This window comes from Diospyros lotus, unplaced genomic scaffold (assembly GCF_014633365.1).
Source record: "Diospyros lotus cultivar Yz01 unplaced genomic scaffold, ASM1463336v1 tig00010860_2, whole genome shotgun sequence".
In the NCBI taxonomy this organism is placed as follows: Eukaryota; Viridiplantae; Streptophyta; class Magnoliopsida; order Ericales; family Ebenaceae; genus Diospyros; species Diospyros lotus.
In genome coordinates this window covers 1-125,000 of record NW_026267113.1, presented here as the reverse complement: position 1 = coordinate 125,000, position 125,000 = coordinate 1, and the positions used below count along the sequence as shown (strand labels likewise).

At 36.6% G+C, this 125,000-nt stretch overlaps 10 protein-coding genes across 13 annotated transcripts; 5 read left to right on the top strand and 5 right to left on the bottom strand.

The window, feature by feature from the left end:
* Positions 1-632: 632 nt before the first annotated feature.
* On the top strand, positions 633-9,116 carry LOC127793460 (protein DCL, chloroplastic-like; the record flags this gene model as incomplete). Its single annotated transcript, XM_052324192.1, has 3 exons — positions 633-776; positions 7,776-7,954; positions 8,437-9,116. Coding segments are annotated over 3 exons (342 nt in total), but the record flags the coding sequence as incomplete, so codon positions are not given.
* Positions 9,117-12,036: 2,920 nt separating this feature from the next.
* LOC127793454 (ABSCISIC ACID-INSENSITIVE 5-like protein 5) lies at positions 12,037-17,783 on the top strand. 4 transcript variants are annotated; one of them, XR_008021429.1, is made up of 6 exons: positions 12,037-12,184; positions 12,622-13,782; positions 14,287-14,415; positions 14,653-14,724; positions 14,887-14,916; positions 17,431-17,476. XR_008021429.1 is itself a non-coding variant. In XM_052324183.1 (5 exons), exons 2-5 carry the CDS (start codon positions 12,715-12,717, stop codon positions 17,503-17,505), a joined length of 1,245 nt encoding a protein of 414 aa, XP_052180143.1. In that variant the 5' UTR covers positions 12,038-12,184; positions 12,622-12,714; the 3' UTR covers positions 17,506-17,783. The 4 variants fall into 4 exon arrangements, 3 of the variants coding, with proteins under 3 accessions (XP_052180143.1, XP_052180145.1, XP_052180144.1); XM_052324183.1 differs by lacking the exon at positions 14,287-14,415 and having other exon boundaries at positions 12,038-12,184; positions 17,431-17,783; XM_052324185.1 differs by lacking the exon at positions 14,287-14,415 and having other exon boundaries at positions 12,105-12,180; positions 17,431-17,783.
* A 1,973-nt stretch (positions 17,784-19,756) lies between these two features.
* Positions 19,757-25,382, top strand: LOC127793457 (uncharacterized). Its single transcript, XM_052324188.1, has 8 exons — positions 19,757-20,115; positions 20,551-20,665; positions 20,743-20,829; positions 20,918-21,601; positions 22,338-22,701; positions 23,702-23,783; positions 24,253-24,509; positions 25,021-25,382. Exons 1-7 carry the CDS (start codon positions 19,915-19,917, stop codon positions 24,457-24,459), a joined length of 1,740 nt encoding a protein of 579 aa, XP_052180148.1. The 5' UTR covers positions 19,757-19,914; the 3' UTR covers positions 24,460-24,509; positions 25,021-25,382.
* Positions 25,383-34,387: 9,005 nt separating this feature from the next.
* On the bottom strand, positions 34,388-35,683 carry LOC127793456 (transcription factor HEC1-like). The gene has a single exon (XM_052324187.1). It carries the CDS (start codon positions 35,385-35,387, stop codon positions 34,629-34,631), a length of 759 nt encoding a protein of 252 aa, XP_052180147.1. The 5' UTR covers positions 35,388-35,683; the 3' UTR covers positions 34,388-34,628.
* A 10,734-nt stretch (positions 35,684-46,417) lies between these two features.
* Positions 46,418-48,298, bottom strand: LOC127793452 (heat stress transcription factor B-4-like). Its single transcript, XM_052324180.1, has 2 exons — positions 47,859-48,298; positions 46,418-47,652 (listed from the first exon to the last, which is right to left on the bottom strand). Exons 1-2 carry the CDS (start codon positions 48,105-48,107, stop codon positions 46,855-46,857), a joined length of 1,047 nt encoding a protein of 348 aa, XP_052180140.1. The 5' UTR covers positions 48,108-48,298; the 3' UTR covers positions 46,418-46,854.
* Positions 48,299-67,656: 19,358 nt separating this feature from the next.
* On the bottom strand, positions 67,657-103,686 carry LOC127793453 (probable BOI-related E3 ubiquitin-protein ligase 3). Its single transcript, XM_052324181.1, has 4 exons — positions 103,535-103,686; positions 103,318-103,421; positions 102,955-103,223; positions 67,657-68,253 (listed from the first exon to the last, which is right to left on the bottom strand). The coding sequence occupies exons 1-4, from the start codon at positions 103,585-103,587 to the stop codon at positions 67,732-67,734; spliced, it is 948 nt and encodes a 315-aa protein (XP_052180141.1). The 5' UTR covers positions 103,588-103,686; the 3' UTR covers positions 67,657-67,731.
* Positions 103,687-108,043: 4,357 nt separating this feature from the next.
* Positions 108,044-110,789, top strand: LOC127793459 (uncharacterized). Its single transcript, XM_052324191.1, has 2 exons — positions 108,044-108,284; positions 110,323-110,789. The coding sequence occupies exons 1-2, from the start codon at positions 108,044-108,046 to the stop codon at positions 110,787-110,789; spliced, it is 708 nt and encodes a 235-aa protein (XP_052180151.1).
* A 3,096-nt stretch (positions 110,790-113,885) lies between these two features.
* On the top strand, positions 113,886-116,131 carry LOC127793458 (subtilisin-like protease SBT3). Its single transcript, XM_052324189.1, is given in 2 exon segments — positions 113,886-115,616; positions 115,618-116,131. Coding segments are annotated over 2 exon segments (2,166 nt in total). The 5' UTR covers positions 113,886-113,964.
* Positions 116,132-116,217: 86 nt separating this feature from the next.
* LOC127793451 (uncharacterized) lies at positions 116,218-117,967 on the bottom strand. The gene is made up of 3 exons (XM_052324179.1): positions 117,307-117,967; positions 116,950-117,135; positions 116,218-116,856 (listed from the first exon to the last, which is right to left on the bottom strand). The coding sequence occupies exons 1-3, from the start codon at positions 117,805-117,807 to the stop codon at positions 116,569-116,571; spliced, it is 975 nt and encodes a 324-aa protein (XP_052180139.1). The 5' UTR covers positions 117,808-117,967; the 3' UTR covers positions 116,218-116,568.
* Positions 117,968-119,598: 1,631 nt separating this feature from the next.
* On the bottom strand, positions 119,599-124,451 carry LOC127793455 (uncharacterized; the record flags this gene model as incomplete). Its single annotated transcript, XM_052324186.1, has 10 exons — positions 119,599-120,075; positions 120,240-120,392; positions 120,562-120,678; positions 121,144-121,404; positions 121,902-121,968; positions 122,114-122,176; positions 123,659-123,750; positions 123,953-124,022; positions 124,216-124,274; positions 124,367-124,451. Coding segments are annotated over 10 exons (1,051 nt in total), but the record flags the coding sequence as incomplete, so codon positions are not given.
* Between the last annotated feature and the right edge of the window lie 549 nt (positions 124,452-125,000).

Here is a 125,000-nt window from a genome sequence, read left to right as displayed (position 1 = left end):
TATTGACCATGGTTCAATAATGATTTTCTATCCATAGGGGGTTGATTAAAATTCTTTATGCCATGAGGAAGTGCACTATGCATGCTATTATGCTTTCATACAGTTACTGTTTAACCTCAGTTTCAGAAACATTTCATGGGAACTCTGTTAAGAGTAGTAAAATACATGCACAAGCGCACATGCACACACACACACACACACACACACACTTGATTTGAGTCAATATTTAACTGGTATGCTTACATTCTCAAGTGAGGAAGGTTAGCTGAACTCTTGGCGATGGAGCATACCTCATGTTTATATCCCAAATAGAGGGGTAAAGCAAAGTATCTGGATGGTTCTGCTTTTAAATTTGGGGTCAAACTCAAACTTCTGGATTCCATATTCTTATACATAAAATGCCCTTGCAGTGCTCTGCCTTAGAAATATTAAGCTGTAGCTTTATGAGGTAATAAATGCTGTCACTTTGTGATCCATGAACAGAGAGATATATGTAGCAGTAGGTGCATCTTTGTTCTTGTACTTTTGTCCCATGGGGCTTACCAGTCATAGTCATTTATGAGCAAACAAGTTGTGTTAATCTTTAGGTTATGACTTTATATGTCATTTTGGTCTTGCAGCAATAGTTATGACTAATTGCAAATTGCTACTTGCATTGCAGATATGAGAGTGGTGATAGATTAAGTCCTGAGCATGAGCATACTATCCTAGAGAGGTTGCTTCCATATCATCCAGAGTGTGAAAAGAAGATTGGATGTGGAGTTGATTACATCACGGTCTCTTTCTCTCTCTGAACTCCCATTTTCCTTTACAAAATGTCGAGTCTCTGTTAGTAAAAGTTCAAGTCACAACCACTAAAGTATCTTGAGAAATCTGACCTCGATGCATGGTTCATGGTACTCCATACTTTTTGTGTGAAAAACTGTTCCTAAACACTTCCCTTCATTGCACCCTTTTTCCCTCTTCAAGGGTCCTAGCGTACATGAAATATATTGCTTTATGCATTTTCTTCATTAGTTTTTTTGTGCTTCAATCTGGTTTCCAAGATGGCTTAGTAGAGAGCTAGAATTGATGTAGTTGACCCCAATTGGCAGGATTAAGGCTTATGATGAGAGAGCTAACCAAGTCGAATCTGCTGTTGGTAAAACTTTTGATAAACCTTACACTGTATGGTGCAAGTTTCGGTAAACCAGTTCTGGATCTCAATAAATGAGGCCTCTTTAACTTATCATGTAATATTTAACTGCAAACTATATGATGTCACTTCTGATAGGTGTTGGCTCAAGTTATTTTATTATCCAGAGAAATAAAAAAAAATATTTAATTATGTTGGTTATATATATTCCAAAACTTTAAATAAGTTGAACTGGTCTGCTTATTAATCAGTAAAAATACTTCCCAACTTTCTTGTTGTTATGATTAATGTTTTTATATGCCCTTTGCCCTTTAATTTGATTATGTTCATGTGAAGAGAAAAAGTATGTTTTTTCTACCATGACGTTATGAATGCCAATGGTTTACTTTTTAATGCCAAACCCCCTGTCGGGGTCCTAGGGTTGATCTAGGATTTAGAAAGGGATTACGAGGAAAGAGAACGGATTGGACAGAGAAAACAGAACAAAACGAGAGAGAAAATCGAGGTAATTGAGGGAAAACAGAGCAGATCGAAAGAGAGAAATGTAGAGAGAGATGACTGAATTCAAAATATTATTCCACCCTATGACAATTCTCTAACTACTATAACCTATTTATGGGTTGTCTAGGCTTTCAGTTATTAGAGCAACTGAAAGGTATAAACAAGTAAAGTAGCAAATATAACCACTAACTAATACATGAAACACACTATGACTAATATACCCTTATACCTTTGGGGTCGTGACAATTCCCCCCTCCTTGAGAGGTTTCTTGACCCCAAGAAACTTCAACGCTTTGCCACTATTCCTCATCCAATCCCTATTTGCTCTTTTTCTTTTCCTTCCTCTAGTCCTTCCACATATAGAGGGTGTTTGGCTTACCGTTTTTTAAGATGGCTTTTAAGCATTTCTACTTAAAAGTTGTGTAAAGCTTTAAAGCTGACTAGCGTTTAAGTTGATAACGTGTTTGGATAAATGTGTTTTAAACTGACATTTATATAATTATGTGTTTGATTTGAAAAACCTGATAAGTTATCAGAACCTAACAAAAAGACTAAAATGGACATGTTGCTCAATAATACAAATAAAATTATATTAAATATATATATATATATGGAGGGAGAGAGAGAGAGGCGGTGGCGATGGATGGAGATGGAGGAGGCTGCGATGGAGGTGACGGACAGAGATGGAGGCGACGACAATGGGGATGGGGCTGGAGGTGGTTGTCAGGACCCAAGGGTATAGTAGTAATAGATAATAGATGTATTCCTTTGTTTGTATTTGCTATTAGTTTGGATTGAACCAGTTGTACTTAGAAGTAGCTCGCAGTTGTACTTAGAAGGTAACAACCTTCAGTTATAATTGGTTTGTGTTGGACGAGATCAAAAAGATTCGAAAGTCAAAATAGAAGATTTATAAGATAAGGATAAGCCATTATCCTTGTAGAGTAGTTGTTGTAAATTTGTATTTCAAGTTTGGTTTGTTCCTAGTTTTTAGGAGATAAAGAATCCTAAATCTGTTGTTTTATTTGTTCAAATTCTAGTTGGTGAGCTACAGTGTTAGATTGGCTCTTGGCTGGCAAAGAAATTTGAGTCCCTTACTATTGCTGGAAATGGTATGTTTGGAGGAATATCCTTAGCTGAAATATCTTCCAATGTTGTGAAGGTGTGTGGACTTGATAAGGAAGTATGGGGACAACATGTAATCAGAGGACAACTATAGTAAAGAACGGAAGCAAGCTTTACGACTGGAAACAAGGTCTTGCATGAGTTAGACAATTCAATTTTTCAAGGAAGGTTAGGTACTTTTTGCCAATTAAGCAAAACACTGCTTTGGAGATGACAAAAAGTATGGTTTCAACAAATAAATCTCTATAGAGGTTTCAGCTAAGGAAAATAGCTAAAGGAGTTAGAAGTTCTGCTGTGGAGGACAAAGCTCTTGTTGTTGTGTTTGTTCTCATTCCAGTTGACTAATTAGGATTTTTGTTTATGGTGATGAAGGATGGAGTGATGACTGGAATTGATGTTGCAGCAACTCCTAGTTCTGCTGCTCCTAGACAGTTTTTGTTTGGGCATCCAAAGCAAGTCTGCACTACTCAACCGCTGTGTTTGCAGGTTATTGTAGATATTTTTGCAGTAGAGAACTGTCGTTTGTTTAGCTAGAATACATTAACTGCAATTATGGAGGCGTGTCTATCGTCCTTATATTATGTGGTGATGAATTATTAAAGGAAGTCACAAGCATAGTTAGCCATTCCTCTAGACTCCAAACAACCAACATTGAAGGAGTGGTGATGGGGAAAATTGGTGTAAACAGTAGTTGGCAGGTTTCAGCTGCTTACTATGACCGATGAGTCCAAGAGAGCTATGGACAATGTGTTAGGCTTACAAACATTTTTCGAGATTGCGCCATCCAAGCTGTGGAAGAGAAGGAAAAAACATATTGAAAGCTGTGGAGGGGTGACATTTCTTAGGAACAATAAATGTTTTAAGAGGGGGGGGGGGGGGGGGGGGGAATGTCAGGACCCAAGGGTATAGTAGTAATAGATAATAGATGTATTCTTTTGTTTGTATTTGCTATTAGTTTGGATTGTACTAGTTGTACTTAGAAGTAGCTCGTAGTTGTACCTAGAAGGCAACAACTTTCAGTTATAATTGGTTTGAATATTTGGCAGCCCTATTGGCACCAAATCACTGCTATTTGGATCAGTATATAAGAATGATCTAGCATAATCCATGGGTATGAATGAATACATTTGAAATATTTTTGATTTCTCTCCCTTTCTCTCTCTCTCGATCTTTCTCTCCCTCATTTCCTGTTCTTCAGATTCTCCCTATTCTTCTTCTGTTAAATTTTCCCCTCATTCTTCCAATTTTCAATCCAAACCCTAGGAACATGACAATGGCAACCGCCATGGAAGAGATGGAGATGACGACAGAGGAGCTGGAGGGAGACAGTGACAGAGAGATGAAGGAGAGGGATAAGGTTGGAAATATGATACTTGTTTGAGGGCAAAATTGTAAAATAGTTGGTCAACTACATAAGTTATGGACAGGGGGGAGTTCTTCTATAACACTGTCAAATAGCATTTAAGCTTGGCAGCGTTTAACCTCTTTAATTTTTAACAAACGTGTAATTAAATAAGTTATACAACGTTTAAGCTCAGGGCTACAGCTTATAAGCGGTCAAACCTGAACACCAAACATCTTCATAATAGCCATTTTCTGCACTGGTGGCTTGGGCTAAATTTTTCTCCACCCTAAACCCTAAATTTTTCTCCACAGCGGTAACACAGCTTTGTCTCTCTCTGTTGTTCCACCGAAAGAGATTTGGCTGAATTACGGTTAGGCTGCTGATTTCCTTGGTGCATTCCTAAGGTTGTAGTCCAAAGATTGCTTTCCAACTGCGGACTGTTTGCAGGATGAATTTCGGTTGCGAGCTGGTGCTTTCTAACAATTGCTTCCAATGCTAACTATTGTAGCCTAGCTTTCTTAGCAACTTGCTTGACCGTAGCAGGTTGCATCATTTTCACTGTTGGCCTCAGCTCCTCTTTGACGCTAGTGATAAAACTAGATATGAAGTAGGCCTCATTTAAAGTCGGATGATAAATGATCATCAATGACTTTAATTCTTCTAATTTGACCAAATAATCCATGACAGAGCCTTCTTGTTGCAACTTGTTGAATTCTTCGACCACAACTGTCATCAACCTCTCACCAAATCTGTCGCAAAAATCATCCGCAAATTCTTTCAAATTAAAATTATTCCTCAGCCTACTCCATCCTTGGAACTAGGCATCAGCCATATCATTAAGATATGCTGCTGCCAAATTTATCTTTTGATTCTCAGCTACCTGGTAATAATTGAAAAACATCTCACACCGCCTGATCCTCCACCGAGGTTTATCACCTTCAAAGACTGGAATCTCTAACCTTGGCATTGGAGTGTGATGGTGACCTGGATTAGATTATCTACCCTGAATTTCCGGCTCAGCTACATTACATACCTCAGTATCCTGTAGAACAGGAGCACGTGGCAGAATTCCTTCCTGTAGAACAGGAGCACAAAGCAGAATTCCAGCTTCTGCTAGAACCGGAGCTGCCTCTGTTCTTGGAGGAAAATCCTCCGGTGACCTGTTCGGAAGCAATGCAGAAAACATCCTCATCGTTCCATCCATCCTTTGGTTGATTTCATCCAGCCCCTGGTTGACATTAGTGTGTTGTTCCGTAATTATTCTGCCCAAAGCTTGCATAGCTTCTCTTGTTGCTGCATTCTCCTCTCTGCTAAGACACCTCCTCCTGAGTCTGCCTTAAACTAGCTCTACAACAGCCAGCCTTGCTTCAAACTGCTTCATCCTTGTACCTTCCGCTATGTCTCAATTTGTTTACTTCGAAATTTGCTTCTGATCTACTTACCAGGATCGATTGTGACCAGCAATCTCCTGCATCTGATTCTCCGATGCAGCAGCCTCGAAAACAGAGGATCGGTTAACAGCCTCTAAGAATCAGTGAATTGATCACCGCCCTCAATTCCAGTTGAGATCACCTTACTCGCAGCCTGCTGAAATTGCCTCTGAACCAGTCTCCTGAATGGATTGACTCTGATAGCACCTCCTGAAATTGATCAGCTCAGTTGTTCAATCAATTCTATTGTGCTTCCCGAGAATCACCTACCATCCAATTCAGTAACCTAGATCCAGCCGCTTGGAATTCACCTAGATCTGCTACGCCTTCCTCAAAATCTAAATTCAGCAGACCTGAATCCACCTCAATTCACTGCTTCAAGGAGTCGCTTAGATCTACAGCCGGCAATAGCGGTCTCCTTAAAATCGAGTGGCTCAATTACAGCTTCCAGAGCATCAAGTGGATCTGCTTCGCTAGGACCGCTTATGATCAGCAATTGCGCAGGAAATTGCTTCCACCTTGCCTTCCTGATTTGCTTCAGTAGCTGAGGGCTGCCTGAATTCAAAGCTGAGGAACGATTGACTCTAATACCAAATGTCAAGGTCCTAGGGTTGAGCTAGGGTTTAGAAAGAGATTACGCGGAAAGAGAATGGATTGGAGGGAGAAAACAGAACAGAACGAGAGAGAAAACCGAGGTAATTGAGGGAAAACAGAGCAGATCAAAAGAGAGAAATGTAGAGAGAGATGACTGAATTCAAAATATCATTCCACCCAATGACAATTCTCTAACTACTATAGCCTATTTATAGGCTGTCTAGGCTTTCAGTTATTAGAGCAACTGAAAGGTACCAGCAGGTAAAGCAGCAAGTACAACCACTAATTAATACATTTAACATACTATGACTAATATACCCTTGATACCCTTGGGGTCGTGACATCCCCCTCCCCCCACCTTACATATTGTTTAATTTTTCTTTACTTGCGCTCATTAAATTTCACCTTTCTCCTATCACTTCTATTTTGTTATATTAGTAATTATTCTCCTCCTCTTTCTTGCCCTTTTTTCTTTCCTTCCCCACTTGTTTGTTTTATCTTTTTTTAAAAAAAAATGATGGTAGACTCTTAGGTATTATATGAATTAAAAGGACCTTAAAGAAGATAATATCATAAATAGAAATGATTGACCAGCTGGAATTCATGTAGCTGACTCTATCAAGTGGGATTAAGACTTGATATGTTGTTGTTTTCAACTTGAACTACTATTTTTGGTTCTCATGTGGTGTTCCTAAATATATGAAGCTGGATGCCACCTTTTCAATCTTGTTGTAAGCATGTTATCATTCTTGGTATTTTTAGATAAAAAAGAAATTCCCATCTGGTCATCGTAATTTTTCTGGCCTGACAAACTTTTACTCATGTTCTTTTCTGTAAAGTTAGCAAACCAATAATTTATACTGTTTTTGCTGACAACCTTATGATTTGAAAATTTTTAAAATATGCACATATATATACACGCACACACAAAACATGGGATGTTTGGATGCTTTTTGTGCTGGTTTTCTTTTGATTACTGTATACGACATTGATTGGATGGTTCATCTGAACAGACTTTATTTCAGTATGATGTTGCTAGTCTTTTCTAACTAGGATTCTTGGTTGCTGTTTCTCAAACATACTTCTCAGCTTCTGAAATAAAGTAGAAGCACTGGAGCTCGGACTGGTAGAGCAACACACGAATTATCATTACAAAATAATTAATGTGCCTTATTGCACTCTAAATTATTGGTGACCTACTAAAATGCACTGATATTCTAGTTTTAATGGCCAGTTCTATCTTGTGAAGTCTCAGTTGTTCATAGTGGTTACTGCCGTTCTCGTCCATTGCCCCTGGGAAATCAGTTAAGACTGTTAGGTTTGCTCTAGAGAGCCCTCTATATTCATTTTATTCAATAGAATTATTTTCAACGTGCTTGTTCAACACACCATATCCGTGTCATTGCAAATGCATGCATTTACACCCAAAATATGCTGGCCTGCAAGATAGCACCCGTTAATAATGGTTGAAGAGTTCATGGCATCTGATGTTAGGGCTTAGAGAAATTACTGGGAAACCAACATGAGTTGTGTTTATGTCATTTTAGAAAATTGGGTTCTGTTAATTCACTTTTTTGTTTCCAGATTTCATTTTTACTTGCAATGGATCAATGAACATTCAACTTCTTTTGTTTCGGATTGACAGATCGGATATCATCCTAACTTTGAAAGCTCGCGATGTTTATTCATAGCCCGGGAAGATGGGGAGCTGGTTGACTTTTCATATTGGAAATGCATAAAGGGTTTGATCAGGAAAAATTATCCACTTTATGCAGACAGCTTTATTGTCAGGCATTTCCGACGGCGGCCAAGTAGAGACTCAAGGTAGGAGTAGCAACTCAGTCCTCACTGCCTGGCTTATTTGTTTGCTCTGAAATTCTTTCTTTTTGTTGCTCTGTATGTTTTTCCATCATCCTGCATTAGGGGCTAATCTTGGAAATTCCTTTGTTGTGTGAGAAGCGATTATCATTCTTGATCCAATCCTATATATAGAGAGAGCATTGATGGGGCTGGAAACAAACCCATAGTTTTATTAGATGGAAGATCGTGCAACATTGGCAGCTTATAATTATTATTAATATATGAAATTAGTTGGTATAGGAGCTGCCGTGCACATTTTACTTTACAGGTTTATAAATCTAGTGGGGGGTGGCGGTTACATGTCCCTTTTTTGATTGAAATAATAAATATTAAATATTAAATATTAATTGGTCTGGAAACCAATTGGGGTTTCCTAACTTTCCCCAATAAGTAGGACGTGTTTAGTTCATCGAGACTCAGAAAATTCTTAATTCATGTCCCTACAGGGAGATGGGAGGAAGGTAGATGGTGACGACTAGCTTACGTGATAGTGCGTCATCATCGTTAGAAGAAGAAGCGTGATCGTGTGAAATAGATGATGCTTTTTCTACTACGTGTCCAAACAAACTGCAAAGTGCTAAAAGTAGTTGGTGTCAGTTGGCCGGTTCTTTAATGTGTGCTCCCCGCATTATTTTTGCTTTTGGGATCTCATATCGGTGCCCTTTGGGATCTCATATCGGTGCCCAACAGTCCCCCCCCCCGGAAAAAAAAAAAAAACAGCCTCATCATGCCACTAAATAAATTGAGATTTCTTTTCTTTTATAATTAAAACACTAACTTTCCTATTATTTGAGAGTGCATTTGATAAGTTTAAGAGATGTAGATTAGGTGTTTCTACGAAACATCAATGAGATCATACATCTAGGGAAGATTGATTTTTGACGACTAGCGTGAGTGCATATTTATCAAATTACAAGGACAGGGTTAGAAGCAAAGAAATAATGCATATACTATAGAGATAATACATTTAATAAAACAGAGGTGTCAAGGGGTGAAATATACATTTAATATGGTTCCTTAAATAATGGAGAAATTGGAATTGATCAAAAACCTAACAGATGCTGCTTTCTTTCTCTAGTTTGGAGCAACATGGCTGCCATTCAAAAAAAAAAAAAAAAAAAACCCTGATGATTGGAGATAGCATCGTTTGTTTATATCTCTTTAAGCTTGTAACTGAGTACTTAGACAATTGGATAGTGCTGAACTCAAACCTAAATCCTTAATTATCTGCCCAAGGTCAAGTGTTGGTTCATTCACAGGGTGGTCCACTCTATGTTTGGTTATAGTTTATAAACCTATCACTAGAGTCTGGGTTTCTTATTCACCGTTTATATGGAAAATGGGGGCTGACTTTATAATATGATTGAAAGCAATATAAGCTTGGACGCCCAATAACTAAATAAATGTATATTGGGCTTGACTGAAGGCATATCGCAAATGGGAGTTGGCCAAACCTCTTCTATTTGGAAGAATCAAAACTAATCTGCTTATTGGGTTTTCTAAAATTGCAATTTACGTTGGATAAAGCAATCCAAATCTAAAGATTTTGAAAATTAATAAAAAAAAAAAGAAAAAGAAGAAAGAAGAAAGAACAACAATTCTGTCCGTTAAGACTGTTAATGTGTGGGAAAAAAAAAAGACAACAGAAACCGACCTCCCGTTGAAGTGGCATGGGCCAGTTTGTCAATGCCCTGCCGACATCCATAGTGATATCAATAATTATCCTCACAAATTGATGGGTCTCTTCTTTTTGCAATCACAATGAACAATCTCTACGCCGCCCATCAACAAATTAGATTATATCAAGCCCAAGTACATAATACTAAATTAATTAACCTTTTTTCTTTTTCTTAAAATATATTATTAAAATTAGGTCAATCATAAAAGAATTTTTGTACTAATAATACCATTATGATGATATTCAAGAGCGTTTAAATTTAAATAATATGTCTCCTAATTACTTGATTGGTCGCCATAAGGCCATTTTAATTAATTTATAATAGGGATTTTGTAGGTGTTTTAAATAATAATTAAAATCCTAATCTCCGTCGAATTAAAAAGCAACAATATAACCTAAATTTTATCCTTTTTAATAATAATAATAAGGAGGAAAAGGAAAAGCGTGGAAAGCTAAATTGGATAGAAGCATTAAGTAGTGGGAGCCATCGTGATGGCAGTGTCTTATTGTTAAGAAATAGTAGAGTTCCACGTGCATCAGGGAATGCAACCACGGTCCATTCCATTTCTGGCAACGTACCAAGCTAAGGGATAGCAATCGCTTTGTCCATTGGGGGAGTTGCCGATACTTCACTCTACCCTCTACTCTATCCTCCGCCTTCGCCTTCGCCTTCGCAGTATATCCTCCCTCAGCCTTCATCACATTAAATTTGGGATTTTTCTGTTTTTGGTGGTTGTGCGAGGATATGTTTGGAAATTGACAAATACTATGCTCTTACTAAGTCTCAATTGTACTTGCTTGTTAAAACTTAAAAGGGTGTAATTTTTATAAGGAATTATTGAAGAATTAATATTATTTTTGGAGCTTATGTGTTCTTTTTCCAAAAGGGTGTTTGGCGCTTCATTTTGACCGCTTATAAATTTTTTCTTTACGTATTTGTTAAAACTCTAAGAGTTTAAACGCTATTGAATTTATAAATTGTTTTAACAGGGTTTTCAATAACCTGCTCCCCTAACTTTTTTAAATAACTTATTGATAGCTTATTTCATTGACCAAATAAATGACAAAATTGTTCTCAAATAATTTTTTAATTTTCAACATCTATCCATTTCTTTCATCTCTCTATCTTCTCTATTGTTGTCTCTCTCTAGTTCCTCCGTTGTTGTCGCTGCCTCCAACTTTCCCATCGTTGTCAACCACCATCTCTATTCTCATCGGCCAGCGTCCACGTCTTTATTATTGGTCACTTCCTTCTCCATCAGCTGTCATTTTTGTGTATATATTTCACATATATATTGTATTAATATATTTTTTAATAATTATATATAATTGTAACAATTTTATTAGTTGAACATTAATTTATAATATATTTTTATTAAAAAATAATATTTTTATGAAATTTATTTATATTATTCAACAACATGTCAATTTTAGTCTTTTTGATAAATTTAATAGTTCATCAAATTTTTAAATTAAACACATAATTATATAAATAACATATTTTAAAACACATTTATCCAAATACATTATCAAGTTAAACATTATCAAATTTTACACAATATATAAGTAAAAAAACTTAAAAATTAAAAAAAAAAAAAAAAAAAAAAAAGGAAAGAAGGGGGTAAGCCATACAACCTCTAAATTAAAATTACACATGGCTTAATTTCTTCAGTATATTAAACAAATATATAAATAAATTGTTGATTCACATGGGATGACTTTGAGCACCAATCTTGGCTTGATGAGCTCGCTCTGTTCAATTCTTTATTATCATCTCTTTTTTCTTCTCGCCATGGTTTTACTTAAACAATGCTGCTAATTTTTGAAAAATTGCTGATTAATTGAATTTGAACTCTTAACCCATAAGTTTTGACTGATTTATAATAATAATAATAATAATGATCTGAAAATATGCTTATTAGGGAAGCAATAATTGTCAATTGAAGAAGCTGAGAATTATCCTTTAGTTGATGATCTTGTCATAATTATTAAGCCGGATATGAATGACACTTACCTGATTTATATTGTCTGTCTGTGACTTATTATTATCTACATTCATTTTGAATGCTTGAATAAATGAAACTCATTTGCTTTAATTAACTAACCTCTCGGCAACCAATTATTGATGTATCATTGTTGGCCACGCCAAAGATGTAGAGGGAGTCTTACGTGCGGCCGCAACACCCAAGTCCTTTTCCTTCTTCTCACTACTGACAAACAAAACCATCTCACCGTTCATCACGGTCACGTGGACGCTTAGGAACTTCCCACTTTTCGCCTCCTAATTCGTCCGGCGTCGCATCAAAACCCTCCTACCTCGCCGCCATTGGTCCACGTACCCCCATTTTCCACTTCTAGTGATATTTTAATTAATTCATCCATTATTATATATAAACAAATAGCTCAAAAACAAACTTCGTTCCGACATTAGACACTTGTCGACTCCAAGACGCAAGCGCAGGCTCAGGCAAAGAGACGAAAATATCCATCAAACAAATCCAAACACCATCAGGCAGGCAATGCTTCTCTCTCTCTCTCTCTCTCTCTCTATTCTCTAAATCACAAAAATAGTAACCATTCAAAGCATTAATGATTTTATCTGCTCATCTCTGTCTTCGATCTCTCCATTTTTATCTTTTTGTTTAGCTTTTTTAGGTCTTTTCTTCGTTCGTTTGTTGAATTTGATACTACTTTTTTACTTTTATCTTAGTTTTTGTTTTCGAGGTGGTTGAATCCCGTCTTGCTTCCTTTCTCCTCCACTTATCGAGTTGTTGGATGTCAGTGGCGTGTTTTGCACTAGGGTTAGGTTTTGAATTTGGTGTATGTATGTATGTACGCTAATGTATTGTGCTGTTTGCATGCTGATTATGGATTTTAATTCTAGCCGATCAATGTCTGATTTGAGTTTCATTGTTTTGAATTTCTTTATGGTCACCGACCTTCCGATTTTCAGTTGATTTGATTGAATCCGAGGCTGAGGCTGGATTTGGCTTGGAAGTTCCTTTGGGTACTGCTACGGACTGAAAATCGTTGAACTGTGACCAATATGAACTTCAGGAACTTCGGAAATGATCCGCCGGGGGACGGTGGCTCCGGCGGGTTGGGCGGGAGGCCCTCGGGAATCTTCCCGTTGGTGCGACAATCGTCGGTCTATTCACTAACGTTCGACGAGTTTCAGAGCGCCATGGGTGGGCCGGGGAAGGATTTCGGGTCTATGAACATGGATGAACTGTTAAAAAATATCTGGACCGCTGAGGAGACACAAGCCACGACTTCCACCATCGCCGTTGCAGGCCAAGATGGCGGCGTTCCAGGCGGTGGCTATTTGCAGAGACAGGGTTCCTTGACGTTGCCAAGAACGCTGAGTCAGAAGACGGTCGATGAGGTCTGGAGAGATATGAGCAGAGAGTTAGCCGGTGGTGGGAAGGATCATGGCAGTGATGCTGGGGGATCGAATTTGCCACCGAGACAGCAAACTTTGGGGGAGATCACCCTTGAGGAGTTCTTAGTCAGAGCTGGAGTTGTAAGGGAAGAGGTTCAGCCTCCTGGAAGAGCCGATCATACTGGTGTTTTTGGCAATTCGTTGCGCCAAAGTAATTCTTCTGCTATGGGAATTGGGTTTCCGCCGACTGGTCAGAGTGGGGGATTAGTAGGTAATAGGAATCAAGGGAATAATAATCAAACTTCCATACAATCTTCAAAGCCACTGATCGTAAATGGGGGATTGTCCTCCCAGCAACAGCAGCAGCTACTTTTTCCAAAGCAACTTCCTCTGGCTCATGCCAATCCCACGACTTCGCCAAGAGCTAGGGCTGGGATTGTTGGGATTGCTGATCAATTAATGAATAATAGTTTTGTTCAGGGTGGAGGGATGGGGCTGATGGGTTTGGGAGCTGGTGCTGTTACTGTTGCAGCAGCTTCCCCGGCAGTTTCCTCGGATGGGATTGGGAGGAGTAACGGAGATATGTCATCTGTCTCACCGGTACCTTATTCTTTTAATGGAGGTTTACGGGGAAGAAGATCCAACAATGCTGTGGAAAAGGTTGTTGAGAGGAGACAGAGAAGGATGATAAAGAACAGAGAATCAGCTGCAAGATCGCGGGCTCGGAAGCAGGTGAATTTCTTTCTATATGCGATCCACTACCCTTTTGAAGGAATTTCTTCTCTAAATTTGTGTTCCAGAAATTCAGCAGTCTGGACTTCTAATTGCTGTATAAATAAAAGTAAATACTGATAATTTACCAACAATAGACCAAATAAATCCACAAAATCCCAATTTACCATTAGGCACCTCCCTACTGTGATACTCCTGTTTTATCACGATAGCTAGAGAATTTGAGCAATAGATGAGATCTGACCAGTATGTTGTCCGCATGGAGTTTTCACCCACAAAATCCAAATGGTTTATCCTAAAAGACTTGATGGGTTTTCTTAAAAAAAAAAAAAACTAGGTAAATATTCCGTGAGATGTGGCCATGAGTGTAACCCTCACAGAGAGAACCAAATTTTGGCACCATATAAAGAAAAATAGAGACCAAGTTTTGCCTTCTTGTAGCTTTATGAGTTTTTCTCTTGTTAACATTCTTCTTTTGTCATCTGTGGACCTGCTGCACCACAGTTCATGAAAGAATTGATGGATGTCTTATGCGGCAGAATGGTAGTGTGATAGCAATCTGATTTGAGGAGAGATGAAAGATTATGAGAGGCTACTTCCATGAAAAGTTGTCAGGATCTCATTCATTACAAGGTAATAGATATTTGGCCAAGGAATGTAGCATCAGTTAAAAATTATCCCAACCTAAAAGTTGGTACAAACATTCAATAAATTTAGACTTCAGTTTTGCCTGTTCTGTATATGGAGTACTGGGGACAAGAACAATCATACTTTATTTTAAAATTTCCTTCAAAAGTGTTGTGTGTTTTTAAGAAAAATTATTTATTTTGTTTTAACATTTATTGCGATTCTATTTTGGATTTCTGCAAGGCCTATACAATGGAGTTGGAAGCAGAAGTTGCAAAACTGAAAGAGGAAAACCAAGAATTGCAAAAGAAACAGGTATGCCTTGATGCAGTGTTTTTTCCTCGTCCGTTCTTTTCTTATTGGTGTGAAAAGGTGCTCACCCTGTGCTACTGGGGCCATGTGATTGCATATTTCTTTACTTGTTTTTCTCTTTGCTTCAAAGATGAACAGATGAATAATCATTTAACTTCATTGCAGGAGGAAATAATTGAGACGCAGAAAAATCAGGTAAGACTACATATCCCTTCTTATAAATCCATGCATCAAGCTCCTCTATTCTATGGCACATGCATTTCTATCCTCCATGTGCGTCTCTCATATATCATCAATAATATGTGCCGGTATATTTGTTTTTGACTACCAGTTCCACAATCCCCCATCTTCCCCTCTCCCTGCGGGAAAAAAAAAAGGATGGGAAAACAATTGGGGCATGTGTTTCCCAATGGCATACATTTTGTCCCAACTCTTAACTCAGAAGTCTTTCTCCTTCATCCCTGCTTACCAAGCAGTTAAGGACGATCAGATTTTCTCCTATCTTTCTCTCTTCCCAGTGTAAACTAAATCACAAGGTAGCAATGATGGTAAAGGAATTCAGTGTATTCTAGATCCCCGTATAGCCAGCTGCCCTGTACGTTTTAAGTTTTTCAATCAACTTGAAGTTTTTGGATTTGCTAGCAATAGTTTCATATAAATCAAAGAAGGGAATCTCTATGGTTTCCTCCGGGCTACTGCGAATTCATCTTACTAACATCAATGTTCTCTAATCATTTTTTATCTAATTCAGTCCCACCCCTACTTTATAATTAACCCCATTTTTCACTGTGCACTTTTCTCTTTTCATTTCATTTTTTCCAATAAAGCGTCCACTTTCTTTACTTTTAATGAAAGATTGGCCACAAAATAGAAAATGTTTGTTTGTTACATTTTAGATGCTAATTCCCCTTAGTTCTCATTTTTATTCTTAGGATTGTATTTTGATGGAAAGAGATGAAATTTTTTCAAGGAATTGCTTACACTGCACTGAAAAATACTTCACTTTCAAGGAAAAGTACCCCTTTCAACTTTACTGTCCTTTATACACCCTTCTACGACTAGATTAAGAAGAACAAGAAAGGGAAAGGAAAAACAACAAAAAGGGGGAACAATTACAAAAGGAGAATAACCCAATCCCCTTGAAATCTGGAAGGGATAACCTTTATAGTGACCATAGCCATAGTTGTTAAATCGAGAATCGAATCGAATCGAATCGTAAGATTTAGTACACATTCTCAATTTCAACTATAAATAATATATATCCATAAAAAATAAATAATGTGCCCATCATGATCAATTCTTTTAAATATAAATAGATAAATAAACTTTTAAATATATTTACTAAGTTTAAAATTATACCAAAAGACAAAAGTATATTCATGTTGCCTTTAAATTCAAATTTCACCAAACCAAATCACTTTCAAAATAACAAGCTAGAAAAAAAAAAAAAAAATCTACAACTATAAGGTTACTAATAAACTTCATTGTCCATAATCTTCACTAGTTATCAATCATCTTCATTTTTAAGTTTAAGAGCATCATCATTTTCATCATCTTCTTTGTTTTCAAAGATAGCCAAATCGAACGAATATTTGATTAAAGCGCACGTGTAGACGAAGTCACACGAATTGGATGAATCAGACGAATTGTGCTATTCATGCGATTCACAGTCGATTCGTCCGATTCATAGTTGATTCTAAGGGATTTTCGATTTATCCTATAAATTCGATTCGATTTCTATGCGAATCGAGTCGAATCGTACGAATTGAATCGTGAATCGTACGATTCTAAAAGATTTTAGATTCACCTTATAAATTCGACTCAATTTCTATATGAATCGAGTCAAATCGTACGATTTGACTTGTGAATCGTAAGATTCTAACAACAGTGACCATAGGTAATACAAGAAGCGGAAAAAGGCATCCTTGTGCCATCATAATCCTAGGGCCTATTCCTGAAGATTCTACCGTTTCACTTATTGCCGATGATTCTTCCTTAAAGTTACAGCACTTTGTTATGTTTTGAATGGCTGATTCTGAACCTTCAAGCCTGAAATCATCTGGCTGATGGTCCAAACTCCAAACTTACTAGTAAACTTTGCTCTAGCAGTATACTTGATGTATAATCAATGAACACCATGTCCATCAGGCCTTTCTCATATACCATTCCCCGTACTTGCGTACTAAAGTTCTCATCACATGCCAAATAAAGGGCATCTTTTTGGTTTTGTGCTGAGTTGTAGACTCTTTATATCAATGGATTTGTCCGTGGGAAGATAATAGATATTTTGTAGAAGAAAGACGACTAATTACTGAAAGGTAGAATGATTTGATTTGCATCTGCGTGTACCCTCTGGTGTTAGAGCCACTAGTCAACTACTTGTTGGCCGAATGGGTTGGGGCCTCCTATTTTCAGTTCCACTGAGGTTTATCGGGTCTGGCTGCGGTGCATTCACAGATGATTAGTGTAATTTGCAGAAAAGAGGTCTTATCATTATGCAGCTAAATTCTCACATCCATTTGGCTTCATTTTGTCTGATCATACTTTTTGGCAATTCGCCTAAAAAATTGGGAAAATCTGTTCCTCCAATTCTCCCCTCTTCCTATATGAAATAACCAAAAACTTAGTTATATTTGCGCGCATGCATGCAAATATTGGAAGTTGGAAGTGATTTCTTCAATAAATGTGCATCTCTTTTTAATTTTGTAGATAATGGAGATGATGAACATGCAGCAGGGAGGGAAGAAACAATGCCTGAGGCGAACACAGACTGGCCCTTGGTGAAGGGTTGATTACCCTTTGATAGTTCAAATATACTTTATGTGGATCTTAGTTGGCTGTACATATTTAACAGCGAGATGTTTTATGCAGTAGATGAACAGGGTGAGAGCTGAGTTCTGTTTTAGCTTAATCCTTTCACTTCTTCTTGCCCCTTTCAATGAATCCATTTGGTAGAACTAGAAGAGAGCAAATACATGGATTAGGTGAATTGGTATATGTAATCAACCGTGTCAGGTTTCTCATCAGAAAAAATAAAAAGTCCTTTTTAATTTTTCTTTTTACCTGTCGTGTGCATCACCACCTAAAAAATAAGGATAATAGTGCTATTCGTATATTTTTTACACTCAAATAGTTAGTGGTGCATTTACAGTGAATCTGTGGTATTTTTAACAGAATCATCAATTAATTTTTGAATATCAATTTATATTTTTTTATAAAAATATGTATAATTTTTTTAAGCTTATATAAAAATTGTACAACTGATGAATATAATCAAGTGTCTAGTTTTGTGGTTAGGTAGATATATTTCTTACACTAGTTTGTTAAAATTAAATTTCTTTTACATATAAATCTGTCAATTTTTAAAGAACTAATATACAAAATTCTCATTATTAAACAAAAAAACCAACACAGTGGATTTCCCTTTCATTTTTTTGGAAAAGGGATTAAGGGTGGACGATATCGAATAATTTTTAAGATATAGGATTTAGGGTTTAGGGTTAAAAATTTTTAAATTTCTTCAGAAGTGGTGTGGTTTGACTCTTAATAGAGATAGAAATGTTTCATTTGATTTGATGGAGATTGATCGCGCATCTATTTGACAGCATGTAAGTTTGTGATTACATTTAATTTATTTGGAAGCCGAATTCAGAATTAAGGAGACGAAATCTGGACATATGAATTAAAAAGAAAAAAATCACTCGAAGTTGCAGGGAGTAAACTCAGTTAATATAGGGTCAAAAACTGTTTGTCTGATGTTAAAAAGAGTTGGAGGAATTCTTTAATTAGTTTTCAATCAGCGTTGGGAAGGGATGATATGCACTATCCCTGCCCCAATATTCTCTATATATATTATATTTATATATAAATATATTATTTATTATATTAAACATAAAAAAATATATAAATATATATATTCTATTAATTAAGTAAATAAGTTATTTTTAGGTTCGAAAACATTATTAATAAGGTGAATTTTAATTTTTTTTTATTTTACTTAAAAAATAAAAATTTATACGAATACAATTTAAAATTTATTTTTGTTATTTGTGGATATATAACACTGAATATACTTCTAATATCTAAATTATTTTAAAATTGTATCTAAACTATTTCTAATATTTGAGGAACTTATTTAAAACATTTTTGACATAACAGAAACCTACCTACCTATGAATATAAACAAGTTTCAAACTAATTCCATATAAAAGTAACTTAGGTATGAAAATTCACAATTAGGGATATGGGCACAGGAATTATTTAAATATATTTAATTAAAGAAATATATAAATGATGTTGATATTTAATTGATAATCAATTTACATTTTAAGGTCTAAATCATTATAAAATAAAATTTTATAAAAATAATGAATACTGTCCCGGAGTATTGTGAAAGTTGAATGTTAAAAAGAAATAAAAAATTATTAATTTAGGGGAATTGGGTTTGGAGTGCCCAACCCGCACCCGCACCCGCACCCGCACCCGGTCCTGCTGGTGATAAATAAATAAAAAATGAGATGAAAACTCTTATTATATATTCCATCAAAATACGAGCTCGGCCATGGGGTTGCCATCAGTATCTATTTACACTTTTTACTTTTGGTTTTGGTTTGTTATCATGTTAGCCACGTGACCCGGTTTGACTGGAGTGAGTCCAGCTGGCTGTCCAGCTAATGGTGGTTCAAGTTCAAGTTCAGGTTCACGATGCATGCACGACCGGCTGTTGTCAGGAGGAGGGCTGAATTGAAAACTCCCCCGGTTCGACATGTCAATTGCAAAATTAATGAATGATAAAAACAGCACAGGCGCAACGCAATTGAATTGAATTGAATTGAATTGAAGAAGAATCCATCCATCAATGCCAGTCCAGTGGATGTGGATCCCACGCCATTGATTGATTTCTTTTCTACCTTTGTATCGACATGAACATCTCGGTCTCCATTCTTTTACAGTTGCCAGTCAAATTTTACTATTTCCAACCCCCCATTCCTGATTCCCGAATTCAGGAATAAAGCCCCCCCCCCCCCCCCCCCCCCCCCCGCCTCGCTCGAATTCATAATTAATTAAACTCTTGCCCCAATTCCAAAAGAAGTCGTATATCTATGTTGAATCGGCTAATGACAAGGACACATTAACGGTAATCCGTTCAGTTCCGAGTGTGTTCCACTCTGTGATGTGAAGAAGCAGAGAACCATGGCGGAGCTGCTAGGGTTTGAAGATGAGAATGAGGAGCTGCGTAGATCGGGACTGAGTGCTCCAGACTTTAGTCCCGATTCTGTCATCTTCGCTTCTGATTCCAATTCCAGTTTCTTCTCTTCCTCCGCCTCTTGCAGCGCCGATCGTTGCTCTTTCGCTTCTTCTGATGTTCTCGATCACGACTCCGAGCTCTCTCAGGTCCGTTCCATTGCGCTTATAATAATTTGTGTCGACTGTCGAGTCGTTGTTTCGTTGATGAGTTAGCGTAATATAGTGAGTGAGCTAGAGAGTGAGTTTGTTTATTTGTGAATTTATTTATTTTGGCTTTATTTTGTTGTTCGAACTGAATATTGAAGTGGCCATCAAACGAGATATACAAATTTAGCACACAAGAATGCAGTCTCGAAATGACGTATTGTGGCCAGCAAACGAGTAATATTGTGGATGGTAAAAATGCAGTCTCGAAGGAAAAAAAATTCAATATCTTACGAGAATGCGATTCGTCTGGAAATGACGTAGAGTAGAGTATCCACTATCGTGCCTCCCCTCAACCCCAAAAAAGCGTAAAATCTAGTTTTGAATTTGAAATTGCTATACTCGAAGAGTTGAGTTGAACTATTTGTTTTGGACCAGAGTTTGGCAGGACATGATCAGCGTGAGACTTCTAGTGGTCCAGATTCAGATCCAAACAAATTCTCCACAGTACACAGGCACAGTCGCCTTAGCAGAAAAGTAGAAAAAGGGAAAGGTACTTCGCACCTCACTTTGAAATCTAGTGGTTTGGCATAAGTTTTCAAATATCTCTCTGTGTTAAATTTCTCGCAGTTCAAAAGGGAGAGAGCAATGCTGAGATTGATGACAAGAGCGAGACCGTAGATTCAGCAAGGAACTCCTTCTCTCAGGCACTCAAAGGTACTGTAGACAACCAACACACAGTTCAATTCAAATTGTACAGAAAACTGTCCATTCTAGACTCTATACTGATTATGTCTTGAAACAGAATTTCAAGAACGGAAATCCAGATCTGAAGCTTTACTAAGAAAGCCAGACAGGCAAAGACCTGCATCGCTAGATCTGAACAATAACATAATCAATGTCACAAACTCTTCACCACGATTTGTAGTCATGAAGAAGAACTCTGCTTTCAACGACAGAACTGGGACATCTCCAAGCCCTGGAACACCTAATTATCAGCATGTTGTTGTAGGGACTCTTAAAAGTTTGAATTCAGAACACTTGCTGATGCAAACAACTGGCAACCGGAGGCATGTGAGTTCTTGTTTGCCCCTTAACAACACGAAGGCATTGCCTTCCAAATGGGAAGATGCCGAGAGGTGGATCTTCAGCCCAGTTTCTAGCAATAGTGCTGTGAGACCTTCATTTCAGCAGCCGCAAAGGAGGCCCAAGTCAAAGAGTGGTCCTCTTGGGCCTCCAGGGGTTGCATATTACTCTTCGTACTCACCAGCAGTCCCCGTGTTTGAAGGAGGGAAAGTTGGAAATTTAATGGCTCAGTCTCCATTTTCAGCTGGAGTAATTGCAGCAGATGGTCTGTCAATTCATTCTGGTGCCGGCAGTTATGGAGCTGGAATATATCCTGAACGTGCAGAGCCATGCATGGGAAGGTCAGTTAGCGTACATGGGTGTCCTGAGATGCTTAGTCAATCATCTTTGCGCGGCTCCAAAGGTACAGTTCTATATTTGACTATGAGTTCATAAGAAAAAAAGACATTGATATTGCGCATAAGAAAAAAAAGACATGATTAGAGATAGGTGATTATAATTGACTATGAGTTCATCATTGGTGGTATTCACATTACAGTGATCCCTGGTCCAAGACTTCATTGAAAAATTAAATTTCCATTAGTTGGCAGTGACTTAAATTTTCTTCTCAGCATAATTCACCGGATGCATCTTTAAATGCACAATAGCGATTAACACGACAATCAACTACAACTGTCATGTGTCATTACATGGTCATTATTTGAAATTTTGTTATTAAATATTTTTAGGAAATCATGTAATTAACAATTCTGTCCTCTCTTCTTGCGATGGGGAGGGTGCATTTGGTTTCTGTTTACCTTGGAAACATTATGGGGACTTGAACCTTGATGCAAGGAACTAGAGGACATTGTTCACAGAGTTGGACACTGAATGAATCAGCAAATTTAGTATTTCAGTTGGAATGGCAAGAGGTTATGCTTCAAGACTTATTCAACATGCTCCTTTTGCCGTGAACTTACATACCTGTTTTCTTTATTTAAAATATTGTGAAAATTGCAAGGAAGCACGCTAGCTTTAAATTCTTTCCTGGTTTATTGCTTCCCCTTCTGAAGATGTGTTACATGAATTTATAAGAGCTATAATCATTGATCTTCTTGATTTCTGGTTGTGGATTTCTGCCGTTTGAATGAAACATACAGATGAGAAGCTTGATGGGGTTAAGGATGCTGGCATCAATATTTCTCATGCTGTTTCAAGAAAAGATATGGCAACCCAGATGAGCCCACAGGGTAGCCCCAACGCATCTCCTGGAAGGAGGTCATCTTTGTCTCCCTCGTCTCCATTGGTTCTTCCACTTGTGGAGATGAAAAGTGTCCAGTCCTCTAGATCAGAAATCCGTGATGTGCAAGTTGATGAACGGGTCACAATGACTCGGTGGTCCAAGAAACATAGAGTTCGATTGCCAGGAAAAGGCTCAGAAAGTGTTGATGACTGGAAAAAGAAAGCTGTTGAGGCCCGATCTTTTGCATGGGAAGTTTCAGGGGCAGCGAAAAGCATTTCCAAGTATTTAAGTTTGCTCTCACCCAGCTCATATTTTTCTGTGTTTTAGACTGGTTAAGTGAAGAAATTGCAGGACAGCTCTTAGAGAGTTGAGGTTTTTCAATAATTGCTATTCAGGTGCCAAGAACATGGAATAGTTGAAAGCCAAAACTTCACTTGGTTGAGGTTTTTTTTTAGTAGAACATGTTATTGAATTTTTTTTTTCTTTTTGCTGGAAGAACTGAAAGATATGACAATCCCTAATTCAATAGTCCAAGATCTCAAAAGATCTGGTGTTACAGAATCCAAATTATTCCACACAAGGAATTAAAGAGTGCACAATAGATTCTAAAATGTCATACAGTTGAATTATCTTGTGGACTTAGATTGAGTGTAATTACAATCTAATTTACATCTAAACTTAAAAAGAAAACACTATAATCTTTAATGAAAACTTTGATATTGCTTTTGGAAGTTGTTTCTAAATGTGCATACTATTTCGTAAACCCCTAAGGTATTAGCACTTTGGTAATTTCGATTAGATGTTTACTCAACTAGATGGCTAAAAGGCATAGGGCTGGATGATAGGTCAGAGGATCCATGTCTGTAGCGGTAGCTTGATATTTCATGATGCACCAAGCCATGTGATTAGCAATCAATTATGACTAGTTTGACCTTTGTGCTTTTGTTGTCCTTGTGCTGCTGTCTTGCCTTGAACTTGAGTTAAGCTTATTTTTCCACCTAGTTATTTTTGGAAGGATCCAATCATTTGCTTTGGTAAATATTAATCAAATTGAATTCATTATCCTCAGAATTATTTCTTGTAATTTTCAGTAGTTATTTCTTTTCTAGGGTTTTCTAATTCCATAAAGTCATCCAGGTTTTAGATTGCACTACATACTCTCTGCTTTAATACTTATGGTTCACTCTACTGGTTGTTCCTAAGAAATCTTCCGAATCCTAAAAATCTTCCTTGAGATGCATATTGAAGTAAATAATGATTCAATTTCATTCATCGATACAGAATAAAGAGGGAGGAAGCAAAAATTACTGCATGGGAGAATCTCCAGAAATCAAAAGCTGAGGCAGCAATAAGGAAACTTGAGGTTATTTAATAATTGATATCATCTCCTATCATTCTTTTCTCCTGTATGCAGTTCCAGAATTTTTCAGGAAGTATTAGGCCATGCATCATTTTCTGGGCTTAGGTTCCCATATAAATTTTGAAGATATGCTCTGGAAGGAACTAATTATTTTAGAGCATTTCAAAAGTTGAAGTTGAGCCTTCCTGCAACGATAAGGTTGCTTCATTGTGACCTGGAGGCTACAGGTTCAACTCAAGAAACAACCTCTTTTCTAAGCCATAAGGCTGCGTACAATTGACCTTCCTCAGAGCCTATAATGTAGGAGTCTCGTGCTCAGTGCTCTGGGTAGACCGTTTAGAGCATTTCAAAGATCAATGCCATTATTATATTTTCATTGTTGATGTTTGAGGTGACATGGCCTAAACTTAGTAAGATTTGCATTTACAATATTGTCAAGGATTTCGTAGCTGACTGAAAAAATTTCGATCAGATGAAACTTGAAAAGAGGAGATCATCATCCATGGATAAGATTATGAGCAAATTGAGATCTGCTCAAAAGAAGGCCCAAGAAATGCGGAGTTCACTCTTAACCCATCAATCCCATCAAATTACCAGGACATCTTACAAGGTTATATCTCTCCGACGGACCTGCCAGATGAATTCCTTGAGTGGCTGTTTCACCTGCCATGCTTTTTAGTGCCCCTTTCACCTCTGTGTTTGTCCATTTTGACCGACCGTAACAACCAGGTAACCTATGTAAAACAAATTTTCAGTCATCGAGAACATAAAATGATTGTGCTGCAACTTCTCCTGGAGAAACTCTATGAATGAAGATGTATGATTGGTGTCATCTTGATTTTGGATTTATTTGGTTCTGAAGTCAACTCACTTATTATACCCAAGTTTTACTTGCTTGGGTACCTCATTGCCGTGGAGCAAATCTGTTGTGTATTAATGTTATTTTATTATCAAATGTGTGAACCTACATCAATGGCATCCCTGAAGTGGTTCCAAAAGTTCTCGAATCACGTTGCTTCCCAAATTACTATTGCAGATTACGCATAAACATAAATAGCTTATAGATTTTGTGAAATTGGAAAGAAAGGATTTTCTTGCCCTAAAACATGAGAAGTGATTATGCATAAACATAAGTAGCTTATAGATTTTGTGAAATTGGAAAGAAAGTATTTTCTTACCCTAAAACATGAGTTCACTTCTAAGTTTCTGTTGTTTTATTCATGTGTTTTTATTGTTACAGAAAGTCCATCAAATTTCCCAAGGCACGGTAGGCTTGACAACCGAATTGGGTGAAGGTGAATGCTGTACGGTACAAGAAGGCATGTTATTTTGACGCTAGAATTGGCTTTCAGCTCGATTCTGCAGCTGCATTGAGTGCTCGATGACATATTTCAGGTGATATGTTAGGTCACTGCTGCACTATTTTTGGAGATCTAATCTGTCAAATTTGACAATAATATCGGTATGCATGTAAGTATGTAGATCAACCTTTAGGTTGCTAAAGGGTGTCCCCACGAGGCTCCAGGGACACCCCTTTAGGGTTGCCGAATCATTAAAAAATAAATAAAAAAAGAGCCAATTTTCTGGCTGTCCCTCTCTTCCCCTGTGGAGTTTGAAGCTAAATATCTCCTCCATTGTTAATTTTGTTGGATGGCTAACATGCAGGGAACCAAGTACCAGTTTTTGAACTTTGGGAATATTTTCATAGTAAAAGTAGGCATCTTCATAGTTCTCTTCTGCTAGGTGCTTAGTGTTATTTAGTGAAATCTTTTCCTGCTAAGATGCATTAAGGTCCTGTTTAGTGACAGAATTGTTCTTAAAAGGTTAAACTTAAGGCAAACGATACGAGTTACTGAGACAGGCTTCAGCACAATCCTAGAGCTCTCTCTAATTTTGTTGCTGGGTCCTTGACCTCTAATTGATTTTACTACTTACAATTGAGCAAACGTAAGCTTTTCAGGTACTGCCAAAAATAGTTATACCCTCTGTGAGATAACTCCTCAAATTGAAATATGGTAAGGATGGAGTCTTCCAGTTTGATTCTGAATACAGATACGTCATAGAGATTGGAGACCAACCCTGCTACGGTTTTTCCTATAAATATGCTCCATCTGTTAGGGTGGCGTTTGTTGCTTTTCCAATTTTTATTTTCCTAACGTATTTCAGCGAAGTCCATGAATTAGAATATTGTGAAAGTGACATTATTTTATTTCCTATTTTTGACACTTTTTTTTTTGAAACTATTTAAAAATTTTGAGTACTTTAATGACTTAAAATAAAATCTTATGTTCTTAAAAGATATTTATTAAGAATTAATAATCCAAAATAAGGTCATATATAACATATATTGTATACTTTATTTTTGTAATATATAATATAATAATATATTATGATATACTATCATATATATGTGATTCAATTTATACATTGTAAACTTCTACATATAATACATGTTATAATATAATAACTGATGTAACATAATATAGCATAAATAAAATATAAATTATGAAAATATATGTTTATTACTATAAATAAATATGATAACAATATATAAAAAAATATATAAAGTTATACATAGTATATATGTATAATGTGATAACCTATAATATATATTATAAATAAAATACATAATATATAATTTATAGTTTTATATATATATTGTGTATATAATAATGCACGTTATGTTAGTAATAATAATATATTGTATAATTATAAATATGCTCGAGGGTGGGTGGTGCTAGTACATGTGAAAATTATAAAATATTTTAAATAAAAGTTTATTAAGTCACATCTGACAGTTATTTATTTTTTAATTTTTAAATAAAATTTAAACAAATTGAGTCTTAGTATAGTGATAAAATTATTTAAGTTAATTATTTTTTAAATATTATGAGTTTAAATTTTGCAAATGTAGATAAGTTTTATAACAAAATTAAATTTTAGTGATTATGATAATAAAAATTAAAATATAATCAGTAATTTATTATAAAATATAAAATTTATTTGCTAATGTTGTAATTTATGAGATGCAACCTCGCTTGTGTTCTTGGTTTGGGTAGGAATGAGCAAAATTCAGTGGTTTCGAGGCATGCTAGGCCCTTGCTTGAGATATATTCTCACATATAAGAAAAAAAAAAAAAAAACATGTATCTTCCGGTGCATTTTAAAAAATTTAATAAATAATTTTAAAATACTTCTCAGTCTTATCTTTATTATTTTATATCTTAATTTGAAAAACATTTAAACATTATCTTGATATAATCTTATTTTACTTATTATAAAAAATGCTACTTAACTAAGACATGAGTTGAAAAAGTGGGATATAAAAAATATTACAAATAAAAGTATTTTTCATTATAATTGTTAAATTTGTCTAATAACTCTGAATAAAAAAAAGTTAAGTGATTTATTATTTAGAATCATTCATATAAATTTATCTTAAATCTTACAAATAAGAAAAAAATAATTCATATGTCTCTTATTGTATTTTAAAAAATTTAACAAATAATCTGATAAAAATTTTAAAATACTTTTCAATCTTATTTTAATCATTTTATATTTTAGTATAAAAAATATTTTAATTTTATCTTATTATAATTTTAACTTACTTATTTTAAGAAAAGCTACTAAGTCTGTTGTTTGTTGGGGGAAAGTAGGGAATGGCCATTGGATTTAGTCTTGATTTTGGAGAGGGGCACTTTTTGTTTGAATACATTTGAAGTGAAGTCTAAGATGGTGAATAAAATTTAAAATGATACTCATTACAAATGATAACATTTGAAATACTATAAATTTTAAATGACATTATTTAAAATTTTCCTATCTAAATACATAATTAAAAAAATTGAATAATGATTGGTTAATTAACTAATGTGACTGCCTATACGTGTATATATTTTTGTTAAGTGTTAAAGTACATATTTTTTTTTTCCAACCTTTTTACCTTGAGGTAACATTTGTTAAAATGAGTAAAATAAGTTTAAAATACTTTTCAAATCAAAATATGAAATGGTCAAAATAAAATTGTAAAACATTCTAAAATTTTTATCAAATTATTTTTAAAATTTTTGAAATGTACTGGAGGACACAATCGTAATTTTTTATTTATATGTAACGATTAAGATATATTTATCTTGAAGGGGAGAAGAGATAAGTATATTTGAAAAAATTCAGATAAGAAGTCACATGACTTCTTTTTCAAGAATCACCAAATAAGTTTAACAAACACATTGCAAAGGATAAAAATCTAGAATGTTTTCCAAATCTTGAGAGCTTGTTCTTTTTGTTGTTTTCAACCCGTTTTTAATTTTTAGTTTTTTAAAACAATGAAAACGTATTTACTTTCATATTAAAAAAAATATATTTTCAAAAATAAGAAAAAAATTTATAAAAAAAAACTCAAATGTTTACTTTCATATTTAAGTATTTTTAGTCAAAACAAGGCCAAAATTTGAAAAGGCAAAAAATAGCTTCTCTAACTTGAGTGTCCCAATCTCGCACACTCGTAGCAACTTTTTATCTTTCTCTTCCTTCTATTTTCTTTTTTCTATTCTCTTCCCTTTTTCTTCTCTTATCTTCAAGGCTTGATCGTCAATCACATCCGCCACCGCCATCATTTCCATGAGATGCCATCGATCGCCCCCCATCGTTCGACCACCCACGCTTTCCGCCATCAACACCGTTTGTTCCCTTTGCATCGTGACCAGTAACCTCTGTAAATCATTGATTTTGTGTCTGGTTGGAGATTTATGCTTAGATTTATGGAGATTTGGTTGTTATATCTTGTTAGTTTTGGATATATTGGTCGATGGGGATAAGGGTGTCAGGTAATTGTCTTTGATCACTGGAAACCATCAGGCCACGATAATTGGTGGCAACTACCAATGTGTTTTCAATTTTGATCGAACATTAAAAATCAAATTTATAAAAATCTAACTATTAAATTTGACCCATTTTTTTGTATGTTAACTCTCTTAGTTTGGCATTTCTAATGGAAAGACTCTGATCGTGAGAATCTCCGGCCATATGTGGTTGCTAGTGATGATGGTTGTGGCTGGTTTAAACTATTTTAAGAAATAATGTTTTAAAATAACAAAAAAAAAATATTTTTTTAATAATTTTAAAATAGACACTCAAAATATAAAATTAAAAATAAATTTAAAACTTAAAAATCAAAACTAAAATATGAAGAAAATACCGAGCACTACCTGAAAAAAACAATTTAATAATTTTGAGCATGTCACTTTTTTTTTTCATTGATGAAAGAATGTGTGACTTACTGAAAAACAAAAACCAGTATCAGTATGTCTATTTATAAAATACTGAGAAACTTTATTCTGCCCTTAAATCCCTAATTTTTTTTATATATTTTTGACCTTACAATTCACTAAAGAATATTAAAGTTTTTGGTCAAAATTTTAGGCTGGCCTGGGAAGGTGAAAAACAATCATAATTTCTTGACCGAAAGGTCGAAATTGGGTAAAAAAAGAAAATGGGACCATGCATTGTTATCTTTTACCAGCTCTTTTCACATTTAGGATTGTTTGATAGGGTTGAAAAATGAGATAAAATTTATTTTTTATTTAAATTTTAAAAAATTCTATCAAGTAGTTTTTTTTGTTTTTTATGGAATTTGAATTTTATCTTAATTTAAAAAATAATTTTTTTTTGAAATCAAGAAATTAAAATTCCTAAAAAATGAGATGAGAATTCAAATTTCATAAAATTAAAATTTTGTCTCAGTTTCGATGTCCCAATCCAACACACCCTTACAGCCGCTCGAAGAAGATTCTGTTTGGGCCCACCACCGAGAGGGAGAGGCGAGAGCTATATTTCCAACAACTACAAGCAAACAAGCACATCTGGGTAAATGTGTTTTTGAGTTTCTTTGCATTGGATTGGGCTCTTTCAGTAGGCTGTAAACTTTGCTTTAAGTGAAACCAAATCCACCCCAACTGCTCCAATTTGGGAAGCCTGCTTACTAGTTTGTTCCATGTGTCGTGCCTCTCAAGTGGGCATCCCCAATGGGTTTAAATTGGCCCAACCTTGAGGGAAGGACCCCATAATCCTTGGATCACAAGCACCCATTTGCACTAAAGGGTTGGTTTGGGGGGAGAATATTTTAGCTAATCTTGTTCTTTTCTGAATTTTCCAATATAGAGTTTTGGGAAGTTTGTGTTCTTTAGTTTTTCTTTCCCGTTCGATTTTTATCTTTTTAATCACAAAAGCAAAAACTTAAAACTCCAGTGGTTTGTTGGTTTAGTATAATCAATAGAGCAGGCCTGTTTTAAGAAAAATTCAATTTCAAAAATCATAAAATCCCAAATTGTAGCTTTTTAAGCTAAATCATTTAAAAGGGTGGGTGCTTCACTAATATCATGACTGTTTTGCTCCTTTACTCTTATTTTGAAACGAGACAATTTTCACAGTGACGCTCTAACTAATTATAAGTCTCGTTAAATCAAAGTCCATACTTAAAAAAAGGTACTGGTTGGCTATTTAACCACAGGTCACTATATATGTACATGTCTCGTGTGTTCCTCCCACAGAGAGAGCTCCAAGCCAATCTGCTAGCAGGAATTGAAGTTGAGTATTTGGGTTAATTTGCAGTTGGGCTGGGATTGGGGGGTGGACTTAAATTATGCCTCAAATTTAGCAGAGATCTTTCCTTAAGTCATTCTACTAGGAAAAGTCGAAGTTTGCTACGTTGGCATCTTGATAGCCTCATATTGGTAGGTACGTGATAGATACTAGTTAATTAAGAATGGGTTACTAGCTACTAATTAATAAATGATGAGAAATGCATGCTTGATTGCTTGCAAGGGTAGTGGACATTGGCATTTAGGCAACGTGCAGACAAAAGTTTTGGAGGAGCACTATTTGTGTTGGTGTATCAAAATACATCCCACCTAGCTAGTGGAAAGAGACAAGTGTGATGATATGCCCTATTCTCAATTAAATCTACCCAACCAACTCATTATTGTTTTGTTTGCTACTTTTCATCAGAAAGAAAGAAAAAAAAAAGAAGAAGATATCATAAATAAAATTATGCATTTATCAGCTCAAAAAAAGTTGTTAAACTCAGACATTAATAAAATTCTGTTATTTGTTTATTATTTTTATATATTCTAACTCTTGCATGACTTGTGTTACTTTGTTATAGTTGTGATCACCTGGCTTCCTTGCCCTAGCCCTTGGGGATATATATATAAAGAGGCATTAGATTCAAAGATTTTTTTTTGTTTTTTTTGGTTCTTTCAAACATCTTCATCTTGTGAACATGCATGGATGCCAAATAGAGGATAAAAGTAACTACAATAATACAACTTTAAAAGGGCATATATATACACTGTACTTGGGGAATGGAAGGGTTCGTGTCCTATATTTGTAGGACAAGAGGAGGGGGTGGGGCACCCCATTCCCAATTGCAAAAAGAACCCTTCAGAAAGAGGATATATATGCATATATATATATGTATGTTGGGAGCTTAGTGGGAGGTCTCACATGCATGGAGGCATCTCCCATTTGGTTTGACCACCATTTCTTACAAATTTATATATTTCTTTGAGCCTCCAGATCTTTGTTTTCTGCGTCTCCTAGATTGGATTTGATCGAGATTTTGGATTCTGTGAATTAAATGGTCAATCATGACTCTTCAGACACAATTAAGCACTCCTCTCCTTGCATCCTGCTTTGGAAGCAAACTACTCCTCTTATCATAAAATTTCATCTTGAGTTAAATTCCATTAAGAATGATCATATATATATATATATGCGATTTTTATATCACTTATTAATCTTAATATATTATCATCACATATTGTTTAAGTGTCAGATAATTTTTCAAATTCAAGTCCGAGACATGCATGACAGAGGAAGGAGTCTCTTAAATAAAACTCAACTCAACTTTGAATATGGCATATGCATGGGCATGGGAGATAAAATTCTCTTGTAAGTATTGGCCTATGAATAGGCTTTTCTAATTTAGTTATTAATTGGTTCACAAAATAGTAATATGAGGGATCTCAAAATATATGACTAAGTTATTTGAAGACAATTATTGGAAGAATTTTTGTAGTTTTTCTATGCAAGATGTAATTAATTAATTATCCAATTTGAGTTTAAATCATGGTCAAATGTCTTTATGTCATATTTTTCTTAATTTTTAAGTAACACTAAGTAATACTGTCCAGTTTCCTTAGGAAAAAAAGAAGAAGCAATAATTAATGTCCAATAATTATAAAAAGCAACAGAACCATGAGATTTTATTGCAGGCAGAAGTCGGTCTAGCTAGTAATAATAAAAATCAAAGAAAGTATATAAAAAGATAACATATTTAAAGCTCTTGAGGAAGCTGCCTCCAGATTCCTGCACTAGACACATGATCTTGCCATATCTTCATTCAACTCATTTCAGCCATTCCCATTCCCATTCCCATTACCATCCATCAACAAAGTTTAATTATAAGATGAGATAATAAACAATTCAAATTGACCATAGTCTGCATGTCGCGCGCGGTGAAGAATACATATGATATGATATGCTTACATGCACATTCAAAAACCATAATTTTGGAGCCTCAACAATAAAAATCTCCAATTAGTGAACATAAACTGTACGTGACTGATTTGTTTTCTGGGATATATATATATATATATATTATTGATCAAGTTTGTATCTTTTCAAGTTTCTATTTGATATTGAGGCCCATTATATTTAATGGGTCAAAGGTGGTTGAGGAAATAGACCCATCTTCAAGACCTAGCCCATTACAAACAATAAGAGCAAAGGGAACTAGCAATGGCCGTATGATGTACGTACTTTCACATTTTCATGCAATCTTTTTCTTTCTCTTCTTTGGATTGCCATTTTTAAGTAATTTTTTTTTTTGGCAGAACTAAAGTATACTGTTTAAATTAATTTTAGATGAGGTGTTATCGTTTTCTGGGACATTTTGTTATATATATATATATATATATCAAAGTGACAGACAGAAATATAATTATTCCAAAAATAAAATATTTATCCTCAAACCAATATCGATGGATTGAGGAAGTCACTTTCCCAATTAATTATCATGAATAAACATATCACATGCAAAAATGGATGCCATAAATTTAATTAGACAAAGTCGTCAGTATCAAAAATTCAAGTGTTCTCAAACACGCAGGAAACCCTTGTCGAATAGGGTCGCCGTGTTGGGTTCCGGTCAGGGCTTTTAGTCCGACGTGGACGGCCACGAAGGACGGGAAGAGACCACGCAGATTGAGTTCACGTGTCGAGCGATGACGGACAGCGACGTCATCTTGGTGCCCCAATTGTTTTGTTTAAAAAACCACCGCATTATTTGTCAGAGATTCACGTGGATTTCTCGTGCCTTCTGTTACCATCAGCTTCCATTTCTTTTGCTTTCACGGTCGGCTATTCATTCATTTGGGAATTCCACTGCGATTCCGTCACTTCAACTGCACGGAAAATCGATGCAATGGGTTTTGCTTCTTGACGCGTGCCCCCACCGGTCAAAGTATAAAGGTACTCCAAGCATCTAACCAATTCTTTAAAATACGTCGGATTGTATATATGTAATAATCAATTTCATCTCATTCTTTTTAATTTTGACCCCTATTTTTCAATTCATGTAAATTTGTTCCTGAACTTAGGGTTATCACTATATATAGCTAAATATTTTGTCTGGATGGATATTCACTATTAAAGGAATTAGCTTGATTAGAAGAATTTTAATTAATAATTTTTGTACTAAAAATATTAATTATTACTAACGTTTTTGTTGCCTAATAATTTAATTTAATTTAATTTCTCAAATAACCCAATACCACCAATTAACTCTGGAGGCCGGGTTGGCATAGTGACAAAAGGAAAAAGCTTTCTTTTTTAAAAAAAAAAAATTAGAATGAACTAATTATGTGACTTGTGGGCTATTTACAAGAATAATGATGGCATAATATTGTATCAATAACATTGACATTTTATGTCCAAAAAATTACATAAAAGTAGGATATTTTTGATCCCTAGAAGCGTCTAGGTTTCACATGGGTGGGGGGTTGAGATTTGACCTCAATCCCATGTAAAAATGCAGGTCCAATATGGTCCCAAATCCAATCTCTTTGATGCGCTACCCCATCATATGTCTCCTCGACCCTCTCTCCAGATTTTTCCCGGTTACCACCACATGATGATACATATATATACATGTTGTATATATATGTACTTGATATTCTTGTCAACTCTCTCGCCTACTCAAGTATATATATATATATGTATTCAACACACCATCAAGTATATATATATATATATATATACACATATCCCACGGGGTGCCTCAAGATCAATTGGGGGAGGTGAGCTAGTTTGGTCTCGATGGTTCGAATCCTCCCCACGCAGTTGCTGGTGGATAATACTCGAGTTTATCTCATCGTCACTAGAGGGGCACCGTGAAACTCTAAAAATTCCATCAATTCTGGGTTACTTTCAGGTAGATATATAATGATATGCTTAATTACAATCTAATATTTAAAAGCTTAAAGCAATACAAAATAGAAGGAAGCTCGATCCGAACAGTTTCTATATATAAATATATATATATTCACTGCTTGCAATTATTCTGTAGCAATTAATACACCATGGATTACAAGCTCAAAGATCATGATGATGAAGAAGCAGAGAAAAGATAACTAATACAATGCTAATTATGAAAACAGCCATTAATGATGAACCAGTCTCCTTAATTTGTTTTACAGACGAAGCCTTCTTAGAGACATCACCATTTGTGCTAGAAGTAGTAGCTAACTAATAGATTAATTAATTTGGTTCTGTCTATCACAGTTATTATTAAGCATCCGAATATTGCTGATGAACATTGTGGGCCGGTGGTTGGTAAATACGTTTAACAGGCGGGAGATAGCTTCCGTTCGACATCGCCACCGGGAACCCGACGGCTCCTGTCGGTCGACTCGCCGCCGCCCGCTCCAGCGATTGCACCTGGGTTTTCAAGAACTTGACGTAGTGAATTGCTTCGTCCAGCATGGAGGCGGTATCCATTTTGGTTCCGCCGGGAACCAGTCTCTGGAGAATTCTCATCCTCTCGCTTATTCTTTCCCGCCGGTGGCGGGCCGCCACGCTCTGCGGGTCCGTCGAAATCTTCACGTTCCGCCGCTTCGGTGGCTTCACCGACTCCGGGTCAATGTGGATCGGCTGCATTGCCGCTATCCGGAATATCATCTCCCTCATCGCCGCCATTGAGCTCCGCTTCTGTGACTCTGTCGGAAAAGAAGCGCCGCCAGCCTGGAACTCTCCGCCACCTCTCCACTTCCCAGAATTACCCACAAATGGATGCTCCGCCAGTTCCCCGATCGTGGCGGCGCCTCCAAATTCTGGCTGGTTCATGAACGTCGACGAAACCAAGTGCGGATTATCAACACATGGTGTCACAGTGCCACCGCTGCTGCTGCCGCCTCCCTGAAACTCCATGGCAGGCAATTGATCCCCGGTGTCGGTGTAACAAAAGTCAGGGAGCTTGTCCATCTGCATCATCATGATCATGTCCATTTGATCATCGGACGCTGCAGACTTTAAGAAGTCAATGTCCATGGCTTACCACGACCCTATTTTATATATAGTTTCGAAACCCTAAAAAGGAGAGATTAAAAAAAAAAAAAAAAAACGAAGAGTTATTGGGAAAAGGAGAAAGAGAAGAAAGAATAGGGTTTGAAAAGCTGAGAAACTGAGAGAGAAGCTGATGATGATGCAGAGGGATGGGTAAGGTAAAGAGAAAGAGTGTTAGACTAAGAGTTTTATCAGAGTTTTGCAGTGAGGAAGAGAGAAATATTGGGTTTAGGAGAGAAAGAAAATGGAGGTAAAAAGATTGACGGATAGAATAAATTTGAGATATCGGGAACAGACTAAGACTATGAATAGAGTGGGGAAAGAGTATTTATATAACAAGTGGTTGAATATAATATCAATATCAATATCAATATCAATATATCAATATAAATATGATATGGCATGATATCATTTGCATTATTAAATGATTTTAGTATAAATGCTTTTCCCATTTTCTCCCCTTTTTTATATTATTATTCTCACAAAGTTGGTGGGCTTTTTTCTTTCTTGGAATATTAATGAGAGAAGCCTAATATATATTATTTTGGTTTTCTATTCTCCAACAATCTTCGTCGACGGCCAAAAAAGATTTGGCATTTGAATGACAACAATGATACATTTAAATTATTAAAATAATGTTTATAAACATCAATCATTAATATATATATATATATAATTGATATTTTAATTTTTGTGCTGTTGAAAAATTCTAAATAATTATCTTTTCTGCTGAGCCGATATATTATTTTGAAAGGAAAATTGCTTAGATCATGTCATTAAATAGTGGGCCCATCTTTTGTATGATGAATGATAGGAGAATCATTTTGGACGGACAAGAGAATTTTTTGTAAGATTACACAATTTTATTTTATATTTAATTTTTTATACATAATTAAATTATATATACAAGAATAATGTGTAATAGGTTGATATTAGTTTACAATTTACACATATATATATTAATGTTATAAAAAAACAAAAGATTTAATAAAAAAATTTAATAGATTGACGTAATTGTCTCTAATAATTAACATCTTATCATTTAAATAAATTAATAGCTTGTTGAAGTGACATATAACAACATCGTTGTTCTAATGTATTCCAATCAAATTCGTTAATAGAATATTATTTTCATTTTGAATAAAGAGATGTGATCATTTGTAATTTGTTCGATGAAAAATTAAAATTTGTCTCACCCCATGTAAGGTGACGTCCTCGTGTCAATTAAGTATGAGATTATATATTTAAATTTTTACTAAAGTTTTTGAGGGGCATGAAATTTATTATCAAAATAGTATTATGATGTTCTAAGATAGGAGAAGTGGCCCCAGCGTTTGAATGGATCAGATGTGTGAAGAGAGTTTGCAGCTTCAGGGGGATACCCCAATGGCATTGGCATGAATGAAGTATACATGATGAATACATACACTCTACAAATTGAGGGGCAACTGTTCCTCTCTAACTTTGCCTTCAAATTTTACTTTCTTCTAAAAGAACCCCTAAACCCCACTCACATGACTCAAGTCAGACCCTTAAATGACTCGCCCCCCCCTTGCCGGCCGGTGCCGGAGTGTTCACACGTGGCGATCATCCAGGGGCCAGGCAGGGTGGGAACTCATCTCGATCTGCATTTATGTTGGGGCATCCTTATTGATCATCATGTACTGCAGGCCCAGGGTAAAGCTCCTCCCTCCCTCCTCTTCCTCCTCCTCCTCCTCCCCGTCCTCCTCTCTGGAACGCATTTCAAGGTGGATCAGGTTCTGCTGCAACTGCTTCCTCATGTGCTCTATTGACCAAACCAACTTTACTGGCTGCCCGCTGCTGAACTGCCCTTTTACTCTTAATTTAAATCAAACAATATACTAATATTATTTTCATAATTATCATCCAAAAATAATTTGCATAAAGTTACACCTAACTTTCTCAAAAATTATTATTATTTTTTTTGCAAAGTAAAAATTGTTTCACTAATCTAATTGACTTAAGATAATATCGACTTTAACTTAATGTTTAATAATTTTTAATATCCTCAATTATATTTATTGATACAGGATTTTGGTTGGAGTTTGCACGCTCAACTTACAAATTTGAGATATAAAATATAATAATCTTGTTATGTTGTGTCAGTCATTATTCACACGAGATTAGCCAACAAAACTTTTTTTATTATAATTGCTAATTATCTTGATAGGATTATGACGGGTGTGATATCTATAAAAAATTAAGAATTAAATTAAAAAATTATGGAAATAGTGGTGGAATAGGATTTTACTAAAATGGCATGTTTCTTTAAAAGGTTGAACTTCAATTTTTTCCAAAATTACTTCCTATTTCCTTTTCTTCGCTTGATCTTAACTTTTGAGATTTTTGTTGTTGTTGTTGTTGTTGTTGATATGACAGTTTCACCTAATTTAATCATTAGAGAGTAAATCAGAGAAGTCTTTGAATAATAATATATAGTACATCGCTATAATAGCATGACTAAGCGTGAAGGCACCAATGGCTCATCCATTTCAACTTTGCAACGTCTCTCCCAGTTAGACTAGCTAGTAGCTAGATCGCCATTAAAGAAATTTGAAGGGTAGAATGTGCATAATATTGAGGGTAGATGATTGACGCACAAGGATTTGAATAAATATATAGGAAATGGGGACCCTTTGGCAGTAGAGACGATGCGATAAAATAGAGAGACTTGAAGATGGGATGATGTAGACGGTGACAGAGACATGTTTGGGCTGTCTAGCTTGAATGTACAAGTTAATATACGTAGCTAGACAAGACCTGTAAGCAAACGACAAACCTGGTTTTAGTACAAGACAAATGGTCATTTGAATTGCCTCTACCTTCCAAAAATATTTATGTGTATATATATATATATATATATATGTTTACGCATTGCATGCATCGATCCATCAAAATTGTATGATGGATGCTTAATTGATGCCAATTCCCCCATGCACGTAAAACAAGTATAACTACACTACTTATGCTTGCATTTCATAACATTATAACTACACTACGATGCCATCTTGCAATTTTGATCTGTGCTGTGATTGATTTTTTCTTTTTTAATTTGTATTTCTCTCAAAGTTAATTGGGTATATGCAGACTGCTGTAGCTCGAACAATAATCAGATGGTTTTCCGGTTTTGTTGAGCCATTTTCTTATATGCATATGGTTGGGTGATAAAGATGTATATATATGATGTATTTATTGTGAAGTCATGTGATGCATGTGAAACATACCACAAACGATAATGTTATCTATAGGAGCATATTTTCTGTATAAAAGTTGTTTTTTTTTAATATTTGATGGAGCAAAAATGATTATTTTATTGAATAAAAACAGCATATATATCAGCCAAAGAAACAAACACATGATGATTAGTTAACAACCATGCTACCAGATCATACTTGCTAACATGCTATTGCAAATTATTAGATCCTGATTTCTGTTCACCCCATATTTAGCTAACATATCTGAGAGTAGGAACAAATTTAACATCAGTACTCATCAATGTTCTCAGAATATTCTCGTCCTTGAGAAACAATATTCTCTACACCTCTAAGGTCTCTGCTCATGGTTGGTTTTTTATTTGGGAGCCAAAAGTCTACAAAAATGCAGCAAAATTTGTAAGAATAGCTAGCCAGACAGTACTATAGTTATAAATACAACATATCACCAGCCCACAAGAGGATAGATGCTCGAGATTGAGCAACATAATAAACTTGGCCCGATGACCTACAGGCAACAGCCAAGCCTCTGCTCATTGTTGCTAAATCAAGATGTATAAACCCGCCCTTGAATCACTTTTTTTTTTTTCTGTCAATAGTTAAGGACTAACAAAGCCTTATAAAGTAATACATGAACTTAATTTGCTAAACAATTGTTAAACAAATAGGACAAACGCATACATTTTATATATATGTTTACCATAGTAAAGTTCGTAAAAGAAATCACTAAAAACTTTTTTGTCTCAGAGCATAAAATAGTAAAATACCATTGCCGACAAATAAGAGTCGATTACATGATTTGATTGATTGGGCCATATTTGGATCAAAGATATTTAAATAGAGAGGGAAAGGAAAAGACAATATGAGATAATTTATTTATATGTAATTATACATATAAATTTATGTTTTTTACCCTTTTCCTTTCACAAAAATATCTTAGCCTCCAAATTAGTATGTAACATAGCATAGAGAGACTCTTACATCTTAACTTGTCTAGATTGTTGAAGGTAGTTAGATACAAATAGAAAATTTAAATACATCGAGAAGAAAAAAGAGAAGTCCAACGTGATTCAAAATTGTCGTTTTTACATCATTTATGAGGGTGATATCTTGAATATTCTATACAAAAGATTTTTAAAAAAAATGTCATGTTATCATTGTTTAACTACGTACGCGTGATACATTTTATGAGTAGAGCCATATATATATAACATGGGGTATGTGACAAAAAAGACTATGAAAAAGACCTAACTTACTAAATAGGGCAAGTAGTCGTAGCGTGTGAAGAAGATTAGATATAATATGATAATGGGTATTGATTCATCAGCAGGACAGTTGTACACTGAGAGAAGCTGGGTTGGAAAGAAAAGGATAGAAAGAGAGAGAGAAAAATAAATAAAAGAAAGCATATGTTGTTTGGTTTGTTTTGCCCTCTTTTCTGCAGCACCAATCCACAACACATCTCTCCAACCCAACCCTGATTTCAAAGCACTGCCCAAAATTGATGACCAAACTACCCAACCCCTATAACCAAGCCTTCTCTCTCTCTCTCTCTCTCTCTCTCTCTCTCTCTCTCTCTGTGCAAAAAAGAAAAAGATAAAATAATTTAAATAAAATAATGGCTTTTGATGAAGAAGACATGAATAAAGGGACATGTTCTCTGCAAGAAGAGGTTCGATTGGATAAAAAGAATCCACAACGGAGAGATCTTGTTGTTGGGTGGGTTGTTTTTTAACTTAGCATTATCACAGTTGCACCACCTTATCTTCTCTCCCCCACATCCCATTTATAATTCATGCCTATACATATATTTTAATTGGAGAATTTATTTTGTAAAAAAAAAATCAACAATGATATAGTAGCAGTAGTAGTCGTGGTATCTTTATAAATATAAAGGACTTTTATCAGGTGTTTCGCTTTTTCATATGTGATCCTACCAAAGACACACACCATTTATAAAATTTTTACTGGTAATCATAATATTGGAAAAATCCCTTTCTATGAGAAAATATGCGAAGCCCTACTAATGTCAATAGGTGCCCTAAAAGCTCTTGGCCGTGATAGAATACTTCCTCTCTTCTACAAAGCTGTCCGATCCATTATTAAAGAAGATACAATCCAATACTTCTTCATGTCAGGCTGCTTAATGCTTGAACTTAACAACGCCTTTTCTTATTTTCATCCTCAAAGGAAAAAAAAACTCACTCTTAACTATCTCCCAAACCTATTGACACGATCTCTTTTTTCTTATATTATTTAGATTGTAAATTTTTATTTATCTTTTGCTCCAGAATACCAGTACAATGTGTTTGTATCTCATTTTGATAATGGGTATACGTAAGGGTTGAAAAGTTTAATTATGTCTGTGTTTGATTTATTCTTCACAAGTGGTGTAAGAGAATTCCTCAACAGATACGTTATCTTATTTAGTAGTTTTCACATAAAAAAATTGTAAGAATATTATTTTCCATTATATATATATTGTATTTATAATAGTGTCATTTCTCTCCCACCTTCCCCACCCGCCCTTTATCATCGGGAACTGCAGGCGAAGGCTCAAAGAAGAAAAGAATCATTATAGTATTGCCACCATTAATGGTCCCACCTCCACTCTCTCTCTCTCTCTCTATACATGAATTTCAACAGTGGTTGAATAAGGAAGGGAACGGAGATGATATGTATATGTGTGCTGTTTTAAATATATGTATATTATATTAATTGTGGTTGCTGAAGGAGATCGATGAGGTTTGAAGAATTAGCTAACCGAGCAGTAGTCAAAAGGCAAAGCATCGTGCCAATTGTTGAGGGTGTTGTCATTTTCAGCAAGTACACAGACTCCCCGCCCATTTAAGGAAATTGAGTACATATGTAGAGCCCCAGCAGAGCTCCCGGTCTCAACACCCAGTTACTTCGCTAGCTGCTGACCCTTGACTACTCTTTCTTAATTACTGCTTAGTGGATCCATACCTATATCTATCTGCCATGGCTTGCACATCACTTCATTCACTGAACTGGGCTTGTCTCATATACATATATACATAGTGTTGTTAAGACTAAGGGTGCTGACGTATTTAGAGCAGAATTCGAATCAGTATAACTTAATTAGTTAAAGATTCTGGTTTTGTTTCTTTAGATTCGATCGATTCACATCAGGATTCCAAGTTATATCCCCCAACCCAACCCTATATTATAATGTCCAGGTGATTGTTTGTTGTTGTTCTTTAGAATTTATGTTAATGTAAATTTGGGTAATTTTAATACTTTGATGCAAACTTTTAGAGTATAAAATTTGGTATAATTTATAAATTTTGGAATCAAAACCCTCCAATCTAATACAAATTTTATTGGGTTGAGTTTTTTTAGTTTACTTTATAATTGAGTTGATTGGGAGTCTAAAATTTTCAATTTGAGGATCATCAATTTGGATCCTATTTTATATGAAACCAAGACCGCATATTACCGGTTGATATATATCTAATAGCACGTATTCTACTAGATCAAAAACAACATAAAAATAAGCATGTTCTTATATTGACTTGCAGGTTAAGCCGTAAATATGTGTATATTATATATGATGTAAATATTTTAATTATTTATTATAATTCTTTAATATAATGATGCCTCGGATTAGAAGGAAAATTTAAATTAAACCTCTGATGCAGTACAATGTTGTATAATTAATTAAAATATATAGATGGAAAAAAAATCTACATCCAAACCCCTTAAAGCTGAGAACTCATGTTTCAGTATTAATTTCATGTGTTTCATCTGCCTAAAGCCCCACACGTCTGGGCATTACCTTGATGTCCATGAAAGTGTTAATGTGGCCCATGGTGAGACAAAAGATTTTGGGTTTAAATTTTGAATTGGGCCACCATAAGTTGGGCCATATTATGTTTAATACCAAGCTCCGGAGAGATTGAGCCCAAGCCCACTATAAGGCGAGTGACTTAAGCCCTCTCCTTCAGACTTTACGGGAGGCCCACGTATACCTACTGCTTCCCCTCGGCACTACAAGGGATTACGTTTTTCTTTTCCAAAACACACACACACACACACACACAACATATGATTGTGTCGTATTACAGTACGTATTATGGAAATCAGATTCAACCCGATATTAAGAATAATGGTTTGGGTTATATGTTTTGTTCGTTAGTTAAAACTATAACTAGCCAAAGGGGCCAATATATCTTTTGACAATTGCTCTACTATCTGGTCAATAAAAAGTAGGGTTATTAGTATACAAAAAGTAAATATTTTTGTAATTTTATCATTTTATTTAAATATTTTAATTTTAGCGACAGAGGTTCAATTTAATTGATTGATTACAATTTTAGTCACGACCCGAATCTAATTCGGGAGGCGTGTGTGCCCATTGACATGGCACACCACCTAGCGTTTTAAAATATTTTAAGTGGGTCTCACATTGACACATAAAAAAAAATAAAAAAGAAAATTTTAAATATATATATACATAGAGAGAAGAAGCATGTAAAGGACGAAATGGCGATGGCGATGGCTACAATAGCGGACGATCAATCTGGAAGCTAGAGGCAGTGATCGATCTAGCTAGGCTTCCTTTTACTCATAGCGACAACAACTAATCTAGAAGTTAGACTGACGACCGGTTTGGGTTTCTTCCTATTCACAACCACCTCAGAGAAAGTAATTGATGGTCTTCTACTCTTTCGGGCCGATGACGTCCTTTGTTGGTCGTCTCACCTTCATCGTCGGTCACTTAAGCCGGCCTCAACGATCGGCCAACAAGCTTCTAGATTCTAGATCAGCTTCCATCGGCGCCTCTAGTTTCTAGATGATCGGCCGCCTCCAGTATAGCGTCGATCGTCAGTGTCATCCTCTTTTCTTTGTCGTCTCTATCCTTCGCTTGCCTTCCTTCTTTTATATATATATGAAAATGTTTTATGTGTATCAATGTGAAGCTCACTCAAAATGTTTTAAAATATCAAGTAGTTTGCCATGTTAGTGGGAGCACATGCCTCTCGAATTGGATTTGAGTCGTGGCTAAAATTGCAACTAATCGATCAAATCAGATGTCTATTACTAAAATTAAAACGTTTGAATAAAATTATAAAAAGATAAAAAGATTTAATTTTTTCGCGCCATTAGCTCTAAAAAGTAAAAAACGGTGAGGCTTACAAATGTAATGAGATTAAAAACACTTAAGTGAAACAACTGTATTATGTATTCTTTTTGCTTTTTTCAAGGTTACGAGGATGGGGTGTTTTTTTTTTCAACTGTATATGTGCAGTTCAATAGTGGGACCATGCAATAATATTAAGTAGTTCTTATATATACTTGAGCTTTCTTTGTGTCTCTGTCAAAGTGTTAGTTAATATAAATTTCATCAATATATAATATTTGATGATTGATTAAATTTTTGTGATAATTAACTTAATTTTTTGTTTATCAATGTATATATATATATATATATATATATAATAGAATAACATTAATTTTGCTATTCCTGACATGCAGTTTGACAATGAAATATGTACAACACTATGGGACACTAAAAATTCTTAATTTTTTTTATTATTAAGAGCGCCCCCTACTGCTCGATTTCACGATTCTAGCATAAGATGTAAATTAGGAAATTCAGTAGTCAGTTTTTATCCCTATTCTCTTTCTATTGACGTGAGAGCGGCCGACATTTTTTCGATTTTCAAGATATATAGTCATTGATTGCTGAGTTTTCTCTTCTTGTTAGGACTCAAACACGAAATCTGAGAGTTTAAAGAACAACACTTGAACGATTCTTTTTTTGTGAGTTTATTTATGCCTTGAGGACCAAGTTCATAATCTTGATAGAAGTACACTTGATTCTAAAGAAAATAATCGTGACCCATATATATATATGTGTGTATGTATGTATATGTATATATATATATATATGATTTAGTACGTATGAGCTTTGGATTTGTCAACAAAGTGGAGAGTACCAAAAGAAAAATGTCAATAAAGTGCATTAAAAAGAGTAAACGAAGCAAGCAAGCAAACATGGCTTTGTTAATTGATCTTTAATTTTGTGGCTTTTTTAATTTCTCCTTTTCCTACTTTGAGAACTTTGGTGTGTGTGTGTGTGATGGTCCAATACGGCTGTTAAGCAGCAACACACAAACAAAAACATTACCCTTATAAAAAGCTTCTTTATTGGATATCCGTATTTCCACTTTTGAAAAGTAATATTTTTTACACATTCAATTTTAATTGTACAAAATATTTAAATATCGTAATTTGAATAATTTCATTCTCTTTTTTTTATTATTATTATTATAATTATAGACCACTATAACCTAAAATCGATTAATTAACAAAATGATTCAGTATAAAATCTTATCTATATAAGAGAGTAATTAAGATTAGCTCTCTGTCACTGGAAATGCACATATATATATATATATATATGCAGAATCGATCTTTCTCATGTATATATATGTATATATGGTACATCTACCTCTTCCTCCTCCGACGGGACGTATCCTTCTACTACGATGCACGTGCAGCTTCCAGTCACGTGCCAAACATATCCTCCAACAGGAAAAGGACAAACTCGGGCTTGGAAGATACACAAAACTAGGGTTAGGGTTTTTCGTAGAACGCCAAATCATTGCACGACCAAGATTCTCTCTCTCTCTCTCTCTCTCTCTCTCTCTCTCGATCTCGATATAAGTGGTAGCCTCTTTCTTCTTCTTGTTTTTTTCTCTTCTTCCACATGTGGGCTTTGCAGAGTTTCTCTGAATTACAATTAAATTAGAGCATGGGAATGCATAAACAACAAAGGGTCAAGAAAGGAAAAGCTACTAGAAGTGCTTAGTCAAACTTTATGGTGAAACTTTACCTGTAATGGGGTATTGGGCAAAGTAACAAGCAAAGCAATAAAAAAGATGGTATTTTGGGCAAAGTTAATTGGTTCTTGCATACATCATAAAAACAAGCACACGAACAGGCATATATGTATATATATATGTATGCATGCATATATATATATATATCATCTACCAGTCAAAGGACTTCCTTTCTCACAATCTTCATCAGTCACTGTTTGAATTTGGAGTTTAGGAAAGAGAGGTTGGAAGAAGAGAAAGAAAGGATAAGGAAAGAGGAGTGGGGATCCAAAGCGAGGTTTGAAGGCCTTGATCAGATACTTAAAGTAGGAAAAGGCACAGGTTTTCTGGTCCTCAGAAGAAGTATAGAAGCCTTGATAGAAACATTTCGAACATCATTTCTCGTCACTTCTCCAATATTTCGTTTTCATCGAATAACCCAACCCTTTTCTCCATTATATATATATATATGCTACATATATTTTTGTACTCGTCTGCCTGCGTTTCTTCTCTTTCTGACCTTGCGTGACTGACTGTTCAAACAAACGAGAAATGGAGATTATCATCTTAACAATCAGAAGATATGATGATGACCTTCTTTTCTAAATGATACACTTTCTTCTTGACAATTGTAGTAGAGATGATCATAATAATTACCTCAATAATGGCATGGCTAACACTAGATTTTGGAGAATGGAATTATCCTTTTCTGTCAGCTGCTTTTCTCATCATTTATTTTCATTTTCCGTTCGTAGGATTCAGATTTCAGAATAAGTATTTTCCAATGTCATATGGATGTACGGATCAGCTTTAAAGGCTCCATCAGCAAAAGCCCTAGAGAAATCTGTCAATGAACATGCCTGAATCACAGCTTTTTCCAGAACCGAGAAGAAAAAGCCTTCAACCTCTCTCTCTCTCTCTCGCTGATAATAAATGTAACTGAAGCGTTCTGATATCAGAGGCGGAAAGGAAGGAGGAAGAAGAAGAGATGTGATAAACAAGCGCAATGAGTTGTACTGTTGAAAGGGAAGAAAGCTCAGATAAAAAAGATGGTGTTTACCATTAATTAAACTTGCCTTTTGATTTCACTCTAGCTGAAAACCCACCCGCATTCAAGACTGGGCCGGGATACAAGATTATGCACTGTAAACTGTAGTTATATATACATAATCACACACACATTGAACGGATCAGACTCTCAAGACCCAGAAAGATAGAGAGAGTGACATAAATCACCAGACAATCATCAAACTAAGAATACCAAAATTTAAGTTAAAAAGAAAAAGAAACCAAGAAAGAAGAGAGAGAAATTATAAGAAAGCTGAAGAGAAAGGCAAAGAAAGTTCGATTCTTGGATAGATGTGTAGAAAGCTAACATGGGGAAGGAGGCATAAGATTCAACCCTAAGTCATCCTTTTCCAGCACCAATCGAGCCTTGTTTGTCTCTACAGACGAAGAATATTCCGGGTGCAATCTCTTCTTCGATTGTAGAGGAACGCCAAATAGCTTTGTCCTGTTGGGTTCTTCAACAATCGTCAAAGAGCTATTCGATGTGGGGTTGAATGAGCCCAAAGCTTGAAATTGAGGAGCTTGTTTAGGGCTGGTTTGATGGAAGCCAATAAGATTGTTCAGAGCCGGCTTTTGCACCATTGATGAAGCGTTGATCGGTGTTGCAGAAGACGGCAATGATGAGTTGCATATAACCAAAGAAGAAGGGTAAGCGTTGCTGGGAGCAACGGGCTTGACATGGTTCTGAACAAAGTAAATTATGTCGTTGTAAAGCTTCCTCATGTGGGCGAGCTCCGACATCAGCATGTTGTTGCTCCGCCGTAGCCTCTCGTTGTCCTCCGAAAGCGCTGTCACCGAGCTCTTGTAGCATCCGCCGTTGGCCACCGCCCTCCCCGGGGGCGAATGGAGCGGCGGAGAGTCGCACCAATTGGCCTGTTCGTCGGAGTCCGGCGGCGAAATGCTCACCCTGCTTGGGTAAGCAAAGAAACTCGCCGGGCCACCCATCGGCGAAAAAGAATGATTGAGCTGGTGGTTGCCTGGCACCGCCACCTGCGGCTGAGACGTCTTTCTCCGGTGGATCTCGCAGAGAAGATGCTTTTCACCCTTCTTGAAGAACTCGTTCGCGAACTCCCATCTATCCGGCACAATCTTTCTAAAACCCTAAATTTTCATCGGGAAAAAAACTCTTTAAGTAAGATTATAACTAAGTGAGAGAGTAACCGAGGCACGAGAGATAAACTCCGGACCTCGGCCTCACGTCTCACCGCTAGATTGCTACTAATTAACGAAAAAAAAAATATACATATATATATATATATAAGAAGAAGAAAAAAAGAGAGAACTAAGAGTAGTGAAGATATACATACATAGGTGTTGAGTTGCCGAACGAAGCTGGAGAAGTTGTTGTGCTTGAAGTAGTTCGGGAGGAGGTCGCGGGCGAACTCGGGCGGCCGCCAAACGACGAAGGTGGAGTCGTCTTCTCCCCAAGAGACGATGTGGTCGGTGGCCGGATCATCCACCAGCTGGTATGTTTTCGTGAGGAATGGGGCTGGAACTGACTTGTGAGACTCCAGAGAGAGTAGAATCCCCTCACAGTTGTCTAGCATCACAGCCATTGATCTGCTGCACAATTTAACCCCCACTATACCTTCTTCTTCTTCTTCCTTCGTTGTGTATATATCTGAGGTTTAGAGAGAGACAGAGAGAGAGTTTAGAAAGATGAGAAGAGTTCAAAGTGAAGATGAGAGAGAGAGAGAGAGAGAGAGTTGAAAATGAGGACTGACTCCTGAGTAGGGGAGAAGGGAAGGAGGTGTTACATCACATATAACAAAGGAAAAGGATGACGATATATATATATATATACTCATATATTTTATACAGTAAATGTATGAACAATATTATTTTTATAATCATGCAACAGTTTGAGATATTTTTAAATTTTTAATGTACAAATACTGATAAATTTTATATTTTGTATAAAGTTATATAAAATTTCTATTATCATTAATTGTTTTGGAAGACAAACAAAGGCCCACCAAAAACTATATATATATGGAATCACCTCATAAAAAGAGAGCCCTGTACTAAGACGAGTTTAGACTCAACTTTTCTAAAGAACACAGAAATTACAACAAATTGCAACATCAACCGGAAGATATCCCAAGACACCTAAACTAACTACAATCAAACTTGAAATACTTACACCAATAAATCAAAAAAAGAAAAAAAAAAACTATAAAGTGAAAGCCAATCTGTGTGTTGTATAAAATCTTTTTGAAAAATTACTATTTAGATGTGTGTTTAATTTTCTTAATGTATGATTATAAGTAGTAATATAAATGCAAAATTTTTCTATAAAATAATTTAATAATTTGTATAGATTTCTATACAGAATATATAAGCACATTGAAAAACCAGACACTCACTTGGCAAAAAAAAAAGAGTGAACAGTTAAAATTATATAAATAAAAGATCCATTAATTATCATGCTGTTTCTTTTATACTTGCGAATAACTTAATTAAATCTTGTAAAATAGTGCTATTTTAAAATTACATATAAAAAACAACAAATAAATATGTTTAGATTTGATTATCCTTCTTCCTCGGGTATGCAGTGAGAGAGAATATGTGTCTGGCTGTCTGGGACTGTGAAAAATAAGGCGTTTCAAGACAAACCCGTGACTGTCTTCCTTCTCTCTCTCTCTGAACTCTCAGAGCCGCTGTGAATATGTATATATATATATATGTATGTATTGATCCCGCGCACAGACACAGCCACTTAAATAAAAATTAATAACCCACAAGAAGTTGCAGGGAAGAAGGGGAATTGACTGTGACACCCTCTCCTTCCTTTTTATTCTCTTTTTGGGCAATTTTTCTCTCTCATGTCTTTATTGTCTTTAATCACAGTGACTTACTAGTCAAGGCTCCATGACTGAACTTCCATTCTAACTCATGAAAAATCAAATCAGTTTTTTTTCTTCTTTTTTGTTTCTTTTTTTGTTGGGTTGTGGGCGCTGGTTGCGACCACTCTAGCTAGCTTTGGATCCATTTTGGATCAGGTTTTTTTAGTGTGAAAGTAAAGAAGAAACTCAAGCAAAACACACACACACACACACACACACACAAGAAATTGATTAAAAAGGAGTAAGATAGATTATTTATAAATTATTTTTGTAGGAAATGATCTAGAAAACAATTGCAGGCTATGAGCAAAGTGAATATGAAGTTATATGAAAATAATCAAAAAAAAAAAAAAGGAAGAATATATAATGTATATATATTTATCTCATTCTATAGAAAAGAATTAAAGAAGTATAATTAGTTACTTTCTAGCTATTAACCAAATTCCTTTTACTTAAATTTCAAAGAAAAAAAACTAAATACAAAATCTAGTTTTCAAACAACAAACATACAAAATGGTAGGAGCCATTTGAAAGATCAAAACCAAAATCAAAGACGCACACTTAACTTTTGCTGCCACAACATCTAACCTTAGACCATCTGGAAATGGCCCAATATCAACTAGCTTTACTTGGGAGAAAACATTCTAGTTCACCATCATTCTTGAAACAAAACATCCCAAGCAAGCCGCAATACGAAACTCTCTGTTTTTTCAACAGTAGAACGTCAAACTTTTCAGGCATCAAAATTAGCAATCAATGCCTGGATCTCATATTCGTCTCCTTAGAGGAAACACTGTGAATAGGTTTGGGGCGAGGAGAGACACTATTGTCATCTCCAATAGAAATTGAAGTCAGTAATTGAGATGGTAAGAGCATCGAAAAGGACAAAAGAACTAGGGTTAGGGTTACAGCATGCGTTAGAAGGGATATGGCCAGATATAAGCACAAAGCGGAGATTAGACGAAGATTAAAAAGGGATTCAAGGGAGGGTGAGAAAGGCTTTGGATTGGAAGAGGGAGGCGGTTTTAGGGGATATAATTGCATAGAGGAAACGACGATAGGGGCAACAAGGAGCAGCAAGGATGGAGGAGAAGAATGGTGATGCTGGCAGAAGTGGACCAAGGCAGAGGATGGACGAGGGAGGGATGGCGACAGTGAAGGTGAAGGTAAACAGGGGGGGACGATGAAGATGATGGGGAAAAGAGTCATAAACGATAGGACGTCGATGACGGAAACTGACGCCAAATTTTGTTGCATGGAACAAAAATTCTATCGTTCTGTAACACAAATATATATATATATATATTATATACAAAACAACATTCTATGTCCTTCAATCCAATCGCAATCTCCACATCCAGCTGCAACATTTAAGTCTATGGGATGGAATCTGGTATTCTAAGCTCCACAACAGACTCAAACTGCTCTTATGGCGTGCGAATAATTACTCTCCGTCTTTTTGTTCATTGCCAAATCCCTCAGTTCACCTGGTTTAAATTTTGGGAGCTGCACACTGAGATGGCTATTAGCTGATTTTCAATCTTGGCTCACTTTAGTTCTCTCCACTGGACGCATCCATCCTAATCTCTCGTCCCACAAGCACGATATCCTTACCTTCATGGCAGTTCTTATGAACCGAATTTGGCATCTTAGAAAACACTATTCCAATTGACCCCCGGCCAATCAACATCAACACCCTTCGCAAATCTATTACATCTTTTGGAAGGAGCATCTCAACCTGTTGACCGAATGAACAACCTCCCAACAAGAGACTGTATGCTTCATTCAAGGACTGCAATTTGGGCACCCCCCATTAGGTCAATGTGGATCCTATAGCTTCATCAATTCATCTGTTTATGGAGGCATAGTGGTTCGGAATCACAGAGCTGATATAATTTTCCTCAAATCCTGTAGAAGAAAACTCATGGGATACAGTTCACCTTGAATCTGGTGCCCAAGCAGTCACTCAAGCCATCCTCAAAGACAGTAATAATCTTATCTGGTCGATTGCTGCAAAGATGGAAGCTGTGCCATATCTCTCGGGCAAGGCGATTCTCGACCTCATGATTTTGCCTCTTGGAACCGCCCCGTATTTTGCATCATACGGGGGAAGCTTCCCAAGCTGGCTCTTCAGTTGCTGGCTGCTGCCAGCTCCGTCGTCTTCCCGCCTTAATTGTGTCCTTTTTTTTTTTTTTTTTCTTTAATGAAGTTAACTATCGAAAAATATATATATTTTATTTTAAAATTTTATAATATGACTGCAAAAATAAAACAAAACTTCAATTCTATTTTTTTAACACTAATTGAGAAATTGAATACAAAAATTAAAAACTTAAATTGAAAACGACGAATACATAAAATGAACAATAATATCAAATGGTCCTCCGATTCTAATAACAAGGTCGTTAAAAAAGATATGATAATGACAGTTCTAAGAATAGAGCATATTATAATAGTTTATTTATTTTAATATAAAATTATTTTTAAGGTATTTTTAAACCATTGCTAGCTTCGCGATTCTACAGTATTTTTAGTATAAAATAACAACAAAAAAGTGAAGGGGTGGAAAATTATATGTATTTGCTTGAATTAACATGGTTAATTGAAACTATTTTTAAGCTAAAGGATGATTGGATGCAACAAGTGAATTAGAAACAGGAAAGAAAGAAAGTGATGGAGGCAGATGGGTTTTTAGTTGAGTTGCACGTCAAACGAGTGTCCTCTTTTGTAATTCACATTCTGTAGCTTTCCCTTTGTTATCTAATGCCTCATATTCTACTTCTTCTTCTTCTTCTTCTTCTACTGTTCTCTCTCTCTCTCTCTCTCTGTTATGGCAGGGCAGATGAGATGATATAAGAAGGCATAAAAAGGAAACATCGAATTACGTGATGGGATTTAAAAGCCTGTGTGAATGACGACATTTCACTCCTTCTTCTTCTTCTTCTTCTTCCTTCCATTGCCTCTTCCCTCTTCTCTTCTCTCTTTCATCTTGCTTTACCTTTTCTCTCTTATGCATAATATTCCAAACTTCAATGGAGACATACTCTGCCCACTGTCTTTACTGACTCTCTTACATATGAAAAAATAAATTAATAATTCATGTATATATATATATGTGTGTGTGTGATGTGTAACGCCTCTTTGCTGTCTAAGGCTAGTGCTTTGAGCCTCCAACTTTGGCTTCTTTTGGCTGGCTAAGGCTTTGTTGCTGACGTGGCTCAGGTGTATGAATTATTGGCCCAAAAAGTTTCCATGAATAATTGGGGCAAAAAAAGAATTACTGCAGCAGCTTTTCCTTTCTTTTCCATGCAATGGCCCGATAAAATTCTGTATTTTACGCCTCCCTCACCGCTGGTGGCATGGACTTTCGTGCCTCGAATCAAAAATATTTTTTTATAGAATTCATCTATGCATTAATTAGTACTACTTCTGTACAACCCATTTCGTATTAAAAAACATAATTTCTTTTTGCTTCCAATTTAAAAACATAATTACCATCACAACTAAATGTTCAAATTCAAATCTTTAAGAACATTTCTTCAACTTGTTCTATCTCGTACGGCCCCCAGCTTTTAAGACCATCAGCTCCTTGCATCATCAAATTAATATTAGTTTAGCTTTCAACAACCTAATAATTCAAAATGATAACTCCATGACAATAGTTTATCTCAATGAAAAGCTTTACAGCCACCGAACAAAAAAAGAAAAAACTTTACAGCCATGATATATCACTGTAGCTTACTTACTAGCTCAAGCATGTAAGGGCTTCGCACTCGGGGCTGCATTTTCCTTTCGGTCAATATTATTGTTTTATAAATTTTTATAGTAAATAACAAAAGATGATATAATTAAATCAAAAACAAAAGAAAAAGGGTAGAAAATTTGTATTTTATAAATTTCAGGAACTATGATGTAATTTTTTTTTTTTACCTTGATCAGTGTCGTTGAAATTGTATTTTCTGCATAAAAGTATTGTTTGTATTACATTATTTTTTATTTTTATGTTTACTTTTTCTTCTTATGGGGACTTTAGGAATATAAGAGGATCTCTATCATGGAAAAATAATTATAGAAGATCTCTATCATGCAATTTTAGCACTGGGTACTTGAAATCCATGCAAAATTAATAAATGGTTGCCACCAAAGATCAAAAGCTAAGGAATGATTAGTTTCTGATACAAGTGCCAGTAGGGTAGGGACATAAGATGGCCCAAAGTGAAACAATAGGAAAATGATGACTAATTATTTCACCAAGATACCCAACTCATTATAATTTTGATCATGCCTATGATACTCATTATTGGGAAAACAAAGTTAAACTGTTATACTTCCCTACTCTTATGATCATTTCTCTCTTTTTGTTTCGTGGCTCCCTGTCCCAACTAAATATAAAATTAATTTAAAAAAATGGTTTCGTATCTGGGAAGCCTTTTAACCCCTCCATGCTAATCTTCCTTGACAAGCTAGCTAGAGGTGAAATAAATTTATTTAGGAATAATTTAGGGAGGCTGGACCACTTAACCCACACATTTCACCCTCTCTTATTATATATATTATCCCACATAATAATTTTTTTTATTTCTATATGAAGTCGTGTGACTTATTAATAATCATACATTGAGAAAAAGTGAAAAACTGCAAAATTAGTATATAGTCACCACAAGTATACAAATTTTGTAAAAAAAATATCAGTTTCCTTTCCAAGAACAGTAAGAAGCGACATCAGCCTCTAGTACTCCCCGTGTTCGTTTTCTTTTCCTCTCTTCATATTGAATTTAATACATTTTGAAAGTGCTTTCCCAAGTCTGAGATGAAGTCCTTCTAACATGCTAATCCAAACCCTCGTGTACTGTTTTTCTCTCCCTTCCCACACCTGATCCCCTTTCATCATCTTCATCATCATCATCATCATCATCTTCTTCTTCTTCTTCTTTCCCCTTTCAGTTTCACGCTGTTACCATTCTGTACTCTGAACAAAAACAGCGACTGACATGAAGGCAGGCAGTTCCTCTTTTATTTGTGAACGTTTCTTTGTCTTATGCCCTTCTCGTGATTCTTGTTTTGGCTTCTTTCTCTATTAACTTATATATCTACACTGCTCCATACAACTATTACGGTGCGTGCATATGTATATGGGAATATTACTTCACATGCATGTAGATGTAGCCTTTACCCTGAGCACTATGTTTTATTTCTTTTCGTATATAAGACACTGTCATTTTAATCCAACAAGTGTACGTGTCTGACCTGGCGGTACCTATATAGCTAAGTGATGGGGACTTGGTTAGCATTCGGTTGATTTGGAAATTGCTCAAATCGAATAGAGCGAAATTGTGTCAAAAACTAAATTAAAAAAACAAAAAAATAAAAAAATCGAACCAACTGAAAAAAATCAGAAAAATAAAATAAATTAAAATAACAAAGTGTAAAAACAACTTCATTATTTAAATTTTTTTTAATACTGAAACTAAATCAAACTAAAATAATTAAAATTATCAAATTTGGAAATAGAAGCTACAATTTGAATTGAACCAAACCAACTACTTCAGTCGATTCAATTCAATTATTTCAGTTTAGTCAAAATATTGCTCAACCTACTTTCTTTCCCACTAGGTTTGGAACTTCCAAATCAATTATAAAAGGGGAGGGAGAGAGAGAGAGATGCTAATAATATAGTTAACAAGTTTTTATATTTTTATTTATTTTTTACTTTTTTGCTGAGAGAGAACAATAGCATGAGGCAAGCCCACAAACGGAGGCGCATTAGAACAAGTTCAGACCAACAAACCAAAGGAACATTCATAGTTGATCTTGAGCAGTACCAAAGAAAGATGAACAATAAGGTCTTTGAGTTCCCATTAAAGAGCAAACAACTGACACCTCATATGTGATACTAAGGTGATACGAAAGCAAGGGCAAAATGTGCTTGGAACAGGACCTTGATGACTAGGGTTTGAGTGAGGCGTATTTGGGGACTGAATAGCTCAACGAAGGGAAACGGACGAGAGAAGCCAATCGGTCAGAATCCAATGAAGGGAAAGAGGCGAGGCCAAATCAATTTATGGGCAAAGAGCCACACAAAAAAAAAAAAAAAAAAAATCAACAAAGCTACAAAAGGGATTTAGAAGAGAAGAGGACTTTAGGGGGTCACAGAAATCAATTGGAACATGATGACAACTAAGATAGTCGAACTGATGCCTACGAAGGGGTTAACAAATTTCTATCACATTCCTTTTAGGAGAAAATTATTCAATAAACTTGTGATAACACCTTACTATACTAAGGTGATATTTTGAAGATAAACTCTATTTCTATTTTTAAATTTATAAAAAGTTTTGAACTATCATTTGATTTGATTTATTTATAATACCACGTCAATGTAATAACTTAATATCACAATTGAATTAAATTTTTATTCCACTTTTAGAATGTAAGATTTGATCTAGCTAGAAAGCTAACATGAAATTTTCTCGTTTCCTTAATTTTAAGTGTGGACATCAACAGTAATTTGACGGATATATAGGTAAGGAATATAATATAATATATATATATACACGTACAATTAATGTAGATATGGCCACGCAACACTCTGCATCTCATCCACATGCAGCATATTATCATCTACTTAATTATATATAATTAAGAGGGAGAGAGTGTGAAAGAAGATTCTATTCTAATTTCCAAAACACAGTGAAAAGAGAAGCCCCACTTCCTCTCACATGACCACCGCCGATACCTTTCAGAAAAAAGAACAGTAATCCTGGCAAAATCACAGTTATACTAATAATATAATATAGTTGAATGAGCATTTCAAGGAGAGACAACCTAATTGAAACACAGACCGAATACAGATAAGTAACCAAGCTAGCTAGCTTGTTTAATAGATATATATGTGTATATATATCCATATACTAAGAGTTTGAGTTTTTTATCTTTGCTTTGGGTCCCCAAAAAACGAGAAGAGAGAATCAAAACCTGTGTTATAGACGACAAGATATAAGGGTTCTTTCTTATGTCTCTTCTCACACTCTCTTTTGTCATCTTCACTGAGCCCTCTCCTGCAGGGCGAGAAACACAACATTTAATTTATACCCTATTTTATGTTCATAACTTAATATATAATACTGCATGAACATGTAGGTGTGTGCAGCAATCGCATCTCTCTCTCTCTCTCTCTCTCCCCGAAATCTGATTTTGAATCATGGATATGGCATATAGTAGAGCGTGGTATTGTTCATTGGGCAATGCTATACCAGAAAAGTTTTTATCTCAAATATTTCTTACAAAATAATTCCACTGTGCTTATTTTATATTTATTGAAAATTCTATAAAAATAATTTATATTTAAAAAACTAGTATCACATAATTTTAATAATATTTAACGTTAAGCAATTTCTATAAGGATATTATTTTTCTTCTTTGTTAATCAGAGATCCAATTGATTTATAATTCACTAGAAACCATGGACATATCATGCCATGTGTTTATAAATAAATAATGCCAGATAAGTAGAATTTTTTATGCTTTTATTTACTTTTGAAAAATAAAAAATCTATGATACGTATATTTTCATATAAAATTTTGTAAATATATTATTTTTATTTTGTCCATGAGAACGTATAATCATTGGCCAAGTATGCAACTTACCAAGCAAATGTAATAGCCCATGAATACTAGCACCAAAGTATACAAAAATCTATTTGTGAGCTTTCTTCCAAAGAAATTTAAATCCTAGTAACAAAAAAAAAATAAAACCTTTATAGCTCTTTACTTGAAAACCCTTATGGTATTACTTTTTTAACTTTTGTATGTCATCTAATGTCCTTTTTTCTTTCAAACGTATATTGGGTACATAAATAATATTCTTATATTATTTTTGTATAGAAAATTTTAGTAAAATGTTCTAGCAATGGTACGTATTTCTATAATATTTATAATCTAATTTAGTTAGTCAGTTTTTTCTTCTAACTACATAAATACAAATATACACACAGGTACATTTAAATGTGTGTGTGTGTATATATATATATTCATCACCCATTGTGCATGTGTATATATGCAGATCCCACGAAAAAAGGGCACCATGGTATCATCAATTAAGACCAGACAAGATTACGTGCTTTGTCTTTCTAGAGAATGCCAAGGTTGTTTCTTTGTTTTCGATTGATTTGCCAGTGGCATTTCTGTCCCATCTCAGAGTCACCACCAACTTGCAGAAATGCAAGCACATGCAATGGAAGATTTTCCTGAAATGAAGTTGGAAAAAGAAACAACAGATTTTAAGGATGTGTTAGGCGAATGACTGGTAATAGTAGGTTTTGGACAGCATAGGTTGAATCATAGGCATTGCTTTAATTAGTTGGTTTGGATATATTATATGCGTTCCTGTCTCTGTTAGTGATCAAACTCAAGTTCCACTTTGACAATGGAGGATGCATGAAATTCAAAGAAAAGGGGGAATGATGTTCGTCTAAGATTTTTTTCACAGACTTCATAGCACGAATGATGATACAAGTGACTTGAGGCCGTTTAATTTTATATTAAAGTGACAAGTCAAAGAATAGATTGGTTCAATTCATTTGTGAATTCTGTACAAATTTTGATTTAAATAGCGCGCATTGTATAATTAGAATATACATCTGAATTTCCGCAACCCCTAATAATAATAATTAATACGCACATACTCTACAGTTTCATAAACCGATTTTGCCATTTTAGCTTACTGGTGATGTGGCGTTTCTCTTCTCTTTAGAACAACTTTATCAGAGTTTTTAATGTAAGTTTTTAGCTCTTTTATGGCTTTTTTAGTTGACATTCAATTCTTCATATCTTTATGACCTTTTGAATTCTACTTTTTACCTAAAACCAAACTAAAGGACAAAGTTAGTAAAAGCATCTAAAAAATACTGCATCAAGATGGCTCTTAACGAAAAGTTAAAGAACCTAGCAAAAAAGTAAAAGTTAAGGTAACACTATACAGAAATGTTTCATAAAAAAATAGTAATAATATTTTTATAACAATAAGTAAGTTTAAGCATATATATCCTCTTCTAACACGTAGTCGTTAGAGAGAGAGAGAGAGAGAGAGTAATCGTGTGCAAATCTTATATAATTCTATTTTATTTATTTATCACTATCCTTCTCTTTTTCTCTTCATATTTCTTTGTCCCATCTATATTTTTAAATGATGGCAATCGTACACTTCAAATATATATATATATAATAATATGACTTATCAATAATATAAATTGAAAACCCAGCAAAATAAGTCATAATTGCAAAAATTCAAGCACATTACTAATTTGGGTGATATTTTCTGTCTAAAACTTATAAAAAAAATGTCATTTATTAGGTTGAAAAACAACCCCTATTGGATGTTATATACTCGTGTTTACATATGAAGGTGAAGTTAGTGCGAGGGCGTATCCATCGATCGATCTATATATCTATCTATATATATATATATAGAGAGAGAGAGAGAGAGAGAGAGAGAGCAAACATTCAAACATATATAAAAAAAGGAGAGGAATGGACAAAGAGATTAACGTGATTGATTAGATAGGGAATCTGCTGCTCATGGAAGTTGGATCAATAGAATAATTTAAAAAGGAGGTTTGGTTTCCATGCAAAAGATCCTTTAAAAAGAGACGTGAAAAAGCAACTTCCTCTTGATCTCCAAGTCCAAGCGGTCGATTTGAGACTTAAAGCAATATATGTATGGTGCCAACAGGGCTTATTTCCACGCTAATAATAATAATAATAATAATAAAGATATCATCGTAGAGATGTAGACTTGCATTGTCTCTCGTATCAAATAAAGAAAGCCCATTTTAACATCCTTTAGGCTTACATTAAAAGCAGAGAACTACCAAGAGACGTCTTTCCCTCTTCACTTTCTTTCTTTCTTTCTTTTTCTCTCTTTTTCTTCTTGGTGGAACACATCTATTCAACTTGTACGTGAAGAATATCCTGCATTATATCCATCCATGCATTTGGTTGGGTTCGGTGATTCAACAACTCATACTATTTTTGAATATATATATATACATCCCGTATTATTAATGATTGCTTTTTTGGCTTTGTTTTTTTTACTTTCTTCTGCTATTCCACTGGGATACATTCTCTCTGGTCTCTAGTTCGTAATCTTAAAAATCTCTATTTTATAAATTATGTCGCTAACTAAATTGTTTGGTCGAGAAAAAGAAAAACTAAAATCTTGTTCATTTTTCAACTAAGTAATTAAAATCATCAAAAAACCTGCAGAAACATATTGAGGAACAGGATTGAACTGGGAAACTAAGCCGAACCTGAACACTCTTCATCCCCATTTAATTAATTCCCTTATTCTAATCATGGCGAATCTCATGAATACTGTAGAAATAGACTTAATTAGAAAGAGTATGGATCACACAAGGAGGAGAGAGGGAATTTACACTTTTTTTTTTTTTGGGATAGTGGATGGCCTAGCAGTAGCAGTAGAGCTAGCTTGAATTTCTTAAGATGGGCCTAAGCCAGTGGGAGCAAAGCATTTACGTCTGACCTAAACATGATTAAGGGAAAAAGTAAATGGCCATGCACCGAAATGTCAAGAAAAAGAAGGGGGGGGAGAAGATTAGAAGAGAGGAGAGGGGGAACACAAAGGCTGTTGGATCACATGCACATCACCACCTTCTTTTTTGTTTCTTCATGTCTTCTCTTCTTTTTATACTGTGGCTGTGGCTGTGGCTGATCATAAACGTTAAGAAAACAAAGTTAGCAATTAAAAGGGGCCCACCCCCGTCAAGGCTGCTTCTGCACCTTCTCACTTCTCCTCCTCAATCCAAGGGATTCCAATGCGGTGATCAAACCCTCCTTTTGGGGTCCCCCCCCCTCTCTCTCTCTCTCTTCCCATCAGCTTCACCATCATTTCACGCATATTTATTTATATATACACATGAAGACCCACCAATCTCTTTCTCTCTCGTCCATTATTAATTATTATTTCAATAATAATATATTTACAGAGATTTTTATTTAAAAAATTACTAAAAAGTCGATAATATTCTTGCTGGTAAAATTTTTAAGACTTTAAATTCTTTTGTGATATATTTTCCATCTCAATGCATAATTTATATATCCTTAGTTTCTTTCTTGTTTTGCTAGATATAAAAGCTAATTGCTTGAAAGTATAACATTCTTCTTTATACACCTATCAAAGCCAATGATGGGTTGGTGCTAAAATTATGGAAGGACTGAGTTTGGAGATTGGATTTGAATTGATGATCAAATGGCCACTGATTAATGATCAGTTCATGGAAGATTTGCATTATCATTGAATGATTTGGATTATTTGGTCGGTCCAGATTGTCCCAGTTACTTGTTGGGCGGTTTTTACATATATTTGTTAATCATGTAAATATAATTGCCACCTAAGAGTCCACTTGAGCAACTTTTGGCTGTTCAATCATTTCAAGAAAATACCTGTGTCCAATTAGGAATAAGCTGCTGCTGTTCATCATTTCGGTTCTTTTTTTTCTTTTTCACAAACGGATAAGAACCAGTCTTTGTGTAACAGTGAGAAGTCACCACTTTTTTTAACATTATTTAGAAATTAATGAAAAAAAATTATTGTGAGCTTAGTGGGGAACCAGTGGAATTATCCTGGAGAAATCCAATGATGAAGACATGTTCTTTATGGGTCATTAAGAAACATGACATCAAGTCCCACAAGTATGCATGAGATGTAATCCTTCTTCTGGTTTATTTTGTAGTGATATATATATATATATATATTTGTACTTTTCTAATGTAGATGCTGTGCATATAGTGGCTTCTACTAGGGTTCAGTGAGGAAGTGGAAGAGAAGAATGGACAATAACATGCAATCTCAGTGGATCCATGCCTTGGACCACTGCTGCTTAAAGTTGAACCGACACACACATGACTCACAGCTTCCTCTCTTTGCTTCAGTTTTTTTTTTTTTTTTCTTTCTACCTTCTAAGAATATTTTCTTTTTCATCTTCCGTTCCCATCTTCTAAACTTCACTCCTGAGAAGTACTTCCAGAGTACTAATTTCCAAATCTTACAAACAAATAGAGTATAATTTTAATGCATAGACATTACAATCACTTTTCCACAGGTAGAATAACAAAACAAATCACCGCATCATCATTTGATTGATAGTTCAAGACACATAATAAATATGATTACTGAGTCGTGTCACATTAATTTGAATATCCACATACCTGAAATAATAAAACAAAATTGAAGTTAATTAGGAAATATATATTGATTGCTATGATATATATAAATAGATAAATATATATATATATATTTGATGATACAAAAGTAAAAAAAAGAAGGGAGGAAGGGAGGCTGGGGCTGTACAAAATAAGGCATTTGACATTTTGTTTTGAGGGAAGGCTTTGTTGTACAAGAGCAAGGAAGGCTTTATACCCTTTGTGCATGATAACATGCATACATGCTGAGTCCCAGTCTGAGAGGTGGACCCACCAGTAGATGATAAAAGGAAGCAACTTTGGCAGAGTATAAAATCGATATTTGGGTTCCAGAACAAAATCCACATATGTACAACTTCCTTTTTTGGTGGAAAGACATACAAAGTGGAAGTTAGCCTTAGAGAGAAAAAGGGCCACAGACCCCACAAAAAGAAACAAGGAGAAGAAGAAAACAGCTTTATAGGGAATATGGAGGTTTTGATGATTGAACTGATCAACTCTCCAAGTAAAAATGACTGGTTCTTCCTTCCCTACATTTCATTATTAATTAATCTGGCTCATGCATGGAAAAAGAGAAAGGCAGACCTTCATGACAACGCCAATTTTTTATTTTTTTTTTCCTTATAAAAGATTATAAATTCAAATTGTAAAAACAGTCTCAAAATAACTTAATTCATACAAATCTACCGACAACTATTACAAAATAAGAAGTCTCGTATCTTAAGGGCGTCCTTTATGCACATATCATATACACAGAGCCAGAGAATTTAAAACCTTCAAATTAAATTCGGTTATTCCTATTTTTTTTTTTTTCTGGGAAATTCAGTTATTCATACACACACATATAAATGTTTGAATATTTTGCTGGGAATCACTGTTGAAACCTAAAGAATGGGTTTAGTTTAAAAGAAAAAGAATGTTCCTTTTTCTTTTTCTTTTTTTCGCATGAGGATTAATTGTTTGTTACATCATGAAGCTTTTGAGTGTTGGATGAAGGATGAGACCAGTAGGTGAGAAAAGAAAAGGAAAAAATAAAGCATGAAAGGACTGGGATCGGCTGGGGGTATGCGGTGGAAGTGGAGCTGGAATAATAATAATAATGGAAACAACAATTGTAAATATAATTATGACAATAGATTGCAGGATATGTAGTAGTAATAATCATGGGAGCAAGCATATTCGCTTTCCTCTTTGTCATCACTTTCTAAGGCATGATTAGATCAAAGTTTTTCGGTCTCTTATCCCTTTCCCCCTTTTTTTTGGTTTGTTTGTTTTTAATCTTTAGAGAGCTCCTGCATGCCAAGTCAAGAAGTTATGTATTAATTAATTGCATTTATCACCCTACTTAAACATGAATATCACTTTAGGATCCTATGTTTCAATTATTCTACTCGACTCCCCCTACTTTTAGTCTAAGTTGTAATGTAACCCTTTCACCTTCTGCACTTTACACTACTGATTGTATTCATATCACCAGATTAAAGTTCATAATGGAGCAAGAGAAAAAATGTACTATCCTTGACTGCAATAGATTAAAAAACCCACCTCATCCGTTCTCACAAAACCTCATAAAGCCCAACATTTCATCAATGCTTGTTCTATCTTTCAATATCTTTTGATGTTGTAAATTTGTAATTGCTTTAAAGGGTAAAAGCCAGAGCACCCATCGCCACCACCTGCCATTCCTTGTCTTCAATTTAAATGGCACCTCACCGAGATATGGTACATTGTCAGTGGTGGTGCAAACAAAGCACGTTGTTTTTGTTTCAAGACAAGTGAGATGGTATATTGTTGTTTAACTGAAATAAGTTGACACCTAATTTGATCACTTATAACTAAGTTTTGAATACACCGATAAAGCTTGATTATTTAACAAAAGTGAAATAAGATGACAGGCACATCCAAGTTTAACCTATTCCGGTGGTAAGTGTAATTAACCCAATTTAAGGAAAATAGATCAGTTACCTAAAAAACTCAATTATTTATTAAAAAGTTTCATACGAACACAATATTAAATTCATTACCTTTTAAGGGTCGATTAAATTCTATTCACGCTTCAAAGCATATGGAAATGACATAATTCATGTCACCATTTATTGAGCAAAGAAGTTCAAAAGATGGGTAACTCTCAAGAGTTAAAACGGTGTCACCTGAAAATCTGTAAGAAACACTAGTTTGCACTAGCAAGACCATGAATTCTAAGGTAAACAAGTTCTTGAAATGCTTTAAGCTATGTTTGGAACAAAAATAACATTGTAAGCTGAAACTATTTCAGAACGGAAAGAGGAACATGTAAATAAGCTTTTGATCTGTTCATAATCCATCAAAAAGACCGAATTGAATTGGACCTTGACTGAATAGTAACCAAGAACCATCCAAACGTCATTTCTTTTTTTCTTAAAAAAAAAAAAAAAAAAAAAGCATACCTTTTTAGAGTTAAAGTTCTTTAAAAACTCGATTAAGAAAGATCTCTTCCGATCAGGTAAAAAAAAATGCATACCTTTTTGTTGGAAGAAGTCTGGTTACGTTTTTCTCCAAATCCCATTTATCCTTGGATTCTAGACAATTAATAGCAAGATTTCACAACAAAGATTCTGCATTATTTGCATGGAACATTAACTTTCTTAAAGAACAGAACGCCAAATAAAGTAAATACAGGAACCCTTGCTACCAAAAATCAGAGCCCCAAACAGACCTCATTTAGGACAAAGGAAAAGCTCGTCCTAATTTAGGGCCCATCAGTCTTGCAATGAGTTGACAAGGCTTTGGCTAAAGAGCTTGATTGCTAATTTGAAATCCAAATAACAATTAAAAAGCACAAACACTCTAAAACAACTATAATTCTTTACCAGTGTGCATTAATATAAATCAGCGCCTCAGCAAGGAAAGCAACAAAGAGAATTAATACATCTGTCCCAGTCAATCCCATTTGGCATGCGTCGTAGTAAAGAAGGCGCCCTGCTTGTAGTTTTATGGCAAGTACCTTCATTTGCTTGTGTTTCTTCCTTCACAAGCTCAATGCCTCTTCAGATTCTCCTACCACAAAGATGCATCTCTCTTAAGTTTGACAACAACTATCACCATTTTTTCTTTCATCAAGAAAGTCATTTAAATCAAAACCCTTTCAATATTATGAAGCCAATTAAGGAAATCATTTGGGTTCATGTTCCCTACAGATTCTGAAATTTTAACAACCAAACTAGAAACTCCAGGATTATAAGTTCTTCTGCCTCTTCTATGACGACATAGTTACAACTTAAAAACCAGAGTTACAGCAAGAAGAAAAGGGTGTATTCATCACCATCACCACCAAAGAAATCATAATGATGATCATTAGACCCACAATGATCAAGACATTTTTGGAGTTGTTGAATCTCCTTTCACAATTCATCCAACTCAAGATCATGAATGCCCGTCTTGAGTAGGTTGCAATGAACACAACACCACAAATAGCCATGAGAACAAAGGGTCTGAAAACACCAAGTTTATCTCATCTCACGGCTTTGAAGTTGATACCAAGTTACCAACTGGATACTGAAGAGTAAGATGAGCAAAAAAGAAAAGAAAAGATGGCAGCCCACACACACACAAGAATAGGTTAGCCCACCACTCTAAAAGATACAAAAGCTGAATCACTCAGCTCACCACTCAAACAGATACATGCTAAAACGGAAGTTCACCACTCAAAGAAATCTACAAAAACAATACAGAACAAGGAGAGGCATTGTGATCCCTGAGTTTTCATATATATATATATATATATATATTACAAAAAATAATATAAAATAAAATAAATAAACCAAAGAAAAAAGGAGCAGCTAAGCTGCAGCAACAGCCAGCCCCAGCAACAGCTGCAATAATTGCAGTACGTTGACAACGCAACAGAGTTAGGATTCTGATTTTTTTAACAGGGCGGCCTTGCCATTAGAATAGGAGGAGAAATCTCTTAGTATTGAGCACAACAAGAGAGAGTGAAAAACGAGGAAAGGTTGGGGAGAAAAAGGAAAGGGCATGCAAAGTCTCAAGTCTGGAAAACAAAAATCATCAAAGGGGAGAGTTAAGGCTAAGAGGTTAGTTCCACTGAACCTTCAGTAAGAAAATTCGAGCAAAAATGGCAGCCAGGATGCACAATACTTTAGAGAGTTAGGAAAAATAACCAAAAATGGTAACGAATTAAAAAAAAAAAATGTGATTCACTAAAATGAGCTAATTCAGTGATCTAAGTCATTTTTGAAAATTCCTAAAAGTAGGAAATGTGCGCCAAACATCCCAAAGGACCTTTGTGCAAAAATTTGAGCAAACAAAAATAGTTTGACCCTCGACAGATGGCTCACAGTGAGAACAAAAATGGTTTTGAAGTAATATAGTTTTGTGCAAACAAAAATGGTTTTGCTCTCTTCTTTTGTAGTAATATAGTTTTCAACAAGTCATATATGGGTGGTATAATATCTCAGTATGGTCTTACTAGCAACAAACCGTAAGAAACAACATGGAGGAATTTCTTACCGAATGAAATGCCAAACCTTCCAATTAGACATTCAACCAATCTCACTATGAAGTTAGTTCCCAAGCCCCAAGGTTAAAAGTATCCATCCTGCTTTCATTTTCACCACCTTTCCCCTTCCTTTTGTTTGATGCAAGAGTTTAATGTGCTTTATTTGAACAAAGCAACGGAACATTCTTTGGTTAAACACTAATTCTTCACTTAACTTCCTTCTCTACCCTCTCAAATTGCTAATCTCCCTATATATCACTTTAGGCTATACAGTTACCCCACATTCATGACTTGCATCTGGCATGCCCTTACCTTATTGCAGAAATGCTATTAAATCAAGGCAAAAACAGCTATAAACTTCATGTTCCCTCAGTTTTTCCCAATTTTTCCAACTTTGTAAAATACTTCCAGAGAGGCTCTCCATTGCCATCAGCCAACAAAAGGACACCATTATTAGCATCACAACTACCCCAAGAAGACATGTTCAATGATTTGAAAATATTGTTTCTTATGTCAAAAAAATAGACAAACAAGAAAAATGATGAAACACAAAATATGGAAACTCAGAAAATTCTCAACAATACAACAGTCAGCAAACTTCACTAGAAACAACAATGGAATTAATCAAATATTCATGCTAAAAATATAGAGCACACATTTATAAAACATTTCAAATTCAGAAAAAAATCATAAAATTTAATCATGAGATAGAGAATTTAATGAGGCCATAATTTAGTATAAGTTTTACCTAAAAAGCAGATTAGTCCAACCACAACAGAGTTAACGGTGGTGGGTCAGCAGGCTGCCAATAGACAACAGCATTAATTAGATGAAGAGCTGGATTAGAAACTGAGACAAAAAACGAGAGATGGAGAAGAGAGCTTACTTTTGTGGTCACAGGTTTGAGGGACGGACACACCCTGAATTTTAAATTGGATTGAGCTTGCAGGTTGGGAAGGAAATGTAGCGAAAGAACACCAGTGCTGTTTACTGAACATCAATTTTGACCTTACTTCAATGATACAGATATCAACTGTATCCCGTGGAATATCTACATGTAGATGTTTAATAAAGCACTAAAACTACAGTAAAAAATTATGAACATGAGGCCCATAGCAACAATACCTTAGAGAAATAATGTCAAAAACAAACAGAAGTACCATGTGAAAATTTCCAGCTAAAACCAAAACAAAAGGGGATGAATCAATAATAAACCTAACCAGAGGTGATACTTAAAATAAATGTCTGCACTAGAATTCAATCTGTGTACTAAACCATTCTTTCTTTAGATAAGCTCAAAAGTATACACAAGCATTTTATATAGAAAAGGAATAATGTGCTTGACTGATTTCCCTTACCAGTGTGTGTGTGTGTAGTGCAGCCAGAAACAAGCTGCAAAACCACTAGAGAATACATATATGTGTGTGTGTGTATTGTGCCATCAATTTTCACAGTAATACAGCACAAATAAACACATGCATTGAAGTTTCAAAAAAGCCCAAGATGTACAAATGCTAATAAATAAAAAACAGAAAAAATCAGTAATGAAGAGGAAATTAACAAACTATCAAGAACAAATGCATGTAACATTAACCTGACATAGACTTTCACATATTCCCATTACATATAGACCTCCAGGCCCATAATCTTTGAGGACTGACACAAAGGACAAAAACTAAACTTAATTTCACATTCTCTACACAGGCAGAGATGCTTACAAGGTAACAAAAGCATGCAAACTTCATTAACTCTACAAACCTTACAAGTCATCAACCCCTTTTCAATATTCTCCTTGCACAGGTGGAAGTCACTAGCACGACCATTACAGCAAGATGCTGTATCATCGACCTCACTGTTGCCACACCTTTCTTTACTATCTCTACTCTGTGCATAGACATGCTGAAGATTGAACTTAAGAGTGCTAATCATATTTTCATTTAATCTGGCCCTCTGTTTCCAAGCACTTGCTTCCACAGCCAACTGTTCTATTCGCAATTCAAGCTCCACATTCTTCTCGTTGATATCTTCAAGCTGTGCCTCTTTTTCACTGAATTTCTCAAGGGCTTTCTTTTCAACATATGAGAGAGTTCGAAGTTGGTTTGCCTGAACCTTCTCTAGGACTTCTTGTCTGAACCGATCACCCTTGTAGCCAGGTAAAAAAAAAGGGAAAAACTTTAACATGTGTTAAATCAAATATAAAGAATTGAAAACTAGTCAATACTTGCCAATTGACTAAAATGCCCTGCTTAAAACAAACAAAAAGAATATACTTCCATGTTTCCACTTTCATTCATATGCATTTTAACACAGATTAAGTACTTCTTGGTCTTAAATCCAATTACTGCAACATAACATTAAATGATATAATTTGCACAATCAAATGATACCATGACTTAGAAATTATCACAGACAAAAAATGTCTTGATTTTAATCAATGTGTACAACATCCTCTTTTAAGGAGAGGATTATTAGCAAAAAAGGAAAAAAATAATTGACAGCATCCTACCATCCTAATTTACATTATTAACTTTCTATATTTACATAAACACTGATCCTAGAATATTCTAGGATCAAGGCCAGATCAGTCTTAAATGAGCATAATTCCATCATTTCCCCTCAAGCTGGTTTGTAAATGTCTTCCATAGCCAGCTTGCCAATAAGTTTACCAAATTGCTTCTTGTGCAAACCCTTAGTTAGAACATCAATAATTTGTTCGGTTGTTGGAAAGTATGACATGCATATTATTTCAGCATCAATCATCAGAGTAGTAAAAAACTACCATCGGCGATTCTGATTTTTTCATTTCCAGAGCAAGGAGTATAGGTATTAAAGAAATGAAAAGAACTAGTCATATGATCGGAGGCTCTGGAATCTATAACCCATGGAGAGAAATGAAGACAAGAAAAGGCGTTAGGTTTTCTACCTGTGTGCGCCAAGAAAACACTAAGAATACCAAATGAGGAATTGGATTTTAATAACTGCAAAAGTTGATCAATTTGCTCTTTGTTGAAGGGACCGGTATCAACCCTATTGTCAATAGGGACCCCGAGGTGGCTTTTTTCTCCTTGTTTATTGCTCTTCCAATTGGCAAGTTTGCTGTGAATTTTCCAACAAATCTCACGAGTATGGTGTGGCTTGTTGTAATGGTCACACCAGACCTGAGGTCGCTCATCGCTCTTATGCTGATAATCTGCAGCCTTGTAGGTAGTAATATTAGTAATTAGGGCTAAATGTTAAGAGTGACTCACCAGTGGTCTTTTTTCCTAGCATGACACTCCTTCGGCTTTCTTCCCTTCTAACTTCAGCAAATACGTCACCAATAGGAGGAAGAGGAGATCGGTCAATGATCCTTCCTCGCACTTCATCGAACTCGATATTGAGACTAGCAAGAAACTTGTAAATATGGCTATCTTCAACCAATTTCTTGTGGTGGTTGCAATCGTTTGTAGATTTTCACTCATACGTGTTGAAGAGATCAAGATCTTGCCACAATCGCTTCAAAAAATGGAAGTACTTAGTGACAAAATCATCTCCTTGTCAAACCTCCCAGTTTTAGAGTCAATTCAAAAACCTAAGATTGGTTCCCAGGTCAGAGTACATCTGATTTATATTATCTCACAATTCCTTTGTAGTAGGATAACACATATAATTGGAGCTGATATCTTCATCCATGAAATTGACTAGCCATGTCATTACCATGGAGTTTTCAGCATCCCAAATGGAATGTGATGGGTCATCCGCTACAGGTTCCTTCTTATCCCTAGTAAGATAGCCAATTTTCCCTTGTTCGCAGATATACATCCGGACTAATTGAGACCAGTGAAAAAAATTATCACCATTTAAGCGGATAGTGGTGATTTGGACAAAATGGGTTGGCTGGGTCGCTAGGATTTTTGTTGGGACAGCAGCAGCAGGGTGTGTAAAGGTTTCAGAAGTGACTTCGGACATGGCTGAGGAAGAAGAAATGGGTTGACAAGATCTGGGAACTGGTTGCCGGTGTAAAGGCGACGACGACGCTAGGAGGCGATGGCCAGTGGTTGATGGCAAATGGAAATCACGGTACAGAGATCGCGAGTGGTCGATGACATCTGGGAACGTGGTTGACGATGTCTGGGGATGGCGTCGGTGGATCTGAGATCAGCGGCGATTGAGGATGGCTGATGGAGAGGTGCCGACAGCTTGGTGATCGTAGAGGAATGATAGGGCAGCCTAAGGTTTTTCGCAATGTAAGGCTGTGATTTAGTTAGACTCTGATACCAACTTAGAAATTATCACAGACCAAAAATATCTTGATTTTAATCTTAATGAATATGTACAACATCCTCTTTTAAGGAGAGGATTATTAGCAAAAAATGAAGGAAATAATTGATAGCATCCTACCATCCTAATTTACATTATTAACTTTTTATATTTACATAACATTTACATAAACATCAATCCTAGAATATTCTAGGATCAAGGTCGGATCAGTCTTAATTGAGCATAATTCTAGCACCATGTTTAGGACTTAAATGAAAACTAAACAATAGTATCATGATTAACATATGTAAGAGATGTATGCCAATGTCCAGGAGTACTCATGAAAATGGTCCATATCAAATAGCATGTTGGAGTAACCAAAGCCAGATAAATTAAAGTGATTTCTGCCTCATGGCACCAATTCTAAAAAATTGGTCATGCAAATTATATAAGACGCATGCACACAACCAATGGATATAATGTTCTGCAGGGCAGTTCATGCATGTATTGGTGCCATGAGGCAGAAATCACTTTAGGTACAAAGATAACTTCCAAGGAAAAAAAAATTACTAAACATCATTGTTCCATCCTTTTTCAAACGTACAATAAGAACATTAACTCTTATGGTTATAGAAAGTCAAATGGCACAACTTCAAATGTCAATAAAGTAGGTTCAATCAGTTTTTGCAGCATAACCTTGCAAACAGAGAGGATAAATCCACAAAAAAGAAGGATATATGCTTTCCTGACATGCATGCTTAAATCCCACTAGTTTGAAATCAAGTGCATGATCTTTCTCAAAACACTATATGCCGCAGCAGAACAATCAAGAGAAAGATAGCTCGAATACCAATTGATGCAAAACCAATAACAAGAACACAATAGTTACTAAAACTCTCAATCTAAACTCAGATCAATTCTCAAGTCAATGTCAATAATCAAAGTCTAAGCAACTAATAGTTATAATCCTAATGTAATTAGGATTCCAAAATCCCTCTAATTAGGATTCAGAAGGAACCTATTAACAAAATGAAACAAAAAGAAATCAGGAAACAAAGGAAAATAGGAAATAAACAAAAGAAATAAAATAAACAGTATTAATTCCTCTTTCTTCTTGTCTGTCCTACGCACTATGCTTAAACTTAAATGTCTAGTTCACATCCTATTGAAGACAATAAAGAAATTCGGGTTTAGGTAGGATAATGAATTGGTTGGATCAAGAAAGTTGACAAGTTATTCATACTCCCAACATGGCATAGAGGCACCACTAATAGCCAATTCAACAACCACATCATTCAGGACCTCTATCATAATAACAGAACTACAGAACAAAGATAAAAATTAGAAAAACAATTGGGATTTCAAATATGTATATATATTAATAGTAAATAAAAATATATACATTTATTAATAGTAAATAAAAATAGTAAGAAACTAAATAATTAGATTAACTAATTAATAATTAAAACATAAATTGGGATTTCAAATATGTATATATACAATGACCATGGTAGGTGAGTGCTCAAATCAATCAAGTAAAGGAAATAAAATAAATAAATGAAGGATGGAAAACTTTTCAGGAGCAATAAGTGATGGGAGAGAATATGAATTGTTAACTTCTCCCTTCTTGTGTGAACCTAGTTAGAGTCAAATCAAGCAAAATATAGAGCAGTATGGATTAAAGTGCAGCAATAAATCAACCACAAGAACATCAAAATTTATATGGAAAACGCCCTCAAAGCGAAGAGTAAAAACCAGTGTTATTAAAGGCGCACGCTAGGCTCAAGGTGCAGCTTGGGCACCTGGAATGCTTCCAGGTGGGCACACACCTGCAAAGTGTGCCCAAATGCACCCAAGCACACCTAGGCCCAAGGCGCCTTGGGCTTAGGCGCACCTAGACCTTTTTAACTACTTTTTAGGCTTTTTATTTTACTATTTATTACTTTATTTAATGTTTTACTGTTTATGATTTATATTTATTACTTCTGTCAAGAAGAAGGAAAAATCAAATCATATTTCATTCTAATGGTATTCAGAAACATATATACATGCCTAGCACTTGTATAGGCAGTTTCCTAAATCTAAATAGGAAGTTTCCTAATTAGATTAGCTTAGGAAATTGTTATGGTTTTGCATCGAGTATAGCCTACAAGAACTAGAAGAAATCAGGAGAAACCAAGGATAATCCAAGCGGCAGAAATAAGTTAAGTTAGAAAGAGTCTAACTATTGTATATGTATGAGGGTATCTTAGACTTTGTGTAGTCTAGTTATAAACCTTGTAATATCTGCCCCATTTGTATATAAATAAGAGGCATAGGGGGCAGTCGCGAATCATCATTCATTTTCATTCTATGCGAGTGCTGTAAAGTGAGAGAAAAGACTAAAGAGATAGAGCTTTGTAATCTCACAACTGGTGTACTTGTGGAAAAGGGTTTCTTGTACCGTTTTTTTAAAGATTCTAGTGGATTTGCTCTTGGGACAAGAAGCTGGATGTAGGATCACGAATTGTGATCTGAACCAGGATAAAACAGCTTGTGTTCATTGTGTGGTTTGCATGTTCTTTCTCTATTTCATTTCTATTCTTATTATATTTTATGTTGTGGGTTGAATCAATGTGTGTGTGGCTGTGTATTGGCAAGATCGAGTGATTCTAGTGCTCCCGATTTCATAAATTGGTATCAGAGCACGGTTAACTCATCAAGAAAGCCAAGAATCATTAGAAATCGATAGATATATTCGCAAGAATGGCTTCTACAACCTCTGCTACATGATATGATATCAAAAAATTTGATGGTCAAAATGATTTTGGCCTTTGGAAGATGAAGATGAGGGCCATGTTAGGAAATTTAGGACTGGAAGAGACACTCAAAGGTGAGGCCAAAATGCCAACCACCTATACCGTAGAAAAGGAAGAGATAGGAAAGAAAGCCTTCAACACATTAGTCTTGAGCCTAGGAGACAAAGTATTGCGCGAGGTATCTAAAATGAAAACCACTGCAGAACTTTGGTTAAAATTAGAAAGCCTATACATGACTAAGTCCTTTTCTAGTAGGCTGTCTTTGAAGGCAAAGTTTTTCACTTTTAAGATGCAAGAAGGGCAGAAACTTCAGGATCATATTGATGAATTTAACAAACTATGTATTGACTTAGAAAACATAGAAGTTAAGTATGATGATGAAGACAGAGCCCTAGTTTTATTGCATTCATTGCTGAAGTCCTATGAAACCTTTGTAGATATTCTTAAGCACGGTAAAGACACATTAACTTTGGATGATGTAATTGGGGCATTGAACTCCAAAATATTGCAACAGAAGGTTGAAGGCAAGAACACAGCAGGGGATGTTCTTCAGTGAAGGTATGTTCTTCAGTGAAGGTTAGAACAGATAGAAGGGACTCTAGGAGTAGGTCTCGATCAAAGTCAAGAAATGGCAAAAAAGTGATTAGTGTTATCATTGCCATGAAGAAGGGCATATCAAGAAGCATTGCCCTAAAAGAAAGAAGGAATTCCAAGAAAAATCAAATTCTGAAATTTCATCCTCCATTTGTGAATTTGACTATGATAGTGCTGACGCATTAGTTGTATCTAGCAAGGAAGATAAGGAGGTTTGGGTGCTGATGCATTAGTTGCTCAATCCATGTGACACCCCATAGAGAGTGGTTCTTAAACTCTATAGAGATATTGGTGGTGGTAAGGTGATTTTGGAAAACAACCATGAGTGTAACATTAGGGGAATTGGAGACAAAAAACATAAGATGCATGATGGAATAGTTAAAACCCTAACTGCTGTTAGATATGTTCCAGATTTAAAAAGGAACCTAATTTCTCTTGGATAATTGGATAAAAATGGCTATTCCTATAGGGGGGATGGTGGAGTTCTAAAGGTAACTAGGGGCTCACTTATTTGCATGAAGGCTATCCTTCAAAATGGAATATATGTGCTGCAGGCATCCACATTATGTGGTGATGCTGCTATAGGTGAAAACAAGACCTGTGGAGCACACTAGGTTGTGGCATTTTAGGATGGCCCATATTAGTGAGCAAGGCATAGAGAACTGTCCAACCAAGGAATTCTAGGTGCTGGACAGAGTTAGATAAATGTGAATCTTTTATCTTTGGTAAGTCTACAAAAGTAAAATTCTCTAAGAAAGCCATCCATTCCTCGAAAGCCCCCTTATAATACATACACTCAGATCTGTGGGGCCCTAATCAGTCTTTAACACATGGAGGAGCAAGATATTTTCTATCCATTATAGATGATTTCTCTACGATGGTTTGGGTTTATGTTCTGAAATCAAAAGACCACACTTTTGAGGCCTTTAGAACCTGGAAAATCATGATAGAGAATCAAAAGGGTATGAAAATCAAGATCGTTAGGACTGATAATGGTCTAAAATTTTGCAACAAGGATTTTTCCCAAATGTTATAGTGAGAGTGGCATCCTTAGGCACCTAACAGCCCCTGGAAACCATAAACAAAATGGCCTAGCTGAGAGTGAATAGGACCCTACTTGAGAGGGTGAGATGCATGTTGTTCCATACTAGGTTGCCAATGTCTTTTTGGGGTGAAGCTGTAACTACAGCTGCATATGTAATAAACAGTTCACCATCGGCTGCAATAGGGTTCAAAACACCTTATGAGATGTGGAATGGATATAAGCCTAACCTAGATCACTTAAAGAGCGTTTGGGTGTATAGCTTATGCTCATGTTAAGCAAGGCAAATTAGAGCCTAGAACCAAAAGATGTCTATTTATTGGTTATCCATTAGGGGTTAAGGGATACAAATTATGGAATTCGGAAGAAGGGTTGCTGTTATGGTTTTGCCCGAGTCTAGCCTAGAAGAATTACAGAAGAAATCAGTACAGCCATATCTGTCAAGCGACAGTAATTAGTTAGTTTTATTCCCGTCTAACTGTAATTGAGTTATAAGGGGTATTTTAGAGATTGTGTATTCTTTTTTAGACCTTGTAATGTCCACCCCAATTGTCTATAAATAAGAGGCATGCGGGCAGTCGCTAATCATCATCGTTCATTCATTCTAAACGAGTGCATTAAAGTGAGAGGAAAGCCTAGTTGTGATAGTGCTTTGTAATCTTGTGATCCATGTACTCGGGAAAGGGAGGATTTTGTACTGATATTCTGATTTCTTAGTGAATTGCTCTTGGGACAAGAGGCTGGATGTAGGATTGCTATTGACAATCTGAACCAGGATAAGATTGCAGTGTTTTCTGTGTGGTTTGCGTACTCTTTCCTTATCTTTTGAATTATGTTCTTGTTAATTTCTGTTGTGGAATGAAACCATGTGTGTGTGTGGCTGTGTATTGGCGTGATAGAGTGATTTCCAGTGCTCCCGATTTTAACAAATTGGTATCAAAGCCAAATTATCTCATCAAGAAAATCAAGAACCATTAGAAATTGATAGAAATAGTTGCAGGGATGGCTTCTATAGCCTCTGCTACCCAATATGAAATCGAAAAGTTTGATGGTCAAAACGATTTTGGTCTGTGGAAGATGAAAATGAGGGCACTGTTAGGAAATTTAGGGCTGGAAGAGGCGATTGTGAGGCCAAAATGCCAGCCACCTATCCCAAAGGTAAGAAAAAGGAAATAATCAAGAAAGCCTTTAATACCCTAATCCTAAGTCTAAGAGACAAAGTGTTGCGAGAAGTCTCCAAGATGAAGACGGCAGCCAAGTTGTGTTTAAAATTGGAGAGTCTTTATATGACTAAATCCTTGTCAAGTACCCTATATCTAAAGGCAAAATTCTTTACATTTAAAATGCATTAAGGGCAAAAATTGCAGGATCACATGGATGACTTCAATAAGCTATGTCTTGATTTAGAAAACATAGAGGTCAAGTATGATGATGAAGACAAAGCCCTAGTGTTGTTGCATTCTTTACCTAAGTCCTATGAAACCTTTGTAGACATCCTTAAACACAGTAGGGACACCTTAACTCTTGATGATGTCATAGAGGCATTAAACTCTAAAGAGTTACATCAGAAAGCAGAGGGAAAAAACACTGCAGGAGATGTTCTTGCAGTGAGGTTTAGAACTGTTGACTTATCAGAATGCTAAGAGATTTGCTTAGATTAGGAATGATTTTTAATTATCATTTAGGTATCGTTTAGGAATCTTTCCTAATTATCATTTGAGAATCTTTCTTGATTATGTCCATATGTATCTTAGTGTGTATTTCTTTCTTTGTATATTTCCTTCTTTGTGTTTTAACTTGTTTCCTTAGAGATAGTTTCCTTTTTGATAGTTTCCATTTTTTATGTAAATCTCTACCTCTATAAGAGGACTTTTGTATCCATAAGAATCAATCATGAAAGCATAATTCTAAATTCCTACATGGTATTAGAGCCTTTCCATTCCCTTCCAAAAATTTTGAAACCCTAATAGTGCCTTCATTGCACTTCTTTGCGCCGAACTCCTCTAGGGTTTCAGCCCAGCCTTAATTGTTGTTCTGTTTTGTTCTCCAGCAGTTACGTTCCAGCTGCACTTCTAGTCTCCTTTTCCAAACTCAATCTTCTTAAGACGTGTCCGAGATATTAGAGGCGACTCGAGTCATTACCACTGTTGAATCCTATCCTAGTGATCAGGAATCTATGGGAGGGGGTGATCTGCCCGGGATGCATCCTTCCTACCGACTTGAAGGGCGAAACTTCTTGCTATGGTCTTAGCTTGTGAGCACATTCCTTAAAGGCCGAGGAAAGCTAGGCCACTTGACCGAAACTCCTCCAAAAGATTCAAACCCATCTTTCACAGCATGGGAAATTGAAGATTCATCAATCATGTCTTGGCTTTGGAGTGCCATGCAGCTGGAGGTAAGTAAAAATTTTATGTTTTTAACGTCGACTAGGGACATTTGGGAGATTGTGAGGCAAACCTACTCTAAGGTTCAAGATGCCTCGGTGATTTTTGAGATTAAGACTAAGATTAGTAGGACAAGACAAGAAGCATCCACTATAACAGAATATTATAATAAAATGAAGGGGATATGGCTAGAACTAGATCATTATCAAGATATCAAGATGGAGTGTAGCAATGATGCTGTCAAACTTAAACAAATTCAAAACAGGGATAGGATTGTAGAGTTTCTAGTAGGGATTAATCCAGAATATGATCAAGTGAGGATCCAAGTGCTTGGTAGGGAAAAATTACCTACTCTTAATGAGGTTTTTACCATTGTTATAAGTGAGGAAAATAAAGGATGGCTATGCTAGGAGATCGTAGTGTTGAACGCTCAGCCATGGTGTCAAGCCATAGAGATAGATCTCGGTTTAAAGTAGGAAAGGCAGAAAATTCGTGGAAAAATTCAGGATGAGAAGGTATGTGGTGCAGTCATTGCAAAAAACCTAGGCATACTAAGGATAACTGTTTCAAACTCCATGGCAAACAAGTTGTGCTAAGCAGGATAGGCGGATTTAAGAGTCGTCCGCCCAGGACTCAAGCCTATTTTTCCAGCACAGATCAAGGGGAAGCTGAATCAGCAGGTAAAACTGAATCTTTTGGTGCTGATATTTCACAATTGAATGCAAAAGAGATGAACAAACTCAAGAATTTCCTCAAAACTCTCCAAGATGGAGCCTGTTCACTTGCACAGCAAGGTAAACACTCCAATTCTGAGTGTTTTTCTGCCTTTAAAACTGCTGGGAATACCAACTAGGTCGTTGATTCAGGAGCTACTGATCAAATGACCCCTCATGTAAATTCCTTTTGACACTTATCAACCTCTTGTTAGCTATCAATCTTATATCTATTCACCAACTAACTAAAGAATTAAATTGTCATGCTATCTTCTATCCTCATGTGTGAATTTCAGGACATGACCACAAAGAAGATGATTGGTGTGGCTAAGGAGCGCAATGGGTTGTATACCTTACACAAGGCAGGCCGTTCTACAAAGAAGCAGCAACCTGTCATTGCTTATTCATCTCATTCTGTTTCAGCATCCAACACCATTTGGTTTCAACATTATAGATTAGGTCATTCGCCTTTTCCTTTATTAAAAGCTATGTTTCCTCATTTGTTTAAATCTTTAGATCCTCGGATGTTGCAATGTGATCAGTATTCTAAAAGGCGTTAGGCGTTAGGCGCTAGTCGAGCACCAGGCTGAGGCCTAGCACCTAGGCAGTGCATAAAAAAATTATTTAAATAAAATTTATATTATCTCAAATACACATACATACATATATGTTCATATATATATAAACAGATATTATATGTATATTATTATGCATATATATATATATATAAAGTTATTAGAAAATCAGGGTGATCACTACCATCGCCACTACAGTGCGACCACAACCCAAGCCGACCCGTGCCAATTGGCCATCGTCGCCACTACTTCGCCGTTGTTCCATCATTGTCTCCTTCCTGTAGCACCACCAGATCCGACTATTCCATCATCGTCACTCAGATCTGACTATCGAATGTTAGATCCATCCATCTAATCTGAGATGGAGATGGAGTCGAGTGACCGACTAGCCCAAACCACAATCACGAGAGGAGAGGATATAAAAGGGAGGGGAAAATCGGGCACAAAAAACACGTCTGGGAGGCGTCGCCTTGGCCGCATCGGCCGCCTAGGCGCCTCCCGGGCCCCATTAATCAGACCCGGCGCCTAAAGGGGTGATTTGAAGGAAATCGCGACGGCCAGCGGCCGCCTAGGCCGCCTTTTAGAACACTGAATGTGGTGTGTGTGTTGTCCAAACACCATAGGGTGTCTTATCCTATGAGAAACAAATTATCTTCTAAACCTTTTTCCCTAGTTCATTCGGATGTTTGGAGACCATCCAAAATTCCCAAGTGTGTTGGGTATTTCTTTTGAAAGAAAAGACTGAAATTGGCACAATCTTACCTTATTTTTGCAAAATGGTACTCCTATCCAAAAATTCAGAACAAATAATACTAAAGATTATTTTAATAATCAGTTGAATTCTTTCTTTCAACACAAGGGTATTGTTCATGAGTATTCTTACGTAGACGCTCCACAACAAAATGGAGTAGCAGAGCGAAAGATAAGACATCTCCTTAATGTGGCTCGAACACTCCTTCATCACACTCATGTTCCTAAAACCTATTGGGGTGAAACCGTTTTAACCGTGGCCTATGTCATCAACCGTGTTCCTTCCAAAGTCCTAAATCACTGCAGCCCATTCCAGTGCCTATCCTCTTTTTTTCCCGATTACTATTTGCATACTCCTCTTCCTCTCCATGTGTTTGGTTGTGTGAGATTTGTTCATATCCCCAAAATACATCGGGATGAGCTTGATCCTCATGCCCTTCAATGTATCTTCTTAGGGTATTCTCCAACCCAAAAAGGTTATAAGTGCTATCACCCTCCAACTCAAAAGTTCTTTGTATCCAAAGATGTCTTTTTCCTTGAATCTCGGCCCTTCTTTGGCTCTCCAGACCTTGGTCCTCAGGGGGAGACTCAAGGAATTGAGGACCAAGACTCATTTGAAATTTTTCCTGTCCTAGCACCAACTCCTGTTTTTTTTAGTTCTAATCCTTCTTCCTCTGTTGTTCCAGACCAATCTCCTAACCCCTCTCCTCTACCTACAGAATGTACTAAACAAGCAGTTCATAGGCCATCATCTCCAGTTCGGTTTAAGGGTTCTCCCTATGTGTTCAAAAGGAGGCAACCTACTGTGGAGTCTCGGCCCTCACCAGCATCAGATCTAGGTACTGAAACTGCACAATCATCAGATCCATCCCTTTCCAGCCCTATTTATGATGATTTAGACCTACCAATTGTTGTGAGAAAAGGGGTTAGAAGCTGTACGTTACACCTTTTAACTGATCACTTGTCCTATCATCGTTTCTCCCAAAACCACAAAAGCTTCCTCACCTCATTAGACTCTATTGTTATTCCAAAGAGAGGCTCTAAAAGACCAAAATTGGAAGCAAGCCATGCAAGAGGAAATGAATGTCTTCAATAAAAATCAAACATGGGAATTGGTGCCTAAGCCTAAGGGAATCACTCCAGTTGGATGCAGATGGATATTTAATTTGAAGTATAAAACTGTTGGCACACTGGACAGGTATAAAGCTAAACTAGTAGCCAAAGGCTATACTCAATCTTATGGCATAGATTACCTTGAGACTTTTGCATCAATGGCAAAAATGACAACGATGAGAATTCTTATATCCCTGGCAACTCATTTTGGATGGAAAATGCAGCAATTAGACGTGAAGAATGCTTTCCTACATGAGGATTTAGAAGAGGAGATATACATGGAAGTGCCTCATGGACTTCAGGAAAGGGATTCAAGTACAATATGTAAACTTAAAAAGGCCCTATATGGACTTAAACAGTCTCCTCGGGCATGGTTTGGCAGATTTTCTAAGGCAATGAAGTCTATGGGATATGATCAGAGTAGAGGTAATCACACTCTCTTTTTCAAACATTTAGGTGGAAAAGTGAGCACCCTTAGTGTATGTTGATGATATAGTTGTGACTGGAAGTGATACGAAAGAACAATAGAGTTTAAAAAGGAAATTAGCTGAAGAATTCAAGATCAAAGACCTTAGGGTACTTAAATATTTCCTAGGAATTGAGATAGCCTACTCAAAGACTGGAATCTTTCTATCACAGCGCAAGTACATTCTTGATCTTCTAGCTAAAACTAGAATGACAGGAGGAAAAGGGTCCAGTATACCTGTGGATCCTAATCTCAGATTGCAGGCGAACTCAGAGGGACAAATGGTTGATAAAGGGAGGTTCCAAAGACTTATGGGCAGGCTAATATATCTCTCACATACTAGGCCTGATATTGCCTTTGCTGTCAGTTTGGTAAGTCGGTTCATGCATTGTCCAACCGAGGAGCACATGCAAGCTATACGAAAAATCCTAAACTATCTAAAGGTAACACCAGGTAAAGACATTTTGTTTAAAGCAGGGACTGAATTGAATGTACAAGGATTCACTGATGCAGATTACGGTGGATCCTTGGTTGATAGGAGATACACTACAGGCTATTGTGTGTTTTTGGGGGGAAACCGAGTGTCTTAGAGGTGTAAAAAGCAAAGTATGTGGCAAAATCCAGTGTAGAGGTAGAGTTTAGGGCAATGGCCCTTGGATTGTGTAAACTTCTGTGGCTTTGGATTATCTTAGAAGACTTGAAAATCAAGGTTCAAGGTAGTATTGACCTACTTTATGATAATCAATCAGCTATTAATATTGTCCATAATCCAGTACAGCGCGACAAAACTAAACATATAGAGATTGATTGGCACTTTATCAAGGAAAAATTGGATGCTGGTTTAATTCGAATCCCATATGTGCCATCTGAAGATCAAGTGGCAGATGTGTTGACTAAAGGGCTAGCTGGAAGAAGGTTCAATGTTTTGGTAAGCAAGTTGGGAATGGTTGATATCTACTCTCCAGCTTGAGGGGGAATGTTGCCTTATCAGAATGCTAAGAGATCTACTTAGATTATGAATGATTTCTAATTATCATTTAGGAATCTTTCCTAATTATCATTTGAGAATCTTTCCTGATTATGTCCATATGTATCTTAGTGTATATTTCCTTCTTTATGTTTTAATTTGTTTCCTTAGAGATAGTTTCCTTTTTGATAGTTTCCATTTTTTATGTAAATCTCTACCTCTATAAGAAGACTTTTGTATCCATCAGAATCAATCATGAAAGCATAATTCTGAATTCCTACAAGAACGGATAAAAGGGACCCTAGGAGTAGGGGTAGGTCTCGGTCAAAATCAAGAAATGGTAGAAAGTGTTATCATTGCCATGAAGAATGGCATATTAAGAAGGCATTGCCCTAAAAGAAAGAAGAATTTTCAAGAAAAATCAAATTCTAAAATTTCATCCTCCATGTGAATTTGACCATGATAGTACTAATGCATTAGTTGTATCTAACAATGTTAGGACTCCCGTTAGTCACACCTATCAAGGGTATAAAAGGAGGGGAACAATAGGGGCAACCAAGAAAATTGATTCAAGGGCAAAAGAGTCAGAAGTTGGTTAGGGAGAATATTACGTGGCTGAAACGAAATGAGGAATAGGTATAAAAGGGGAGGGAGGAGGCGAGAGAGAGGGTATGGAAAATTTGGAGATTGTCAGGGAGAGAAAAAGCCCACTCGAATTGGCCGACTAGCATATTTTTTCCTTGGGGTGTAATTGTTTCAATTTTGCTATTGTAATTCACTATAATAGAGAAAATTCCTAGTGTCATACTCAGGAACACAATCAAAATTGAGGGAGTTCTATCATTCTGGTATCAGAGCAACGATCCATGGGGGTGACCGTCTCTAAGAGAGTTGGGGAATTGGAGGGAAGAATGGAGAATTATCAACAACAAATTGAAGGGAAGATGGAGGGTTTGCAAATAGGATTGGAATTGATGAAAATGGAGTTCCAGAGGGTGCAGACCATAGAGAAAAACATGGCGACAATGATGGAACAATTTAGCCTGCTGATGAAGAGATGGGAGGACCAAGAGAAAGGGAGGAAGGGGAAACAGTCTGGCGAGAACCTACTGATAGGTTCGTCACTCATTAGGGAGGCCACACCTAAATTGGGGAACTGGAACAAGGAAGCCGACGATGGGTACAAGAGCTATGGGAGGTTGGAAGGAAGGAGCCAATGCCTGGAGATGCCCGTGTTTGAAGGAGATGACCTGGATGGTTGGGTGTTTCGGGCTAAGCAGCACTTCTCCATGAATCAATTGTCGGATGTAGAGAAGTTAGACTCTGCTGCTCTTTGCTTTGAAGGAGCTACTCTTGCTTGGTTCCAATGGGAGCAGCGAAGGCAACGTGTGAGTTGGGAAGAGCTTAAAGCGATGATGAGGAATAGGTTCTGACCCACGCAATAAACTACAGCTGCTAATACAATCAAATCAAAGACAATTCAATCAAGAGACAATACAAACACTATACGATACAAACAATATTAGGAATATGCTCGTCTTCTAATAGCTTCAACTACAAATTTGACAATGAATAAAAAGGCTACTACGTCAAATGCTCCAATTGAATTTGAACTTGATAAAGATAGAGAAGAATATGATGTGGAAAAAGAAGATATTAGAGATGATGCTTCTAATGATGAAAATATGGAAATGTTTGATCTGGATGATAAGGATAATTTTTAGATTATTTAAAATGCATAATTACTTCATCTTAATTAAGATTTAAGAGCTACAAATTGTTTAAGATTTAATTTAAATTGACTTAAAGATTTTTAAATCGCATCTTTTTGGCATTTTTTATTGTTCTTTTCATTAATATATGTTAATTTTTTTAATTTTCTTGATAACATGCTTGTGAATATATTATTAGGACTTATTTTATACCTTATCCTTCAACTAGGATATATATTTTTTTATTTTTTTTAGTTAGCATGCGCTTAATTCCATCAGGCACATGCCTCGCCTTGCACCTTAGGCTCCAACACCCTTTTGTGACTTAGTGTGCCTTGGGCTTAACACCGGTAAAAACTGGAGTCCATCCAAACCTCCTACCATCAAAGAAAGAATGGGGACACACGAAGGTTTTCTCTACTTATCAATAACTAGAGGCGTACAATAATATCTCAACAAATATATCTTCAAGAATAACCAACTCTTGGAAACCAAACAACTTCAATAGGAAAAATACGCAAGATTTCACCAAATAGAAACGTGGCAAACTACCACAAAAATCTATTGACAGAAAACTCCAAAACCAATCTCCACCATTCAAATTGTAGGGTCATGTGTCATGAACATGATCACCAAATTTCAGCCAAATTGGACCACAAATCTACCTCCAAACAGCCTCTTGATCAAAACTAAACTGTACCTCTTCAACACAAAAAATCGGCACTGTATTTCTCTCCAATTAGATTTAAATGTACTCCGGTCCGGTGGTTTTTACTCCTCACAGTGAGGGGCTTTTCCACGTATATTTTAGTGTTCTTGTGATTTGATTTATTGCTGCACTTTGATCAATATTGTTCTATATTTTGCTTGATTTGACTCCAACTAGATTCAAAAAAGAAGGGAGAAGTCAATGACAATGTGTTGAACCATGTTAGTGGAGAGACACATGCACAAAATTTATGAAATAAGCTTAAACAGTAGTATGCAAGGAAAACCAAAACCGGCAATAATAAGTTATTTTTGATAAAACAGATGATAGCCTTGAGGTACAAGGATGGGACTCCTAAGACAGATAACTTAAACGCCTTTCAGGGAGTTATGAATCAAGCTACAATGGCAATCAAATGTGACGAAGAAGTGCGTGGATTGTTGCTTCTCAATAAATTATCAAATTCATGGGAGATTTCCAAAACATCATTGTCTAACTCAGCTCTAAGTGGAGTAATCTAAATGGATTTTAGCCAAAAGTAATGTTTTGAATGAAGAGTCAAGAAGAAGAACACAACTTACCAATTCACAATCAGATGCTTTAGTCATTGAGAATAGGGGGAGGAGTAAGAGTTGTGCACCCAAGAACAGAAAAAATAACATACGCCAATCTAAGGGAAGGTTTGTAAATATTGAGTGCTACCATTGTGGCAAGAAAGGTCACAAAAGAAATTTTGTAGAAAACAAAAGAACAAGAAGGACAACAATCATGGAAAGCAAAAAATACAAACAACAATGAAGAACATGTAGCTACTACAACAGAAGATTTCCTCCTCGATGACAGTAACCTAGCATGCCACGAGTCTTCTGGGGTGATTGATAGTGGTGCTAATCAAAAGAGTCTCTTCACATCCTATACAGCTGGTGATTTCGGGATTGTGAAGATGGGAAATGAAGGTGTGGCCAAGGTTGTTGGCATTGGAGATGTTTGTTTAAAGACTCAAAGTGGCATCAAGTTGTTTCTTAGATATGTGAAACATGTTCCAAACATCCATTTGAACTTGAAGAGGTACAGTCCAATTTTGATCAAGAGGTCGTTTGGAGATCCATTTGTGGTCTGATTTGGTTGAAATTTGGTCAGTGTGTTCACGACAAACAACTCTATAATCTAAACGGTGCAAGATCAGCTTTGGAGTTCTCTATCAACAGATTATTGTGGTAGTTTGTCGTGTTTCTATCTAGTGAGATCTCTCATATTTCCCTATTGAAGTTGTTTGTTTTCCAAGAGTGGTTATTCTTAAAGATATATTTGTCGAGATATTGTTATACACCTCTAGTGGTTATTGTCAGTCAAACGCGATTGCTTTAAGGGTACCATGGAATTTCACTACCTAGTCTAAAAAGAGTTTGGCTACCTCTTGAGCAGTGTAGGGATGGGTCAGGCAAAAGAAATGGGCATATTTTGTGAATCTGTCCCCCACAACCATTATGCAATCCCTCCCCTCCGACTTGGGGAGTCCTTCAATGAAATCCATGGAAATGCTTTCCCAAGGCTGACCTACAACATCCAAAGGCTGTAATAACCCTAGGGTGGCCACTGTTTCAAACTTACACCTCCTACAAACATCACAACTCAGCACAAACCCCATCACATACTTATTTAGTCCCGGCATCACATACTTATTTAGTCCCGGCTAATGGAAAAGTTGTTTAACCTTATGGTAGGTATTCACTATGCCCGAATGTTCCCCTATGGGAGACTCTTGTAGTGCCTCCAATATCTTCCTCTTTAGATGGTCATCACCCCCTATTACCAATTTCCCTTGATTCCTAATTAAGCCATTTGTAATGGTATACCCTGGTTTGCCCAAAGGATTCACCACTAGCTGCTCAAATAGTTCCTTAGTGTTCTCATCAACCTCATAGCTAGAGGTCACATCTTGATACCAATCTGAAATCATAGATGTGATTGTAGCAGAGCTACCCTTCTTCATGACATCTAGATAGTGCATTGTCAACCAAATTCTCCCTTCCTTTTCTATATGAATGACATAATCCAAGCTCATCAACTTTGTCATTCCCTACCTTTGCAACTGTGTATGTAACTTTTGTAACAAAAATTTCAAACTCTCATGGTCTGTTCTAATCACAAATTTGTCCCCTTCTAAATAATGTTTCCTTTTGTCTACTACCAACAGAACTAACAATAGCTCCTTCTCATAAGTACTTAAACCCAGATGTCGAGGGGCTAGAGCCTGACTAAGAAATGCCAAGGGCTTGCCCTCCTGTACCAATACAGCCCCAATCCCATTAGCACTAGCATCCGTTTCTAGGATGAAGGGTTTACTGAAATCCGGTAACCCCAGGGTTGGCACTTCACTCATGGCCTTCTTGAGCTTATCAAAAGCTTCATCTGCCTTAGAGTCCCATTCGAATCCTTCCTTCTTCAACAATTCAGTAAGGGGTCGACTAATTATCCCATAATCTCTAACAAATCTCCAGTAGGAGCCTGTTAACCCCAAGAAGCCCCTAAGGCCCTTAACATTGATAGGCCTAGGCCAAGCAACCATAGTTGCCACCTTGCTAGAATCAGTGCTTACCCCTGCACATCTGATATAATGTGACCTAAATACTCCACCTGCCTCTATGCAAAGGCAAGCTTTGACTCTTTAACATACAATTTGTTATATCTATTGAAAACAAAATCTGAGGTAGGCAAAGTGTTTCCTATATTCAACAACATGGTCAAGAACCAATTTGGGGTAGAAATAAAAAGGTTTAGGTCTGATAATGCCAAGAATTTTTTCAATCAAACCCTATTTGTTTTCTTCCAATAGAAAGGCATCATACACGAGTCTTCCTACCCTTACACTCCTCAACAGAATGGAGTGGTCGAGAGAAAGAATGGTCATCTCCTAGTTGTTATAAGAGCTCTTCTATTCCACCATAATGTTCCTAAACATTATAGGGGCGAAGCAGCTCTAACAGTTACCTTCCTAATTACTAGATTGTCGTCACAATCTCTTGTGTCCCATAGTCCAATTCAATTGTTAATCAATCTCTTGTGTCCCATAGTCCAATTCAATTGTTAATCAAACAATTTCCCAATGTCCATGTGTCTAGCCACTGAAACCCAAGATATTTGGGTGTGTGTCATATGTTCATGTCCCAACTGCTAACAGAGGAAAATTAGATCCTCGGGCCCTAAAATGCATCTTCATTAGATATTCTCCTACTCAAAAAGGCTATAGATGCTATCATCCACCCTCCAAGAAAATCTTTGTGTCAGCTAATGTAACCTTCGCAAAGATTGATCCTTACTTTAGCCATTCCAACTCTCAAGAACAAAACCTATCTATGGTCAAGGATCAACCCCTTATTCTTACTGATCCTGATTTATCATCCTTCACAATTCCCTCAGCTACTTTGAAGGACTCAATGGGTATGACATCAAAAGAGTCTTCTGATGCAGTCACCAATCAAGACTCGGCCCAAGGCCGACCCAACCAAATCAAAACAGTATCACCAAAATAGTAGTGTCATAATGTTATTTTAATACTTCTTAAGTTTTAGAATTCTACTTGATTTAGGATTCTACTTTATATTTCTACTTGATTTAGGATTATATTTCATGTTTCTACTTGATTTAGGATTCTACTTCATGTTTGATTAGAGTTTTATTTTTATTAGGATTCTAGTTGACTTTTATTTAGGATTTATTTCTATTAGAATTCTAGTTGGATTTTGTTTTCCAAATATTAGATGGATTTGGATTAGCCAAATACTATAAATATGCTTAGGATCTAGAGTTTGTAATCAAGTTTTAATCAATCAAATTTCAGCAACCTATTTGGGTTTTCTTAGCAAAACAGTCTTATTTTTGCGTCTTCTTGAAAGCCAAACTTCAGCCATTGAAGTTTGCTCTTTCAAGGGTTTATTTTGGTGTGTTTTCTTCACACTCACGCTACACGCTGCGTCAGGTGGTATCAGAGCGGTTAATCAACCAATCAGATGGCCAATCTTGAAGGTAACGGTAGCAACCAGCCTCGTGACGGTGATCAGGGGTTGTCCGCAGTTTGGAGAGCAATCAAAGAACAGCGGGAAGTAACTCGTACTATCTAGCAGCGATTGGAGCAACATAGCAACCAATTGGGCACCTTACTACGAGTTGATGATGACAGGAACCTGAATAATGGGGTGAATCAAGCCAGAGCGGGAAGACCACCAATTAATCATGTCCTTGTTAATCCTAGAAGACTAGTGATTGAAAATAGCGATGAAGAGGATGATTTTGGTCGAGCAATAGCTAACCCTGGTGGTAGAGGGGTTAGGAGGAATGCACTTCAGCACAACCACTGGGGCAACGATGAGTATAAACTAAAAGTTGATATTCCTACTTTTAGTGGAGATCTTGATATTGAGGGGTTCCTGGATTGGATCACTGAGGTTGACCGTTTTTTCGAATACATGGAGATCCCAGATGAACGACAAATAAAATTAGTGGCTTACAAATTGAAGGGCGGTGCATCTGTTTGGTGGGAGCGATTAAGAGAGACGAGATTGAGAGAAGGCCGACAGCCAGTTCAGACATGGAGACGAATGAAGCAGCTGTTAAGAGATAGGTTTTTGCCCCCTGACTATGAACAATATATGTTTGAAGCTTATCAAAGATGACAATCAATTATCAGAAAGTGACAATCAACAAGCAGCTCGTTACTTGAATGGATTGAAGCTTGTTATTCATGATAAAATTGGGGTTCAGATGGTTCTGAGTGTGCAAGAAGCAAGGAACTTAGCTTTAAAGGCTGAGTTAATGTTGAGTGAGAGATCTCGTAACGGGAACTATCGTCGGTATAGTGGGAATGAAAATAAACAACCAGCTTTTGATAAAGGCAAGTAGGTTCAAGGAGCGCAACCCTCCAATCCACCCCATACAGTCAACCCTAATAAGGCTACAACGGGGGGAAACATTCGAGGTGCTACTTCTAATCTTCCAAAATCCCCTAATCCTTATGCAAAGCCGATTCTTTTAAAATGTTTCAAGTGCAATGAGGTTGGGCATCGATCTAGTGATTGTCCAAGGAGGAAAACAGTTAACATTGTAGAAAAGGAAGAGGAAGATGTTGCTGAAGAGGAAGTATATTGCGGGCCTGATGGGGAGGATGACGAAGAAGATTATGGACATGGGCAATATACCTATGTAGTGAGGAAGTTAATGCTATCTCAAAAAAATGAAGATATTACTCAACGGCATAAGCTTTTTCGCACGAGGTGTACGATGAAAGGAAAAATCTTTGAGTTGATTATTGATAGTGGAAGTCAGGAGAACATCATAGGAAGAGACGTGGTGGCAAAGATGCAATTAACTCCTGAAAAACATCCAAGCCCTTACATGATTGGATGGATCAAAGAAATTGGTGGCATACATGTGGATGAACGTTGCAGGGTGCTTTTCTCTATTGGTAAGTACTCCGATGAAGTCTATTGTGATATTGTTGATATGGATGCTTGCCATATTTTATTTGAGAGGCCTTGGCAATTTGATGTGGATGCTACGCACTCGGGTAGGAAGAACACATATTAGCTTGAGAAAGAAGGTGTGCGTTATACTTTGTTACCTATAGTGGAAAAGAATCAAACCAAAGCTTCTAAAGTGAAGCTTGATTTCGAAGATTATGTTGTCCCAGCAACCTCAACGTTTGCAAACTCAGGTCTGATTTATGCTGCTAACATGACAGAAACTCCAAGGTTATTGACTCATACTGGGGTATTTTCCAGTCCCGATGGCTCAAGCATTACTTCGCAACCCAAGGATGGTAGTGTTTCTTTTGATCGACTTGCGACTGTAAAGGAGATGGAGGTCATGGTAGCAAATCCTTCTACAGTTTATTCAAGCTCTGGCATGGTTGAATCGAAGGCAATAAGATCTACCAGATTAGAGAAGCGCTCAAGATGGAAGGTTCAACGTCTTCAATCTAACAGTAATAATACAATGGAGGCGGAGGGCAACAAACATGGTGATGGTTGGACCCATGCCAGCGAAGATAGGGCTAAGAGGGGAAGGAATGTCTTTGCTTATGTTCCCTTAGCAGAAAAGTTCAAGCAATTCAAGAAGATGTCAAACAAAAGTTGCACAAATAAGAAGTACAAGGTGACAACTGACAAGCATATGAAGCACAAGATATTTGAGGTTGGAAATGAAGTCATGATATTCTTGAAGAAGGAACAAATTCCAGCAGGAAAGCAGAACAAGTTCAAGCCAAATAAGTATGGTCCTTACAAGATTCCAAAGAAGACCAATGACAATGCTTATGTTGTGGATTTGCCTAATCATATGAGTATTTCTAAACATTCAAAGTGGCTAATCTCTCTTCGTACTTATCAGATGTGGATTTGTCCAAACAGGATCGAAATTCGAGGCCGAATTTTTTCTCAAGTGAAGGTGAATGATACGGTCACCAATCAAGACTCGGCCCAAGGCCGACCCAACCAAATCAGAACAGTATCACCAAAATAGTAGTGTCATAATATTATTTTAATACTTCTTAAGTTTTAGAATTCTACTTGATTTAGGATTCTACTTTATATTTCTACTTGATTTAGGATTCTATTTCATGTTTCTACTTGATTTAGGATTCTACTTCATGTTTGATTAGAGTTTTATTTTTATTAGGATTCTCGTTGACTTTTATTTAGGATTTATTTCTATTAGAATTCTAGTTGAATTTTGTTTTCCAAATATTAGATGGATTTGGATTAGCCAAATACTATAAATATGCCTAGGTTCTAGAGTTTGTAATTAAGTTTTAATCAATCAAATTTCAGCAACCTATTTGGATTTTCTTAGCAAAACAGTCTTGTTTTTGCGTCTTCTTGAAAGCCAAGCTTCGACCATTGAAGTTTGCTCTTTCAAGGGTTTATTTTGGTGTGTTTTCTTCACACTCGCGCTACACGTTGTGTCATCTTCACTAGAGATTCCTTAACCACTGCAGGTGTATTCAAGAAGGAAAAGGCTAGACCTTGCTCCTATGCAAGCCTCAGCATCCAAGGCAAGCCCTAATCCTACTCCAGGCAACATTGACAGTTCAGACAATCCTACAGATGAATCACCACGTAACTCCTTTGATTATTTTTTAATACCTGATGATGGGCCTATTAAACCTACTGAACCTGTACTTGAAACAGAAACCTTTAAGTGTGATCTTGACTAGCCTATTGCACTTAGAAAGGGTACTAGAGCCTGCACCAAACATCCCTTACACTTGTTCATAGCTTATTCTAAGTTGTCATCCCCACACAAAGCCTTTCTTACCAATCTTCATACCATTCCTATCCCCAAAACTTTTCCTAAGGCAATAGGGAATAAGAATTGGAAGAATGCTATGGAGGTTGAAATGTCAACCTTAAAAAAAAAAACAAATGTGGGAGTTGGTGCAGTTGCCTAAAGGGAAACATGCAATAGGTTGCAAATGGGTGTATACGGTAAAATACAAGTCTGATGGGTCATTGGATAGATACAAAGCCAAGTTGGTAGCTAAGGGGTATACACAAGTATATGGGGTAGACTACCTAGATACCTTTGCACCGATTGCAAAGTTAAACACAGTTAGGGTCCTTCTATCTTTGGAAGTTAATCTAGGCTGGCCACTACAACAATATGATGTCAAAAATGCATTTTTGCATGGGGAACTAGAAGAGGATTGTTGTGTTTTGCATCGAGTATATTCTAGAAGACTTAGAAGGAATTAGGGGAATACAAGAGTGATTCAAGCGGCTTAAATAAACTAAGTTAGGGAGAGTTTAACTTAAGTTGTATCAATGAGGGGTATATTAGACTTTATGTAGTCTAGTTTAAAGCCTTGTAATTACCGCACTAATTTGTCTATAAATAGGAGACATGGGGGCAATCGTAGTATCATTTATAATTGTGTACAAGGGCAAGTGATTGAGAGAAAAGTCTAGAGGGATAGCCTTTGTAATCTTGATTTTCATTCTACACTCGTGAGGGACTCTAGTATACTGATTCTTGGAAGATTTCTAGTGGATTGCTCTCGTGATCTAAGGCTGGATGTAGGATTGCATTTTGCAATTTGAACTAGGATAAATCTTTGTGTTTCATCATGTGGTTTGCATGTCTCTTACCCTACTTTCATTTTTGTTTCAATTCTGATTTTTGTTTCTATTGTTGGGATTGTTTCGAGTGCGTGTGTGGTTGTAATTGGCAAAAGATTGAGTGATCCTAGTGCTCCTAATTGTAACAAGGAGGTTTACATGGAAGTCCCACCAAGATATGGCCCAACAAGTAAGGAGAAGGTAGTATGCAAACTAAAAAAGACCCTACATGGTTTAAAACAGTCTCCAAGGGCCTGGTTTGGCCGGTTTACAAATGTAATGCTTGGCATGGGATATAAGCAAAGCCAAAGGGATCACACCCTATTTATCCATCATTCGGCCACAGAGGGAGTAACAGTTCTCATAATATATGTGGATGACATTGTGGTCATCGGTAATGATGAGGCAGGCATGAGCAAGTTAAAGGAGTGTTTGCTGAATGAATTCAAAATTAAGGATTTGGGGAGATTGGAATATTTTTTGGGCATAAAAATGACACATTCAAAAGAGGGAATTTTCATTTCTCAACAAAAGTATATAGTAGATCTACTAACAGAGACTGGAATGCTCGGTTGCAAGGCAATAGATACTCCCATTGAACCAAATCACAAGTTGGGGGGAGTTTCAGAAGATAGTATGGTTGATAAGGGGTCCTATCAAAGGTTGTTGGAAAGTTAATTTATCTAGCTCATACTCAACCAGACATTGCTTATGCAATAGGAGTTGTCAGCCAATCCACGCACAATCCCAAAGAGGCTCACCTAAGGACAGTGTATAGGATCCTATATTACTTGAAGGGAACACTCGAAAAAGGTATTTTGATCAAAAAGGGAGAGACTATGTCACTTGAAGTTTACACGGATGCTAACTATGTAGGATCTCTTATGGATAAGAGATCCACATCAAGCTATTGCACCTTTTTAGGAGACAATTTGGTGATATGGAGAAGCAAAAAATAAAGTGTTGTGGCTTGATCTAGTGCAGAAACTGAATTTAGATCTATGGCACTAGGAATGTGTGAGCTATTGTGGCTGAAAATATTACTGGATAATCTTAAGATTGAATGGACAGCACCTATGAGAGTTTATTGTGATAATAAATCAACAATCAGCATTGCTCATAATCCAGTCCACCATGACAGAACAAAGCATATTGAAGTGAATAGACATTTCATTAAGAAAAAATTGGACAGTGGCCTAATTTGTACCCCTTATATCTCTTCAAGTGACCAATTGGCGGATGTGATCACTAAAGAGCTACCTACAGTTGGTTTTCACATATTGATGAGCAAGATTGGGATATACAATATCCACTCCCAATCTTGAGGGGGAGTGTCAACGAGGGAGCAGCCAATCTTGTCCTTATTCTTGGACAAGATCAAACCAACAATGATTGGGATTGATTGGCAATGATTGATATTGGTTTCCTAAAACCAAGGATGTATCTTTTAGAAGATAGATTGTTGTATATTTCTATGATTTGTTGTATCCTAAGTTTCCAAAATCAAATTTGGAAACATTCCTATTTTGTTTCTTAGAATTTGCCTAATTTGGTAGTAAGTCTTGTATATATGTTACCGAACCCTTCAAAGGGAAATAAGATTGACAACCATTTTTCACGTCTTTCTTGACAGTTGTAATAAGTTTTTTGGGGGATTGTCACAAACCCAAGGGCATATTAGTAATAATAGATTATATGTATTTTTTCTTGTGTACTTGCTACTTTGTTGATTTGCACCTTAACCTAGAAAGCCTATAAATAGGTTGTAACCTAGAGAATTAAATATGGTGGAATGACAAACTGAAGATAAACTGAATTTCTCTCTCAGATTCTCTCTCTAATTTCCCTCTCAATTCTCTATTCTCCCTCTCATTCTCCTATGTTCTCCCTCTATTCTTGCTATTCTCCCTCCATGTCTGTCTAATTCTCCCTCAGATTCTTCCAATTTCCCATCCAAACCCTATGGAAACCCTAGATCATGACACCTAAGAGGATTCCTAGGCTTAACAGGGTATTATAGGAGATTCATCAAGAATTATGGTGTTACAAGCAAACCATTAACTAAGTTACTCAAGAAGAATAGCTTTGGATGGAATCCAAGGATAGAAGCAACCTTTCACACACTAAAGAAGGCAATAACACAAGCCCCTATACTAGCCTTACCTGGCTTTACTAGGCCTTTTATTTTGGAGACAGATGCTTGTGAGACGTGCATTGGTGTAGTGTTGGTAAAGGAGGGAAGACCTTGGCTTTTCTTAGCCAAGCCTTAGCCCCAAAACACTTGGGGCTAAGCATTTATGACAAAAAGTTGATTGCAATGTTAATGGCATTGGACAAAAGGAGATATTACCTAGAAGGGAACCAATTTGTGATAAAAACTGACCATGAGAGCCTCAAATTCCTGATGCAACAGATGCTGCATATTCAGTTACAAAGAAAAGGAGTTACTAAGTTGCTAGGAATGGATTACACCATACAGTGTAGAAAAGGAAAAGAAAACACAGTGGCAGATATATTGTCAAGGAAGGAGGAGAAATGGAGTTACTAAGCTATTTCGACAGTGGTGCCTAATTGGGTGAACGATATAACAATGAGTTATGAACAAATTGCATGGGCAAAGGATCTCGTGACTCAATTAGCAACTCAGCCTGCTAATCAAAATGGTTATACCTTGTTAGTCAAGTTACTAAGGTACAAAGGAAGGCTGGTGATAGGAGAAGATGACCAGCTCAGGAAAAGGATCTTGCATTCTCTGCACAACTCACCCGTAGGAGGACACTCGGGCTTAAATGTCACTTATCACAAGGTAAGGCAATTGTTTTACTGGCTTGGGAAAAAAAGGGATGTGACCAAATATGTGCTGGAGTGCTCAGTGCCCTATCTATCAGCATTGTAAGCATGAGCAGGTCCCTTATCCAGGCCTGCTGCAACCACTTGATGTCTTGAATTAGGCGTGGCAGCAAATTTCTATAGATTTCATGGAAGGTTTGCCTAAGTCAGAAAGGAAGAGTGTCGTGTTAGTAGTGATTAACAAACTGTGGCGCCCCCAGTCCCACCTCCAGGGTGCCACCGTAACCCACAGTTACAACCACGGCCACCAACCAAATTAAAGGTCGACTATGCCCTCACAAGTTTAGGCACCTTAGGTGGGATCCAAGTTTCACTGCCCTTCGCTCGCCGAGAACTCAAGCCCTAAAAGAAAAATAGGCAACGGAGGGCACTTGAGTTCCAATTAAGGCACACGCTTTACAAGGCCTTGGGATGGAAGCGCAACTTTCCAAAGCAAAGTTATACTTCAACAAAATACTCAAAATCCCATGTTCAACTCAAAATTTGCTTGTCCCACACACGCTTAATACAAAACAGGAAAACACTCATGAAACCCATAAAACAACAAAAGTCCTCTCATAGCTCATCAACCGCGTCCACCTGCAATCCTTCCACTATTACCGCTTTCCCTTTGCTAGGCCCCAAGCTATCCATATGGCTAGTTATAAGGAGTGAGTCCTAAGACCTAGTAAAGGTAATATGTAAAATAGTAAATCGTAGTTCATGACAAATATGAAATAAATCATGCATGCAGGCTCATCCACCTCATCCATCCCGGACTCTTGGTGGCCCCATATGATTTTCCCTTAACCCTAACACGAGCTCTGTTTAGTCCCAAATCCATATCCTCACGCCTAGGCACTCTCCTATCATCATATGCAAGTCATGATAATGTAATCTGCACAAAGAACATATTAACCCATACCAAAATTGCTTCTAGCTTTCTATAATCCCCTTTGATGTTCCTTAAATCTTCCCAAAGTAACAGGACCATTGAAATCATGCCTCAAGGTCCCTAATTTTGCATAATAGGTCAGAAAGAACTATTACAAAATAGGTGTTACTACAATTAACTTCAACCCAAACTTAGGCTTTTCTTACTTACCTTTGATCCTTAAACTTGCAACAAGAATGTCAGTTTTCCTCAAGCATACGTCAAATTCTCCAAATCATTCCATAGCTTGAATTTGGCTTTCTTTGCTTTATATACCAATTTCCAATAGCTTTGATGTATTGCAGGGGGGTTTCTTGGGTTTCTAAAGGCCACTGCAAACTTCATCATAACCTACAATTCTCTATAAATTAATCCCTAGCATATAGCCTTGCCTTGACCCATTAACTTTAGCCACAATCTTTCAATTTATAATCTCACTTCAAGAGGAAGGTTGCAAAGGCTTTAGGGGTGTTACTTGGTCTTAGTTGATCCATGTTGTAGGCATAAAATGTCTAGAGAAATGCCTAGAATACTGTGCAAAAAAATAAAAAAAATCAAGAAGATTGCAGGTGGCAACACAACAGCAGATGCATGGAGCGACAAGGGCCACGCAGGGCCTTACATGGCGCAGCAGGGCCGCACAGTCAGCGCACATGGCGCACACCGCGCCTCTCCCGAAACGACACCGTTTCGGCCCCCTTGTGTTGGAAATTAATTCCAACTTCCCACAAGCTCGAACCCGCAACCTGCTGACGGAGACCCTCACCTAGCGCATGTGACCACCATGTTATGAACCTTCTCACTTATATATACGCAAAGATTAATTTTATACCAATCCAACTTCCAGTTTCCAGAATTATGCTTAGACCCTAAAAATTTCCAAAAACTTTCAATCACCTCCCTATTCAAAAACACAATAATTTTAATTTCCTCCATTAAATTCCTCAAATCCACAAATCTCTAATAAATAATAGATAAATCATCTCAAATTCAGAAATTTAATTTTTTCCAAAATACTGGAATGTTACACAAACTGACTAAATTTGGCCATTTCATAAGTATGGCTCATCCCTTTACAGACCCAGAGGTAGCAAGGCTGCTATTAGATTATGTGGTGAAAAAACATGGGCTGCCACTATCTATCATCTTGGTTAGGGACAAAATATTCACCAGCAACTTTTTGAAGGAGTTGTTCAAGCAATTGGGAGTGGGGTTGCACATGTCAAGAGCATTCCATCCCAAGACTAGTGGATAGACCGAAAGAGTGAACCAATGCCTAGAGACTTACCTCAAATGCATTTGCTTTTCTAAGCCAAAAAAGTGAAACAAGTGACTGCTACTAGCCCAATGGTGGTACAACTCAAACTTCCACCATTCCTTAAAGAGATCCCCGTTTGAGGCCCTCTTTGGATATAAGCCACCCTTAATTCCTGCTATCATGCAATACTCAAGTACTAAAATGGCGGCGGACTAGTACTTGCAACAAAGACAAGAGGCATTGCAGGTTATAAAGAAAGAGTTAACGGTAGCACAGAACCAGATGAAGCAAATGCAAATAGAGGAGTGAGATAACTTTTGAGGTGAGGGACATGGTCTATTTGAAGCTCAAAAGATTCCAACAACAGCTTTTTTCTACAACCCTGTCATGTATCTAGGAGTATAGGAGGGTCAATGTTGTAATAAGAATATAATAAAAGGGGGGTAATCTTGTAATAGGTTTATAATAACTATTAGGATATATTGTTAGCAAGTGGTTACGCTGTTAGAAGTCAATGATGCCTATATAAGGCTGCTGTTAGGAGTTTATTGGATATGCTTGAATTCATGAATTGAAATTTCAAACTCTATTCTCTCTCTTAATTCTCTCTCTCGGTTCTTCTTCTCTTTCCTCCCCATTTCTCTTTGTTTCAGTTCTAAATCTCCTTCCCTTTCTGCTTTCTCTTCCCTAAATCCTTCCAAATTCCTATCACAACCCTAGCCAAACCCTAGGGCTGTGACAATTGGTATCAGAGCAACCAATCCTTGGCTGTGATTTGATTCGATTTGAAGAGAGTCGGCCATTCAAGTTGTGAATTCTAGCAATATGTGTTCAAATTTTGCAGGTTAAATCAGCCTCAGTGATTTCGTCGGAGGAATTCTCGGCTGAGAATCTGGATTACGGTCCAGATTGTGAAGGCATGTGAAATCGACTTGGCTAGGGCCGTTCCGTCGGTGCTTCCAAGAACTCTTGGAGCAATTTCAGCTAATCAGAATTAGTAGGCGAGCAACCCAGGCGATTTCAATAGGAGAATTTCGATCGATTTGTTGGCTATAATTTCAGTTCGAAATTTGAAGGTGATTAGGTCAGGTGGTTGAGTGAACAGCGATTTCGACGGAGGCGACGCGAACATAGGAGCATTCGCAGTTGGTGATTGGAGGTGAGCGGATAGTTTTTCTGTTGGAACCAGGCGTTTTCCTTGGCGATTATATGAAGCAATTCAGGTGAAGTCTATAAACGAGCCGATGGTCGGACGGTGATTGGGAGGGTCGCGGCTGTTGCAAGTCGGGAACAGCAGACGGAAAAGGTTCCGTAATCCACTGCAACTTGAATATTGGAGGCAACGCTCCTCGGGGAAGAAGCACCAACTGAAGTCAGAATTGAACTTGGATTTGGAAGGCCTCGCCGAGTAGAGCAAACTCAGAATTGAAAAGCAAAACCGAGCAAAGCCACTTCGGTTCGAAAGTGAAGACGATGCAGGCTAGGAGAGGTCCACAGAAATACTGAGTTGAAATTGAAGGCGAATTCGAGTGGCGCAGCGGTAGTTTCGTGGCTAGAAACATTGCTAATCTCAGCCTAGATTTGAAGACGTGTGAAGGTGAAGCATACTTCGGAAATTGACGCAAATTAGGAAGTTAACAATGAGAAGCAAGTTCCTACGCCACTATTGAACATCAGCGAGTTGCTGGTCCAAAGGCGTTTCAGAGAAGTGATTGGGTGAAGCGAGCAGAAGGTTGACGCTCAGCCGCGAATTGCAGTAAGTTTGTTTGAAGTGGATGGGCGAAGCAATTTCAACAGATTTGGGAGCCAATTCATAGATTACTGCAACCATCGATTCTCAATTCCAGAGAATTCTGTTGGTTGCATCACAATTGATCAAAGGAAACGAACAGCCCAGGTGATTCTGAATCGAAAGGTATCACAGAGCGCGCGATTTGTAAGGGGTTGAGCTGAGCCAATTGTATCACAAGAAGTTGCAAAGTCCAGCAATCGTGGTGGCGAAACAAGCCAGGCGGCTTTGGCGATACCGAATTTCTGATAACCTCTCGTTTGAATTTGAAGGTGAAAAGGAGCAAGCGAATCTCCGAGGCCAATCGGAAACGTGTTTCAACTGACTCTGAGAGTAATTCCTTAGCCTTCGGTTTATTCTTCGGGTGCAATTCCAACAATTCCAGAGAGTTAGGCATTGGAGACAGAGAAGCAACAAGGAAATTTTTGAGTAAATCTCGGAATTGATTCCGACGCAAGAGGAGGTGTGTGTCAGCTGATAATTAAAGGTGACGTGGCCAAATTGGTGGGATCAAAGACTGCCTCACAACAGCGACGAAACCAGCAGACTTCAGCTGCTGCAGTCGTGAAATTTCTGCCATGACAAACAAAGCTTGCATGAGACCATGGGAACCTAACTTGCAGCAAAAGGATGTTGCATGTTCAGCTGGAGATAGACATCAGGGGAAGTTTGGCCAGAAGCCTTATGCATGGGAAAAGAAGTTGGAGATGGGGATCAGCCAATTGGACAAAGGAACAAGAAGTGTGGTACATGAATCGAGCAAAGAATTCGACCAAATGATACGTGAAAAGTTGCAAGAGTTTGCAATGATACTATCTAAGGAGTATCATTACAGGTTTTCCGCCGAATACTTTGAGGATTATCATGGGAGTTTTAACAAAGAAGACTACCTTAAAATGGAGCAGCCGAAGGAGAAAGCAAGAAGTCGAGAAGCGGATTCACTACCTATCTCCAATGTGGAGTGGAAGAAGTGTACCGATTCCAACAGAATTATCAAGGAGGAATGCAACATTAGTGATGATATTGGTGGTGAATGGCATTATCCAAAGAGAATCTGTGATGAACAGATTAATAAGGCAGCATTTGAGGAACTGATCGAGGAAGCTAAAGCCAATCCGTTACCTCTGGTGATTAGAGCAAGGATGGAAGGATCGGATGGTGTTCCAAATCAGAATTTTATCAGAAATGGAATTGATGGTGGAGCTTCTAATGATACTTTTCCATTGCCTATGGTTTCGGATAATAACAAGCCTGGATTGAATTTTTGTAACAGAAGATTATTGGAGAAGGAAGTTGTGGCGAGCAAGCTTCTGAAATATTCTGGTGAGCAAAAAGAAGAAGGTGTTGCTGAAGTGGAGAATAAAAATGTTGAGAGTGAGCTTCGGGAATATTCTGAGAAACAAAAAGAAGATGTCGCTAAATTACCGACAGGGGCAGATGGTTTGTTTGTTGGAAAACCTCCATATGAGGACATTAAGGGTCTGGATTTCTTGGTATTGGAGCAGCCAGAAGTGACAATTTTGAGTGGTCATGTTGAAAGGAAGCCGATTATTGAGCAACATTCACATCTTCAAGTAGAAATTAACTCAGCTAATAATCCATTCAAGATTGAATCCACCTTTCCTCTGCCCCTTTCAAATTTCTTCCAGGTGAGGAACTTGCTTAGGGACAAGCACCTTCTGCAGCTTGGGTCTCCTATTTCATCAAGCACTCACAGATTTGAACTTGAAATCATTGAGGCCAATCAAGTTGCTTCTATTGTAGCTCTAAGCCAAATTATGTTTGGGATGGATCTTGCAAACTTAAGAACAAAGAAGAAGAGGCCTAAGAGGAGAAAGAAGGAAAGACGAATGAAGCAAATAGAAAAGGTTGGAATTGGATGAAGAAAGAGCAACTCAACAATAATAAGTTTCTTGGGGACAAGAAACATTTTAAGGCGGAGGGAATTGTCATGTACCTAGGAGTATAGGAGGGTCAATGTTGTAATAGGAATATAATAAAAGGGGGGTAATCTTGTAATAGGTTTATAATAACTGTTAGGATATATTGTTAGCAAGTGGTTAGGCTGTTAGAAGTCAATGATGCCTATATAAGGCTGCTGTTAGGAGTTTATTGGATATGCTTGAATTGATGAATTGAAATTTCAAACTCTATTCTCTCTCTTAATTCTCTCTCTCGGTTCTTCTTCTCTTTCCTCCCCATTTCTCTTTGTTTCAGTTCTAAATCTCCTTCCCTTTCTACTTTCTCTTCCCTAAATCCTTCCAAATTCCTATCACAACCCTAGCCAAACCCTAGGGCTGTGACAAACCCCTACATCAAAGTTAAATCCCATGTATTATGGACTATTTCCTACAATGGCCAAGGTAGGGAAGGTGGCATACAAGCTGTAGTTACCGAAAGGAGTGATGATCCACCCTGTTTTTCACATCTCCCTGTTAAAAAAATTCATGGGGCCTATTGATCTGACTAGCTTGGACCTCCCTCTTATAGAGAAGACTCATTAGAAAAAGTGGAGCCGCTTGCAGTGTTGGAGAAGAGAGTAATCTATCAAAATTCCCTACCCCCTGACCCAAGTCTTGGTGTAGTGGAGCCACCTGCACCCTAATCACACAACCTAGGAATACCTATCTGATCTTCTCAAACAATTCCCCCGAGTTGCCCTACTTTTGTAATTTCTTGAGGATAAGAAATGTTTTTTTTTCTTTGTTTTTTTTTTTTTTTTTTTTTGGGGGGGGGGGGGGGGCGGTATTTGTGACATTCCTAAGGGTAGGACAGTAAATGTAATTTCCTTTTATGCTGTGAGGGTTGTACTTAGTTGGCTAGGAGCAGCCATACTTCACCGGGTGTACATTCCCGATTGGTTGTACTCCAGCTGGAGGCTATATAAGGCCACAGGCAGAGAATGGGAAATTATGACATGAATGATATGAATCTCTCTCTCTTTCTCCCCCTTTAAATTCTTCTTCATTCCTGAATATACCTGCACGGACCCTTGTCAAATCTGGGGATTTGACACTTGATTGTAGAGTTTATGTTAATTTTAACATTAAGTGATTTTGGGGTTTATGTTATGAATACTATGTCAGTTTTTGTTAACATAATTTAATAAAAAAATCAAAAATGGAGTGAATTATAAAAAAAAAATAAAGTTCAGTGGTTGTGATAATAAGAATTAAAGTACAGTGATCAGTTTATTATAGAGTGCAAAGTTTAGGAACTAGTAATGTAATTTACTTTTAACATAAATATATATGTTTTTGTGTATCAGAAGCAAATTAACGGTTTGTTTAGTTTTGTATACACATGATATAATATATATATTATATCTTATATATTATATAAATTTTCTTTATGTCTCCTTGTTAGACTCAAGTCAACTATGTATTTTTAAGCTAGCCGAGAGATGTAGAAGCTTGTCATTAATTGCACAATATCTTCTAAGCTTATACTTTTAAGAATGTGATAAGAAAATATATATATAATAATTTGGCATGCAAAGATTTGATTTTGGCTTCCAAGATCTGGTTTTGTTTACTAAGATTGTTGCAATTCAAGGTTTTGAAACCCTTTAATAAAATAACAAAAGTATTAATAAAGATTAGCAAAAGTGTGCGTGCCTATTACTCGATTTCTTGAGTCGTGACAGTTTACTTGGGCAAAAAAAAAATTAAACACATAATAACAAATAAAGTTGATGTATGCATGGAAACAAAGATGATCGAACTACAGCTCAAAAAATTTGAACTTAAGCCCACGGAAGATCCATACTACAAGAAAACACTCTCAGATTGCAGCAAAAAGAACCCCCCCCCCCCAAAAAAAAAAAAAAACCCTCATCTATTAGAGCATTGGAGACAGACCTGAACTTTGAGGAATTTGTCAATTTCAGCGTCCTGTCGCTGCAACTCCCGGTCATAGTCATTGCCAATAAGGCCAAGAAAAGGCGATTCACCAGAAGAAACCAATCGACCATTGTCGAGCGACAAACCCAAACCGGTCGAAACCGACCGGGCTTGCAAGAAGTCCACGGAAGATATCTGTGAATTGCTCTCCAAAAAATCTTGCTCTGGCGGACGCAAACCGTCACTGCGGTCTGGAGCAGGACCGGGTGCGAACCCGACCACGTGAACTGAAACCAAATTGAACCGACTGAACCGAATCAGTAGACCAGTCAAACTCAAACTTGGGAAGGAATACGCCAGAGAGAGAGAGAGAGAACGCACAGGGAGGGATGTACGGTGGATGTTGGGGCTGATGATCGGGAAGATTCGAGCCATTGAAGTAGGCGACCGGTGGTGGAATCTGAGCTTCGATGTTGTACATATTTCTGGAACCAAATGAAGAAACAGGAAAGTTAAACCTACAAGTGATTAATAAGATACGTGTACGCAATTAGTTCGATTGTTAGGGCTTCTGAATATTACGATAGATTTGACTTACCGCAAGGTTTTAGCTTGTTGATGGAACTGATTGTGCTGCTGAGGCATGGCCATGGCTGCCGCGAGCGAGCGAGCGACCGAGATGAGAGAGAGAGAGAGAGAGAGAGAGAGAGGGAGGGGGGAAGGAAAGAGATTGCCTAAGAAAAAACTTGTATCAAAGGAGAATTCTTTAAATTTATCTAAAAAAAAAATACGGGGTCTTAGGCTGTTTCGCTTAGCAGTTTGATTACTTATAAACTGCTTATACAGCGTATACGTTTACAGCGTATACGTTTTATGGCATCTTATGACGAAGTGTTTGACAATAATAATCAGATTAAAAATTATGTAACTTATCAGCAATTGCAATAGCTTTTATAAAACCTTTGACAAAAAACGCTATAAGATTACTGCCGTTGACCGACGAAAATACTATTATGCCCTCAAAAGTTACATCTTCTCCTCCTCTCTTGCTCTCTTCCCCTATATCAGAAGTGAATATTATTGCCGCTGCAACTATCGCCGTCGCCCCTTGTCCAGACCCATTACCACCGTCACCCCTCTTCTAGATTCGTCATCGCCGTCGTCCAGCTGGGTTGCCATCGCCATTTAGTTGTTGGGTCACGCTATCACACAAGCCATCGACCGTTGCTCTTCATCGCTGCGTGTAGGGTATATATATATATATATAACACAAAATAATATATATTATTATTATATATAATAATATTGTATTAATATATTTTTAATAATTATGTATAATTTATTAATATATAATAATAAAATTTTACATCATGTATATTTTAGTTTTTTTGTCAAATTTTAATAACTTATCAGCTCTTTTAAACCAAACACATAAATATTAATTGATACTTTAAAAGTACATTTATTCAAACACATTGTCAATTTAAACGTTACTTAACTTTTAACTTGGAAGCTAAATAACTTAAAAGTTATAAAAAAATCAATAAGCCAAGCAACCTCTAAATAACAAGAAACCAGTTGATAAATATGAAGTCAACAAACACGAGTCGACAAGAGACAATTGTTAGAGGTGACAAATGGAAGATGAGAGAGAGGAGAGAGAAGGCAGTCGAAAAAATGAGAGAGAAGATGGTAGCAAAATATAGCAATATTTTTAATTGTCAAAATACTATGGTATATGGTTTCTATAAAATTATTGATAACCTTTTATGTACAAGTAATAAAATTGTAAATTATATTATTATTTTTTTTAAATATTAAGATGAGATGAATGAAAGCAATTAATATTGTTTACTCGTGACGTATAACAATGTTGTTGTAATTTTGATGGTATAAAAATTAAGTATGCTTTTAATTCTTATACTAGTGACAAACAACAACACTAAAGAGATGGATCAAATTACGTATTATTGTTTATTGATCTTATACAATTTACAAAATATCTATTAGTTAAAAGATTCATATATTTTGTTACAATCAAATCACGTGCAATATACACAAAAAATACTAACAAGAAGAGACAAAAATCAAACAATAATATATTTGTACATTAACTTTTGACATTTAATCTTAATGTTCAAAGAATTATAAGTATATTTTTAAGCAATTAACAATACTTCTTTATAAATTATCATAGTTAATTTATGAAGTATATTTAATTTTTTTATAATTATAAGTAAATCCTTTATAATTTTTGAAGAAGTATTGTTTGTTCCTTATAATTATTTCAATATTAAAATTGAGTGTCAAAATTTAATATACAAATATTATTATCAAAAATTTAAATTCAATTTGTTTTACCTAGCCTATTTACACAATAATTAATCAAGTCATAAACTTGCACAAAAAACATAACCCTAATAATCTCATCATAACATTTCTATATTGCTTAGACGTGGTCAATCAAAACTATATAAGGAATACTTATTTATAGATAATAATTTTAATAAATTTAACTCTCATACTCAAGATAATAATGGATTTGTTACGTTTAAGGATGAACCCAAGTCTAAACAAAGAGAGTTACAAAGCCATCGAGAGATCAGAATGACCGAGAAATCAAATTGACTAAGAAACTAGAGTGATCAAAAAACCAGTTACCTCAAATTAAGGCTCGATTGACTTCCTATTAGGAGATGAGTGACCTCTCTTAGAAGTCTCTCTCGATGTCACCAATGGATATTTCCAAGAGAACTTCATAAATCACTCAATCGTAATAAGACATTTATTCAAGAGACTCTCACGAGACACCCAAACTTGGAAGCCTCTCTCCAAATAATGCGAGAAATCATTTTAAGAGACTCAAAAATTCAAAAAAATCTTATCTCTAGATATTAATGACATGAGACTATAAAGAACAAGTCAAACCTATCTCCAATGTGTTTGCCTATAAATTTGGAAAGACATCTGACATGCTCATTGAATAATGTGATTTTTTTAGTATTATCATCTCTATATATAGAAGAACTCTCACCTCCTCTAATTGAAGTATCTTTAGAATTTTACAGTGACTACAACTCTATTTTCTTTACATTATACACTTAAATAAGATACTAACTTAAATATTGGAAGGTCTATACAAGAGGTCACCTGCACCTTTAATTGATTTTCTTTTTTGCAAGTCGCCCATAGACTAATCGATATGCTCTTCCACTATAGATAAATTAATTGTTATATCTAGATAATTATAGAGTTAATAAATGAATATTACTTTTACCCATTTAAAATTAAAATAATTATGAGAAATCTATATTTTGAGTAAGAGATAAAATCTATTTGAACATTTATTAAAATGAATCCTAATTACTCATTTAAAATTAAAATAAATGTAAAAAAATTCTTACTTAAAAAATATACAAATAAATAAATAGAGGAATTAAACCATCCCTTCCCGTACCTCTTCACTGTCCTTATTTAATTTGTACCCTTAACGTAGCCAATTTTTATTTCAATCCGTTGAACCACGAAATGAGTCAAAATTTGACTAAGCTAAGCTAAGCTAAGCTAGATCCACCTTTCATTACAACCAGCTCACTTATTTGGACCCAAAATGGGCTGACTCCGTACCTTCAAAATCTGGTTGTTTGCTCGGCTCCTTCTCCGATCCTATCATCTTCAGGCAGCAGCGACTAATCGGTCGACATCCATAAGGAAGCCTCTCCGTTCCCCTGATTTTTTCGTGAATGTAAATCTTTTTGCATGCGCATATAAGATACAAAAATTAAAAGAAATAGAATATAAAGTGTAAGATATAATAATAAATTTATTTAATTAGAAAATGTCATCGTCAAGTCATCTTAGTTTATAAAGAAGAAAACTATAAGAGGGTGTGGGAGAGTCTCTACGCAAACATTTTGATATTTAAATCAAACACTGAGAGTAATAAAAGTTGTAGAATAGTATTTACACCAATATCAGAGACGTAATTTTTTTAGAGCGAGTGCTTACCTATTTATAGAGAAATATAAAGTAATTAAAAATGTTCCATGATTATAATTATTGAAGATAACACTTATCTTGATTAATCTTAATTTAACTAAGACTAAGATTGTTATGGATAATATCAATCTTTTATAGATAATATTTATCTTGCTCATTTTGAGATGAAATGTATTGTGGATAATTATTTATTCTTTTCCTGATAGAATTTATATCTATCGGAATTATCATGTTTACACATTGTGTGAGATCCCTTGTATTCAGAAAAATATTTCAGTAGTGCACCAAATTTTTTGTGCACCTCATGGGACGATGGAATCGCAAGTTAAGGCCATGGCTAAGGCCGCGAGCTGTGACTTCTTCAACCCTTCTTTAGCCGCGGGCTGTGGCACGACCACGAGCCATGCTTTCTTTAGCCGTGGGCTTTGCTTTCGACTTTTGTTTTTGGACTCCATTTGTTTAATTTTTTCTCTTTTTTTTTTGTCTTTTTACGCTATATCGTATCTCCTCACTCTTTTTCCTAAGTTTTCAAGGGAGAAGAGTAATTTTTTTTTGCCCCCAGGGCGTAAATCAACTGCCAAAGGAAGAATCGCTGGATGTTGCTCTTTAGACCCCCAGATTCCATGTTCGGGCCCTGGCCAGGAGATAGTTCAGTAGGTAAAGAGCGACCCTGAAAAATAAAAAATGCTTGCTGCCCTCATGTTTGCGATTGTGCTAGGGTTCAAAACTTGTCTGTTGAATTTATTGATTTATCTTTTCTACTAAAATTATAGGGTCAAAAAGAGGGGGTGCTCGTGATGGCGCATTAAAAAAAATAAGAATAATTCTTTTTAACTGATTATTTCCCCCACTTTTCTTCTTTTGTGGGCTCTTCTGAGATATTTTATGTAAAGATTTTGACTGACTAAGGCTTTTTTGTATGTGGTCGCCGCTATGAAAAAAGGAAGGAGCCTAATTTTTGTCTCCAGTTGCCTTTTATTTCTCTTTGTAGAACATTCTCTTCACTTTTTTTTCTCCCAATCTTTTTTGCTCATGCAATTGTGAACGCCCACAATCGTCTTCTTCCTCACGTCAACAGTCGCAACTGCAACCACTGCTGCCACCAACCATGGTCATCGCCTCCAGTTGCTGCCATTCGTCGTCTCCCGTCACTCGCTTTGGCTGCCAGATCTGTAGCTGCCGTCGTTGCCTTCGTCCTCAGCTACTTCCTTCCCTGGCTTCAGATCTATCGCCAACCGTTATAGCCGCAACTGCCATCGCCGCCAGCCGCGACCATTGCTTTAGCCGCAGCCTTTGCCAGTCGCCGCAGCCATGGCCATCTCCTACAGCTGCTGCAGCAGCAGCCCGCGGTGTCACCGTTGTCCGCGACAGCCACTAGTCGCGGCCATCCCTCTAACCACTGCGACCGCAGTCGCGACAATTGCCTCCAGTTTCTGCAACCGTAGCCTCCACCTGTCGTAGCCGTCACTTGCGGCTGCCGCCGCCATCTGTTGCATCCGTCATCTGCGGCCATTGTGTCGCTGCTTATTCTCTGGACTTTTGTTTTCTTGTTGATTGCTTGTACTTGGCTATGTACTAAGATGATATCTTTCGTTTGCAGGATCGGCTTAGGCAACCCTAAGCCATCATTAATTTAGGCTCCAACCCCCTTAATGAAAAATTAAAATTTTATTAATTTTATTTTAATAATAAAATTAAAATAATTATTTATAAAGCTGAAGGGGTTGGGACCCTAGGCAATTGCCTCACCAGCCTACCCTTTCAGCCAGCCTTGTTTGTTTGTATCAACTTTTTTTTTTTTTTTTTATCAAATTCGTAAATAGATATAAATGATTAAATACATATATAATCATTGGGCATGCCAAGAAAACATGGAGAACATCTCAAAAAGTTATAAGCCTAAAGCAAGGACTTCAAAATAGACCAAAATATAAGGATACATAACATTACTTTGTATACAAAGGTATAATCCTACGAATAATACCTTCAACTAAAGGTTGACCATTATAAAAAACAACACAATTTTGCTGCCCAAATCTGATAGATTGAACACGCTAAGGCAATTCTCTTAACCTTGCTCAACCAAGAGGATCCTCTATCTTCCTTCTTCAGCCATTTGAGGGCACTAAGGATTGTAGTCATGGCCTGAGAGATGCCTAACCACAACTTGATATGCACCCACACAGCCAAGCTGACAGGGCATAAGAAGAATAAGTGCATAATCGATTCCTAAGTCTCGTTACATAAGGGGCAAGACCGCTTAATATCAAAATATAGGAGCTTGTCTCTTATTAAAATGCTAGAACGAACACATAACCATAACATGAAGGCGTGCTTAGGCATGAATTCCATACAACCTTCGCCCAGATCTTGGGTTGACCCCTCGGTCTAAAGAAATCATAAGCCTTTTGCACCTGAACTATAGGTCCATCTGTCCAGCTTTTAAGCAAAGATATAGCAGCATCTACCTAGCCTTGGGCATCACAAATGGCATCCCAACCAACAACCTTTTCATCATAAGGGAATCACCATTCCTCACCTGCCTTTGCCATATGGAGACCACATGTAAGAACTTATGATCGATCCATCGAACCCACATCGTGTCCTTTCTATTGACTATTACTTGTTTGTAAAAAATCTTTGGTTTTATGGCCTTTTGAATTGCGTGCCTTTTAGCTTTATAGCCATTTGACTTGTATGCTCTATTTGGTTTTAACGGTTGTTGCTCCCCAATTCTTCGACTACACTAGTTTGGTCGAATAACTTGTTAGGCGTTTCATAGTGTCATCGTGTCGTGTCTTGAATTGCACACAGCTATTAGGAAAGGCTGTTTAGCCGCTCCTCAAGTCTAACCTTCATGTTCTAACTAGTGATTGTCACCTTGCAAGTTTGCCATGTCTTAGCTGCATGTGTTCAAGACGAGTTTTTTTGTCCACTAATGCCATCAACTCCCAAACATCTTAACAATGTATTTTTGTTGCGTGTATATGAGGTGAGTCTTGTTCATCTATTGACTCCAAAACATCTTAACGGTATTTTGTTGTCGTGTGTGTCCAAGATGAGTCTTTTCTTCTACTAACGCTGTTGACCCCCAAATATCTTAACGGTTGTCGCGTGTATCTGAGGCGAGTCTTGTTCATTTACTGACCCCCAGACATCTCAATTGTCTTTTGTTGTTGCGTGTGTTCGAGACAAGTCTTTTCGTTTATTAACGCAATTGACCCTCGGATGTCTTATCGGTTGCCACGTGTGTCTAAGGCTAGTCTTATTCATCTATTGAACTCCTAGTGATCCTGGAAGGTAAAAACCATGTCGATTACCCATTCATAAAATTTCTAGCGGAGCCTGAGGATGTATACTTGTCTGGTTTTGAAGATGAGTCCTAAGCTGTTCTTGGGAAAAAATTATCTGGTGCCTCGAGAGAGGAGTCGTTTGATGCCCCTGAAGAGGAGCCATTTGGCGCCTCAAGAAAGGAGTCGTTTGGTGTTCCGAGGGAGGAGTTGTTTGGTGCTCCAAGGCAAGAGTCGCCTAGTGCCTCAAAGGAAAAGCCGTATGACGCTCCAAGAGATGAGTCGTCTGATGCCCCAAGGGGGGAGCCATCTGGTGCTCTAAGGGAGAAGCCATCTGGTGCCCCAAGAAATGAGTTGACTGGCACCCTGAGGGATGCGCTATCTCGTGCCCTAAGGGAGAAGTCGTCTGGTGCTCTAGGGAATGAGCCATTTGACGTCCTGGGGGAAGAGTCGTCTGGTGTCCCAAGCGAGGAGCCGTCTGACGCCCTTGGGAAAGAGTTGTTTAACGCCCTTGTGGCTCCGGTGATTGCACCTCAATTTCGTCTTGTCTTTGCTGTTAATTAGTAGTATTTCTAGTTCGGGCCATTGCAAACAAACTGATTAGCTTTTTGTATGAGTTCCCATTTACAATGTCAATTATTGTTGTTAAGATACAACAATGAATTTATTCAAGTGAAAAAGTCGTTGTCAAGCCGCCCAAGTCTACAAGGAAGAAAATCGTCAAAGGGCGCAAGAGAGTCCCCGCGCAAACACTTCGATACTTAAGTTAGAAACTAAAAGTGATAAAAACTATAAAACAATATTTACACCAGTATTAGAGATATACATTTTCTGAAAATGAGTATCTGTCTATTTATAGAGAAATATAAAGTAATCTAAAGTGTTCCATGATTAGGATTCTTGAAGATAACACTTATCTTGATTAATTCTAATTTGATTGAGATTATGATTGTTGTGGATAATATCAATCTTTTATAAATGATATTTATTTTGCCATTTTTTTGGGGATGAAATGTCTCGTAGATAATTATTTATTCTTTTCTTGACAAAATTTACTATTATCAAAATTATCATATTTACACAAACCCCTCATATTCAGAAAATATTTTGACGATGCATCAGATTTCCCGTGCACCTCACATGATAGTGGAACCGCAGGTTAAGATCTCAGCACAACTGCGTGCAGTGGCTTCTTCAGCAGTGGGCCTTGCTTTTGTCTATGGTCTTTAGACTTCGCCCATTTAATTTTTTCTTTTTTTTTTACTTTTTTACACTATGTTGTATCATAAAGAATTTAAAAACTTGATTTGGTTTCAATAGACTTTACAGTTACCATCTTATACCTTTGAAAAATCTACTTTATCATGATGCAAAAGTGACATTCATGACTATTAATATTTTTTTAATGAGCCAACGTGTAATCAGTATTAATATATAGACAAAATTAATAAATGAGCACATCTATTAATCTTATCATGTCAATATCATAATAAACATAAGAACTTGCTATTTTACCCGAGAGTTATCCATCGATTGATAAAAGTACATCAAAATGATAAAAACGTCCCTCACATTCATGCCCTCTGCAATTGCTTTCCTTTTCTTTTCATGGCCAGCGCCTCTCTCATCTCTTCTTTCTTTCCATGGTTGTCGTTGCCTATCCTCGTTGCCGCCTTGCCTTGCCTCCTCACCTGCATCATGTCGCTTCTCGCTCGTTGATCGTGCACTGCAATTGCCTTGCCTTGCCTTTTATTTCTAGTTTTCTAATTTCAAGACGCCTTATTGGGAGGTAGCTTCATTTGGAGCCCAAGTTTCCATTTCCAGTGGCAGTCAAAGCTTCTAACTAAATCGAGTTGCTTTGAATCTGGGGCTTTTCTAAGTTTTGAGTCCTAATTCACAATCGGTGCATTCCACAAACAACCCGTTAATGGAAAATTGGGCCGGAAATATCCCAGTGGGCTTCATGGGTTTGGAAAGATTTAATTTTCAATTTCGCAGAACAATTGTCGAGATTCATTCTAATTGGGGTAACAGCCTCTGAAATGGTTTCTCAAAGGTTTCTTGCACTCAAACAACAATCTGATTCCAATCCAAAGAGAGAAAAAACGACAATCGGAGTAGGAAAGTTTCTAAATTGTAGAGACGGAGACAAAAGATTTGGGTGGGTTGCCCGACCCATTAGATAAACTAAACACAAATATAAAACAGAGGGATCACTGCAGTAAAAGGAACCGTGGCGCTGGCACCCACCCACCCACCCACCAAATGGATAGGCATGGTTTGGGATCATTGTATAATGTTGGGACGATTAATTATTAATAGAGGAGCAAAATTGTAATTCCACCACCTTGTACGACCGTCATTTCTCCCCCACCTTATCATTATTATTCATAATAAAAATAATTAGTGTCCAACCCAATTAGATGTTATCACATATTTGAGCATTTAACCTCATTAGTAATTATATGTGATAATAATATTTAACTAACTAATTTAAAATATTAATTATTCTGTCTCCTCTCCTTAGTAATCGCATCGCATCAGTAGCAAATTTTAGTATCTGAAATTAATGAATTGTTGGCATGTGTGTTAATTATTATTTCATTATCACATATAGAAATAAAAACCAGATTTACTGGTTATAAATCTGGTTAGGTTTTTAATTTTTTATCTCTTAGATGGCTCCCCATGTATATATTCTAGCTATGTTTTATTTCATTAATTTTTTTTAAAATTTAAATAAGTAAAATCTCTCACCTGAAAGGTCTCGTAACTTATCCCTAAAATTTCTATAGAAAGAGTTAGTCACGGAACCTATGGTCAATGATCAAACACGGGACCACCACTGACTATATAACAATTATGGTTTAAGAGTTCAGTTCCAATTTATACTCGCACTCAACCGCCGGGAGTGGGGCAGTTTTTGGTTTGGTCTTACTATGCACATAAAAAGATTAGACTGCGTTCTCTTTGTTATTTTTAAATCATTTTTAGTTTTTAATTTTTTAAAATAATAAAAATGCGTTATTTTTACTGTTTTTAAAAATGTATTTTTGAAAACAAAAAAAAAAAAAATTATAAAGAAAACTCAAAACAACAAAAAATTGTTTTGAGTGTTTTCATCCAAAACAAACTCAAAACTCAAAACACATTTATTTATTTGTATTTTATTATTATAATAAAAAAATATTACAAAATTCATTAACTTTAAAATGTATATATTTTTTAATAATATATTAACATTAAATATTATAATTTATTGAATAATCAAATTTATTGAATAAAATATTTTTAAAAAATTATTTTTAAAATTTCAAAGAGAACGCGTTTTCTAATTTTCTGTTTTGAGAAATAGTTTTTCAAAATGACAAAGAGAACGCGTTTTTAATTTTTTAAAAATAAATTATCAAAACAAAAAACTGAAAATAAATTCAAAAATTAAAATTAAAAATTAAAAAATAAAAAGAACACAACCTTAGCTTTCTACAATTACCCAGCACGTGCCATCCGCTAGTGTGTGTATATATATATATATATATATATATTCAACTAGAGATCAGAGAGCAGCGCAGTTTGATAAAGAAGCATAGTTGAACTTGAAGCAATGGGGGTGGGGGTGGGGCTGATCAATATTGGATGTTATCCCGTTCTCTTCTTGATCCTATTTCCATGCCCTCTTCTTCTTCTTGCTCTAAATGTTGGTTCAATCTCAGCCGAGAGGTGCACTTACATTGTGCACATGGACAAGTCTCTCTTGGCTAAGCCTTTCACCAGCCCCCACCATTGGTACTCCTCCATTCTTGATTCCATCACAATTGCGAATCCTGCAACATCAAAACGCCACAAACCTAGCCTTCTCTATACCTACGATAATGCATTACATGGTTTCAGTGCAATTCTATCCAGAGATGAATTGGAGGCCTTGAAGAAGGCACCCGGCTTCGTCTCGGCTTATGCAGATAAGCAAGTCACTCTCGACACGACCCACACAACCGAATTCCTTTCCTTGAATCCTCATTCCGGTCTTTGGCCGGCTTCCAATTATGGCGAAGATGTCATCATCGGCATGATTGATTCCGGTGTGTGGCCGGAGAGCCAGAGCTTTAGAGACGATGGAATGCCTGAAATTCCTAGAAAGTGGAAGGGAATGTGCGAGGAAGGACAAGAATTTAATTCTTCTATGTGTAACCTAAAGTTGATAGGAGCTAGATACTTCAACAAGGGAGCTAAGGCCGCATATCCTAATGCTAGCATTAGCATGAACTCAGCACGGGACACTGTTGGCCATGGAACGCATACTTCTTCAACTGCGGCCGGAAATTATGTCAATGGTGCCTCATACTTCGGGTATGGTTCGGGCATTGCTCGGGGTGTGGCACCCCAAGCTCGAGTGGCCATGTATAAGGTCGTTTGGGACCAAGGGCGCTTTGCTTCTGACGTTCTAGCCGGCATGGACCAAGCCGTTGCTGATGGGGTTGACGTGATTTCAATCTCTATGGGCTATGACGACACTCCTCTTTACGAAGATCCGATTGCCATAGCTTCCTTTGGGGCAATGGAAAAGGGCGTCTTTGTTTCTTCTTCAGTTGGCAATGATGGGCCCCTCCGTGGAATTCTACACAACGGGATTCCATGGGTTTTGACCGTTGCAGCTGGCTCCATTGATCGTTCGTTTGCTGGAACATTGAGGCTAGGAAATGGGTTAACCATCACTGGATGGACCATGTTCCCTGCAAGAGCATTGGTGAAAGACCTCCCTCTCATTTACAACAAGAACCTATCAACTTGCAATTCAACTAAATTGCTTTCCACAGCCCCCTATGGGATTCTCATATGTGACGGTATTGGTGACCCCTACGGCCAAGCAGATCATTTGTTTGCCTCAAATGTGGCTTCAGCTATCTTCATCTATGATGACGTAGATTTGGCCGAATTGGAGAGCTTTCCTTATCAAGGTGTCATAATTAACTCAAACGATGCCCAAACTGTGATCAAATATGCAGAATCTGGGAACAATCCCACAGCTAGTATTTACTTTCAGCAAACCATTTTGGGCACAAAGCATGCACCTTTTGTTGCTTCGTACACTTCAAGAGGGCCAGCACCAAGCTATCCAGGCGTCTTGAAGCCAGATGTAATGGCACCAGGGTCCCTAGTTTTGGCAGCTTGGCATCCAGATTCAGCCGTAGCAAAAATTGGAAAAGTAGAATTGTCGAGTGATTATATATTCGAGTCAGGCACCTCCATGTCTTGCCCTCATGCTTCTGGCATAGCCGCGCTACTAAGAGGAGCTCACCCAGAATGGAGCCCGGCAATGATAAGATCGGCGATGGTCACCACCGCGAAAGCACTCGATAACACTTTAAATCCCATTCTAGACCTCGGCCTAACTTGAAATTGCCACCCCACTAGCCATGGGAGCTGGACAAGTTGATCCAAATACAGCACTTGATCCGGGCCTTGTGTATGACGCTGCTCCGCAAGACTACGTCAATCTCCTCTGCTCTATGAACTTGACCCAGAACCAGATCCTCACCATAACAAGATCCAGGAGCTACGACTACTCAAACCCGTCTTCGTGTCTCAATTACCCGTCTTTCATTGCTTTATATGCAAATGAAACAAGGACAATTATTCAGAGATTCAAGAGAATTGTGACCAACGTTGGAGGTGGCGCAGCTATGTATAAAGCTAAGGTGGATGCACCAAATGGGTCAACGGTCTCGGTGTCGCCGAATCGATTGGAGTTCAGAAGGAACTATGAGAAGCAAACATATTCCTTGACCATAGAGTATCGGGGTGACAAGAATGGGTCAGTGACGTTTGGTTGGGTAACATGGGTCGAAAAGACTGGGAAGCGCACTGTAAGAAGCCCCATTGTTGTGTCACCTACCATTGAAACCTGATAAAAGTAAAAACTAACCAAATTGTAAGGAACCTCACAGATCACAAATCACAATTGGGCAACCATGACTACATTCCACATCACATCTACTGCAATTTACTCTCTATATCCATGATAATTAAATCGTCCAAACAGTGAACCCAACGTTTCTTCTGATAATAAATGAATTAACATAATATTGCTTGTATTGAACTAAAATAAAATAAAAAAAACAATTAATTCCCCCTTCGCTCTTCTCTTTCCTTTTTTCTTATTTATATGCGATCTGAGCAGGTTCGTTGAAGTCGCCACCAAACCCAACCAGCAGCTCCATCGTCGGGCAGCCGGGCAACCCAAGAGGCCCTGAAAACCGCGTGTCCCTACAGCTGCCCCCGTTTATCTTCCTTCAATGATAAGAAAAGTGAAAAAAGCGGCAGAGCAAACAGTAGTATGGATTGATTAATCGTATGAACAAGAATTCTTCAGTGGGATCGGAACGTTGAGTTTTTTCTTATCGAAGACTATGGAGCACTTGATCCTCTTGTAGAACTTTGGTTTCACCAATTTACCCAGGACGTAGGCTCTCGATCTGACCACGAAGCTCAGTTTCAGAGGCACTGGCACGGTGGTCGTCGTCGCCGTTGAGCTGCTCAGACTCGCGCCACTTCCGTACAGAGGGATCTTGTCTCCGGTCACTGCAACGGCTACAGTTCTTTGGCTTTTCCTTGACTGATAGAATTTCTTGATCTGCAGCGCCCGATCAGGGAAGAAAAGTTAAAATTGAACAGGAAAATAAAGATTTGGGTCATAAATTTTGGGATAATAATATTAGGGGCTTACGGATCCAGAGCCGATTGTGATTTGATCGTACGATAGATCGAGAGGCGTGGATGTAACATGGACGCCGAAGAATGTTCCGGTGTTGCGGAAAGTGAGCTTCACTGTGGCGTTCATGGTGATCATATCAGTTGCCACCCCCGTGAAATCTGAACCAGCATGAATGTCCAGACTCTCAAATTTAATGCTCTGCAAATTAAAATTCAGTAAAGACCCGTTGCACAATTGCCATTGAAAATGCCAAATGTAAAGAAAAATTTGATGCTTAAAATTCACTGGAAAGAGTAGTGGCTGAGACTTCTGACCATAGAAAAATAAAGGGAAACTCGAAAAAGATCTGATGTTGAGAGAGAGACCAACCTTCATGGTGATCTTGGGCTTTTGGGGCCTACTAGCGCCCCACAAGATCAGAGAGAAGAGGGCGAAGAGAACAAAGAAGCCGAGAACAAAGGCCAGGAAATAGCAGCGGCGAGGAAGGCCTTTCTGAGACTCGCCATCATCCAGAAGGCCTTCCTCCTCGATGACGTCGCATTCCTTCCAATTCTTCTGGCCCTTCCGTTGGTGATGCTTGCTGGCGGCTGAGGCGTCGTTGGGGGAGACCTTGCGGGATCCGGGCTTGAGCGAGCCGGAGAAGCGGCTGGAGGAGGACTCCCGGGAGTGGCGGCCGACGGAGGAGTGGGAGTGCGGCGGCGAGCCCATCGGGCTGAGCACCGGCGTCGAGTGAAACGACGTCGTCGTCTTCTCCCCATCGTGCGAGTCACGCGACGGGCTCTGCACGTAGTACACCGGCCGCCTCGGCGACCTCGTCGGCGACGACGTCGCCACGCTCGTCACTTCCGAATCGGTCTTCGCGTGCATCATGCACTCAAAATCTCTACACTTTTTTCTGTTTCTCTTTCTTTCTCAGAGCCTCGAGAAGAACAGTGGGTCTCTCCCTCTCTCTCCCTCGCAGGGCTTTGGGCGTGGGAGTTGCTTTTGCAAGCTTTTACATTTGCTTTGTATGGCGTTAATACATTACCCTTGTAATTATGAGTAGCGACACCGACAGCAGAAAGCCGAAGGGGCAACGTGTACTTGCAACTGTGTTACAGTTGTCACTCACTCGGAGAGGAAGCAGCTTGACAGCTGAGTTACAGTTGGCACCGCCAACCTGAAATTGGGAATGTTCCCACATTTATCTGAAATTTGTATTTGTAATTTCATGAAAAATAATTTATCAAAAACTAAAAATTAAAAGATAACATTAAGCGTTCTTTTTTTTTTTTTTCCAAAATAAATGGTTAATTAGTAAAAGTGTTTGCTAGCGGGCTTATTACTATATATATATAATAAAATAAAATTTATTTATTATACCTTAAAATCAATAATTAACATTACTCGCAAAATGAATTCTCCTCCTTACCCTTTTATATTCTGAGCTTTGGATGATTATGATATTGCTAGGCTTTGCTAATGCTTGCATCTTGGTGAGTTTTTTTCTTTTAACTTTCTGAAACTGATATATTTCCTGGGTGGATAGGCCTTACTTTGTGGCCAAAAAAATAAAAAAAAGTTTAAATAATAAATTACAGATTATGCATACCAACTAAGCTAATAAAAAATATTATCAGTTCTTTATATGAAATTGTTAATTAATAATAGTAATTCAACATAATCTCAAAACAGACACAAGTTTTGATCTTATATTATATTTTACCAATAACTTTACATTCAAAAAGTTACATCGAATTAGGTTTAAACGATATATCAGCGGAGAAAACGTGAGCAGCCGCGTACGGAGAGAGGGAAGCACCAGCCAGTCTGCCACCGGTCCCGCAGCATGTGAAGCCATGTGGGGAGTAATCTAATTCTTTGTTTGTAACCACAAAGATGTTAGAATGTGTTTGATTAAAAAATATATAATTATTATATATATTTTTTATAAAAATAATTAAATACTCTTAAACTTTTTATAAAAAATATATATAATACAATCATTTAAAACTTTTTTCTATAGAATTTATTTTTCAAGAGGTGAAGTAATTTTTATTTTCTAAACAATCATTATTTAAAATTAAATTTTAAGTAATACAATTTGAATGAAAAATAGATTAAAAATATCACATTTAAATAATTGAATTCCAACACATTATATTTTTCATAAAATTAATTTTTTTGGTATAACTATTAAAATATATTTTTATTTACTTTTTATAATTTTTATTTTTTATATAAATTAAAAAATATTTTCCTTTCCTACTAAATACAATCAAATACAATCTTAATAACCACCACAAACCACTTCATCATGTATTTTACCATTGCCAAGATGCAGAGCAGACCAATCTAAAGATCTTTTCCAGTGTGTTTGATTGGAGATAAAAAGTAGAGACAAATTTCAATTTCATGAAATTCTAATTCTTACTCCGACTCTTATTTAATTTTTTTTTTATTTTTTAAATTAAAATAAAATTCGAATTTCATAAAAAAAAATTATTTAATAAAATTTCTTAAAATTTAAATAAAAAATAAATTCCACCCCTTGTCAAACGCATCCAAACTTCATATTTCTAATCTACTTTACAGTATGTTTCTTCTCCATTGGTCAGAGCTTCGTACTATTAACAAACTGTAAAGTAGATGGGAAAGTCAAAGAAAAGAAAAGAATGAAAATTAAGCCACGAGTAATTTGTAAGAATTAATCTTCCAGATCACCCAAACTCTCTAGTTATTCTCCACAAGAATTTCCATCCAAAAGGAAAGGGTTTCAAGTCTATTTAGTAAAGTATAACAAAGGATAGAAGTGGAATTTAAGTGGTCATCCATCAATGGAACACATTTTTACAATTAAAAAAAAAAAAGAAATGCTTTATGACTAAGGCCTAAAAGAGGGGAAGAAAAAGAACCACTATTACTATCATGCAGGAACTTATGCCACTAAGTTAACTAAATATCAAAACTTCAACAAGAAGAGATTTGCATAATGCCTCGCCCCCTTTCAGGAAAAGTGTCTTGCTGCAAATTAGAAAGGATATTCTCAAGTATGAGGTCTATACAGAAAGAGCTTTAACTTGCTTCCAATTTGATTTGCACCTCGCTAAGACAAGCCTGAAGGTCCCTAAATTCTTCGGTGTTGGAAAAGCTCCCAGCCTGAAACCACAGAAATCAATCTCATCTGATTCAACATAAAAAATTAATGCATGGAATGTTAGCGAAGATCCAAATTTTTTGCTAACACAAATAATATATAGCACACTGGTTAAAACAGCAGTTGTTCAGAAAAAAAAAATAAAAAATGAAAGGTTATCTCTTGCCTGTTTGATAGTGCTCTTCAAGTGCATCTCAGCTGAAAGCAACTCTCTACGACCACCATTGAGGGAAGAAAGTTCTATGTACACCTTACAAAGTTCCAATGAAGCATGTGCAAATTTCTTAAACCGATCCACGTCTTTCCACAAATCAGATCCCTAAAAGAGAGAGAGAGAGAGAGAGAGAGAGAGAGAGAGAGAGCATTTAGCAACAAATCTCATGATTAAAACAATCCAGGCAGCATACATCCATTTTAGCAAAAACTTTCGCACAAATGATAGCCTATGCTCCATTTTAACAACGTAAGATCTTATAACTAAATGATACCTGGTATGATCTAACTTGCTTTAGAAGGGCCTCAGAACACATTGTAAGATCTCCTTTCAGTTTGTGCCACCTTGCATACAATCCCCACATGTCTGGTTCCCCATTGCTTCGTACAATCTAAATCAACAAGAAAAAATTTTGATTTTCAATATTTGGAGAATGATATATTCTTTGCATATACTATGGACTTTTTCCTTGATATCTTTTTCTCTCCTTGTCCTCCGTAATTTCCTTCTTAGATCACAAAATTGCACAGATTGCTACGAGCACATACCATTTATGCCTACCATTTTCCAGTTGAGAACCATTCACCACACATGGAAATATGTGCAAGAACAAATCACAAGGCTCAGACTATCTAATGTTCTTCAAATACAAATAAAATATAAACAAACGTTTCAAAACTAACACAAGAATATGATTGCAATCACAGGCCCATCATACATTAGAGAGAGAGGGAGAGAGAGGTTGCACATATAAGTATGTATACAATGGGGAGAAACGGCTAATTATATTATAGAATAGAAAGATGGAGAAAATAAATAAATAAAAAAAACGAAGATAACAAAAGAACCTGGCTACCTGTTGTAAGATTTTCCCAAGCAACTCCACCAAGTTACCAGTTTCCCATGTTTTTGCTGGCCCGGCTTCTGAATCAGTTCTTTTATTGGAATAACTGGAATGAATTTGACTGCTGTAATTATGGTCATTGGTGGACTCAAAAGATTGGGAATCTGTGGTTAGAGATTGCTTCTCTATCTCTAAAATCACTCTCTCTAAGAACTGGGTATCAGTTCTTTTATTGCTAGTCATATCCAGCACCATCTGTGTAGCTTGTAGTGCCTGCCACCAAAAGTTACTAAATGATTTCAAGAAAATATTTATTAAACGAAATTCCACACAAGATGATACTTGATGCATGGACAACTTTTTGTAATTGTTGATTGTCATTTGAATATTCGATCTTGAATTTGTACTTTCATCCTAAACTTATGTCAACATTGTCATATGGATTTATTTCTAATCACAGAAAAATGTTACTTGTTGAATTTTTTTAAGTCTATTGTGGTATTATGTGATAGATTTTAATTTTTTAAAATCTAATTATAGTTGTATTCATTTATTTAATAAGAATAAACCTTGCTAAACTCCAGTCCGACCATTTTCCCTTAGTCTGGTTTTTGAAAACAATGATTTTAACAATAATCATATTTCTTTGGTTGCATGGAGCATGCATGCCGAGTATATAATAGTCAAATGCCAGATTTCATCATTCAAACAAACAGGTTAATGCACTAGGACAAGCAGTTTACCAGCTATATGCATGCTAAGAAATTTACCTGACTAAAATTCCCTATGTCAGCAGCAACGTGGCTGAAATTCTCCCACAACTGCCAGCTATTCCTCCTGGAACAAGTCATGCATGGTCATGCTACTACCTCAGATCATTAAGAGAGGATGTTCATGTATTTTTGTGTGTGCAAGTGTGCACATGAGAGAGAGAGAGAGAGAGAGAGAGAGAGAGAGAGAGAGAGAGAGAGAGAGAGAGAACTTGAACTTCAGTGCTTCTTTAAATGCAATGAAAGCCTCTTTGTTCTTCTTTTTAATCATATGCCTGCAGAGTAGTCAAAATGCATTCTATTGAACATCAACCATGATTAGTAAAAATCAAAATAGCATTTAACAATGCAACACTCCTCAAAACAAATAAGAAAAGTCATAGCTGTGCATATACTTCCTTCTTAACTGCAAGTACCATTGCTGTTAAAAATATAATTCACTATATACTTCCAATCAACTCAAATTACCAGAGTTCTTCTATAGTCTGTTGTTAAAAAAATCTTTTCTTTTCTACATGTCAGACATTAGGACCAAATATACTCTTTTGTTCTTAAATTTCAATCAGAGAAAGAGAATTCCTCTTCTTATTCAGCATATAAGTTAATGTTAGGCTCATCAGGTAGGTCGCATAAATGTTTTATCTTTCAGTTTCCTTAATCCTGGGAGCCACCTCCTATTATTGGAGAACCAATATTGCCAAAAAGACATGAGTTATTACAACAATAAATGTCAGATGAGTTAACTAGCATATGAGAGGCATAGTGTACCAAATTATATTCCTTAAGCTAGCTAAAGCATCTTCAATAGCTCTTTGATCTTCCAGAAATGGTTAGAAAAAATGTTTAGCTCTTTTCTTTCTTGTTATCCTGCCCTTAGGATGCTGGATAAGATCTTTGGCTTCCAGAATTAACTACTAGCAATATACCAATCAATCTATAAAATTCTTGTTGGGCAGAGGACAGGAGACCATTTTTTTTTTCTTTTTTGCACATAAGAGACTGGACACCACATAGCTTAGTAGCCCCCTAAAGTGTTTCCATTTCATTGTCTCATGTATGCTCAGATTGCAGAATTATTTGCAAGTGCTTCTTTTTGGGTTAAAAGAAATGTCTCTGTTCTATGGTACCAACATTTAAAATTTGAGTAATGCTTCAATCAAGTCCTATTAATGTAAAGAGACATAATTCTAATAGTTAAAAGAGAATGCGATCGAAATTCACAATCCTCACAAGAAAATCAAATTCTTAAATAATTCTGACCCTATGGAAATTATAAACAGAAGTTTCATTAATTAACCATACTGGCCCAGGAATATGGGCTTTCCCTTCTCATATAATATTTGCCAAACTTTTCTGCCATTTCCTTTGCACCACATAAAACCCAGACATTGCTTCAATTCACACCTTATTCTTCCCAAACTAGAGTTTGGGTCAAACAAATAGTAGTACCATAGATATATGAATTTATTTCATGCCATTCCATCCCATTTCCACCTGATATGTTTGTTTATGTAATGGAAATATGAAACTGCATTGATCATTTACACCAACCATGCCAATCATGAAACTGCATTGATCATTTACACCAATCCTGCCACTTTTTATGCAGGAAATGGGTAAAGTTGCTGAAAATAGTGGACAAAGATTAACTAACTGAACTGGAATAACAGTATTATTACTAGTCATAGTAGCAGAGCATGCAGATGTCAAAATGGTTGCTCTAAAAATTCTAGAAGATGGAAAGAAGAAGAGCATACAAACAAGCAATATTATTCCAAGCTTCCCCATTTTCAGGATCAAGTTGAACAGCAGAAGTAAACGCATCCAGTGCCTTCTCTGTATCCCTAGCCTGTATATGTTTCAATGAAAATTTTAACAAATAAAACAAAAGAAAATTCCTGAGACAAGAAAAATTGAAAAAAGAGAGCAAACTCTACAAAATGATTTTTTGTATTGCTATAGCTGAAAGGCTATTTAAATTTAAATAAAAGGTTCACATATGGGTGCAAGATCCCACAAGAACAAAGAATTGACAAGATCATAGCCAGAACCTTCAAGGCAGCAGCTCCAAGGGCAAACCAACCATCTGGATACAAAGAATTCAAAGCCATGGCTGACTCCCTAGGACAAAGCCAAAGGAAAATGAAATCGATGTGGAGAAAGATAAAATAAGAACTCACTAAGTAACTAGGATATAAGAAGGAAAGCAATATACATATGTATCCGTTTGTTTATGTTCATTTGTTTGTCCATGTGTGTGCTATAGAGAGAGAGAGAGAGAGAGAGAGAGAGAGAGAGGAGAGACTTAGTGTACCATAGGGTTCTAGATTTCTCATAATCCCCCCTATTGTATGCACTGCGAGCAAGAGATCTCTGCCAAGAGAGGGGAGGAAGTAAAATGATTAAAACAAAAAGTAAAAGAAAAAACCCCATGATATATTTATGATTGGTATTCCTAAAATCACCTTTGCTCGGGCAGACCTATTGCCTGATACTTCTAGTGCTTTCTCGTAGCAGGTATCGTCATTTGTAATGTCACCCAATGAACACCTGGGAAATAGAGCACAAGGAAATGCTTAATTAGCCACTCTATTGAGTCCCTCGCATGTAAAATGAAAAGGCATAAGTTACTCGATACATGACAAACCTATGGACGAGCAGAAAATAATACAGTCATCCTCCTTTCTAACTAAAATGTTACAGGTTTGAGTTGAGGGAATGGTCTCTTTGCAAAGAAAAAGTAAGCCTGCAACGAAAACAAGCCTCCCCAACCTTTGCAAAGTGGGGAACCTCATGCACAAGCGATTCCTCCCTTCTTTTCAAAGTCCTATATAATCAATTAAGCTAGATACAAGTTAGTTGGTTCACTACATAGTTCATTAAGTTTTAAGTTGGGGCATTTGGACTGAAAGGGATAGGCTGGTTGGTGGTTATGAGACTGGCTAGTGGCTAAAGGCACCACAAGGAGGAGGCTTCGGCTTTGCTGCAGCCTTGCTCTTGACACCACCCCATGTCTAAGTTAAGGATTGCAAGAAGTAGTGATAAGAGTCAACTTTGGTTGTAATTCTAGGTCTCAAATAAGGTCAATGGATCAAATAA

Bases quoted from the DNA above. Each gene is read 5' to 3' on its own strand.
- LOC127793454 (XM_052324183.1), top strand. From the start codon at position 12,715: ATGAACTTCAGGAACTTCGGAAATGATCCGCCGGGGGACGGTGGCTCC. The intron at 14,725-14,886 runs GTATGCCTTGAT...ACTTCATTGCAG, and splicing joins AAGAATTGCAAAAGAAACAG to GAGGAAATAATTGAGACGCA. The intron at 14,917-17,430 runs GTAAGACTACAT...TTAATTTTGTAG, and splicing joins TTGAGACGCAGAAAAATCAG to ATAATGGAGATGATGAACAT.
- LOC127793457 (XM_052324188.1), top strand. From the start codon at position 19,915: ATGGCGGAGCTGCTAGGGTTTGAAGATGAGAATGAGGAGCTGCGTAGA. The intron at 20,116-20,550 runs GTCCGTTCCATT...GTTTTGGACCAG, and splicing joins ACGACTCCGAGCTCTCTCAG to AGTTTGGCAGGACATGATCA. The intron at 23,784-24,252 runs GTTATTTAATAA...AATTTCGATCAG, and splicing joins CAGCAATAAGGAAACTTGAG to ATGAAACTTGAAAAGAGGAG.
- LOC127793456 (XM_052324187.1), bottom strand. From the start codon at position 35,387: ATGGACATTGACTTCTTAAAGTCTGCAGCGTCCGATGATCAAATGGAC.
- LOC127793452 (XM_052324180.1), bottom strand. From the start codon at position 48,107: ATGGCTGTGATGCTAGACAACTGTGAGGGGATTCTACTCTCTCTGGAG. The intron at 47,653-47,858 runs GTATGTATATCT...ATGAAAATTTAG, and splicing joins TTCGGCAACTCAACACCTAT to GGTTTTAGAAAGATTGTGCC.
- LOC127793453 (XM_052324181.1), bottom strand. From the start codon at position 103,587: ATGGCCATGCCTCAGCAGCACAATCAGTTCCATCAACAAGCTAAAACC. The intron at 103,422-103,534 runs GTAAGTCAAATC...ATTTGGTTCCAG, and splicing joins CAACAAGCTAAAACCTTGCG to AAATATGTACAACATCGAAG. The intron at 103,224-103,317 runs GTGCGTTCTCTC...ATTTGGTTTCAG, and splicing joins TCCACCGTACATCCCTCCCT to TTCACGTGGTCGGGTTCGCA.
- LOC127793459 (XM_052324191.1), top strand. From the start codon at position 108,044: ATGGTCATCGCCTCCAGTTGCTGCCATTCGTCGTCTCCCGTCACTCGC. The intron at 108,285-110,322 runs GTGTCACCGTTG...ATGAGTCCTAAG, and splicing joins TGCTGCAGCAGCAGCCCGCG to CTGTTCTTGGGAAAAAATTA.
- LOC127793451 (XM_052324179.1), bottom strand. From the start codon at position 117,807: ATGATGCACGCGAAGACCGATTCGGAAGTGACGAGCGTGGCGACGTCG. The intron at 117,136-117,306 runs GTTGGTCTCTCT...TTTAATTTGCAG, and splicing joins AGCCCAAGATCACCATGAAG to AGCATTAAATTTGAGAGTCT. The intron at 116,857-116,949 runs GTAAGCCCCTAA...CGGGCGCTGCAG, and splicing joins TCACAATCGGCTCTGGATCC to ATCAAGAAATTCTATCAGTC.